The sequence below is a fragment of the Natator depressus genome, chromosome 2 (assembly GCF_965152275.1).
Source record: "Natator depressus isolate rNatDep1 chromosome 2, rNatDep2.hap1, whole genome shotgun sequence".
Taxonomy (NCBI): Eukaryota; Metazoa; Chordata; order Testudines; family Cheloniidae; genus Natator; species Natator depressus.
Window position 1 is genome coordinate 54,911,103 of NC_134235.1, and position 121,896 is coordinate 55,032,998.

Here is a 121,896-nt window from a genome sequence, read left to right on the forward strand (position 1 = left end):
ATCTGGACCCATGGAAAAGAAGCCCTTGAGGAATTCCACCATGATTTCAACAATTTCCATCCCACCATCAACCTCAGCCTGGACCAGTCCACACAAGAGATCCACTTCCTGGACACTACGGTGCTAATAAGCGATGGTCACATAAACACCACCCTATACCGGAAACCTACTGACGCTATGCTTACCTACATGCCTCCAGATTTCATCCAGACAACACCACACGATCCATTGTCTACAGCCAAGCTCTACGATACAACCGCATTTGCTCCAACCCCTCAGACAGAGACAAACACCTACAAGATCTCCATCAAACGTTCTTACAATTACAATACCCACCTGCTGAAGTGAAGAATCAGACTGACAGAGCCAGAAGAGTACCCAGAAGTTACCTACTACAGGACAGGCCCAACAAAGAAAATAACAGAACGCCACTAGCGATCACCTTCAGCCCCCAACTAAAACTTCTCCAATGCATCATCAAGGATCTACAACCTATCCTGAAGGACGACCCATCACTCTCACAGATCTTGGGAGACAGGCCAGTCCTTGCTTACAGACAGCCCCCCAACATGAAGCAAATACTCACCAGCAACCACACACCAGACAACGAAACCACTAACCCAGGAACCTATCTTTGCAACAAACCCCATTGCCAACTGTGTCCACATATGTATTCAGGGGACACCATCATAGGGCCTAATCACATCAGCCACACTATCAGAGGCTCGTTCACCTGCACATCTACCAATGTGATATATGCCATCATGTGCCAGCAATGCCCCGCTGCCATGTACATTGGCCAAACTGGACAGTCTCTACGCAAAAGAATAAATGGACACAAATCAGACGTCAAGAATTATAACATTCAAAAACCAGTCGGAGAACACTTCAATCTCTTTGGTCACTCAATTACAGACCTAAAAGTGGCAATTCTTCAACAAAAAAACTTCAAAAACAGACTCCAACGAGAGACTGCTGAATTGGAATTAATTTGCAAACTGGATACAATTAACTTAGGCTTGAATAAAGACTGGGAGTGGATGTGTCATTACACAAAGTAAAACTATTTCCCCATGTTTATTCCCCCCCCCCACTGTTCCTCACACGTTCTTGTCAACTGCTAGAAATGGCCCACCTTGATTATCACTACAAAAGGTTCCCCCTCTCTCCCCCCCGCTCTCCTGCTGGTAATAGCTCACCTTACCTGATCACTCTTGTTACAATGTGTATGGTAACACCCATTGCTTCATGTTCTCTGTGTATATAAAATCTCCCCACTGTATTTTCCACTACATGCATCCGATGAAGTGAGCTGTAGCTCACTAAAGCTTATGCTCAAATAAATTTGTTAGTCTCTAAGGTGCCACAAATAGTCTCTAAGAAAAGGAGTATTTGTGGCACCTTAGAGACTAACCAATTTATTTGAGCATAAGCTTTTGTGAGCCACAGCTCACTTCATCAGATGCATGTAGTGGAAAATACAGTGGGGAGATTTTATATACACAGAGAACATGAAACAATGGGTGTTACCATGCACTCTGTAACGAGAGTGATCAGGTAAGGTGAGCTATTACCAGCAGGAGAGAGAAAAAAACTTTTGTAGTGATAATCAAGGTGAGCCATTTTCAGAAGTTGACAAGAACGTGTGAGGAACAGTAGGGGGGAAAATAAACATAGGGAAATAGTTCTACTTTTTACATTTTAATAAATCATTTTTGAATCCATGTTCCTCTGGAACTTGGAGACAAGCCTTTAATAACTTCTATAGGTCAGTGAGGAGTGGATTTTTTTCCACAAGTATTCATTCTAATTCATGAGCAAATTTCAATCTGCCTGTGCTCATGATCCTGTCTTGTGAACATTTCAATGTGTTTGCATATTGCTAGCCCATGTACTTGCAAAAAGTGAATTTTAAGTTTAAATATTTGCCAGAAATTAATTTTCAAATTGTATTTTCAATTCTAATATAATTAGTTGGTTAGTTACATAAATCATCCAGTCAAGGAACAGAAGCTATAACACATGACTTATGTAACTAACCACCACAGGACAAGTTGAAAAATTTAAAATTGAAATACAATTTGAAATTTTCCTCTGAAGAACTGAGGTAAAGAGTTGCTGTTACACAAGTACATGTGCTAAAAACCTCTTGCACTCAAAATTTACAGAAAATGAACAAACTATGGTTGAGTCAATATTTGCTGACAGAATATTTTTACTTGTGTAGTAGACTATTTTTTAAAAAATTGAGATTTGTTCTGTGTTTAGTCAGTCATCCATTCAAGTAAAATCATGCAACTTATGTAATTGGCAACATCACATATATTTTGAAGTTTAATATTTATAATGAACAGTTTGTGACTCATTCATATCAGGAAAATACTCAAAGAAATTCTAACATTTTTGAGATTTCAAGCTGAAGACTCCATTTCCAGTTATAGATATTCCAGCAACTGCCACCACCAAACCCAACTATTTAATGACCAATATCATTTGTAGTTATGCATATTCTATGATAAAGAGAAATCAGATCTGCTGTTCAGGGAATAAACTGATCAGCATAGAAGTCAGGGGGGAAAAATTGCTCTTTGAACAGCATTTCCCAGTTGACTAGGTATATTATGGGGAGAATATTCTCCTTCCCTGAAAAGCCAGGTTTTGGTCATTGTCAAAGGCAAAGTATCAGACTTGTTAGACAATCGTCTGATCTGGTGTTGAAAACCTTGTTTCTAAAACATACCAACCACCCACCTTGATCAATATATAGATCTATTCAACTTGCATTTGGAGAAAAAAAAATTATAGCAGGAGACTCTCAGTGGGAGGCCCTAGATTCTGAGGCTTATTCTCTTTCATGGTCCGATAGCACTAATTTGTTGATCTTCAGACTATGCCGGAAGACTTATCCATGGAGTTCACTGAAAAATGGGTGTAATCGTCAAATGAAGCTTTCATAAAAATTTAGTCCCTCTGTGCCAATATTTGGATGAAAGTGTCAAATTCCCAAAAGCTTTGACCAGCTCTGTAGCTGATTTGGAAAAAAAAAAGCAGGATTGAATATTTATGACTATTTCATCAAAATTGCATATTTTGAAATTTTTCAACCATCTCTCTTTCTCTGTTTGTTCATGGTGCTTTGGAAGTTACCATTTGAATGCAGTCTATGTTTTGTTTTATTTCCTCTCCCCCACCCCAACCCCGGTATGATAGTCGTTTTTGTTTGTGGTGGTTAACATTGGTTTGGCTAATGTTTACAATATTATTATTAATTATACTCAAATTGATCAAAAGGCATCTCTAATAAGTGGTGGGAAAGTCGCTTAAAACCCAAGGCTGAAGAATTTTAACTATAATCTACCATGCTTAGCCAAAGTAACTCATGCTGGATAATAAAATGTGCTAATGAGACTTTAAAGACATTAGACCTGAATGATGGAATGAATACAATGCTATACAATCGGATGTGAATGACTCCCACATTAAGATATCTGATACCCCTGCTTTCTGTAGTCTTGAGAATCACAGAAGCCACCTCTGGGGAAAGATACTAGTACAGTGCATACCAGAGAACTATAGAGTGGCCTTGACAGTGAGGCTAACAGGCAGAAAAATCCTGCAATGGCAGGCAGGAGTTGGGGTGGAGAAAATGAATTAATAATGAGAGGAGGATGCTATCAATAAAGATGGAGCTATTTTATTTTTAAATATAAGACCAAAGGGGGAGATTTTCAAAGGCACAACTGCCAGTTGGGTGGTTAACTCACATTGATGGTCAATGGGAACTAGGCACCCAACTGCCATTTGTGCCTTTGAAAATATGCCCCCAAAATCCTTTTGAACTTTGAAGCTACAATTTTTAAAACAGATTTTTAAATATGCTTAAGAATTTTACATTGACCACTTAAACTTTTAAAATGTCCAACCCTTCCAAAATATGTGACTTCTTCAATACACTTGTCACATAAGAGAAAATAGGGAAACCCAAAAATGAAAGGGCATGGTTCTCATGGTAACAGTGTGTAGATCAAGAGGGTGAGATTTTCGAAGTCCAACTAGGGGATGTGGATATCCATTAATTATTAATGGTTACTATTTAGGCATGGAGGAGGGGGGCTTTTTTAAAATTCCTACAGTCTGATTAAGGGTTAGGTAGAAATCTGGGGACTGTTCTCCTCTCAGTTACAGCAGTGTAAGCCCCAGGGTCAGAGAAGAAGTTAAGCATATACTTTTCTTAAAGCACCTGAGTAGCCCCATTGACTCACATGGAACTACTCACATGCTTAAAGCTAAGCACATGTTTAAGTTCTTTGTTGGAACAGGGCCTAAATCAAGAGTAACTCAAGTGAAGACACTGAGTTACTGTGGGGGTAAATAATGGCAAAAAGTCTGAATTTATATGGGGTTTGATCTCTTCAGAACCACATGATTCTTTCATGATGTCTTTATATCAGATTCAATGGTGATTAGTGTCTTGGGGCTTATCTCCACGTGGACACTGGGATCTGGTCTACACTAGAAAATTAAGTCAGTATAACTATGTTGCTCTGAGCTGTGAAAAATAATCCCCCAGAACCTAATCCCAGTGTAAACAGCACTAGGTCAACAGGAGAATTTTCCCATCGATCTTGCTTCCACCTCACAGGGAGGTGGATTACCTATGCTGACAGAAGAAGCTCTCCTGTCAATGTAGGTTTTGTCTTCACTGAAGCGCTACAGCGGTGCAGCTGTGCCACTGCATCGTTTTAAGTGTAGACAAACCCTGAGGAAAATTAATCTGAATTAATTAAAAGTGTGAATTTAACACAAATTAGTTAAACTGCATTAAATCCCCATGTGGACATGCTTATTTGGAATTAAAATGGTCTTAATTCAATTTAGTTTAATTCACTTCCAAAGCTAAATTGAATTCAAGTGGTCACTTGAATTCTGAATGAGAGAGTGTCCACACAGAATTTTAATGCAGTTTAACTAAAACACTTTAAATTCACACCTTTAGTTAATTTGGATTAATTTTCCTGAATGTCCCCATGTAGCCAAGCCCTTAGAAACTGCTGAAGAAAACAGAATAAAATTCCAAATTAGGAATAAAATACAAAGACCTGGAATACTGAAATACTGTAAACATTATATAATTCTTCCTGACAGAAGAATATAATATAATAATATATATATTATTCTTCCTGTTCATCAGATTAAAAATGTCAGTGACAGAGAAAACTTCCTGCTCCCAAGAATGATTAGGTTATTCTTTTCATATAGGCATTGCATAAATTGTACATCAATAAATATTAAGATGTAAATGTTACACAGACAGACATTTTGCAGACTTGAAGGGCCAGACTTTGAGACAGACTGATGGGCGGTCTATTTGCAATTGCATAAATAATTGTAAGTGGAGTAGATGGAGAATAAAAGATCATTTGGTGAGGTTTCATGATATAGTTGGTTGCAGATCTATGGTTTTTCATTTGTAGTCTACATGTTTTGGGAGGTGTCTACAGTGGTGGATCGGTGCCAGAAAAAAGTGAATACATGAATAAATGACCATAGTCACACATGCAAATTGAGTGTTGACAGATGCAAATGACTTCAGAAGTCTAACTAGCCACCTGCCTGTACAGAAACCCATTTTGCACATGCAGTTATGGTGTGTGTAAATGTACACATTTTCATACACAGACCTCCCACCTGCCTCTCTCAAAATAGGGCCTCGTTTGAAAGTGTTTTCTTTACTTGTTTGTCAATCCCTCGAGGGTTTCGTTTTCTCCTTCTGAAGATGCTGCAACCAACTAAAGCAATCCAAGGAGTCTTGTTTTAGGTCTTTGTTAGTGGATTTCATATTTTGCTTGATAATATTCAATATTAAAGCAGCCTGTTTTACTCAAAAGCAAATCCTTTTAACATTGGGGGTGGGGGCGGAAAGCAACAATGAAAACTCACTTGGTTGGATGGGATCAATCCAAGATGGTGACTGGGTTTCAGCAGTACCTAGAAGACCCTAAAAAACCTTGCAGTTTCTCTCATGGATTTGTCATGCTTTTCATTTCCAACAGCACTGTACATCTGGGAAAGTTGCCCATATAAGCAAATCATTGTTCCTGGCACTGTAACACCATTCCCAGAAATGCCGTCTTCTGAAAAGAGCACTGTATTCTAAGAATAGTGATAAGTAACAATGACATTGCGAGTCACCAATTTAACTAGGGACTGATGTGGAAAAAACACCTCCTAGTTATATGGACTTTGAGTAGGTCTATACCTGGAGGCTCTCCAGTTATAGAATCTACATCATCTCTGCATTTAATTCTGTCTCAGTGTAGCCTCATGACCGTCGAGTCTGGGACTGCAACATGTTGAAGTGAACCAGAAATTCTGATATTTCAGTATTTGGTTTCAACCTTGAATCAGGCCAAGGAGTTGAAACATTAAAATTTTTCATTGCATGAAAAGTTCTGAAAAATGTTGATTCAGAAACAGCTGAACATTTCATTTGGGCATTTTAGATCTAACTAAAACATTTCAATATTCCCAAATTTAAACATTTCAGTTTGTTGAACTCACCTGAAATATTTTGATTCAGTTCAATTAAATTGCATCTCCCTATGGTGCCTCCTTGCCTCATGGGAATTATAGTTCAAGTGCTAGATGCCCCATTGTCCCTTTTGGGCTGGGCTCCCTGACTGAACTACATTTCCCATGATACACCTGCAAACATGAGATTCCCACAATACACCACACAAGTTGGTCAGAGGGGAGACCATGTCATTATGAGAAATGTGGTCTGGCCAGGGAGGCCTGATACATGCCAGAGAATAGGGGCATGAGTTGCCTGAATTATAGCTCCTATGAGCAGCACCATAGGAAGATGCTGTTTAATAATGATGTTGAGCGTACTCTAAGTGGAATGTTGTGGGGGTCAGTTCAACCAACCAAAAGAATTACAATTTAGGTCAAACAAACGCAAAACTAAATACTTTGTTTTGGTTTTCCTCAACGTAAACTCAAAATGTTTCAGAAAAATCAAACTTCCTGTGCAAAATTTCAATTTTGTGGAAATTATTTTCTCTTGAAAAATCATTGATAAAAAAAAATTCCTGACCAGCTCCAATTTAAACTATTTAATCTTTACATCAGAGAATGACAGAATCCAAACTAACTTTTTTTAGTGTGAAGTTCTGTCACAATGCAATTAGAACATTTTAATTGTCTTAAGTAAAAGGACATACCCTCTTTTGTTAACAGGGTTTGCACTTTGCAGATCTTTGCTTCTGGTCTATCGCAGTGGTTTTCAAATTTTTTTTCTGGCAACCCAGTTGAAGAAAATTGTTGATGCCCGCAACCCAATGGAGCTGGGGATGAGGGATTTGGGGTGTGGGAGGGGCTCAGGGCTGGGGCAGAGGGTTGGAGTGCGGGAGTGAGGGCTGTGGGGTGGGGCCAGGGATGAGGAGTTTGGGGTGCAGGAGGGGGCTCTGGGTTGCGGGGGCTCAGAGCTGGGGCAGGGGGTTGGGATGCGGGAGGGGGTCAGGGCTCTGGGCTGGAGTGCAGGCTCAGGGGTGGGGCCAGGGATGAGGGTTTTTGGGTGCAGGAAGGGGCTTTGGGGGGCTCAGGTCTGGGGCAGGAGGTTGGGGTGCGGACTTACCTCGGGCAGCTCCTGGTCAGGGGTGCAGCGGGGATGCTAAAGCAGGCTTCCTGCCTGTCCTGGCACTGCGGACCGCACCAATGCGAATGCAGAGCCAGTGCTCAGGGTGGGGGCAATGCACGGTGTTAGAACAGGTAGGGACTAGTCTGCCTTAGCCAGGCAGCACCACCGATGGGACTTTTAACGGCCTGGTCAACGGTGCTGACCAGAGCCGCCGTGACCCAGTGCCTTACATTCTGCAACCCAGTACTGGGTCGTGACCTGCAGTTTGAAAACCACTGGTCTATCATGTACAGTAGCAGCACTAGCAAAGAGTACTTTTTTCAGTTTTTCTTAGCAAAGGGGCTGTGAGTAGCTTGCCTTTGTCATCTCTAGACTTCAGTGTGCTCTGCAAAAAGTCTATCTTTTGAAGACCACTTGGAAAATTCATTTAATGCACAATATGGCTTCCTGCTTATTTAGCAATGTTAACTGCATAAAGCATGTCACACCTGTATGCACTATAGTTCTTTTCCTCCTAAATTGGCCTTGATCAATAATGCCCTAAATATTTTTGGTCAAACTTATCTTTCACAGATAAAAACTTCATCAAGGTTATGGAGTCACTACTGCAACTCCATACTTATATTTAACTTTCTTCGGAAGATCCTCAACATAAAGTGGGAGGATCGCTGCACTAATGTCAGCGTCCTCACTTCAAAATGATACATTTCAAAGGTTTGTTGGACTATAAGAAAAAAGTATCCCTTCATTATCCATCACTGAGAGAGTAAAATGGACAACGCTTTTTCCATTAATGAAAGTTGGATCCTGGCCCTGGGGGTGGTGACACTGAGTAGTTGCTTTAGGTGAGAAACATAACTTTTAACGGGCTAAAATCTTTATCTAAGATATGATTAGTCTCTTAGAAGTGTGTTATACTTTTGTTTTATTTTTAACTTTCACTGTTTCTATTATTCTTACTTCAGTACTCAGCTGAATCTGAGAATCTCTGTTCTTTGAGAATAAACTTATTCTCTTTTTACTATGTCATCTCAGTGACTGTGATATTAACTAGAGTGTACCTCCCAAGCTGAACCAAGTAAACTGGTGTATGCGCTGTTTCTTTGGATTGTCTCTCACATCGGTTGTATCCTGACAAACTTGGGAGGAGCTGGGGCAAGATGAGATAATAAAAAATTAACAAAGTTTATCATAAAAGCAAAACTCTAAACTCATTGCTTTAAAACCCTCTCTTCACTGTTCAACACTCTAATACCGTTTAGAGATCTTTCGCGAACCACAGAACCACAACAATTGCACGGTCAGTGAGCCTTCCCAGTTGCAGAAGGGGCAGAATTTGTCCCTGAAAGTGTAAATGTAAAGCAAAGCAAAAACTGACAAATAAAAATCTATCCAGCATCAACTCTTTATAAAGTACTGTAGACATTTGTGCCTTAAATGCTAGGCAACACCAGCATCACCTCTTAAAAAGCCAAACAAACTTGCATTGCCTTTACTCTTTCAGGCGGGGGCTACAGGAACAAGCCTTAAAACAACACACAAATCACCTTTATCTCTCCAGAAACTATAAGCACTAAATAACCTCTTAAAAATGTCATGGAAACTGGCCAAACCACATACTTTGATCTCTTTAGTCTGTTGACAATACATTATTGTTCCTCTCTACATCTGTTCTCTCCCTCCCACTCCTCCCGCTTTGAGCTACTTATTCCTTTGGGGGGGGGGGGGGGGCATCTGCTGTATTGGCCTCTTTATGCCAGCACAATTTAACAGGGTTCCCCACGCCACCCCGGCTTTTTCAGTGGCTGCTGAGATCGTGCAATTGAATTGTTCTTGAGATGCCAATATTAAAAGTTGTATGCTAGGAAGCTAGTAGATGCACATAGCATTTTGAACACATTCTGACACTTTAAAGACTGGTTTTGTTGAACACTGCATAGTGGAGAAGTAGTAAATAAAATCAAGCAGCATTTTTCCAAGGCTGGCAAAAGCCCTCTTTTCATCATTCCAGTTAGATGCATATGATCGAAAAATAATGTACTCCAAATTTCACCACAGTGCTCGTAGTTTTGCCAGTTCTGGACACTGTTCCCACTGGTGAGTGGTAGATCCATTTTCTCAGGGTCTGGATGAAACATTCAAGACAGAAAAAGATGTCTGCCAGGCTCATGGGTCACATTATTCAGGATTTATTTATATATGGAAAATTCTCTGAAGCACTTTTTTTCTATTTTTAAAGGCATAGTATCAAGTAATTCAGGCTCAAAAATATAATTAGTTTAAAAAATGGCGTGAGGATTAAAAGAACAAGTGTGACCAGATATTTTATTTTTAAAACCCATGCTATTGAAAACAGGGTAGAGGAATGGGTTTACATATTTCGCTGAAGTGTGTTTTAAAAGTGGAGGGGACAAAGAGCATATGGAGTATGCCCTGGGGACTTCCAAAGCCTCAAGGGGTCAGTAATAGAGCTGGACAGGAAACTGGTTTCCAGTTCTGCAAAAGTGTGAGATTTTCCCATTGGAACCAACCCAAGATCTTTTGAAATTTCTGGGAGAGAGAGAGATGCACCTCGGAACAGACAGGTTTAAGCACTCATCTAGGATGTGGAGGACTCAGGTTCATATCCCTCCACCAAATCAGGCACAGCAGCGACATGAACATTGCTCTTCTACATCCCACCTGAGTGCCCTAACCACTGAGCTATTAGCTATTCTCGTGAGTGAGTCACTCACTCCACATCCTCACCCACCCACGCGTGACCTGAGAAGGTTTCATCAAAACTCATACATTCCTGCAAAAAGTTTTGTTTCAACTCATCAACATTTTCTGACAGAAAAATCACTTCGTTGAAAGTCTCCCAAGCAGTTCTAGCCAATGGCAGCTGATGCAACTTAGAGCAGCCTTCTCTCAGGCTGCTCTAAGTTACTTCAGGAAGCCAGCCAAGCACAGAGCCAGCTCAAGGTCAGGGAAATACAGATGCAATCTTTGCAATACCCCACCCCCACTCTGAGCTGCACTGTTGGCTCCTCAAATATAGCCAAGAATCTTGTCTAGATACTTTTGAGATGGATTTTTTTCTAATGCAACAGTGTTGAGAGCATCAACTTTATTATTAGTGTAATAACTCCTGAACTCAGTGGAGGTAACTCTTGAATTGCACTGGTGTAAAAGCAAAATTTGTCCCTCTGCTTAGGAAAAAAAAAAACTTTCATAAATGTAAATAATAGTGGACCAAATTTTGTAGCTACTTATATTGTGTGGGTATTTGGCCTCTTGAATATTTTAGGGCAAAGTTCCCATTGGCTTATCAGTGAACGGAGAACTGTCATGGATGGCAGTTACCTAACAAAAAGCATGTGTTAATCTAAGGGGTTTTGCTGCTGTGTTTAAATGAGGTACAGTTTAGTAGCAGCTATTTAATTTGCTATTACTTTCTCTTGATCCCACTTCAATCCTCTTTCAATGTTAAAAAGAAGTTGTGTAGTAGTCCCTAAAGAACAATCTGAATTAGCATATATTCCCACCCACACAGGGGAGGGAAAACTTTCTATCCAAGCTTCCACTTCACATAATAACTGAGTTTGGGAAAGGCAATTACAGAGTCAGAAACTAAAGGTGTCACACACTCCAAAATGTGGATTCTGTCCTTTGAGAACACTGTATTCTTTATTATCTCAGTCAGCACAAACACATAAAGCCAGAAAACAGAACTCCAAACAAAACGTCCTCTCCCCCCATGCCACAGAAACCCAACCAGCAAAGGCAGGGAATCTGTAAAAATCACCACTGTTGGATGAATCACTGAAGGTAGCAGGCACATTCATATGCCCAAATGGAGTATGAATCCATTCATACAACTAGCAAGGTGTAATAAAAGCAGTGAGAGATTGACTCATCCATGAACCCTTGATGGAAGCCTTGACTGGGTCTAAAACCAAGAACCATGACTTCTCACTCAAGCTATCTAACACACCTTGTATACAGGGAAGGGGTAGACGATCTGGCACCGTCTTTCAATTCAGCTCTCTATACAGAGACGTAAACTACCATTCTTCTTCCACACACAGACAACTGGTGAAAAGTACAGAGAGCTGGACCTAATAACCCACCTATGGTTCAGTAAGTCTTGCAAATAGTCATTTACCTCCTGGTGAGGCGGGGGGGTCGGGGGGGAGACTGCTAGATAACGCTTCTGTGCAGGTTGGAAGCCACGGAGATTTATATGCATTTTTTAAATTCTCTACCTGGCATAGGGCCTGATAATCCTTTGCAAAATCCCCTGGCTTATCTCAGAGTATGCACTGGACAGCCTCATGCTGCTCCTTACTAAGGTGATCAAGGTTAGCCGGAGATATCTAGCCTAAGGTGTTACATGGGTGTGAATTCCTAGCTGGCTGATTTGATGTGGTGTCATTACCTCTAGGAACAGTGTCACATCCAACTCTCTTCATTTTGACCCTGCCCTAGGGTTGGGCCTAGGCCTGATACTGGCAGTGGAATTACTGACTGGATCATTTGTAGCAGTCCCAGTACTGTTTGGTATGTTTTGTTCAATTACCGATGGGAATGCTGATTTTATGTGATTCCCCCTGTGGAATTCTGAGTAGGGTCTCCCTGATATCTAACCATTCTGACCACTGCCATACCAGCTCAGAAACAGCTGGCATGCCAGCAGCTGCTAAAACTGCCTTTCTAGCTATATGCATAAATTTTCTAGCTCACCATCAGCCATCTTTGTTTCTTATGCTCAGTCCCCTGCAGCACTCCCAATTGCAGCTGCTAGCTGTATGGCTTTCTAGGTTCTGCTCCCTGGAAGAGACCAGAAGCTCACAAACCCTCCTGGCTGGCTCACCAAAATATACCATGCTTCAATGAGCTGTTTCTGTCTTTTGAAAACACAGAATTCTTTATTATCTCACTCTGTACAAACATACAGCACACACTTTTAATACAGAGCTGAGACATAAGGCATCTGAATGAAAACAGAACTCCAAACAAAATATCCAACCCCATACTACAGCAATCAAGCCAGTAAGGGCAGGTAGTGTCTAAAAATTACCACCTCTGGGGAACACAGTGGGGACTTACCCAAAAAGTTCAACCACTGTGCACTCCCTTTTGTGTATGCCTTATAAAAGCAAAATGTGGAGGACTAAAATGACAAACCAACAAAAGCTGCCATGAACCTTGAGACTTCTCTCATAGTTGTCAGGGAGTCTGGCTATGTTCTCACCTTAATTCTGTCCAGTGCTGTCTCTCCTGTTAGCATAGCTCCCTCAAGGAATAAAACACTTAAGATAACTTATAGAATAAAAATAACTGAAGGAACAATATGGTCTCAAGTATAAGGAACAGAATTGCCATTAACACTTGCAGAAAAGGCTCTATTGTTTGTCTGGTGCTAAATCTATAATCTCTCCACTAAGTGTTCTGTGACGGGCTGACTGAGATGCATCTGCTGATCTTTGTACAAGATCAAGAAAGACAATTTACTATTCAAGTCATCTTCTTCCCCATCCTCTGCCTTACACGACTGACTCGTAATGTGCAGAGGCTGGTACTTTAAGTCATTCAAGATTACAAAAGTCCAACTCCGCCTGTTTCATAAAATTGTTTATAAAAGTTAGCAAAAGTTGGAGACAAATAGACTGGTAAAACTGGATTCCTTTAGATTAAAAGAACTCTGTTAAGGGGCTTCAAGGTTCCTGGTGAAGTCATGGATTTATATGATAATAAGCTGAATAATTGTAAAAATGGGAAGAAATTGCTATAGTTGAAATTATCAAAATGTGTTTTGATTGGTTAGTGTTAATGAGATGAGGCTGCCATCCCCCTTGGAAATTGTTTATCTAGGAGTTAGTGAATGGAAGTGGTGTGGGGATCGGTAGATTGAGAGGAGCATGCTTTACTGTCATGGCTGATCCTGAGAGACATCCTGTCCAGACAGGCCCGAGAGAGGAACCCAGATGACAATATCACCAGCTTAAGCTAAATCCTGAACAATACCTAGAATGTGAGATTTTGGTTCCTACTCTCACTCCTGCCCCGATATGTCCTTTTTCTTCACCACCTTAGTTCCTCTTTCCTATCTCTCTCTTTGCCTTCTGTTTAATAAGAATCTGGCTTAACTGGCCACGACTGTCAGTTTCGCAACACTGCTTGCATGCCTGTGACCAGTGAGGCAGCTACAAGCAATGCCTTAAACAGCTCCACACTGATAGGAGGTTGTCAAGTCTCAGAACAGCTGATCACACTGTGCGCTGTACCCCTAGAGTCAGCACCAGAGACAGAAACTGCATTTTCTATCTTCACTATTATTTTCTCTACCCTTTTGTGTGTCTGTCTTGTTTTCTCTTCAAGAAAAGAGCATTGGGTTTTAACAGCTGCAGCAAACAATCTCAACTACTTCTTCTCTTTTCCCCCCCAAAAAACAGTTATTACCATCTTTAACACTGTCTAAAATCTGTCAAACAGGAACTTTTCCCTACGAAGACTTTACAGCTAAAAGGGAAAAGGAATAATAGATATTTTCAGATTTAAAGTCTTATGTAATTCTTTACATTTCAAATGTTTTAACTCTTTCCCTTTTCTGTATCTTTAATAAAAAGATTTAAAAGATTTTAAATGGTGTTTGTTGCAAAGGGAATAAGCCACAGAAGCCCTGACACAAAACCCAAACCACACTTAACTGTTCAATGTTGTAAAAGCAAACAAGAGATTTATTAATGCCTTATTCCTTGTTGGGCCTCAGATGCCCCGATGCAACACAACATCCTATCCTATGGTTGGATCTAGCAGTACTGGCTAAAATTCAGGATCGCTGACATTTCCTATTATAAGACCCCATTTGCAGTTGCTTATAACTTGGATAAACTTTAACCCTTTAGGCAGAAATTTTCCATGCCAACTGACTGCCTCAGGCTTAATATTTTTGGAAAGTTTCTGCTAACATGGTTGAGCCATTTCCAAGAATGAGATTAGAGAAATATACATTGTTTACCCCATGTCCCTAGGTTTTAAAACAAACAAACAAAAACTTAGAAGCATTTTACTGAGAAGCATCTGTGCTTTGGAGCAAAGGCTTGAAATTTTGCAGGAGTTGGGAGTTGTCCTCATGCCAGAGACATACCCTTTGCTATTTCTGTAACAAATCCCATCCAAATTTGGCCAAATTGTCAGCTGTTGAAAAACCTGTTTGCACATGCTTAGTAGAAACTTGTTAGAGGTTTGGCAGCTAAATTCTCCAAAGATTCTATCTGTATTGAGCAAGCTCCAGCCTAGGGATGCAGGGACGGAGCAGACCTTTCCCTGCCATTGCTACTCACCACTACATGGGCAGAGACTGGAGTATGGGGGCTGGGGATAGATTGGGACAATGAACCTATTTGGGAGGAGAAGACTGGTGCTGGGAGATGGAGGGGAAATGGACTGAGATCAGGAGTCATGGGTGAGGAAGGGACATGGCTGGCCAAGGTGACTGGGAGAAGACGTTCAGGGTGGAGGACATTCAAGACAGATCAGATGAGGAGTGGGAAGACTGAGGAGACATGAAACACAGGTCCTATGCGGAAAAAACAGAATATTATCATTTAAATACACTATCATAATGTATACATACAAGGGAGTTGAATTAAGATTGCATGGGTGGCCTTAATTCTGCCATTTCCTAACTTTTCCACGCTTGACTGTGTGACTTTAATAATGTTGTTTTAATGTAGGTTTTGTGTTTGTATGTGTCACCTGTTATGCATAACGCATTCTCCTTAGGGGTGGGGTGGGGTATTGATACCACCACGGTTACAGTCTATTTGACTGTCCTTAGGCTGAGAGCAGCACGGCCCAGAGGCCAGAGTTAATATGGCAGCCTTGACTACAGGGATGCACCACCTAGTGGCCAAAGTCTATCCAATTGCCCTTGCGGTCAGGGCTGGCCTAGTGGCCAGAGTCTATGCAGCTGCCCTTGGAATCAGGGCTGCGCAGCCTAATGGCCAGAGTCTAGGGGAGTGGGCCACCACCTAGGGAGTTGGTGGCAGCTGGATAGGGGTCCCAGCCCAGGGCCCTGTGGACAACAGGAGTGGTGATCATTCAGTCAGTGGGAAATCCTACAGCAACATGCTGACCTTGCTCAGGTGGTACATACCATTCCCTGGGCCACTTCCTATTGCATCTCCTGAGGTAGCAGTCCATACAGCACTGTGCAGGATCTCCAGGTTCCCTGGTGGGGGTAAATCCCTGAGAGTCTGACTCCCAGCGGTCTGCTGGAGATGGCAGTTCACCAGTCTGGTGCCCGGGTTCTCTGGTTCCTGCAGTCTGTGGCTGTAGCAGCTCCTGATCTAGAGCCTCCACCAAGCATCTTCTCCCTGCAGTGGTCAGCCTAGAATGAGCTGGGCTGCTCCCTTTTATATTGAGGCAGCAGTTGGAGCATGCCCAGCATGATCTGAGGGGCAGGACTTCCACCACCCATAATGTGGGGTTAACCCTCTCTTGTCCAGTGCTGGATATGCACACCCCATCACAGTGTGTAACTATTTATTTGCTAAGACTAGATAATGCTATTCGACATTGGTGAGGCCTCATCTGGAGTACTGTGTCCAGTTTTGGGCCCCACACTACAAGAAGGATGTGGAAAAATTGGAAAGAATCCAGCGGAGGGCAACAAAAATGATTAGGGGACTGGAACACATGACTTATGAGGAGAGGCTGAGGAAACTGGGATTGTTTAGTCTACAGAAGAGAAGAATGAGGGGGGATTTGATAGCTGCTTTCAACTCCCTGAAAGGAGTTGAAAGGGGGTTCCAAAGAGGATGGATCTAGACTATTCTCAGTGGTAGCGGATGACAGGACAAGGAGTAATGGTCTCAAGTTGCAGTGGGGGAGATTTAGATTGGATATTAGGAAAAACTTTTTCACTAGGAGGGTGGTAAAACACTGGAATACGTTACCTAGGGAGGTGGTGGAATCTCCTTCCTTAGAAGTTTTTAAGGTCAGGCTTGACAAAGCCCTGGCTGGGCTGATTTAATTGGGGATCGGTCCTGCTTTGAGCAGGGGGTTGGACTAGATGACCTCCTGAGGTCCCTTCCAACCCTGATATTCTATGATTCTAATGTGCTCAGCACTGTATATAAAGGAAGAGTTCCTTCAATGAGGAGCTCATAATCTAAGGCTATGTCTACACTGCCCCACATTTTGAAGGATGGGAATATGACTAGCAGTGCACACCAAAGTTCTGTGCTGTAACTCCCCCATGTGCACACTGTAGGCATGAACTAAAAAGTTCCTAGTTCACATTAATGTAATCCTCTTCTACGTTAATGCAAACTAGGAACCTTTTTGTTTGCACCCCCAGTGTCCACACAGGGTCAGGGCCATCCTTAGGCATACACAGCATATGTAGGGCACCCAAAAATTTGGAAAAAGAAAAGGAGTACTTGTGGCACCTTATAGACTAACAAATTTATTTGAGCATAAGCTTTCGTGAGCTACAGCTCACTTCATAGGATGCATTGGGGCACCACTGGGTCTTAGTGTCCTCCTACCTGCCTCTTCCTATCCCTGTTCTGACCCTTCCTGCAGGCTCCCACCACAGCTGGCTGCTGCAGCCTGGTGAGTCTTCCTCAGAGGGGATCTAGTACTTAAAAGTGAAAAAGCCTTCCAGCCTGCCAGACCTATTAGCACAACATTGAAACTGTTAAAGAGCCATTCAAGCCATTTCTACTGCATGCATCGGATGAAGCGAGCTGTAGCTTATGCTCAGATAAATTTGTTAGTCTCTAAGGTACCACAAGTATTCCTTTTCTTCAAGTGATAATAAAGCCATTTAACAGGCATTTGCCAACCCCCAGCTATATACTGTCAGTTTCTGAATTTACTGACAAAAACAGTTGTGCATTACTGTAATATTTACTCAGAACATGTTAGTCTACAGGACCTTAGTTTAAAATATGCTTTAAAAATATTTCATTAGTGTGTTACTGAAGATTATAAAATCACATCTCTAAAAAATCCTTGCATACATTTTTAGATGTACAATCTGAGTATTCATCTTGAGCCTTAAATGCTTGGATCTTTCACATCTAGTTTTTTAAATAAATCCTTCAAAAAACCACCCTTATCTAAAATACATGTGCGAGCCTGGGCTGCTGTTGGGCATAGGGGCACCAGTTTAATAATACTGCATAGGGCCCCATAAATCCTAAGGATGGCCCTGAACGGGGCAGTTACAGAGCAGCATTTTGGTGCACACTCCTTTCATGCACCTGTTGTCTGAACTGCAGGGCAGTGATACAAGCCCTAAATGAACAGACAACACAAAATGTACAGGGAGAACTAAAGGATGGTGTCTGCTAAGAGGGGCTATTTCTAATATGTTGCATTTGTTCTGAAAATGCCCTGACCCGAAGCCTGTTTTTCTTATAATGGCAATGAAGTTGTGGAAATGCCAGTTCACTACATTCAGGAGTCTGTGTTCATTGGAATGACATCCCAGCACAGGTGTCTGATGATCTGGATTAGCAATTCTTTGGGGGCAGTGGCAGGAGTAGCCTCAGGCATCAGCAGGGTGCCAATAGCTCTGCTTTACCCATTTCCAGAATTAGGGATCACTGGTGGATGCATCTTTAAATAAAACAATAGAGGAGGCTTTAGTCTTTTGCGTGTCTCCAGTCCTAACTGTCTTGTGAAAGCTATTTGTAAGTGATACCATTACTTAAGGAAATTTGTGTTGGACCTAGGCAATTTGGCATGCCTTCTGCTTACAAAACAAAATCTCTGTTATTGCAATTACATGCTGAAATGAAAAGGGGATTTCTTTTTGCCAAGTGTTGCCTCTCTTATTTGGTCCCTAATCCACTACACTATAAAGAACAGAAAATGGCATCCTATTCCTAACAGTGTGAGATGTTGTGCACCCTCAGTTCCCATTCACAGAAGAGGGTTCAGCAACCTCAAAGAATAAGGCATAAGGAGAAGGGTCAATACAGCCACATTACCTTGTTTTTCAAGGCAAGGAGTTGTGGGCTATTTTCTAACACAGAAAAAAATAATCTCAGGAGATGGTATTTAAAATGCAAATAGAAATTTTAGTTAGAGGATAAAAATTAGGGCAATATTTTGTATTAAATGACCCACTAAGTGAATTCATTTTCCATTCAACATACCAACCCTAGTCATAAAGGACGCATTAGTAGTCATATGACTTTCCCATAAACAGTACTTCCACCCCTATTAGATTTCTTAATTTAGTCTTAGTTAATGGATACATTTAAATTCACTTGGCCACAAAAGAGTGTTTGAGAACTAAAACAAAATTAAATAGCTCTCCAAGAACAGAATGGCTTTGCTCTTAGGCTTGTGGTGAACAGCAACACTTTAATGACCCTGAAATGAAAAAAAAAAAAACAGCAAGGCCATCAGTCATGATTGCCTGAGATCTCCAGAGTGTCTCCACACAAATAATTCTCACTAACAAGAGTTGAGTCTAATGGTTTGGATACAGCAGCAGCTTCTGCTAGGCTTCGGAGGGTTGACAGTGGATATTTTTCCTGCATGTTCTACTTGGTAATAAAATAAGGAAGAAACACAATAGAAAAAAAAATGTCCAATGCCGCTGTCTCCAAGGTCTTCCCCATGGCAGGGTACAAAATACAAAGGAGCTTTGATGTGGATGTTTTCCCCTTTCCTTCCCTACATGAAGGATTATTTATTTATTTAAGGGAAAACTACAGCAGTCCCTGTGCTGATGAGCTGACACTCTAATTGGAAAAATGCTGAGTGCCTCTTGAGATGTGTCTCAGTGAACTGACTGGGAGCAGAGAGCGCTCGGTGTGTTGCAGGACCTGCTTGTGGAAAACAGGTGTATTTCTTTGTAAGCAGGGCTCTCTTCTCCCTTTTTACAACAAGATTCCAGAAATCAAAGAAAGCTCCCCTGCTAACGACAAAAAAAAAAAAGTGAAAACGCCAGCCAGATGATACTACCATAACAGCCACAAAGAAGCCATGGTTCAAGATAGTTTCAGCTGTCTAGAGGACCTAATTCAGGCATCACTGCAGGCTTCAAGAGGAAGCTATGAGTTAAAGCACTAATGGCCAAACAGACGCGGGGTGGTCAAAGATTGGCGAGCCAAACGCAATAAACAGCTGCCAGAAACAGCAGAAATTGTGAAATGAGCAATAGAAAGCAAGTAGCGCTACTGTGGCTTCAAATGGCCACAGTTCAAAATGCTACTGAAAAGGAGGAAGTTCTAACTGAAGGCATTGACTATTCTCCTACCTTGTTCAGGACTCCGAGGCCCTAGAGCTGCATGGTCTCTTTCCCTAAATGCAACTGGAACACCAATACAGCCTGCTGCTAAAGGGGGTGAAGTAAACACATGGTCAGCAATACTTTTTCCCCTCACTTCCCAGTATCCAGAGGTGAAAGTAAGCTGGTACGCCCCGGTACGGCATACCGGCAAGAGCCGGTGCGCCATACTGGGGTGGATCGGCTTCCCCAGGCCCAATTTAAAGGGCCTGCGGCTCCCAGCAGCGGCAGGAGCCCCCGGCCCTTTAAACCGCTGCCAGAGCCCTGCTGCTGGAGCCCTGGGGTAGCGGCGGTGGGGCTGGGGCGGCGATTTAAAAGGCCCAGGGTGGTAGCGGCGGCCGAGCCCTGGGCCCTTTAAATAGTCCCCAGAGCCCCACCGCCACTTCCCCAGGGCTCCAGCAGCAGGGCTCCGGGGATGGGGCTCTGGCCGCCACTACCATGCTGGGCCCTTTAAATTGTCCCCAGAGCCTGCCGGAACCCTGGGGAAGTGGCGGCGAGGCTCCGGGGACAATTTAAAGGGCCCAGGGCTCAGCCGCCGCTACCGCCCAGGGCCCTTTAAACCGCTGCCAGAGCCCCCGGATGCCGCTGTTACCCTGGGGAGGGGGAAGGAGGCACTTGCCAGTACAGGGTGGGCCGGGGCTGGCCTGACCTCCCCCAGCCCCGCCCCTTCCGCCCGAGACCTGCCCCTTCCGGGGGCCAGAGCCTGCCCCAGCCCAGCCCCGTACCGGTAAATCCCTAGACATACTTTCACCCCTGCCAGTATCCTTGGGGTTCAGATTACTGCAATCACCTGAGAGACTATTGCAATGCGCTCTGTCTAGGGCTGTATATACAGACATATTATTTTCCTGCACAAGTCTGAGCAGCACCACCACACCTCACTGGAGCACCGCATTCTAACCAGAGTGCTTGTCTTATCCTGGATTTGCTTCACAGTCCTGGGGGCAAATTCTGGATTGACACTGGTATAACTCCATTGATAGCACTAGAATTATTCTGGATCCTAGGAAATGAGAATAATGCTGGAGTCTGTTCTTTACCTTTTATAGCCCTCAATGTGCAAGATGAGACAGTTACGCTCACTTTTCTGTACTAGTTGCCGTTAACTGAGAATGAGGCAGTTGATTGTCTCAAGGTTGAAATTCTCAAGGATGAAATTCTCAGGCTGTTTTCTATGGAGACACAAAATACGTTACTACAGGGAATTAAATGAAGCCATGTCTTGTCATTTCAGGGCCCAGTATGAGAGATCTCTCTCAGCAAGCCTTTCCCCAGTAAGAATGTCATAATGGATTTACCAGTGTTTCTCCTGAGAAGACACCAATTAAATTATTCCCATGTGAAACATGAAGGACAGCTAGGTCTACAATCTTTCTTTCCTTTGACTTTCAGTTTGCCCATTTCCTCCTTCTTGACTTTAGGCTTGGTCTGCCTCTTCTTTGTCTTTCTTTGAGTTGCTCTTTATTTTCTAAAGCTCAGGTTTCCCCACAGCATCTGGCTCACAATTCAAAATTTCTAGGTTAAATTGACCAATCAGACCATCCTCTTTCAACTTCATGGGGACCAGGATTTCATTCCATATGTTTAAGCAGAGAATTATAAAAGTTAACTCCTATTCAGAAGTCCTTCCATGTTATTAACCTCCTCCTGCAACATATCCTGGTCCCTCCGGGTAACTGGAGACTCAAAAACTCTCCAAGTTCAATTCAACTCTGCAGGGCCAGCAACAGTGTGGAAAACAAAGTTGATTTTATATAGTAAGCGGATCATTTTGACAGAGAGCATGATTTTCTAACTCCCCACCTCTCCCACCACAGAGGTAAAAATTCAGCCATTTCTTTTTACCTTCAAGGAACATTTTAGCCATCTAAAACTTTGTTACTAAATCTTACAAGGATTTCCATGCTTAGAAGTCTATTTTGTGTAGAGATTCACCTACAAAAAGTACAGAGCACAGATTTACTAATTGCCCACTTTTTTTTTTCTTTTTTCTTTTTTTTTTTAACGCAATTAAGACAAATGAGGAATCCAGCAGATCAAGAGTGTTTAGTGGTCTTAAATAAGTATCAAAAGTAAACAGGAAAAATAGTTTCAGTTGATGAAGAAAATGCAACACTTTTTAAAGATGTTTTTAATATTTCTTCCTGGACCTTTGAGAATTAAACCTTATTGAGGTTTGACTATCAAGGGCCATATTTAAGAGGTTACACTTGGCTACAAAGTTATTCCAGATGTTGTCAGTTGCATATAAAGTAAATTTGTGAAGTCTTTATTTGTTTTCCATTTCAGTGTGTGCTAAATTGCTGTTTTGTTTTATCCTATTTTGATTTCAAAGAACCCAATGACAATAAACAGAGACATGAAAATCAAAAATGAATTATAAATCAGCCACATTTTCAAAGGGGCCTCAATCCAGCCTCTAAATTTGCACCTTCAATTTCACTCACTCAGTCAGTGTGTCCAAAAAAGACCCTGTACCGGATTGTCACTACATATAAATCTACATAACTCTACTGAAATCAATGGAGCTATGCCACAGCTGATATTTGATTCTCTATTTGTATTTGGAAACAGTATTCACTTACATGAATCAGGTGCCTCCATCCTGTCAGCTCTGTGCATGTAGAACTCCCACTGAATTCACTGGGAGTTCAGGTGCAGAGAAGTTGCAGAATCTGACCCTGGGAACATGAGACAGATATTCAGCTGGTGTTAATCAGTGTATCAGCATTAAAGCCAGAGCTATGTTGACTTATTCCAGTTGAGATCTGCCCCAATATGTCTCACATGCCCAAAGTCTGTCTGCAGGTGTAAGTGATAGTTCACACAAAATTGTGATAGGCTGTATTTTGAAATGTGTCCCTATAGCTGTTGAACTAATAAAAATATATTTATACTAATGACAACTAGCTGACAGAGATAGAGAAAGAAGATATTCCCCTGCTGTGAAAACAGAAAGTCCATAATTTCCATGATTCAGATAATCATTAATCTGCTTTTTAGCACTTGGCCAACAGCAGAGTTTAGCAATTTTTTTCATCAACTTTAAGTGAGGAGAAGCTGTAATTTTTAAAAGAATGTAAAACTTCCCATTTAACTAATAATTCGTTAGGACACAAATGATAAAAGCCAGGAAACAAACATATTAAGGCTGACAATGCATCCTTAAATACATAGCACATGTATGAGATTTGTGTCATTATTTTAGGCATTGGCTATATTGAGCACCTAGTCTAATGCTAACTTACCTGTTCTGTGGAGATGACCATTGTACAGTATATATTTGTATTTTATGCATAATTTCTACTATAATATAGGATTTGTAACAAAAACTAGTACAATTTTGACACAGCAAGTGAAGGATACATGAACACGTGTATTTCTGCCCACTTCCCATTTAAATAAGGAGAAATGCCAATTTCCTGTTGCTGTCTTTGTTTAAACTACAGAGCCATTTGCATGGAGCAAGAGAAAATACCAATGCACAGCAGCTACCTACCAGAAATAAATATTAGGGCTGTGGATTAATCGCAGTTAACTCCTGCGATTAACTCAAAAAAATTAATCGCAATTTAAAAAATCAATCGCGATTAATCGCAGTTTTAATCGCACTGTTAAACAATAGAATACCAATTGAAATGTATTACATATTTTGCATGTTTTTCTACACTTTCATATATATATTGTATTCTGTGTTGTAATTGAAATCAAAGTGTATATTATTCTTGATTACAAATATTTGCACTGTAAAAGATAAACAAAAGAAATAGTATATTTCCGTTCACCTCATACAAGTATTGTAGTGCAATCTCTGTGTCGTGAAAGTGCAATTTACAAATGTAGATTTTTTTGTTACATAACTGCACTCAAAAACAAAACAATGTAAAACTTCAATGCCTACAAGTCCACTCTGTTCTACTTCTTGTTCAGCCAATCGCTAAAACAAACAAGTTTGTTTACATTTACCGGAGATAATGCTGCTCTCTTCTTATTTACAATGTTACCAGAAAGTGAGAACAGCCATTTGCATGGCACTTTTGTAGCCAGCATTGCAAGGTATTTATGTGCCAGATATGCTAAAGATTCATATGCCCCTTCATGCTTCGGCCACCATTCTAGAGGACATGCTTCCATGCTGATGACGCTCATTAAAAAAATGTGTTAATTAAATTTGTGACAGAACTCCTTGGGGGAGAATTGTATGTCCCCTGCTCTGTTCTACCCGCATTCTGCCATATATTTCACATTCTAGCAGTCGTGGATGATGGCCCAGCATATATTGTTCATTTTAAGAACATTTTCACTGCAGATTTGACAAAACACAAAGAAGGTACCAATGTGAGATTTCAAAAGATAGCTACAGCACTCCACCCAAGGTATAAGAATCTGAAGTGCCTTCCAAAATCTGAAAGGGACGAAGTGTGGAGCATGCTTTCAAAAATCTTAAAAGAGCAACACTCCGATGAGGAAACTACAGAACCCAAACCACCAAAAAAGAAAATCAACCTTCTGCTGGTGGCGTCTGACTCAGATAATGAAAATGAACATGCGTCGGTCCTCACTGCTTTGGATTGTTATCGAGCAGAACCCGTCATCAGCATGGACGCATGTCCCCTGGAATAGTGGTTGAAGCATGAAGGGACATATGAATCTTTAGGGCACCTGGCACGTAAATATCTTGCAATGCAGGCTACAACAGTGCCATGAGAATGCCTGTTCTCATTTTCATGTGACATAGTAAACAAGAAGCGGGCAGCATTGTCTCCTGCAAATGTAAACAAACTTGTTTGTCCGGGCGATTGGCTGAACAAGAAGTAGGACTAAATGGACTTGCAGGCTCTAAAGCTTTACGTTGTTTTATTTTTGAATACAGTTATTTTTTTTACATAATTCTACATTTGTAAGTTCAACTTTCATGATAAAGAGATTGCACTATAGTACTTGTATTAGGTGAACTGAAAAATACTATTTCTTTTGTTTTTTTACAGTGCAAGTACTTTTAATCAAAAATAAATATAAAGTGAGCACTGTATATTTGTATTCTGTGTTGTAATTGAAATCAATATATTTGAAAATGTAGAAAACATCCACAAATATTTAAATAAATGGTATTCTGTTATTGTTTTAACTGTGCAATTAATCACACAATTAATCACGATTAATTTTTTTAATCACTTGAGAGCCCTAATACATATATTTGCCTGGAGTTACAATGCTGAACAAAGTTATAGCAGCCAAAAAGAGTGACTAATGTAAACGCCGAGAGAAACTGAGGAAATGTGATCACACAATGGCCACAAGTAAATTTAGCCTAGAGCTGGAATGATTTGTGTAAGTAAGTATATTTGATATAATTTTACCCCTTTTAACCCAAGAAACCAGACAAAATGTCATGGTCTTGTAGGTTGTTCAAGTTGGGAGGAGAAATTGGTGATGGAGTCAGGTATTAATCTGATGCAATTTTATTTACAAAGAATGTACCAGAGTAGGGTGACCAGGCAGCAAATGTGAAAAATGGGGACGGGGGCAGGTAATAGGAGCCTATATAAGAAAAAGACCCAAAAATCGGGACTGTCCCTATAAAATCGGGACATCTGGTCACCCTATACCAGAGTCATGTTTCCCTGAACACAGGAGGAATCAAACAGCAGTTTCCTTGCTCACAGCTCCAAGCCTCTTTCAGCCAGCACTCAACCCAAAACCTCGCTCTAGGCTTCTCTCAGGGCCACACACCATGCTCGTCCAGCCTGTGTCTGGAACTTCCTTCTGTCTATTTGCATCTGCTTCTTTGCTACTTTCCCACACACACCCTTGCCCAGAACAATACCTGTGCCAATATCATTCAAATTCCTGAGTGACCTTAGTTGTGTCTTGGTTTTGGTCGCTATTATTTCATAAACCAGCTTAATTGTTTCTACTATCTTAAATGAAGAGCAGCAGATACACTCATCAGCTTCAGTTACATTTAACACAACCTACAACAGTACTTTGAACAAAGGCAGTTCTGTTTTGGGAAGTGAGCCTGCTCTGCATCCCCTATGATTTTTTATCTTCTGTGTCAGTTTGTGGCCTGATCCTGCTAAGTGTTGTGTATCCTCAACTGCAGTGGGAGATCAGAATGCTCAGCGCCTTTAAAAAAAGTGCTGAGCCCTTTGTAGGAGGAAGTCCTTAGCAGGGAAGTGTGTTGACTGTGTTGGACAATCACTGCTTTGCTTTGCCACCAAACTACCTGCGTCTTATCCATTTGTTTCACTTTGTGGGATGTGAGGTTTTGGAGTTTCTTTGGTTCTCCTGCCAAAACTCCCACAAGATCTTAGTCCTTTACATCAACTATTTTTGCACTGCTTTCACTGCAAAGTCTTTAATAGGCTGTACTTAGACATTTTTAAAGGGCCACAAACACTTTCAGTCAAGCCCACCCACATCTCGGCACCATCCCCACAGCCCCTTATGCTTTCCAATCACACATTTCAGCCTTGTTTTGGTGATCTTGCTTTCTCTTTTACCTGTGTGAGTTACGTGTGGAAGGAAACTATGGACAGAAGAGCCCCTCCAGGCATAGGCGCTGACTTTTCTTTCTCCTGGTGGGTGCTCCACCGCTACTCCAACCCAAGGCCCTACCCCCACTCCATCTCTTCCTCCTCAGCCCCTGCCCTCACTCCGCCTCTTCCTGTCCCTGCTCCACCTTCTCTCCCAAGGCCCCACCCTTGCTCTGCCTCTTCCTGTCCCCACTCCGCCCTCTCCCCCGAGGCCCCACACTCACCACTCACTGCTCTCTGCCCTCCCCTGAATGCCTCCTGCCAGCTGCCAAACAGTTGAACAGCAGCCTAGCCAAACAATGGTGGGTGCTGACCACCCACTATTTTTTCTCATGGGTGCTTGAGTCCCAGAGCACTCATGGGGTCAGCGCCTATGTCTGATTCTCTCCTCTCTTGTAGCAGAGTAAATCAGGAGCAACCCAATGAAATCAATGGAGTTACATTGGTATGAAACTAATGAACCACAGGTGGCTCACCAGCCTGAGACGCAGTCTAAAGAGAGTTGCTGTAGTAAACCTAATCTGACAAGCCAGAGGATGCACGTCAGACTGGCAGGAATCTGAAACACACTTCTTGAGTTGAAGAGGGTACTAAGCAGGGGTGGGTCACATATATTCCCCATGGTCACATATATGGCCCGTTTACATGCATCAGCCATAAATATGTTAGTGTTGCTGAGGCCAGAAGTTAAGGTTTTGCATTATAGCAAGTTGAATGTATTGTTTAGCATGTATCTTTATCTATTGAAAATGGAGGGGAGTTCCTTGTGGGGTGTTGAGGTACAGTGAACAAGGTTTTCCTAACCTGTCTGTTCCCTGTGTGGAGCACATCTGTAGCCGGCATGATCAGTTGGGCAGTTGCACACAACAATAGAGAGCCGCTAGATGGGCTCACCAAGCTGGATAATCTTTTCAAAAATATGTGGACATTTTAAAGGGGGGGAATTAGCTTCTAGTGTACATGACCCCTGGGAAGTGGCATTCACAATTGTGACCAGAGTAGTCGGTGTCCGGCAATGTGGGACAGCTGCTGGAGGATTGGTAGGGTCAACGTAGGTCATGCAATGTCTATACTCGCACTGCGTCAGTGCCTTACCACCATTCAGGGAGGTGGTGTTACTGTGTCACTATAATGAGGCACCTACATCAGCAGGAGACAAATCTGAGTGTAGGCACATGTGCAACTAAGTTGACGCAAGGTGATTTATGTTGACCTAACTTTGCAGGGTTTAATCTATACTACAAAGTTTTGCCAGCATAGCTATGTCCTCTAGAAGTGTGAAAAAATCACACCTCCAGCTGACATAGGTATGTTAGCAAAAACCCTGCTGTAGACACAATTATGCTATGAGAAGAATGGTTCTCTGTCAGCTTAGCTAATGTTATACGGTGAGGTGATGTAGCTATGCTGATCTCCTGCCAGCTTACCCTATGTCTCCACTAGGGGGCTCTGCCAGGATAGCTGCGCTAGCATAGCTATACCAGCAAAGGCACTGTACTGTAAATAAGGTCTGCAACAACCATGTTTTGGGGAAGTTAATTTTCCTTGTTTCTTGAGGAAGAGGTGTTAGTGAGGGGGGCATGATTAGAGGGTATCTGTGGGAGGGGAATGATCTGCCACTTTAGCTATCAACTCCGCCCTCTTCTTAGCCCCACTATACCACTGGTAGGGCTGGAAGGGCCATGGGAAGAAAGGAGGATGGTAACTAATGGGCTGTGAGGAGCACATCTCCCAACTGGAGTCATCAAGAGGAATAGCAGGAAGCCCCAGACTTTGTATCTACTTCAGGGATCTAGTGTAAAGAAGGGGCTCTCCACAGCCCTCTACAGTAGAGGCATACTGTGCATGTGTGGAATGGTCCATTCACCTCAGTGAGGTGTGCTCAGGTGAATTGGGACACTCCAAAGAGCTGAATAGTCTAACACAATAGCTCTGGATGGTGTGAAATGACTCATTCATATCAAAGGGAGTTCCTCTCTACCTCAATTTCAGTCCTGGAATATCATTGTTCACGGTAATCTCATTATGCATGTCAGTTTTAGAGCAACTGGAATATTAAAATCTACTTTGTATTGCAGGGGGACAGTATCTGAGGAATGCCTGGATCAAATTACTCCAAACATGCACCATTGCCCCTGTTGTGACCAGTGGCGGATTAGCAACTGGGCCACCAGGACCTGTGCCCAGGGACCCTGGCCAATTAGGGTTCCCTGGAAAAATGGATGTCCCTGAGCCCCGACCCATTCCACCCACCCAGTCTCCTGCCTGAGGCAGGGGTGGGGTGCAGGGCTTGCCCTGCTCCACCCACCCGTCCAGTACTTCTGCCAGAGAGTGGGGTTGGAGCATGGGGGCTTGTACGCCCCGACCCCATTTCCCCAGCAGGAGTGCCGCAGGCCAGGGGGCGACTGCAGGTGGAAGGGGTAGGGGCAGGGTCACCACTTGCTCTGGCTGAGAGCCCCTCAAAATGGTAATCCGCCTCTGGTTGTGGCATACCAATATCCTAGATAATCTCATTATACATGCGGATTTTAGAGTACTTTAAAAATGAAAAGAAGCTCACAATGCAGGGGGGAAGACATATATTGGGAACCTCTCGATCAAATGACCTTAATTTGTGCCATACATTCTACCATAGCCCCTGAATAGCTTTTTAATTATTTTAATTATTTTGCTTCCCCAAAAGGAAAGTGGGTAGTACAAATTATCCACGATTGATCCCACGAGAGTAATATCAGGATCAGAGTAATAGTTTGAGCCCCAAGTATGAATTTTAAAAAAGGAGTTATAAGTGTAATATTTGGATATGTGATTTTTTTTTTTAAAGTGGGACTGTATCTCACTTAAACAACCTCAAAAATCTTGACTACTAAACTAATCCTGTGGCTATTTTCAAGACAAGGTTTTTTTGAGGGCCTCTTTCTCCTAGTCAACGTTCTTTTACCCTAACCTATTCTGTTGTGCTCCCGGCACTCTGTTCTATATGCCCATGCAACAGAGGAAAGGGACAAATTTCCAGTCTTTCAGCCCCACAAAGTCAGCAATTACCATGATTTTGGGAAATTAGGAATGTAAAGGATCATTTCATTTTTAAAGGTGATATGTAAAGGGGCAATAACAGACTGTGCCTCTGTTTGATTTTCTTCTGATGTGTGAAGAAGGCATGAAGATTTGGGGAACTGGGTGGGGGGTTTTTTGTTTTTGTTTTTTTGGTATGTTTGTGTGTTTGTTTTGGGGGTTTTGAAGGAGGGAAAATACATTTATGTTGCCTCTTTTTATATTAAAAATCCAGGTCCTGTCTAGCCTGGGGGACTCATACTTTGGCTTTGTCTAGACTAGAGTTGGTGATCCTGTTATAATTTGAGCTAATTGATCGTAAATGCTAATTATGTTGATAACTGAGGCTCTCCACAGATGTTTGTTTTGGAGCACAAAATTTTGAGGTTTGCCCCGAGGCTGAGCCCCCATGTCCTAATAGGAACATTTGCAGAGTGCTAGATTAGCATTTACAATTGCTTAACAAGCAATTGGCAATCAATTACAAAAGGAGGACAAATGCTAGTCTAGACAAAGCCTGTGATAACAGGAAAACTAGTGAAATGACATCACAAGAGTCAAGAGACAGAAAACTGAGTAATGGAAAGGGGAAGGGATTTTAAATCACACTTCAAAAAACTCTGTGTTTTGTCTGATTTTATGAACACCTATTTAACTTCAGAGCCAAATGAGTATTTTGGATAAGGGATGCATGGGTGCAAGGGAGGGATGAGAGAGACATTTTTGCCCCCAGAATTTTAGTATCCTGGGGGCCCAGGACAGTCCCCCCTTTCCCCTCTAAACAGCACCCCTGAGAACAGACACCAGGCAGAGCAGAGCAGACTCCCCAGACTCCGCATGCATCCCCCCCACACCACATCTTGCCTTTGTTTGGGAGGCCAATGCCCCCCTGCAATCCTCCCAACTGCACCCATGGACTTCCCTCCCCCTCTTCCAACACTGCAGCAGGCCCCAGCCTGGCTCCCTCTGCCTGGAACAGGACTCATCTGCTGCCTGCAGCTGGAGCCAGGCTGGGAGCTGCAGCCACAGGAGGAGACTGCCCAGGAGATATAGGTCAGAGGCAGGGTGACCCGGATGAGCAGGGTCTCACACTGCTGATCAGGCAGGGCTTCTGCAGAGCAGAGGAAGTCCTGCACTCCCTCTCCTTGCCCACCCCTAGCCCTGGCTAAAGAAGCTCCCTGAGGCTGCTGGAGGAGCAACCCTACTCCCACTGAGGGTGAAGCAGGGCACGGTCAATCCTGGCTGCAGACAGCCCAGGGACCGCAAAACAGCTGTTCAGTGGAGCCCGCAAAACAGCTGATAAGCACAGCTGCCTACCAGCTAATCGGTGGGGGCAGGGCCGGTCCGAAACAGCTGATCCGTAGCTGGGGCTGAAGAACCACTACAGCTGGTGGGTACTGAGCACCCACTATTTTTTTTCCATGGGTGCTCTGGACACAGGCACTGACTCCTGGGATGGAGCACCCATGGAGTTGGTGCCTATGCCTCCAGGTACACATGTGGATGGAACTCTTTGAGCAGATCTCCCATGTTCCATGCCATCTTGATGATGACATCACCCTTCCCCAAAGCCCCACTGATGCTTCCCCCAGGGTTGCACACAGAAGGGGCCCTGCAAAGTTTTGGGTTTGGGAGAGGGTAGGCAGGGAATCTGGCTGCACTCTCCAGTCCTGCACTCTCCTGATCCCCTAAATATACCAGCAGGGAAGGTTTAGCCAATGGCAGCGTGTCTCCTGCAAGGGCTTTGCTGACAAGGGACTCCAGTGAAGAAGCCTAAAAGGAGGCCTCCATAGACCTTGGGTGGGGTGGATAACTTCTCCAAGAAACCTGGGGATCCATATGCTGCAGGATCCCTAGCAAATCCTGCAGCCCTCCATTAACAGAAAATGTGGAAATGGCAGAGGTGCTTAATGACTTCTTCGTTTCGGTTTTCACCAAGAAGGTTGGTGGTGATTGGACATCTAACATAGTGAATGCCAGTGAAAATGAGGTAGGATCAGAGGCTAAAATAGGAATAGAACAAGTTAAAAATTACTTAGACAAATTGGATGTCTACAAGCCACCAGGGCCTGATTAAATGCATCCTAGAATACTCAAGGAGATGACTGAGGAAATATCTGAGTCATTAGCAATTTTCTTTGAAAAGTCATGGAAGACAGGAGAGATTCCAGGAGACTGGAAAAGGGCAAATATAGTGCCAATCCATAAAAACGGAAGTCAGCTTAACTTCTGTACCCAGAAAGATAATGGACCAAAAAATTAAGCAATCAATTTGCAAACATCTAGGAGATAATAAGGTGATAAATAACAGTCAGCATGGATTTGTCAAGAATAAATCATGTCAAATCAACCTGATAGCTTTCTTTGACAGGGTAACAAGCTTTGTGGTTAGAGGGGAAGTGGTAGATGTGGTATATCTGACTTTAGCAAAGCTTTTGACACTGTCTTGCATGACCTTCTCATAAACAAACTAGGGAAATGCAACCTAGATGGAGCTACTATAAGGTGGGTGTGAAACTGGTTGGAAAACTGTTCCCAGAGAGTAGTTATCAGTGGTTCACAGTCATGTTGGAAGAGCATAAAGAGTGGGGTCCCGAAGGGATCAGTTCCGGATCCGGTTCTGTTCAATACCTTCATCAATGATTTAGATAATGGCATAGAGAGTACACTTATAAAGTTAGCGGACGATACCAAGCTGGGAGGGGTTGCAAGTGCTTTGGACGATAGGATTAAAATTCAAAATGATCTGCACAAACTGAAGAAATGGACTGAAGTAAACAGGATGAAATTCAATAAGGACAAATGCAAAGTACTCCATTAAAGAAGGAACAATCAGTTGCACACATACAAAATGGGAAATGACTGCCTAGGAAGGAGTATTGCAGAAAGGGATCTGGGGGTCATAATGGACCACAAGCTAAATATGAGTCAACAGTGTAAGGCTGTTGCAAAAAAAGGGAGCATCATTCTGGAACGTATAACAAGAGTGTTGTAAGCAAGACACGAGAAGTAATTCTTCCGCTCTACTCCATGCTGACTAGGCCTCAAGTGGAGTATTGTGTCCATTTCTGGGCACCACATTTCAGGAAAGATGTGGACAAATTGGAGAAAGTCCAGAGAAGAGCAACAAAAGTGATTAAAGGTCTAGAAAACATGACCTATGAGGGAAGATTGAAAAAATTGGGTTTGTGTAGTCTGGAAAAGAGAAGATTGAGAGGGGACATGATAACAGTTTTCAAGTACATAACATGTTGTTACAAGGAGGAGGGAGAAAAATTGTTCTTCTTAACTTCTTCTTAACTTCTGAGGATAGGACAAGAAGCAATGAGCTTAAATTGCAGAAGGGAGGTTTTGGTTGGACATTAGGAAAAACTTCCTAACTGTCAGGGTGGTTAAGCACTGGAATAAATTGCCTAGGGAGGTTGTGGAATCTCCATCATTGGAGATTTTTAAGAGCAGGTTAGACAAACACCTGTCAGGAATGGTCTAGATAATATTTAGTCCTGCCATACATACAGGGGACTGGACTAGATGACCTCTCAAGGTCCCTTCCAGTCCTATGATTTTATGAAAACCCTGATTTACAGGAAGCTCTATGTGGGGAACCTAGTGACATTGTGCTACACCTCCAGTCCCTCCCATGGTTCCTCCCTAAGAGATAGTGATCTGGCTCAATATTCTTCAGCCAGAAGTTTTAACTTTTCCATTTAAGAGTATGTCTATACTGCAATGTAAGCCCAGGCTCAGACTCAGGCTTGAGCCCAAACCTGCCTTCCATCTACACACAAATCTGTCAGACTTGGGCTTGGACCTCAGGTTCTGGGACCCTATAGGACTGAAGGAACCAAGCCTGAATCAAGCCAGGACACAGCATTCGATCCCTATTACTTTGCAGTGTAAATGCAGCCCTGCAATTCAGGGCCTGGGAATCCACTGAAATAATCCCATCATCCCATGGGCCAGTTCGAGTCTGCCATGCCTACTTACTATTCCTCCTTTTCCTCCTCCTCCTGCTCTATCAGAAGCTGTGGCAGGCGCCTTTGGTGGATCAGAAAACTCTGCTGAAATGTCCACCAGCATCTCATGGAAGCTCTGCCTGTTTCCTGACAGAGGAGTGAAAGTGCAGCAAAAGAAGTTCTTCAACAGGCACCTCCTCCATGTTGCTAGTCCCAGTGGCTGTGCGCACACAGACCAAAAAGACTGCTCAGCAGGACGTGTTGGTGGGCTGTTCAAACTTCCTGCAATGTACAGCATGGACAGTCAAGTTTTCCCACAGTGCACCATGGTCAAAGGTGTGGAGCGGCCACATTTCAGGTGGGCCCTAGGGAGTCTGGGATATGGTTGATTTTACTCGGGTCTTCATGCTGCAGTGTGGACGCCAGAGCTCCAGGTTTGAGCCCGTGTTAGAAAATTCTTAACACAGAGTTAACAATCAGCTTCAGGTTCTCCAACCCAGGGTCTGCTGACTCAAGTCCCACTAAAAGCCCAGCCCCTTTCCAGCCCCTCAAAGCCCAGCTCTTTGCAAAGGAGCATTAATTACTCACACATTAAGCCTTTAGAAAAATGAGACATTTTAAAGATATACTTTTAATCATTTAAATGTATGATTTCTGGAGCTTTGCTCCCTCATTAACTACTCTGCCTTCAGCCTTTCCACATAACTACTCCAGCACCTTCTGCACTGGCTTTGAGTTTCTACGAAGTATATAATACTTCACCCACTACATTTGGCCTGCCTGCTTCCTCACTGGAATTAAATTGAGTCAGCTCACATAGGGCATGTCTACACTGCAATGAAAGCCCCAAGAACTTGAGTTAGCAGACCCTGGGTTTGTTAACCTAGGGCTGGAGCGTCTATATTCATTTGTATCCCTAGGTTAGGAATTGTTGAACACTGAGTCACAACCTGGGGCTTCAGCATCTATACTACATTATGTGGGCCCAAGTCTAACCATCCATATCCCAGACTTCCTAGCACCCTCCCAAAATGTGACCACTCTAGCCCTTTGCTCCTGGTGCAGTGTGGGAAAACTTGACTGTGCATCAAATTTGACTGTCCAGAGGACAAAGAAAATCAGCCTGTGGGATTGTGGAATACTTTTTGGTGGGCTCCCAGAGCACGAGTCCAGTGGAATTGCATCTTCCCTGCAAAGCAGTCAGGCTTGAACCCTAGGTCCTGGCTCGACTCGGTCTCAGACCCTCCATCCCTATGGAATCCTGGGACCCTGGGTCCAAGCCCTGGGTTAGTGTGATTTGTGTGTAGATAGAAATGGGGGTTAGGTTTGAGCCCGAGTTCGAACCGTGGGCTTACATTTCACTGTAGACATACGATACTGAGAACTTTAGCACACCTAACTGAAAAGTTAAAAAAAAATCAATCAATACAAACTTAGAAAACCTATATACAGATTTTCATGTTTTGAAAATGCCCCATTTTCATTACAAATGATGAAATTTTCAATAAAATTTCTGAGGACCACTATTTATCATTTTTCAAACAGAAGTTCCCTTGCTGACAAATGTACAGTGCACAATTTTGAATTCAAAATTATATTTGGGCCTAGAATCAATTCACTTGAAAAACATACATTTTTCAAAACATACAAACAATTCTAAGCACTTTTGAAAACCCCACCCTAAGTTTCTAATGCCTGCCTTCCATATGATAATGAGCATTCTATAGAAGGCTTTTGAAAAAAATGGTAAAGTTTTGAAAGGGTCTGGAATGGCCCTTTACTTTAACACAGTTTCACCTGTTCCTATAGTTAGTTCTTTTCCATTTCCACTCCTTAAACTTCCTTTACTAAACTTGTGAACCTAGCAAATTTAGGAGGATCCAAATGTGAAAACATTGTTTAGCATACACTTTGGTTAAACAGTGAGGCTGTAACATGAGATCTATTTATGAAAGAAAGTATTCACAAAATGTGAACATGTCCTGGTCAGTTCACAAAACCTTTGAAAAGTTTGTGAACTTGCAAAAATTCAAACCCCACTCCATTCACTCATTCCTATTTCTGAATCTTGAGCTCAGATCTTCTTAAATTAGTCTGATCTTTGGGAAGTAGAGAGATGGAAGATCTATAAGATATTGGAGGATCCATTTGGCTAAATGGGTATGCATTCTGTTTAGAAGCCTGTCTTTGGCCATCAAAAATACAAAGGCATACATTGATGTGGATTATCATTAGTAGCCGAAAGCCCAGGGACTTCAAATGTAACCTTGATATATCCCTTTTTTATGACCATAACCCTTTTTAGTGGTATTTCCACACACAACAATACTTGTTATTCTTAAGAAATGCAAAGAAACACACATTTCAAGGTCTACAGATGAAGGAAAGATTCAAGGGCTATCCATTATCCCTCCGATATTCCCCTAACACCTCAGAATCATTAGTAATGACTGAAAAGGGAATCCCTTCTCCTGCCTAAGAAAAATTGAGCTCATCTAGTGCCAAGATGAATTGGAAACCCATCTCCGTTAATAACTAACATAACGAGGTAAATGTAACTCTATTACCTAAGTCTATCTAAGCTTAACAACTTGGCTATAAATAGCAAACATTACAGAGTAGCTGGCATGCTTTTATTCAATGACTTCACTTTTAATGATGTGGAGGTCATACTGAGTTAAAGACCAATTCTGGTGCCTCTTAAAATTAAGTCCTTATAAAAATTTAACGTATTTGGGGTCCCACTCTTAAGTTCTCCCTTTTCTCCCTCTTTCAGGAAGAGCCATCTCACGGTGCTGAGGTTACCATATTTGATGTCAGAAGCAAGTAGAGGTGCACTTGCTGCAGGCGAGAGTTTGCTCCTACCCTGCAGCAGGCTTAGAAAATGTGCTGCTGGCCTGAGGAGTCAGGAATAAGCCCTCTTCCATCCACTCCCAAGATCCCCTAACCTAGACGGCAGCAACAAGCACCCTCCACCCCCACTAAATTCAAAGGACCAGGCTCTACCTCTCCATGAACAGATCCTTGCTTGTGAAGCAGGACATTCCTCTCCAGCCCTCCGGTGATAGGTGGATCCCTTTATACTGCTCACGTAAGTGTCAGCCTTCTCCGGCTCCCCTCCCCACCCATCAGCTATGGAGAAGAGAACATAGAAGTGAGACTTTCCTATTCACTGTCAGAGAGCAGGGATCTTGTACCCCTTGCTGAGGAAAGACTTTAGCTGATTCCAGCTACACTTAAAAACAGAAAAACTTACAGCTTATTAATCAAATACAGGGCTTTATCCTGCAAGATCGTGAGCACACTCTACTCCACACCTCTCAGGAGGCATTCAGCACTTGACAGAGTGCATCCATAGCAACTAGTAATGCTTTCCTGATAGGGACACAGGACAATATTTACATCCCCAGTTCTAAATGGATTTTTTTTAGGCAACAAAATCTTTCACAACAGTGGAAGACTGAGCATGGGAAAAAACATTTTTGAGAAAGCTCTGAGAAGTGTTTTAGTCATTGTTTAATTATACGAGTTTGCAAAATATCTGCAGAGTTACATCAGGACCGTTTCTAGTGCATGAATCAAACGGAGGCATAATAAAAGTATAAAGATGACTCCACTTCAGGAAGGTTGGGGACAGGAAGTTAGGTAGCTAGTTTTTCCAAGTTAGTCAAACAACAAGATTTTAACAGGCACAGCCTTTTGTATACCAGGCATGGCCTTTTGTATGCAGCACTGTACATGGCCAGGATGGCAGCAAATATTTCAACACGAGATAGGCATCCCATGTGGATTCTTCCAAATTTTTGTGTGCATCTGCAACTAGCACTCAAACGCCATTACAAGTATACTCAATAGGCTGCCCAACATTATTGAGCAAGTATGTGAACACACATGGTAACAGCCTCTTCCTGGAGTTTGGACATATTCCCACGGTTTTGACTGTAGCGTCAGCAAGCTGATGGAATGGCATGTTTTTCATCTACAATAAGTCATTGGGTGGTGCCCCTGTGGTTAGAAGGGACAAATGCAGCTAACATTTTCCAGGACAGACTGCAAATTAACTGAGTGTTCACATGTTACTGCTAGCACTGAATAGCCTTCTGAAAAAATACAATAGTACTTAGTTATGTGCAAGATGCCATCAATACATTGATTAATGTACTCAGAGGTTGACTTGAGATGTAGTATTGCAAATAGATTTTGGGTGAAAGTGGAGGCCAAGGACCAGATTCACAAAGGACTCAGATGCCTAACAGTCACTGTAAGCACCCTTGGCATTTGCCAAACCCCCGCTCAGCTGCCACTTACCCTGTACATGCCTAAACTCAATCCATGCCTAAATTTTTGCTGTAAAAGTTCTCTAGCCAGCTAAGTGTCTGCCTCTGGGCATGCACACTGTTACCTTACTCTAGGTATCCAGACTGCTAAGCCCTAGTATAATCTACAAACCAAGGGGAGATAGTGGTTCCCCTGCCTTTCTGCACCTGTGGGGCCTGGTCCAGTAGGCATGCTCATGTTTCAGTTCCCTAGGTCAGACTATCAATCACCGAAGAATCATATAACCTCAGCTTTATCTCTCTATTGATTAGGGTTTTCAGTTTGCAAAGGACATTCTCACTGAGGTACCCCGTTACTTACAACATTTTGTAGTACAGGCTTCAACTTCTTTCTCCATGCTGGCTATATTATCAACAACAGAGCCAAGGCCAGATGAAATCATCGACAATATTGTCCGGATGGTCACCCACTAAGACACCAGAGTCTGGAGTACATTAAAAAAGACCAACCAGAAGAGTGTTGGTTTTACCTCGGTTAATTTTCAGGCGACTTTTGCCGCTGAGATTTTCCAGGGCTTTAAGGGCCACATCACTCAGCTTTGCAATGCTTTTGCAAGTCTCTTTGCAAATCTAGCCCCAAGTGCACTCTTGATTTTAACTGGGGTAAGTGAACTTCTTTCAAGTAATTTTGAACCCACTCAAACTTTATGAATTCAGACTGTTCACACTGGAAGCTAGAATTAATCCAGAATGGAACTGGTTTTTGCCACTATCATCACTGATGCAGGACCTCCAGCAGCAGAAAGTTGTGGATGTCAAGCGTCTCCTCCACCAGAAGGCACAGAGGCTGCCAGCATGGCCAAAGAGTGGGCAGAGGCAGCTGGGAGGATATTGCTAGTGAGGTCAGGAGACACACCAATTCAGTGCATCTCTTGTGCACCAGTGGATCTCCTAGGTAACCTAGGGTTGCCAACGTTCTAATTGCACAAAACCGAACACCCCTGCTCCACTCCTTTCCTGAGGCCACACCTCTGCCCCGCCCCTTCTCTGAGGCCCTGCCCCTGCTCGCTCCATCCCCCCTCCCTCTATCACATGCTCTCCCCCACCCACAGTCACTTTCATCAGGCTGGGGCAGAGGGCTGGGGTGCAGGAGGGGGTTGGGGGGGTGAGGGTTCCAGCCAGGGGTACGGGCTCTGGGATGGGGTCAGGGATGAGGGGTTTGGGATGCAGAAGGGGGCTTCTCCGGGCTGGGACAGGGGGTTGGGGTGTTTTGGGGGGGAGCAGGGTGCAGGCTCTGGGAGGGAGTTTGGGTGTGGGAGGGGATTCCAGGCTGGGGCAGGGGGTTGGGGTGCAGGAGAGGGTTAAGGGTGCAGTGTCCCAGCAGCACTTATTGCGGTTTCCGGAAGCGACCGCCAGGTCCTTGCAGCCCCTAGATGCATGGGCGGCCAGGGAGGTTCTGCTCACTGCCCTCGCACCCGCAAGTTCTGCCCCCAAACCTCCCATTGGTTGCGATTCCTGGCTAATGGGAGCTTCAGAGCCAGCCCTTGGGGCGGAGGCAGCAAGCAGAGCCTCCCTGGCCACCCATGCATATAGGGCCTGCAGGGACCTGGCAGCTGCTTCTGGGAGCCATGCGGAGCTAGGGGTAGCCAGGCGTCCGGTTTTGACCAGAACACCCAGTTGAAAAGGGACCCTGGCAGCTTGATCAGCACAGCTGACCAGGCCGTTAAAGGTCCGGTCGGTGGTGCAGTGGGGCTAAGGCAGACACTCTGCCTACCCTGGCTCTGTGCAGCTCCTCAGAAGCAGCCAGCATGTCCAGCCCCTAGGCACAGGGGCGATCAGGAAAGCTCCACATGCTGCCCTCGCCCTCAGCACCAGCTCCACAGCTCCCATTGGCCAGGAACAGTGGCCAATGGGAGCTGCATTTCCCAGACAATCGGAGCTGTGGGGGTGCTGATCGGAGCTGCCAGGATCCCTTTTTGGCAACCTGGCAACCCTAACTAACAAGTTTTCACTGAGCATGGGCAAACAGATTTGTCTGAGGCTTACAATGACCAAATCTGAATGAATTTTCACAGGGACACCAAAAAGCACATCCCTGACATCAGGGAGTGTTCCCTCCCAAATTTCAAGATCCTGCTCCAAAGTATGGATGTGCTACAGCTTCTCATGACAACTTTTATATGCAAAATTTTAGAAATTTACTACCAATTTCTACATCCTCATACAATTAAACCAGACTATGCAGCTAACATGGAAGCCCATGTACTTCTCCAGGGCAAACCCTTAATGTCAAAGAAATAAGTTGAGCCAACCTGGCTTCAGAGGTATTATCCAAGATCTGTAGAGGATTCCCTCTGCTTTTCATGAATGGCTCACTCCATTGGAGGCAAAACAGCTTTTCAATACCCTTAAAGCTGTTCACACCTGGAACACGTGGCCCTGGCAGTTAAGTGAAACTGGTTAGTGAGGTGGTTCTTGGTCTCCTCCAGTGTTACTAGAAGAATTCTCCAGTTCCCACTTTGTCTGCCCGATCTTTATTCTGAATAAGCAAAAGTCACTCCAACCTGAGATGAAAGCTGCAGACCCTGAGAATACTCAGTTGAAAGCCCAGAATTTCTAAAATGGTACCCTGGCAATGAGCTGTGTGTGTGTGTGTGTGTGTGTGTGTGTAAGTGTGTGTGTATCGGCAAAATCACAGCTCTGAGGTAAATGACAATAGTGAGCATGTGCAAAATTGGTGGCTATTAAGCACATGCAGTGAAGGATTACAGAGAGGTCAGTTAGCTGAACAGCTAGCTGCTCATAGCCCACCCATAGTTGTTGGGAACACTGGGCATGGCCTCTAGGTAACTCGAGGGGACAGAAGACCACGAGTGTCGATGAAGCCCCCTCGCACTAGGCCCAAGTGTCCTTGGCCCCCCCGCCTGGAGGCACTCGCAGCAGTTATGCTGAGGATCTGCCACAATATGTTTCAAAGTTAGACTGCCTAAAACTAAACAAGGCCAAACAGGGCAGATATGGAAGAACAATGCTGAACAAAGCAGCTTTATGTATGGTTTAACAGATGGTACAGAGAACAAGGGAACTAGCTGGTAACTGGATTGGCTGGCTATATGGATACTTAGGGCAGCTTACTATTGGATAAGTATGCTGAAGAAAGGATGTATAAAAGCCTGTGTAACTTCCTGCTCTGTGTGCAGGATTTGAGATTCTATTCTCCCTGTACCTTGTTTGCAGCTGCAAATAAACTTTTCTGCTTCTCCACCCCGTTGTGATTATTGGATGACGCACACCGGGCAACGAACCTTGCTGTTGTTTGCCTCTAGCACTGGGTGCCGGCAACATAGTGATCACAACTTGTTTTGAAGGTCAGAGCTGGCAATCATAATGCTGGGGTAATGGTTGGTACTGAGCATGTGTGAATGGGGTAATTGCTTAAGGTATATAAGAAAGTTCCAATAGGACAATATAAAAGGCCAGCTGCCTGTTTTTTAGTCTGAGGCAGTGAAAGAAAGAGAGAGAGAGAGAGACACGATCGGGAGAAGACGAAAGCCAGCAAGGAGAGCCAAAGAAAAGCTACTGGAAAGAAGTCAGAAAAGCTGCTGCAAAGAGAGAGAGAGGAAGAAAACCAGAGCAGAACAAAACTGACTGACCAGGAGCCGAGCAGCAACAGCAATTAAAGAAAAATACCAAAGAACTTATAAAGCAGCAGCAGTGATTTTAAAGGGATACCAACGGCTTTATAAAGTAAGCTTGCCAATTTTTAATTTTAGTGTAGGATAGTTTAGCATAGTATTTAATATGTGTATGCTTGAAGTGTGTGTGTGTATGTCTTTTTACTTTAGAACTGCTGTCAGTGATTTGTTACCAACTGGCCACTTGTAACAAGTCACTTCATTTAGAATCAATAAGATACTTTGTTTTGGAAAGAATACTGCCTGGGTCAATTACTGTATCAGAAGATTATATCACTGTCCTTTCCTTAACAACCCTGGAAAATTTTACCTCAGGAAGAACAGACTGAGGTAGCAATAGGCGGGTTATTACAGCAGCATCCCAAAATCCATTTTTGGGGGTAACACCAGTTGTTGGATTATGCACTGACTGTATTCAGATTATGATGGAAAACTGCTTTTTTGGAGGGGAGGAAAAGGGTCATCTAGGTGTTAAGGTAGGTGAGAAAGGTGCAGTCTTCATAACACATTGCCTGTAACTTTTCCTTTTCTACTCTTACAGAGAAATGTAATGCTACACTTAGCATTAAATCAGAAGATTAGAATCTTTGGCCTCTTACCCAGCCATGATCAAACTTCTTTTCCTCCTCCCTCACCCTTTCTCAGAGGCCTTCCTGTCCAACCGCAACAGCTGTTTGTCTTTTACAAGTTCTGACTTCTCACAGCTGCACTAACAAGCTTTTCCAGCAATCTGCCCAGTCTCTAAGTCTTTCTTTTGGCTCTCCAGCTGATCCAAAGGCTCCACCTGTGTCTCCGGGTTATCCCCAGTACTCAAAGTTAACAGGGTCTCACATGAATTTTACTGGCACCTTTTTAATAGCAACACTCTTTTTAACTTCACTGAAACAAGGAATAAACTGAAAAATATATGCGGAAATAAGGATATTTTACTCTCAAGGACATAAAGATGAATAAGAGTAATAGAATCATAGAAACTGAACTGGTAAAGGCCTATTGACTACCCAGTCATTTTGTCTTCCCCCTGCCAATTCAGAATTATTCCCCATAATATATTTAAAGGGAATGAAGGAGAAATTTAAAAATGTCATCTTTTTGCAGGGCTCACAATGACTTTATTGCATTGCTTTGTAACCCCCTGTATTCTGCTTCAGGGCACAGCCTTGTGTTCCTATATGGAATTAGTTCCCCCCCACTCCTTTCACTGCCCTTATTCTCCCAAAGTGCTTTGATGCTCACCTCTTTTATTCATCTGTAACAGTGTTTGACTGGAGTGATCGAAGCCAAGACCTCTAGATCACAAGCATGAGCCCTGACTACCTGAGCTAACGGACCAGCTCTGTTAATTTAGAGATAACAACAGACTCCTAAACCTTTATAGATTTTTCTAGCCATTAGTGGGAGACAGAGCCTCACTTTATTAGTGTGGATGGCATATCTTAACCTTGCATTCCTCCAATATCCACCGTTCTTCCTCTTCTTAAGCCCTCACAAAAGAGCAACTGCAATAAAACTTTATTTCAGGGAGAGAGCCTTTCTCCAGCCACCTTCCTGCTCTGAGTCTGTCAGAACATGTTTTTTCCACACTGATTTGTTAACCATGGACATAATGGAAAATCTTTGATTGGACCAGAACATTTATTTGTAAAGCACACATTGGGGCCCTGATCCAGATTGGGGCCTTTAGGAATTCCTACAGCATAAACAGCAATCATATACAGATGTTAACATATTTTATAGATGTTGCCTAAGTTTTGATTCTTCCACAGAAATATGCTTCTTGTCATTTTTGACACTTTTAGTCTCAAGTCTACTCTAGCCTACTGACAGTTGCAAGCTATGTTTTACACGTGGTCAAGTCTCTATTCCTCAGGCCAGCAAGAGTATGCCTTTGCAGAAAAGGAGTAGGTTAGTGACATGACCAGCCATACCTGGACTCGAAAGTGGCACAGCTGTCATCCTCAAACAGCTGAAGTCAATTATCTTGGCTAGAAAGGAAAGGCAAAGTATTCTATTTTAAATAACACAGTTGTTAAATGTAGTAATTTTTCGAACTTCTAAATAGCATAATATTAAGCATGACAAACATAAAAACCAGGAACTATAGAAATACATCCAGGCTTGATCATTCATGTTTTTACACTACAGGTGGTATAACTACTTGCACTTTTGGCACATGAAGGAAAAATTGGTCCAAGCAGCATTACTGAACACTATCGGTATAGTGCATTATGACCATATCCACATACTTGTGCTCTGCATACATTGGAGTGCAGTTTTACAAATGACATTGGACAGCCTTCTTGTAAAATTATGCAATGTCATTATTCAACTCTCAGGAATCTCAGGGAACCTTATAGATTCTAAAAGGGAAGCACACAGGTGGATTTAGAAAGCAGAGAAGTGAGAAACTGACTTAAATACCAATTTAAGACCCACATTAAGTACTATTTTGAGGACTTATATGGGACTTACTTCTATGTGGTGTGTAGAACTTGTACTCAGGCAAATTTATCCTGCAGATTATGTGACAGTACAGTTATGAAGTTTAAAAGTAGCTTTAATAAATTTAGGCCTTGTTCTTGCTCCACCTGAACATAAGAATGGCCATACTGGGTCGGACCAAAGGTCCATTTAGCCCAGTATCCTGTCTTTTGGCAGGAGCCAATGCCAGGTGCCCCAGAGGGAATGAACAGAACAGGTAATCGTCAAGTGATCCATCCCATCACCCATTCCCAGCCTCTGGCAAACAGAGGCTACGGACACCATCCCTGCCCATCTTGGCTAATAGCCATTGATGGACCTATCCTCCATGAACTTATCTAGTACTTCTTTGAACGCTGTTATGGTCTTGGCCTGCACAATATCCTCTGGCAAGGAGTTCCACAGGTTGACTGTGCATTGTGTGGGAAAAAAATTCTTTTGTTTGTTTTAAACCGTCTGCCAATTCATTTCATTTGGTGGCCCCTAGTTCTTGTGTTATAAGAAGGAGTAAATAACACTTCCTTATTTACTTTCTCCATACAAGTCATGATTTTATAGACCTTTATCATATCCCCCCTTAGTCATCTCTTTTCCAAGCTGAAAAGTCCCAGTCTTATTAATCTCTCCTCATATGGAAGCCATTCCATACCTCTAATCATTTTTGTCACCCTTTTCTGTACCTTTTCCAATTCCAATATATCTATTTTGAGATGCGGTTACCACATCTACACATAGTTTTCAAGATGTGGGAGTACCATGGATTTATATCGAGGCAATATGCTATTTTCTAGCCTATTATCGATCCCTTTCTTAATGATTCCCAACATTCTGTTCGCTTTTTTGACTGCCACTGCACATTGAGTGGATGTTTTCAGAGAACTATCCATGACTCCAAGAGCTCTTTCTTCAGCTAATTTAGACTCCATCCTTTTATATGTATAGTTGGGATTATATTTTCCAATGTGCATTACTTTGCATTTGACAACATTGAATGTCATCTACCATTTTATTGCCCAGTCACCCAGTTTTGTGAGATCTTTTTGTAGCTCTTTGCAGTCTGCCTGGGACTTAACTATCTTGAGTAGTTTTGTATCATCTGCAAATTTTGGCAGCTCACTGTTTACCCCTTTTTCCAGATCATTTATGAATATGTTAAAAAGGAGTGAGCCCAGTACAGACCCCTGGGGGACACTACCTCTCTCCATTCTGAAAAATGACCATTTATTCTTACCCTTTGTTTCCTATCTTTTAACCAATTACTGATCCATGAAAGGACCTTCCCTCTTATCCCATTAAAATCAATGAGAGCAAGAACAGCCACTTAGAAACATTTTGTGAAATTCACAGGAATTAAGTTTGCTATCATATGCTACAATTAGTAAATGTTGCCTTTATTCCAGTTTTTGCGGAGCAGTTTCTTCTGGCAGAAACAGGTGAACATGGAAACTGGGCATGTGCTAAGAAGAAAGCACCTGTCATTGGCAAAAATTGTGTTTTTTGCATCAAAAATGCCTCTCAACAATGTATAGGCAAATACACAATGGAGGTAAACCTCAACATCCTTAACATTTTTACTCAGGCCAAACCCAAGTAATTTCAGTGGCAGGTTTGTCTGTGTGTAGACTGAGTGAACATTCAATATGGAGCTCAGAATCGGGCCCCCCTTCCTTTCCAAATAATGAAAATTATGCTTAATGCCCCAGCTCTGGAAAACCCTTCCTCTCCCTGTTAGATCTGTTGGGCCTCAAGATTCTGACAAGTAAACCAAACGCTTATATTTTAACAGGCAAGGAGTTTGAAACCGGTAGTGGGGTTGTCCAGGTGCATTTTATTACAGTAACTTGAAATGGTCTCATGAAAAGGTGCTTAAGGTGGCTTTGCCTTGCCAAGCCCGTTTGTTGTTTTTTTTACATTGTTTATTACTAGACATCTGGACTTCTAATAATTTTTTTGATGATATACATTTATCTGGAAAAAAGGCTGAGCAAATGGTTCATTAATAATGACTAATCAAAACACCAGCCTTTCGGAAGTGAACCGTGCATATGCCAAACCTAAATTCATGAGTGCTTACAAACCAACTCATTACAGTTTTCGACTGTGTCATATTTTGGTTATTAATTCCATAAGTTTGCTACCTTCCATATTAAAAAAAGTGTCCCCCAGCCCTCCCTTTCCTACTTCTAGTTACTGAAATACAGCCTCCAGCCTCCGTAGCTTTCATCGCTACTGATAATTTGAGTGGATCAGTTTTGTTAAAATTCTAAAACCTCAAGAATCAGATCCTCAGTTGCTGTTACTCAGCACAGTTCTGTTAAATGTAATGAGCTATGCTAATTTATACCTGATGAGGATCTGGCCCCAAATGTGCAGATTATAATGAAACCAATTTTCTCAAACTTTCTTTGTCACTTCAGTATGTGCAACTTGGTATTGTAGTGCTCCCTCCGGGTGAAATTCACCCCATGACGGACAGCCAATGCTGACCCTGTATGCCACTGAAGTCCCACCTATGCAAGCTATCTGCACAGAGGTGAACTTTGCTTTCGTTTTACATCTGTCTGAAAGCAGATTCAGCCTTCTAGAGCTATGCAAAGCTAGCACTGTGTAGAGTAAAGGGGATTGCTTGGTACTTTGATGGGAAACTCCCAAGGAAAATGTAGACTGCAACAAGAATAGGTAGGGCAAATCAAACGGTGCAACAGTTTATACTGAACCAATACACCAGCATGGTGTTAGAGGGCATTGCACTACTGGATGTTTCATATTTTGAGAATTGGTTGCAAAATGAAAATCCTGGTCATGTTTAGTTATCAAGGTTCTAACTGTACTTTTTGCAGAGTAAGGATATAAGGCCCCAATCCAACAAAGCACTTAATCACTGGCTTAATTTTCAGCACAAGCAGTCATACCGAAAATGAGGGGACAACTCCCATTCTTAAAATTGAGGGTTTGATTAATTGCTTTGCTGGATTAGGGCCTTGATTTCTGGTGCACTGGCCAAATTCCAAACCAAGTCGTGGCAATCCCTTTCTGCCTACATAAGATTCTACTGTCATTTCAGCTGGATCTGTTATTCTTTATTTCCCTTCCTTTAAACCTATATTGGGTGAAGCAGCTGTTGCAGAACTTGCTCCGCAGAGTGGGCTCCATTCCAGTAAGAGTGAAAAGATGTCTACACAGCACAACTGTGAAGCACTTTGGGCTGAAAGGTGTTGCACAAATGTAAATCATTAATAATTAACAATAGCGCTGGTTGCATAGATTTCTATGTTGCCATATTCAACTAGCAATATAATGAGTATATATGCAAGGAAAAAGAAAGGACAAGTGTGTATCACAGATGGTAAAACTATTCAATTTCTTTTTCAGGAGCTTGATTCAGAGCGGCCAAATTCCAGCCACAGGCTTGAAGGAGATATAGTCATTACTGCAAAGAGATTGTATAGGACATGATTGAGTATGGGATTAGCTTCCTCCATCTAGCCCTGCCCATCTCTCCCCTTCCTCAATTGCCATCCTTGCTTACACATTAAGACAGCATCTAACTATCAATACATTCTTTTCCCTCAGTGCTCCCTGCTGCCTGATATCCGTGGCCGGAATGGGAAGCCAAGCAGAGGGCCCCTGTTACAAAGGGCACTCCTTTGATCAGCACTTCTGTTCCTGTTCTGGTCAGGCATTTCACAGAGTGTTGATGACCAGAGGGACTGAAGGAGTGGAGCAGAATGAAGGGTGGAAGAATTCCCATATCACTGGAAGGATTGTGGGTGCTGGCGAGGGACTGGCCCACTCTGTTGCTTTTTCCCCCTCTACACCCCGTTGTCTCTTGTCCCTGCTTGCCTCCTTAATTGCCTTATTACCCTTACACTTTTCTCCCTTCTGTTGCCTCTACTCCATGCTCCCCATGCCTGCTGCTCTCACAGCTCTCTGTGTTGTTTCACTGCAAGACTTACAAATGAAATGTACCAAGTGTAAATTTCCTTTTCCTCAGCAGTGCTTGCAGCACAACTGGGCTCTGCTTCTCTCCTCTCAGAATCATAGAATATCAGGGTTGGAAGGGGCCTCAGGAGGTAATCTAGTCCAACCCCCTGCTCAAAGCAGGACCAGTCCCCAACTAAATCATCCCAGCCAGGGATTTGTCAAGCCTGACCTTAAAAACCTCAAAAAGGAAGGAGATTTCACCACCTCTCTAGGTAACGCATTCCAGTGTTTCACCACCCTCCTAGTGAAAAAGTTTTTCCTAATATCCAACCTAAACCTCCCCCACTGCAACTTGAGACTATTGCTCCTTGTTCTGTCATCTGATACCACTGAGAATAGTCTAGATCCATCCACTTTGGAACACCCTTTCAGGTAGTTGAAAGCAGCTATCAAATCCCCACTCATTCTTCTCTTCTGCAGACTAAACAATCCCAATTCCCCAGCCTCTCCTCATAAGTCATGTGTTCCAATCCCCTAATCATTTTTGTTGCCCTCCGCTGGACGCTTTCCAATTTTTTCACATCCTTCTTGTAGTGTGGGGCCCAAAACTGGACACAGTACTCCAGATGAGGCCTCACCAATATCGAATAGAGGGGAACGATCACGTCCCTCAATCTGCTGGCAATGCCCCTACTTATACATCCCAAAATGCCATTGGCCTTCTTGGCAACAAGGGCACACTGTTGACTCATATCCAGCTTCTCGTCCACTGTAACCCCTAGGTCCTTTTCTGCAGAACTGCTGCCGAGCCATTCGGTCCCCAGGCTGTAGCGGTGCATGTGATTCTTCTGTCCTAAGTGCAGGACTCTGCGTTTGTCCTTGTTGAACCTCATCAGATTTCTTTTGGCCCAATCCTCTAATTTGTGTAGGTCCCTCTGTATTCTATCCCTACCCTCCAGCGTATCTACCTCTCCTCCCAGTTCAGTGTCATCTGCAAACTTGCTGAGGGTGCAATCAACCCCATCCTCCAGATCATTTATGAAGATATTGAACAAAACCGGCCCCAGGACCGACCCTTGGGGCACTCCGCTTGATACTGGCTGCCGACTACACCCGGAGCCATTGATCAATACCCGCGGAGCTCGACCATCTAGCCAGCTTTCTATCCACCTCATAGTCCATTCATCCAGCCCATACTTCTTTAACTTGCTGGCAAGAATACCGTGGGAGACCATGTCAAAAGCTTTGCTAAAGTCAAGGAATAACACATCCACTGCTTTCCCCTCTAACAGAGCCAGTTATCTCATCATAGAAAGCAATTGGATTAGTCAGGCATGACTTGCCCTTGGTGAATCCATCCTCTCCTCTAAGTGCTAAGAATTGATTCCTTGAGGACCTGCTCCATGATTTTTCCAGGGACTGAGATGACGCTGACTGGCCTGTAGTTCCCCGGATCCTCCTTCTTCCGTTTTTTAAAGATGGGCACTACATTAGCCTTTTTCCAGTCGTCTGGGACCTCCCTCAATTGCCATGAGTTTTCAAAGATAATGGCCAATGGCTCTGCAATCACATCCACCAACTCCTTTAGCACTCTCGGATGCAGCGCATCTGGCCCCATGGACTTGTGCTCATTCAGCTTTTCTAAATAGTCCCAAACCACTTCTTTCTCCACAGACGGCTGGTCACCTCCTCACCATGCTGTGTTGCCCAGTGCAGTTGTCTGGGAACTGAGCTTGTTTGTGAAGACAGAGGCAAAAAAAAGCTTTGAGTACATTAGCTTTTTTCACATCCTGTGTCACTAGGTTACCTCCTCATTTCCTTGTCTGTCTGTCTTGTAGCTAACATACCTGAAGAAACCCTTCTTGTTACTCTTAACATCTCTTGCTAGCTGCAACTCCAGGTGTGATTTGGCCTTCCTGATTTCACTCCTGCATGCCTGAGCAATATTTTTATACTTCTCCCTGCTCATTTGTCCAATCTTCTTGTAAGCTTCTTTTTTGTGTTTAAGATCAGCAAGGATTTCACTGTTAAGCCAAGCTGGTCGCCTGCCATATTTACTATTATTTCTACACAGTGGGATGGTTTGTTCCTGTAACCTCAATAAAGATTCTTTAAAATACAGCCAGCTCTCCTGGACTCCTTTCCCCCTCATCTTATTCTCCCAGGGGATCCTGCCCATCAGTTCCCTGAGGGAGTCAAAGTCTGCTTTTCTGAAGTCCAGGGTCCGTATTCTGCTGCTCTCCTTTCTTTCTTGTGTCAGGATCCTGAACCTGACCATCTCATGGTCACTGCCTCCCAGGTTCCCATCTACTTTTGCTTCACTTACTAATTCTTCCCGGTTTGTGAGCAGCAGGTCAAGAAGAGCTCTGCCCCTAGTTGGTTCCTCCAGCACTTGCACCAGGAAATTGTCCCCTACACTTTCCAAAAACTTCCTGGATTGTCTGTGCACTGCTGTATTGCTCTCCCAGCAGATATCAGGGTGATTGAAGTCTCCCATGAGAACCAGGGCCTGCGATCTAGTAACTTCCATGAGTTGCCGGAAGAAAGCCTCATCCCCTTGGTCTGGTGGTCTATAGCAGACTCCCACTATGACATCACCCTTGTTGCTCAAACTTCTAAACTTAATCCAGAGACACTCAGGTTTTTCTGCAGTTTCATACCGGGGCTCTAAGCAGTCATACTGCTCTCTTACATACAATGCAACTCCGCCACCTTTTCTGCCCTGCCTGTCCTTCCTGAACTGTTTATATCCATCCCTGACAGTACTCCAGTCATATGAGTTATCCCACCAAGTCTCTGTTATTCCAATCACATCATAATTCCTTGACTGTGCCAGGACTTCCAGTTCTCCCTAAATGTTTCCCAGGCTTCTTGCATTTGTGTATAGGCACTTAAGATAACTTGCTGATAGTCCCTCTTTCTCTTCCTCTGATTCAGAGGCAAATGGCCACTTGTCAGTGGGAATCCTTGTGTGAGTTAAGCCACGAGGATTTGGCCTTTATTCCAATTTGCTGTAAAGTCCAGCAGCCAGAGGATGAGAGGCAACAAAAAGAAAAGAGTGAAGAAGAGGCATCTTAAGGAGGACATAAAATACATACATGGGTAGGTGGGACCAGCTAACAAAAGGGAGAAGAGGGCAGAAAAGAGACAGGTTTCAGAGTAACAGCCGTGTTAGTCTGTATTCGCAAAAAGAAAAGGAGTAATTGTGGCACCTTAGAGACTAACCAATTTATTTGAGCATAAGCTTTCGTGAGCTACAGCTCACTTCATCGGCTGCATACTGTGGAAAATACAGAAGATGGTTTTTATACACACAAATCATGAAAAAATGGGTGTTTATCACTACAAAAGGTTTTCTCTCCCCCCACCCCACTCTCCTGCTGGTAATAGCTTATCTAAAGTGATCACTCTCCAAGAGTGATCACTTTAGATAAGCTATTACCAGCAGGAGAGTGGGGTGGGGGGAGAGAAAACCTTTTGTAGTGATAAACACCCATTTTTTCATGATTTGTGTGTATAAAAATCATCTTCTGTATTTTCCACAGTATGCAGCCGATGAAGTGAGCTGTAGCTCACGAAAGCTTATGCTCAAATAAATTGGTTAGTCTCTAAGGTGCCACAAGTACTCCTTTTCTTTTTTCAGAAAAGAAACAGCAGCCACCACTTTTCTCCATCCTGCCAGTGATGTGGGAATGACCCACCCAACAACTCTGCTCCTCCCCCTCAGTCACTCTGACCATCAGCACAGGAAAGTGACAGGGGGAGAAGCAAAGGAGATACTCTGCATTAGTGCTGAGCATTAGATGAACCACACGAGAGAAAGGTCCCTTTAATAGCGGAACACTCATTTCACACTGGAGGCTTGACAGCAACGCTGAGAGCAAGTGAGAGAACACATACTCTCCTTTCTGATATCCTACATTCTCACTGCTAGTGATGGCATATAAAGATTAGGAAGGGAGGGCCAAATTCATCCCAGGTGTCACTCTTATTGTTACAACAGGGGTGAGTTTAGCTAACTCAGTTGAGTTTGGAACTAGATAGCAGGCTGAGAATCTCATACAGTCAGTCTTCTTTGTGGTATTATAGTACTTTGTTTCCTAGTCCCAAGTGAAATAAGGGACTAAAGAGGCACATGAATGGGAAAACAAATAAAACAAACAATGAAAATACTTTTTAAAAGGTGTGGTTTAAGTTATCTCAGAATGGTCATCTTATCTGAACTTCTTCACCTCCACCTATCCTAACAATTCCTTTTGACTTTGACTGTTTGGGACCAAAATGTTTTAAAATTAATAAATAAGTGAATTTTAGTCACCACAATTCCATGTAAATAGCATCTTTTATCCCAAACTGTTTAGGATAGCCCTCACAAATCCCCTGTGAGTTAAGTATTATATCTGCTTTACAGATAGGGGACTAAGGCACACAGAGACTAAGTTACTTGTCCAAGGTCAATCAATGAGATCTTCTAAATCAGGGCACCCAAACTACACCCATGGGCTGTACACTGTCCACTAGAGCATTTAATAAGGCCCACAGCCTGGTTCAACATAATATACTAATGGCTGATTCATTAGTGTTTCGTCCTCATGTTTCCATCATTTTAGTTTACACAAGTGTGTAAATAGACAGTGCTGTAAATAGAAACAACCTATCTAAATACATACAAAAGAAGCTGAACTTAAAATATAAATCAATACAGGTGATTTTAAATCTTATTAAAATATGTAGCATCTGTTTGGCCCACACAAGATTGTGCTTAGGTTTATGTGGCCCTCCTGTGTAATAAGGTTGGCCACCACTGTTCTAAATTCCAACTCTACTCCCTTCCCCTCCCCTATCATCAAGAGTGTCCATCTCTCTGCAACTCCTTCTAGCTTCTGTATCCTCCACTGTCTTTCCCCTAACACATGCAGGTAAGTGTACTGACATACCTACAGGTGGAAGGGCTGCTGTCAGTTTCCATACATAGCTTCTGGGTTTTTTGGCAATTACACCCTAGCAGAAGCTGTGTATGGAGCAAGCAAATATGATTTACAAATTCTGTCCCAGCTGTTGTATGCAGACTTCCACCCGATGATAACCTTTCCATGCAAGGATTCTTGGAGGAGAGGATATACCTTTGTTTGCTGGCTCATTTCATTCAATTGATTTGACTAGATAGTGCCCACATCTAAATCTATTTAATCTGGATAATGAGTCAAATGGGTGGCTTGACATAATACAAAGCAATTTCTTTACGTATAACAGTCTTCTTACAGATCATCAGAAAGGATTCTGTCCTGCAAGTTGCTGTGTGCCCTTAACTCCCATTAACGTAAGTGTGAGATGAAGTCACACAACACATCTTAGGTGATTCTCATTGTTTTGTAATTCATGTAGAGGGAGTTCAAAGATTGTGCAGACTCAATCAGTCGCTAAAAAGGAAAGGGTGTTTTTAAAACGCTGAGATTTATAGGGGAGTCTCAGATGGAGGAAGAGAGTTTTCCAGGGTGATGGGACAGCACAACTGAAAAAAAAACTCCCAGCTGTAGAAAGTAGACAGAGAAGAGGACAAAAGCGTAGGAGAAGAGTTAGCATAGGCAAGGTGTAGGGTTGCATTAGATGGATATGAAGTTAGAGGTTGGGTGGACCAAGTCGCTGGAGAGAGCTCTAAAAGCTAGGGACCTGACTGTCCTCTCGTAAATTGTGGGTAATGCCAGTGAAGCCAATGAGCTACGTTGGTTTAGAACTGGCATGAACAAAGCAAAGTACAATTGGAGTACAGTGTGGAACTGGAATTAGTGATGCTAATGAAGGTGACAGAAGATGGGGGAGATAAAATTCTTGAATGAAAGTCTGACCACAGCACTCTGGACCCCTGTTGTTTTAAGAGTAGGCACTGAAATGGAAAAAAAGGAATTGTAACAATCAAGAGGGGAAGTGATTAACGTGTCAATAAAAATTTCAGCTGACGTGTAAATAAATCTGGCACTTAGTCTGAGCACAGCGAGGCACTGGACATTTCCTGCAATAACCAAGGTTCTTTGTTTAATAAAAATTTAAGCTTTGCATTGCATAGCATAGTATACATAAATGGACCGTAGAAAACAGTCTAATATTGACCATTGTTGCCTTTTTCTGAAATGAATGAGTTTTTACCTGCTCGCAGAACTTCCATGCATGTTTTAATCTTCGGAGTCTCCTTTTCTAATGGCAAGAGACTTCAAAGATCCTATATCATATGACCTAGTAGCGTCTGTATGCTCTGCTGAATTCCACCCATATTGAAACTAGCAATGGGTGAATCTCATATGGACTAGCAGACAAGTTTATTCAAATAAGCTCCCCAAATTGTGCATGTTTATCTGAAATTTAGTCAAAACTTTGGATCATTTTGAGCCTCTATGCATTCCAGCTTGATTGAGAGAGCTCCTCATACCTTTAATCATCTATCCCATGTGCAGGCAAGTCTAGTTCAGATATTCTGATTCACCGTACCCTTCTTGGGATACATATCATCCACCCACATCTTGTGGAAGATAGTCATTGAGAGTCCAGATGGTGCATATACCATAGAAGGCACTGCTCTACTATGACTAATTTGGATGGATGATTCAAGATCTTTCTTATTTCCATCCATCAATGGCTACATCCCTTTAGAAGAATCCACTAACACCTCCACTAATCTTCCTGCTGCAGTTCACCAGTCTTCGCATTATTCTGTATCACCCCTGCAACTCTCTCTAGAGTACACTCTACAATTCTGAAATCTGCAATACCGTCTAACATCAAGCACCAAGAAAGCCCTAGCATACTCTTCAGATGAATAAGAAACCCTTCACCAGGGTCCAATAGATTGGCTACAAGTGTCCCACTATCTACTCTTAACAGCTGCAATATAGTTCAGTGGCATGACCTCAGCACTTGGAGTTAAGATTTCCTGGAGTCTAATCCAGGCTTTGACTCTGATTTGCTGTGTGGCCTTGAGCAAGTCATGTTACCTCAATCTCTCCATCTGTACAATTGCCGTAAGATTTAGTAATCCACCTTGGTTGGGTGCTGTGAGGATTCATTAGTTAAATGTTTGATGTTTATGTGGAGCAGAATGTTTGAAAGTGAGCAGTGCTCATCTACCTATTACGCAGTTGCTACCTCTTGAGTGGCTCACAGGTCAATTACCTCCCATTCCCCCCCAATAAGACTTGGTACTAGAGGGTCACAGGGTGAAGGAAGTCCCCAAATATGTCTAATAATGGTGAGATTGATGTAGTTAACCCTTCTTGGTCCTTAAAACTTTGAGTTTGGTTTGGGGGATGAATAAGTGTTCAAGTTTGTTCTTTGTCAAAAACGGTTAGTCTCTCACATTGTAAGCTCTCACTTTGCCAGAATCATTCCTAAACCCCTTCATATTCCCCACAGGGTAGATCTAGGCAAAGTTTCCAAAGAAAAAAAAATTTTCAAATGCAAATTTTTTTCCTAAAAAAAAAAAAAAAAAAAAAAAAAAACCCAAAAACCAACCCACTGACTTTCACAAGGCTTTTTTAAAAAATTCACAAAATATTAATCAAACATATCTGAATTTTTCATTTACAAAAACAAAGCTTAGTAAACAAAATAAAATGTTGCTACATTTTGGAAAATTTGGCAAATAAGAAGGTCATGAAAAAGGGTCCATTTCAAATCCTGTGAAACAGAAACAACTTGGACATTTTTCACAAAAAGTGATATGTTCTGAAGATGGGATTTAGAACTATATAAATGTAGGTTAGTTTACCTATTGCTCCAAGTAGAATTAAAATCATAATCAGATTGACCATTTCTTAATAACACTACTCTCTCTGCAGCTAACAGAAAATTAATTTTAATGATAAATGCAGAAGATCAGCCAAACTCTGTTCTGGTTTATGCCACTCTAAGTCAGGAGTTACGCCATTCAGTTGATTGGACTACTCCAGATTTGCAGTGGTATAGATTAGAGCAGTATTTGGGTCCATGTCTCAATCAGAGGATGATGCTCTAAGTTAGTAAGAGTCTGTAGTTTTGGTTGTATGCATTCTTAGGCTGAAGAGAAGCAATACCTGTTGGTTTGGCAACATTTTGCCTGGGTGCTGCAATGTCTTGCATTGCTGTACTTTATTGGTGACAAAGTATTGCACTACACATCATGTAACTATATTGCATAATCAATTAGTAATGACCATGTTCCCGCAGATGTTCTGACACTATTACAAAATATAACCTTTGATTTGTTACAGAATATATTTCCTGTTAACGTCAAGCCAAGTTAACACATAATCACAACATTGTTGCAGAGAAGTGGTCTGAGTAGTGTGCTTCTCATTTTTTACTGTAATGACAAAGCATTACCAAATAGGCACAGGAAATTATGAACACTTTGCTCCAAGAGAGTGACCTCCACTGGCAAAACTAGACAGAATAACTGCAACCTATGTTGTGCAATAAATATATATGACATTTGGATGCAGAAGGCTTTTGCTCATTCATGTGAATTTTTTACCCATGGAAGAGAGATGGCTAAAATAACTCAGTGAAGCAATACACTGTGAATAGGCCCAGGGCAGAATCTCACAGAACTCTTACCACATCCTGATGTGCAACACAGATGCTCCAGGGCAAAGATTCCAAATTGTACTAGAAGGTGTGATGGTTTCTTTTCTTTAAGATGTGATGCCTATCAACAGCTGTGTAAAGTTATTCACACTGTCCAGAGTACTAGCAGAATGGGGTACAACTAGATGGAGTAATTTTTAAAGGCACAAATGGCAACCAGGAAATTTTTAAAATCAAGATCGGATGTCTTTCTAAAAGATATACTCTGTTTCAAACAGGGAAGTCCTGTGGCCTGTGTTATGCAGGAGGTCAGGTAAAACGACCCCTGCTAGCCCTATGATCTTTGATGCTATGAACTCCCATTGACTTTTTGATCTCTCTGACCCTGCAAAGCACTCACTTTGTGTAGGTGAGCCCTGTTGCGATCTGTACTTATGCTGTGATTAGACTGTAACATCCCCGGGGCAGGTGTAATGCTTTGTTAGTGCTAGGCACGCTGTCAATGGGCAGGGAGTAAAAACTTGAACAACAATCCCATTCCAGTTGTGTTCAAGTCTGTTGAAATGAACCCGAGTGTTTGTGAGCTGGTTTCAGCAGGTGTTTTACACGAGGTGTCCACACTAATACCACAAGATGGTGCTATTTGGCCCAGCCAGAATTGGTAGAGGGGTTGGGAGAGAAAAATCTGTGGATCCATCCCACCTCTGCACAGGTCAGCAAAAGAGGCCACAGAGAACTCTTTCAAAGGATACACTATGGGTCTGCACCTGGAGACTCATATCCAGGATCTCATGCTAGGAAAGTGTGGTCCTCACTCCCCTGCTCCCATTATCTATTCCCTACAGGTTCACATGAGCCCTTACATAAAGTTTTCAAAAGCATCTGAGTGACATAGAAGCCTAAATCCCATTTTTGAAAGTGACCTGAGTCACTACGGCACTTCAGTTTTCCCCTTTAATCGGTTCAGAATGTTAGTTGCCATGCCAGTGGTGAATCGTGTTAACCCCAGCATTCTGTAGTGGTGTATATGCAGTAGCTACTAGCTTTAAAGTATGTGTTGTTGAGCACCACAATAGACTGCCTAGGATGAGAGGAAGAGTTGTGGTTCTTAGCAGAAAAGAGGGATTTTTGCTAGCAAAAGAAGACAAAGGTTTTAACAAAGCTCTAAGTTGCTTGTCGAAGCTCTGAGTCACCAGAGATCAGTTCTCTCCCCTGCCATACTGACATAGTCACAATCAGAGACATTCAAACAGGGAGCTCTCTCTTTGCAAGTGACAAAAGTTAAATGATCTTGGTGATGGCCCTCTACTCTATTCACTTCCTACTTTGGTCCTCCAGAACGTGGACACCTCGCAAGTCTCATATCAGCCCTCGGGCATTTACGAAGGAAGAGTGCTTAGAGATGGCAGAGAGTTATGTTGTTAATTTTAATAGATTATTAATTTCAGTAATGCTGACATCTGGGAGAGTCACCTGACTGTATAGAGAGCCTTAAACAATAACATGCAGAGGGGTGAACTGCCCCATTCATCTCTATCGGGTAATAAAACTAAGACTCATTGTCATGGAGGGCCCTGCCAACACCACCCCCACAGAGGTCTATGTGTGTAGCAGGAGAGAGTGGGTGGACCCAATGCACCCTTCCAAGTAGATACCCCAGAAGCCAAGGTGCAAGTACTAAAGGAGTCCCTGCCTCTCTCACGGGTGGTTGGGGGGGTGGAACCTGCTGCTACTGCTTCTGCTCCTACCCAGAAGGGGGCCCTAGCATCCACTGCCAAAGTAAGGGCAGGGCCACAGCATGGGTGCATGGCTGCAGTGTAGTGATGGGGGCCCTCAAGTTCTGGTATGCCTAGAGCCCATTGATAGCCTTATTCTGGGGATAGTTATTTCACAGTCTTCACATGAAATTTCAGAACAGCTTTTGAGATGGAGCAAACGATAGTGACATTTAAGAACATCAGAATGGCCGTACTGGGTCAGACTAATGGTCCCTCTAGCCTAGTGTTCTGTCTTCTGACAGTGGCCAGCACCAGATGCTTCAGAGGGAATGAACAGAACAGGGCAATTTACTGAGTGATCCATCTCCTGTTGTCCAATCCCAGCTTCTAGCAGTCAGAGGGTTAAGGACACCCATAGAATGGGGTTACATTCCCTGACCATGTTGGCTAATAGTCATTGATGGACCTAATCTCCATGAACTTATCAAATTCGTTTTTGAAACTAGTTATAATTTTGGCATTCACAACATCCCCTTGCAATGAATTCTGCAGGTTGAGTGCCTTGTGTGAAGTAGCACTTCCTTATCATTGTTTTAAGCCTACTGTCTATGAATTTCTTTGGGTGATCCTGGTTCTTACGTTATGTGAAGGGGTAGATAACACTTCCTTATTCACTTTCTCCACACCAGTCAAGATTTTCTAGACATTTATCTGATCCCCCCTTAGTCATCTCTTTTCTAAGCTGAACAGTCCCAGTCTTTTTAACCTCTCCTCCTGTGGAAACTGTTCCATACCCCTAATCATTTTGTTTTCCCATTCTAATATCTTTTTTGAGATGGGGTGACCAGAACTGCACACAATATTCAAGGTGTGGGCTTACCATGGATTTATATCAGAGGTGGGCAAACTATGGCCTGTGGGCCACATCCAGCCCTTGAGATCCTGGCCAGGGAGGCTAGCCCCCGGCCTCTCCCCTGCTGTCCCCCCTCCCCTGCAGCCAGGCAGTGAGCTCCTGCTGCTCTGAGCAGCATGGTAAGCGGGCGGTGGGGGTGGAGGGGTTGGATAAGAGGCAGGGGGCAATCAGGGGACAGGGAGCAGGGAGGGTTGGATAGGTCAGGGGTTCTGAGGGGGGCAGTAAGTGGGAGGGGGGCAGATAGGGGGTGGGGGCCTGGCTGTTTGGGGAGGCACAGCCTTCCCTACCCGGCTTTCCATACAATTTCACACCATGATGTGGCCCTCAGTCCAAAAAGTTTGCCCACCCCTGATTTATATAGCGGCATTATGATATTTTCTATCCCTTTCCTAATGGTTCCTAACATTCTGTTCGCTTTTTTGACTGCTGTTGCACATTGAGCAGACATTTTCAGAGAACTATTCACAATGATTCCAAGAGCTCTTTCTTGAGCGGTAACAGCTAATTTAGATCCCATCATTTTGTATGTATACTTGGGATTATGACAGATTTCAGAGTAGCAGCTGTGTTAGTCTGTATCCGCAAAAAGAAAAGGAGTACTTGCGGCATCTTAGAGACCAACAAATTTATTTGAGCATAAGCTTTTGTGAGCTACAGCTCACTTCATCGGATGCATGAAGTGAGCTGTAGCTCACGAAAGCTTATGCTCAAATAAATTTGTTGGTCTCTAAGGTGCCACAAGTACTCCTTTTCTTTTTACTTGGGATTATGTTTTCCAATGTGCATTAGTTTGCATTTATCAGCACTGAATTTCATCTGCCATTTTGTTATCCAGTCACCCAGTTTTGTGAGATACTTTTGTAACTCTTCACAGTGAGCTTTGGACTTATCTATCTCGAGTAATTTTGCACCATCTGAACACTTCATCCCCTCACTGTTTACCCCTTTTTTCAGATCATTTATAAATATATTGAAGAGCACTGGTCCCAGAACAAATCCATGGGGACCCAGCTATTTACCACTCTTCACTGTGAAAACTGACCATTTATTCCTACCCTTTGTTTGCTGTCCTTTAACCAGGTTCTTATCCACGAGAGGACCTTCCCTCTTATTCTATGACTGCCTACTTCACTTAAGAACCTGTGGTAAGGGACCTTGTCAAAGGCTTCCTGAAAGTCTAAGTACACTACATCCACTGAATCACCCTTCTCCAGATTCCTACTGATACCCTCAAAGAATTCTAATAGACTGATGAAGCATGATTTTCCATTACAAAAGCTGTGTTGACTCTTCACCAACAAATTGTGTTCATCTGTGTATCTGATAATTTTGTTCTTTACTATAGTTTCAACCAATTTGCCTGGTTCTGAAGTTAGTCTTACCAGCCTGTAATTACCACTGGAGGCTTTTTTTTAAAAAAAAAATCAACATTACATTAGCTATCATCCAGTCATCCGTTACAGAGACGGATTTAAGCAGTAGGTTACATGCCACACTTAGTTGTTCTGCAATTTCCTATTTAACATAAGAACATGAGAATGGCCATGCTGGGTCAGACCAACAGTACATCTAGCCCGGTATCCTGTCTTCCACAGTGGCCAATGCCAGGTGCTTCAGAGGAAATGAACAGAACAGGTAATCATCAAGTGATCCATCCCCTGTCACCCATTCCTTCAGAACTCTTGGGTGAATACCATCTGGTCCTGGTGACTTATTACTGTTTAATTTATCTATTTGTTCCAAAACGTCCTCTAATGAATTCCTCAGTCTGGGATAGCATCTCAGATTTGTTACCTAAAAAGAATGGCTCAGGTGTATGAATCTCCCTTACATCCTCTGCAGTGAAGATTGATCCAAAGAGTTCATTTAGCTTCTGCGCAATGGCCTTATCTTCTTTGAATGCTCCTTTGGCACCTCGATCATCCAGTGGCCCCACTGATTGTATGGGAGGCTTCCTGCCCCTGATATACTTAAATAAATTTGCTATTAGTTTTTATGTCAAATTCTAGTTGCTTTTCAAATTCTTTTTTGGCCTAATTATACTTTAACATTTGACTTGCAGAGTGTAATGCTCCTTTCTATTTTCCTCAGTAGGATTTCACTTCAATTTCTAAAGGATGCCCTTTTGCCTCTAATCACCTTTTTTACTCTGTTGTTTAGCCATAGTGGCATTTTTTGATGCTCTGTTTGTTTAATTTGGAATATCTATATAGTCTGAGCCTCTATTATGGTGGTTTTTAAAAAAGTTTCCATTCAGCTTGCGGGCATTTCACTCTTTTATTGTCCCTTTTCATTTCTCTTTAATGAGTCTCATTTTGTGTAGTCCCCCTTTTCGAAGTTTAATACTACTGTGGTGGGTTTCTTTGATATTTCCCCCCATAATGATTTTAAGTTTAGTTACATTATCATAGAATATCAGGGTTGGAAGGGACCTCAGGAGGTCATCTAGTCCAACCCCCTGCTCAAAGCAGGACCAATCCCCAACTAAATCATCCCAGTTAGGGCTTTGTCAAGCCTGACCTTAAAAACCCTCAAATGAAGGAGATTCCACCACCTCCCTAGGTAACCCATTCCAGTGTTTCACCACCCTCCTAGTGAAAAAGTTTTTCCTAATATCCAACCTAAACCTCCCCCACTGCAACTTGAGACCATTACTCCTTGTTCTGTCATCAGCTACTACTGAGAACAGTCCACATCCATCCACTTTGGAATACCCTTTCAGGTAGTTGAAAGCAGCTATCAAATCCCCCCTCATTCTTCTCTTCTGCAGACTAAACAATCCCAATTCCATCGGCCTTTCCTCATAAGTCATTTGTTCCAGTCCCCTAACCATTTTTGTTGCCCTCCGCTGGACGCTTTTCAATTTTTCCACTTCCTTCTTGTAGTGTGGGGCCCAGATGAGGCCTCACCAATATTGAATAGAGGGGCACAATCACGTCCCTCGATGTGCTGGCAATGCTCCTACTTATACAGCCCAAAATGCCATTGGCCTTCTTGGCAACAAGGGCACACTGTTGACTCATATCCAGCTTCTCGTCCACTGTAACCCCCTTTTCTGCCGAACTGCTGCCGAGCCATTCGGTCCCTAGTCTGTAGCGGTGCATGGGATTCTTCTGTCCTAAGTGCAGGACTCTGCATTTGTCCTTGTTGAACCTCATCAGATTTCTTTTGGCCCAATCCTCTAATTTGTCTAGGTCCCTCTGTATTCTATCCCTACCCTCCAGCGTATCTACCACTCCTCCCAGTTTAGTGTCATCTGCAAACTTGCTGAGGGTGCAATCCACACCATCCTCCAGATCTCAGGAGTAGCAGCCCTGTTAGTCTGTATTTGCAAAAAGAAAAAGGAGTACTAGTGGCACCTTAGAGACTAACCAATTTATTTGAGCATAAGCTGTAGCTCACAAAAGCTTATGCTCAAATAAATTGGTTAGTGTCTAAGGTGCCACTAGTACTCCCATCCTCTAGATCATTTATGAAGATATTGAACAAAACCGGCCCCAGGACCGACCCTGGGGGCACTCCAGTTGATACCTGCTGCCAACTAGACATGGAGCCATTGATCACTACCCGTTGAGCCTGACAATCTAGCCAACTTTCTATCCACCTTATATTCCATTCATCCAGCCCATACTTCTTTAACTTGCTGGCAAGAATACTGTGGGAAAAGCTTTGCTAAAGTCAAGGAACACATCCACCACTTTCCCCTCATCCACAGAGCCAGTTATCTTGTCATAGAAGGCAATTAGATTAGTCAGGCATGACTTGCCCTTGGTGAATCCATGCTGTTTCTGATCACTTTCCTCTCCTCTAAGTGTTTCAGAATTGATTCCTTGAGGACCTGCTCCATGATTTTTCCAGGGACTGAGGTGAGGCTGATTGGCCTGTAGTTCCCAGGATCCTCCTTCTTCGTTTTTTTAGAGATGGGCACTACATTAGCCTTTTTCCAGTCGTCCGGGACTTCCCCCGATCGCCATGAGTTTTCAAAGATAATGGCCAATGGCTCTGCAATCACATCCGCCAACTCCTTTAGCACTCTCGGATGCAGCGCATCCAGCCTCATGGACTTGTGCTCGTCCAGCTTTTCTAAATAGTCCCGAACCACTTCTTTCTCCACAGACGGCTGGTCACCTCCTCCCCATGCTGTGCTGCCCAGTGCAGTAGTCTGGGAGCTGACCTTGTTTGTGAAGACAGAGGCAAAAAATGCATTGAGTACATTAGCTTTTTCCACATCCTCTGTCACTAGGTTGCCTTCCTCATTCAGTATGGGGCCCACACTTTCCTTGACTTTCTTCTTGTTGCTAACATACTTGAAGAAACCCTTCTTGTTACTCTTAACATCTCTTGCTAGCTGCAACTCCAGGTGTGATTTGGCCTTCCTGATTTCACTCCTGCATGCCTGAGCAATATTTTTATACTCTTCCCTTGTCATTTGTCCAATCTTCCACTTCTTGTAAGCTTCTTTTTTGTGTTTAAGATCAGCAAGGATTTCACTGTTAAGCCAAGCTGGTCGCCTGCCATATTTGCTATTCTTTCTATACATCAGGATGGTTTGTCCCTATAACCTCAATAAGGATACTTTAAAATACAGCCAGCTCTCCTGGACTCCTTTCCCCTTCATATTATTCTCCCAGGGGATCCTGCCCATCAGTTCCCTGAGGGAGTCAAAGTCTGCTTTTCTGAAGTCCAGGGTCTGTATTCTGCTGCTCTCCTTTCTTTCCTGTGTCAGGATCCTGAACTCGACCATCTCATGGTCACTGCCTCCCAGGTTCCCATCCACTTTAGCTTCCCCTATTAATTCTTCCCGGTTTGTGAGCAGCAGGTCAAGAAGAGCTCTGCCCCTAGTTGGTTCCTCCAGCACTTGCACCAGGAAATTGTCCCCTACTCTTTCCAAAAACTTCCTGGATTGTCTGTGCACTGCTGTATTGCTCTCCCAGCAGATATCAGGCTGTTTGAAGTCTCCCGTGAGAACCAGGGCCTGCGATTTAGTAACTTCCGTGAGTTGCCAGAAGAAAGCCTCATCCACCTCATCCCCCTGGTCCAGTGGTCTATAGCAGACTCCCACCATGACATCACCCTTGTTGCTCAAACTTCTAAACTTAATCCAGAGACAATCAGGTTTTTCTGCAGTTTCATACCGGCGCTCTGAGCAGTCATATTGCTCCCTTACATACAGTGCAACTCCGCCACCTTTTCTGCCCTGCCTGTCCTTCCTGAACAGTTTATATCCATCCATGACATTACTCCAGTCATGTGAGTTATCCCACCAAGTCTCTGTTATTCCAGTCACATCATAATTCCTTGACTGTGCCAGGACTTCCAGTTCTCTCTGCTTGTTTCCCAGGCTTCTTGCATTTGTGTATAGGCACTTGAGATAACTCGCTGATCGTCCCTCTTTCTCAGTACGAGGCAGGAGCCCTGCCCTCTCACGCGCTCCTGCTCATGCTTCCTCCCGGTATCCCACTTACCTCAGGGCTTTGGTCTCCTTCCCCCGGTGAACCTAGTTTAAAGCCCTCCTCACTAGGTTAGCCAGCCTGCTTGCGAAGATGCTCTTCTCTCTCTTCGTTAGGTGAAACTATTGCTTATGGTTACTATTGCTGAGTGGTTCAGCTATATGCACCTCTTGGATGAGATCCTGTGCTCCACTTAGGAATAAATCAAGAACTGCCTCTCCCCTTGTAGGTTCCAGGACTAGCTGCTCCAAGAAGCAATCATTAATGGTATCTAGAAATTTTATCTCTGCATCCCATCCTGAGGTGACATGTTCCCAGTCACCATGGGGACAGTTGAAATACCCCATTATTATTGGGTTTTTTGTTTTTGTAGCCTCTCTAATCTCCCTGAGCATTTGATCAGTAGCATATTCCTACCGCTAGACCTCTTATTATTCAAGCATGGAATTTCTATCCCTAGAGATTCTATGGTACTGTTTGATTCATTTAAGATTTTTACTAATGCTATATTTTACTTTATTCTTTCTTTCACATATAGTGCCTCTCCCCCACCAGCACAACCTACTCTGTCATTCCTATATATTTTGGACCATGATATTACCATGTCCCATTGATCATCATTCCTTCACATTTCTGTGATGCCTATTTTATCAATAGTCTTATTTAATACCAGACACTCAAGTGCACAGATCATAGTATTTAGACTTCAGCATTTGTATAAAAGCATTTATAAAATGTGTCGATATTTAGTGGTCTTCCTTCATGTGATATACTTGAATGGGACTCTCCTTTCCTTTGACTGTTTCTCTTCAGTTTCCACCTGTCCTTTATCAACTTCTATCCTCTCCTCTTTACTGGGATATAGAGAATCCCCTTTAATAAATCCTCCCCTAAGGGATGTGATTGTCTGAACTGTGTGTTCCTTCACACCTGTCAGCTTTCCCCCTGCCCTTAGTTTAAAAGCAATTTAAGCTCTCAGTATATATCATTAAATTTAACAGTTACAATAGTAAGAAGTTTTCAGGATTTTAAAGTCAGAAAGCAACACTTTCTTTCCATTGCTTCAGTATGGACTTTGATGTTTTATAATTCACTTGTAAACATCAGGTCTTAGACTCAAATTCTTACTCTAAATTATTATGCTTTTTTCCTGTTTCTTAGAATTGTCTTTCATATAATGTTTTCCAGACCAGTGCAGCTTTTCATAAACAGTTTAGTGGAACAGTAATAGCACTGGTGCAGTTTGCGGAGAGTGAAGCCATACTAGTTCTGGCTGGCTGTTGGCAGCATTTGCCAGCTGTATGATGCAAGGTCACTCCATTTTTTTCTTGGCACCAGCCAAATCTCTCTATCACTTTCTTACAGCATATTACATCTTTGCCAATTTTTTCCTAGTGCATTTCGGTCTAATTTATCCCTAAAGCAGAGAAACAACTATATTTTGACATTTGGCAAAAACAAAGTCCAGAGAATAATGACTCTGAAAAACAAAGTAAAATAACTAGTTTAGTCTTCTAACTCGAAGGTGCACAATTAATGGATGCTCAGGATCCGAGACCAAACTTTTCAAACCTGGCACCCTTGCTTTCACCATTATAAGCTGTGGGGGCTCAGCACATTTGAATGTTAGGCCACTAACATTTTAGAGGCCCACAAATGGATTTTTGTGTTTAACTATAGGCAATTAAATTAGAAAAGTTTGGCCCTAATCTCTAAAGTAATCCAGCCAAAAATACATGGTCAGACTGATACAGCTAGTAACCATTCACTCCCCTAGTGTATCATACCCCTTCAGTTGTCCACTCCTTTACACGGAAATATCAGAAGGAGCCACACAACATTCATTGTTTCTCATTGGATTCCAAGTGCCATAAGGATCAATAGTAAGAAGAGATGTCATAAATATAAAGGGAAGGCTAACCACCTTTAAATCCCTCCTGGCCAGAGGAAAAACCATTTCACCTGTAAAGGGTTAAGAAGCTAAGAACCTCCCTGGCACCTGACGAAAATGACCAATGAGGAGACAAGATACTTTCAAAGCTGGGGGGGGGGACAAAGGGTCCTCTCTGTCTGTGTGATGCTTTTGCCGGGACCAGAGCAGGAATGCAGGTCAGAACTCCTGTAAAGAGTTAATAAGTAATCTAGCTAGATATGCGTTAGATTATGATTTCTTTAAATGGCTGAGAAAATAAGCTGTGCTGAATGGAATGATATTCCTGTTTTTGTGTCTTTTTGTAACTTAAGGTTTTGCCTAGATGGATTCTCTATGTTTTGAATCTAATTACCCTGTAAGGTATTTACCATCCTGATTTTACAGAGGTGATTCTTTTACTTTTTCTTGAATTAAAATTCTTCTTTTAAGAACCTGATTGCTTTTTCATTGTTCTTAAGCTCCAAGGGTTTGGGTCTGTGTTCACCTATGCAAATTGGTGAGGATTTTTAATGAAGCCTTCCCCAGGAAAGGGGGTGTAGTGCTTGGGGGGATATTTTTGGGGGGGAGACGTTTCCAAGTGGGCACTTCCCCTGTTATTTTTGTTAGACACTTTGGTGGTGGCAGCTTTTAACCTAAACTAGTAAGAATAAACTTAGGGGGTCTTTCATGCAGGTCCCCACATCTGTACCCTAGAGTTCAGAGTGGGGAAGGAACCTTGACAGGAGGAGAAAAGAAAACACAAAAGTGAGGTGTATAGAGAACAGCAGAGGGAGAAAAAAATAGGGTATACACTTCTGAAGACCACTAAGCATTATGATAGCCTAGTACTTCAGTTAGTGTTCCTAAATTCTTTACAACCTGTCTCAACAGAAACATAGAAATTGTCACACCACAACTGACTTGCAGCCCATCTGCTCTGAAGGCCTGCTAATGCTAGAAATGATTCTTCAAAAGCTTTCATCACGCCCCTAGTTGTGAATACTTCTCCCTGGAGAGAAAATGCAACTGCAAATTCTGGCCTTACTATTTAAGTATCTAGTTTTTATTGTTTAAAAAAATTTTTTTACCATAACAGTGGGTCACCAAATCCTGTGCCCCTAAGCACTCCCCTGCCAGCATGAACTCCTCACCTGTGCCTTTGACACCTAACAAGGCAGAAAAGAAGGTTACACACCCTATGTAGTAACTGAGGTTCTTCAAGATGTGTGTCCCTGTGGATGCTCCACTTTAGGTGCACTTGCATCCCTGCATCTAGAATTGGAGATTTTTGGTAGCAGTGCCTGTTGCGCCCTTCCACCTCCCCATCTCATGTAGTGAGCAGTGGCTATATTGTCCTGTGTGGTCCAACTGCCCTCAGTTCCTTCTTTGCCCACAGAGTCCATGTCTGAACTCCAAAGCAGAGGGGAGGAAGGTGCGTACTGGAGCACTCATATGGACACACGGGTGAGTAACCTTCTCTTCTTCTCCTGGTAGTGTCCCATATGGGTGTTCTACTTTAAGTGACTGTAGAGCAGCGCCCCTCATTGGGGGATAGGGCTTTGGAATCAGATCTCTTAGTGATGATAACTGTCATCCTAACAGATCATCTGATGTTGAGTCTTGCACAATTGCGTAATGTTCAGTGAACATGTGCACTGATGCCCAGGTTGCTGCTTTATAAGTGTCTGTGATTGGTACATTGTTCAGGAAAGCTATAGAGGTGGAAAGCGATCATGTAAACTATGTTTGAGCAATGAGTGGGGGCTGAAAATGGTGTTGACGGTAACAAAGGTGAATGCATTCAGAAATCCATTTTGAGAGCCTTTGTTTCAATATGGCAGATCCTCTTGATCTTTCTGCAATAGGCAGGTATAGTCATGGTGACTTTCTGAACAGTTTAGTTCTTTCAAGGTAGAAGGGCACTGGCCTTCTAATATCTAGTGTGGAATAGGGCTTCTCATTTACTTCCATGTGGTTTGCGGAAGAACAGAAGGTGAATCAATTGGTTTAGGTGGAATGAAGACAGTACTTTAGGTAGGAACTTAAGGTGTAGTCGTAATGTGACTATCTTTGAAGAAGATAGTGTAGGGAGAGTATACCATGGGCCCCTATTTCCCCTACTCTTCAAGCAGATGTGATGACCCCGAGAAAGGCTGTCTTCATCGATAGATGTATGGGTTTGAACGGGAAACCAGTGAGGCAGCATAAGACTAGGTTAGGATCCCAAGGTGTAGTAGGGTCTCGTACTTCCAGGTATAGGTTTCAAGGTCCTGTGAGAAATCTCTTTGTCACTGGATGGGTGAAAACTGAATGATCAGCGACCTTGTGGTGGAAGGCTATGATAGCTGTGAGACATATTCTAATTGATCTTGTGGATAACCCTGATCTTTTGAGTTCTAAGAGGTAGTCCAGTATCAGTGGCAAGGGAGAGACTATATCTGTGACCTGTTTGTTGTCACACCAGCTCTGGAATCTCTTCCATTTGTGGAGGTAAGTACACCATGTCATTGATCACCTGCTATTTAATAGAATCACTTTTACTGCCTCTGAACAGATCATCTCAGCAGTCTGGGTCTCAAAGATGAACAGGTCTTTTGGGGGTCTTAATACTGATGATGCTGGCACCAAAAGAACTGTGGGAGGCATTCATGTTGGTTCTGTGGAAGGTCTGTGTGTTGGTGCCGAGATCATTCTGCATTCTCCTGATTGTCTGGTAAGTGGCAGCAAGGGTTTCATTGGTGCCGAGACACTCAGTATTGTGTGTTTAGTCAGCGCCATCAGTGCTGTCTTTGAGGCTTTGGGCTTCTCTTTGCCACTAAGACCTGATGGTGCCATCTTATCCAGTCCTGCCCTCTTGGGGTCCTTGGATTTAACAGCAGTGCCAGTACCAGATGTCCCAGGGGAATCAAAGGTACTGAGGCTTGTGCCTAATGGTGCCGAGGCTACCTACCTTTTCCTCTGGGATAGATCCTTGGTGGACAAATTGGTGGCCCATTTCTTGGGGTCTTTGTGAGAGTCTGCTGACTTTCTCTTCATAGACAGTGAAGAGTTTGGTGCAGCAGATGTTGGGACCAATGGTGACCACTGTCCAGGATGAGTAATGGGCCTGGGGTCTGAGGCTGGCCACAGTGAACTCTCCATCATTAAGAGCTTCAGCTTTAGGTCATGGGCTTTTGGGGACTGTGCTTTCCGCTTGCAACAATGTGTGTCTCTCCAAAGCAAAGAATGCACTGGAGTGCCCACTGCCCATCAGGATGGTGGGGGAAAAAAAGGTGTGTGTGTGGGGGGGAACAGAACCGACTATTAACTATCCAATTTTAATGGAAATGTTATCACTACAAAAAGGTAGTGAAGAAAATTCTCTAGAAAAGGATCTGCTGGGGACTCCCTTTCAGGCCAAGGGTGATTGAGAAGAAACTGAGGGCACTTGGACCACACAGCACTATATAACCACTGCTCATAACACGAGATGAGGGGAGCACATGTGCAGTCCAACATGCACTGCTACCAAAAATCTCCAATCCAACGTGCAGGGATGCAAGCATGCCGAAAATGGAGCACCAATACCGGGACACTACTTGAAGAAGAAACTGCAACTCCTCTTGATGCCCTTCCTGTGACTTTGGCATTGCTGGGTCAATGAACTCATCCTGCTTGCTCTTCCTCCCCTGAGAGTGGAAACTCTCTTTTTTTTCCAGGATGGACAGTCACACTATTGACTGTCAAATCTGAGTCAACACTGCCTTTAAACCAAAACGCACTAGCTAAGAAAGATACAAGAAATAAAATAAATGTATCAGCTCTATTTTCATCTATGCTAAGACTGCACAGAGCCTTCCTAGATTGTGACTATGTTGTTTAGCTCAAAGGAAAAATTAAGGTATCTATGACCTTAACACTGGAAGCTGTGTGTGTCCCTACAGTACATATCTCTCCCCTTCCCCTCTTTCTCTCCCTCTCCACCCCACCCCCCAAAGTTCAAGGCCAGTAAAAAAAAATGCAACTTGCTTCTTCTAAATAGTCCATGTCCCCTCTTTCATGAAAAGTCCATCCCTCTGTTACATCTCCCAGCACACTGCGGTATTGTTCTCGCACTATGTTGTACCAAATTCTTGGCCCTTCTACTGGTCCTGCTCCAGCAATGCACATGGGCCACAGTGTCAGCTTAATCAGCCTCCTGAGGATTCCCCAGGTGGTATATAGCTGCCACAAAGGCTCTGAGCAATTTCCCCATTGAGAGTTCAGTGCAGAGGCTTTGGCCATGGAAAGAGTATGGCTAGAGCACCACTGCACTCCAGCAACCCCTGGCTTCTGGAATAGCTCCTGGGGACCACAGGCAGCTAAGCATAACTGAGGGTAGGCCTGAGTCCACTTTATGTTGTTGCACAGGCTGGTTCAGCCCCTGGCAGGCTCCAGGATCTAGGAGCCACAAAAGTAGTGTAAAGCCACCTTTAACAATCTCCTGCCTCCTTGTCCTGTGCAGACAGCAGGTTGGTCAGACTGGAGGAGCTGGCTCTAATCCATGCTCGCTTGTGCCTTCGGAACATGTCCCATCTAGCACCAACCCTTTTCCAAAGTCGTAACCTACGGTAAATCTCTAGTATTTTTGTAACAGGCTCTTACTCAATCCAGCATCAGACTTTGCTTCTGCCCCTTCTTCCAGATAACTGCACCCAGTCACTTGCAAGTTAGACACTCCTTCTTGGGATTTTTTAAAACACCATCACAGATAAGACACATTAACTTGAATCAGAACACTCTTTCCCCTAGCTAAGCTCAACAGTTCCTTCCCAGAAACCCAGATCTTGATGCTTTGCATTTCTTCAAGCCTCTTAAGGTACTTCCTCACTGCAGCTGGAAGCATGCTTCCCAGCACTGAGATACATCCCCAAGTATGTACCCATGGGTGTGAACATGTCTGTACTCTGGTGGCTAGCATGAGTCTCATGCTGATCCAAAACATCACTGTACAGTAGGTGACCTTTTGCAGGGATTCCTCAGCCCTTTCCTGAAAATCCAAATCCAGCTCTGAGAGAAAGATTTCAGATTAGCTAAATAATGTTCATGTCAAACAATTTCCATGAGGTTCTGGTGGGATAATACCCACCCTCCGAATCTTAATTTAGACAAGTTGTACTAAATTCTACTCTTACATACTCCTGTGCAATTCATTTGAAACCAATAGGTTTATCTGTATGGTACCTCTATGTACCTTAAAACAGAATTAGGTCCCCCCAAGGTACTGTTCAAATAGATTCAGGATCAGGAATGTTTCCTGTCAGAGATCCACTTCCTGGATTACAGTATCCAAGTAGATATTGTCCCTCATGCTACAGGCAGTGTATGTGATATCATTGAAGCTAGTAACATTGTCAGTAAAACAATATAATTATAATGTTGGTGAGTAGTGTAACAGGGTTAGCACCCACTTCTCACGAGTGCCCCATTCCAGTTGGGCACATCTGCATTCTTTAGTTCTGGTGACCCCTTTCGGTGATTCTCAGTGACACAGCACTCCAGCCAAGTCACACTGTCTGCATGTTAACCAGCACAAACCCCTTCTGGGGTATATGATCCACCGGAGCGTATCTCAGTACCCCTCTGGTGGCGTCTCTCTCGAGTCCTCCCTGGACTTTGGTCTTTAAGTAATCCAGCCCTGGTAGGGGGCTGTATCCCCAGAGCTTCTTCCCTGAAGACACTATCTTCCTGCAGCCCTCCCCGGGCTCAGTCCTAGAAACCAGCCAGGAGCTCCCTCAGTGCTCACCCGGTCCCTGCTAGCAAACCATCCATGGCCCTGCTGGCTCTTCCAGGCAGCCAGGTCTGCAGTCCTTTCTTCTCTTGCTGCAAGCAGCAACTGACTACTTCTTTGCTCTGCAGCTCATTTTATATGGCTCTCCTGGGCCCTGATTGGCTGCTTCCTCTGCAGCCACTCTAGCCTGCTTGGAGGACCTCTCCACTGCTCCTTCCCTGGGATGGGTGTGGCAGAACCCAGAGGCCTACAGCAGGGGGCCTTTTGGCCTAGTCCACCCCATCACAAACCCGTATTTACATTTGTATTCACATTTGTTTTAAATGACTTAGACAATGCAGTTTCCACCATTCATTTAAAAACCTATTCCACAAATGCATAGATTGCATCGGAAGGAACTTTTCTCATTTTTATCCAAGACTGTAATAAGTGCCCATTTAATATTTCATTACAGCAGTGTGCCAGGTAGTGTACAGAGGTAGGCTCAATGTCTACCCTGAAGATCTTATAGATTTTGCTTTAACTAAAGACCCACGAAAATGGAAAGGCTAGCAGTGGATCCAGTCACCACCATACAAAGCAGGCTGTAGCTCAACTCCCTAAAATTCTTCCTCCATTTATCAATTTGTCCTAGCGATATCATGATCTTCAGGCCACCTGGATAGCGTCATCAACCTTATAAGCCAACTCATCAGGAACGGAGAGTGAATCCATGAATCATGACCAGCTGTGAAGAACTTCTGCCAGGGTGTTCCCCAGATTGGAATTGCTTTAATTATAAAAAGAACAGGAGGAGTACTCAAATTGACCCAAATAACAAAAAAGATCCAAAGCTCATGCAAGAAAGACTCTGTTGGATCCTAATAGCTGTGATCTAGGCCAGAAGGAGGAGGATTTCAGGGGAATTCCACTGGAAGATCAAGGATTCCATAAGCCTCCGTAAAAGAAGTTTCCATGAGGTTAGAAAGTCTATAGTCCTTTATAAAAAAAAAAAAAAGAGGTTAATTCCAGTGTCTTGATGCAAACCACTCTTAATTGAACAGATCCTAATGCTCTGTATGAGCTCTTGTGAGTGTATAATTCCCAATGTAGTTATCTACAGAGACACCACCTTCATCTCTGGCCATCATTAAAAAAACTAACTAATTACCAGCAGTAATCCCCAGTGATAACCGAAATACTTCTGGATTTCACTTTGCAGAATGGAAAAAACTATGTCATCTCAGACATCACTATATGGTGATCATCAACAAAGGCTGAGTTTTAATGGCAGCCATTTATTGGTTTGTAAAATACTGAGATATGTCAAGTGTAAAATATACTGATGTAATGGGATGTTCAGAGGGCCAGATGACCTAGTGGGTAGCATGCCTGCTTTCTAGTCTCTCTCCCCAAAAAAGGGATGGCAGGTAGAGATGCCTGGCTCCTGCCCTCGAGTGGAGACATGACAGTCTCAGCCTGCCTCAGGGGCTACCTCTCAAGCAAAGCATGGTAGGGGGACCCAGGCCACAGCCATGTGGGAAACAGCACTTGCTGAGTCCTCTGCACAGAGAATCTAAGCCTGATGCCCTAGACCATGTCCTACCTATATTCCCCTTCAGCTTGGAGTGTGATCTCCTACAGTGCAAACAATCAGGATTTTAACAGAGTTCAAATGAGCAGAGCCCCTTAGGACCTGTGAGCTCTCTCTCTCTCTCAAAAAAAAAGCAGGGGGGAGGGGAGGGTAGAGTTGGAGAATGTACCATCTGTGGGGCTCACCTGTGCTGTGGCCCCATCTAAGGCTCAACCTTCTGTGTGACTTTGTGACCTGTCTTCCCTCCAACCTGTTCACTCTTCCACCCTCTCCTGGCCTCTGTGCTCCTCTTAACCTTTTAAAAATGGGAGTCTAAGTAATAACCCTGCTTGCTGATTGACAAATGCTTTAATCATTGAGAATACCATATATCTCTGGTCTGATATAGTACGGTCCACCCATTTAAAATGAAATCACAAATAATTTAGAGCTGTTTATGCTAGGAAAACTGTGGGTGTATAGGGAAAGTTGACATCATCACTGCTGTCTGATGTTGCCTTTGGAATAATGTACAATACTGCAGCATTCAACTTAAATTCTCAGCCTGATAACAAAGTTATAAAGAAAAAACTGTTCCACAAATTTACTGCATCCAGATAATAAAAGACTATGTGACCAGGTTGTTCTTTAAAAAGACCATAGTAAGATCTTTTACACTCTAGATTTCCCCAAGGGGAAAATAAAGAACTCTCTTTTCTTTATTCGTTATTGACTAGATTATTGGAAATAATATTTGAAATAATTTTATTCAGTTATTATTGGAAGGCTGGTTTCTACAACACAAACTTCAGACTCTGTGAAAAAAAATCTTGCAGCTCGTAACTGTTTATATTAGAAATATGTTTAAAAAAAGAATTCCAAGATCAAACATCACATCTAAACATTCAGTAACATTTTGGACCACATCAATTTACAACACCTGCTGTGATGTAAAGAAATGATCAGATCCTCTGCATCATCCTTGTTATTGGCAATTTTTAAGTTTTTGTGAGAAAGTACATACACACAGAAAGAGAAAAGCAGAAAGGACCAAAGGAGCAGGTTACCCTGACAATAAACTGAAGTTAGCCAAATATGACCTAATTTCTCCACCTAACAATCCAGGAAGAATTGTTTCCAAATGATTTACTTACATGAAGAAAATCCTTTTTTGGTGTCCCCTGGCTGTTGATGTTTAAAAAATAAATGCCCAAAATATTAACCCTTTCTACAGTTATCTTCAGTGGTTGGCATAGATTTCCATTTTCAAAACACTTTGGGATCCTTCTAGATTAAATTTGCTGTATAAAGATAAAATGTCATCTTTATCACTTTAATTACACTTTCTGCCTGCCATCAGCTTTGCAACTAGGAACAGAGCAGTCTTCCTCTGCCACTCCACCCCATTCCCCTCAGCCAGAAGAGAACAGGGCACTGAGTACCATGTAGATGTATAGTGCTATGTCAATAATAATAGCACCTAACTACAAAATAAACTACAAACAAATGCAAAAAATATGCAACAGAATCAAATGTCGCTGGGATAATTTTGTGTTTGTGACTTGCTTTTACAAGGGTATGTCTATACTACCCGCCAGATCGGCGGGCAGCAATCGATCCAGCGGGGGTCGATTTATCGCATCTAGTCTAGATGCGATAAATCGGCCCCCGAGCACTCTCCCATCGACTCCTGTACTCTACTGCCACGAGTGGTGCAGGCAGAGTTGACAGAGGAGCAGCAGCAGTCGACTCACCGCAGTGAAGACATTGCGGTGAGTAGGTCTAAGTACGTTGACTTCAGCTACACTATTCACATAGCTGAAGTTGCGTAACTTAGATCAATCCCCTCCCCACCCTCATAGTGTAGACCAGGCCTTAGCTTTTGCTCTTTTTCTACAGAAACACAGGCTTTTCCTACATGAGGAAATTGTAACCCATGCAACGTCCTGTAGTGGATAAGGTTTAAGAATGGCTTAGGTCAGTAAGGAATTGATTGAAACAACATCAGTATACAGCACTCAAACCAGTTTAAGAGTGTGTCTACACAAATAGATTGTACCAATTGAACTAAGGCATGGTCTACACTACTGCTTGGGTTGATGTAAGTTACATCGCTCAGGGGTGAGAGAAAATCACCCCACTGAGCGACATAGCTTACGTCAACCAAACACAATATCTACACCGTGCGCTGTCAGAAGGAGATGGTGTCTCCCTGACTTAGCTTCCACCTCTTGGGGAGGTGGAATATTGAAGTGGATAGGAGAGCGCTCTGCCATTGACTTATCATGTCTTCACCAGACCCACTAAATTGACATTGCTGCATCAATCGCAGCAGCAGCAATTTAGCATGCCAGTGTAGACAAGCCCTGAATCTGTTTAGGAAGTGATTTTGTTAAACTGGTGTAATCTCTTTGTGTAATGACTCAGAGAGAAGGAGCACTAGCACTGGAAATGTCTGTCTCTCATAAACCAACTGAAATATGTGGCCTATATTGGTCATCCGTGGTACAAATGGAATCTACCTACTTATTAGCTAAAATGATCCCTTACATGCTGGAAATGCCCAGCATGCAAGTGCTCAGCTCTTGTTCCTGCTTTCTAATCTCAATGTTTCCTGACTCGGAAGGTCAGACATAGTAACCAAGATAGTCATTTGAAAACAAATATCACAGATATCTGAGACATCAGTGTTTGATTTGCTTAGACTTCCCAACAATCATGGAAAATCTGACTTCTCAGTGTCAAGGATTGTTGGATGGCTCCTAAATTCCTACACTGAAGGCATCTGCTCATGTATTCTCCTGACTGGAGTTCAGCAAGAGAATCAATCAACTGGTGACTTGCTGTTCTGTGTGCCTGCAAAAGTGACCAGTGCTTTCTCCTGGTAATATATAGAATGAAGTCCTGCCTCAATTAAAGTTGGTCGGAATTTTGCTGTTGATTTCAATGGTGCCAGCATTTGCCCATACTGTTTTTTTCTGCTGGGCTAGTTACTGCCTCCATGGCAATATCCAGCCCCCCTCGCAGAGTTCTGTAACATTAGTAGGCAGAGGAGGTGTCAGGGTTCCTTCTCCACTCTGAACTCTAGGGTACAGATGTGGGGACCCGCATGAAAGACCCCCTAAGCTTATTCTTACCAGCTTAGGTTAAAAACTTCCCCAGGGTACAAACTTTGCCTTAGCCTTGAACAGTATGAAGCCACCACCAAGCGTTTTAAACAAAGAACAGGGAAAGAGACCACTTGGAGACGTCTTCCCCCAAAATATCCCCCCAAGCCCTACACCCCCTTTCCTAGCTGTAGGCAAATCGATAAGAATCCTCACCAATTTGTACAGGTGAACACAGACCCAAACCCTTGGATCTTAAAAACAATGAAAAAGCAATCAGGTTCTTAAAAGAATTTTAATTAAAGAAAAGGTAAAAGAATCACCTCTGTAAAATCAGGGTGAAAAATACTTTACAGGGTATTCAGATTCAAAACACAGAGGATCCCCCTCTGGACAAAACCTAAAAGTTACAGAAAACAGGAATAAACCTCCCTTTTAACACAGGGAAAATTCACATAAAACAAAAGATAAACTAATCCACCTTGCCTGGCTTACCTATACTGGTTGCAATATTGGAGACTCGGATTAGGATGGGTTGGAGAAGATGGATTTCTGTCTGGCCTCTCTCAGTCCCAAAGGAGAACAAAACACGTAAACAAAGAGCACAAAGAAAAGCCTTTCCCCACCCCCCCAAGATTTGAAAGTATCTTGTTCCCTTATTTGTCCTTTGGGTCAGGTACCAGCCAGGTTAGCTGAGCTTCTTAACCCTTTACAGGTAACAGGATGTTGCCTCTGGCCAGGAGGGATTTTATAGCACTTGTGACAAAGCTCTGTCCTTGCCTCTGTGGGTCCCATGTTTCCTGGCGGATTTTGCGAGCCTCAGAGGCTCACTGTGACCCTGCACGTAACCCTTCTCTCTCTAGAAACAAGGGTCACAGTCTACTGAGCCATTTTCATCATAAGCCAGCAAGGGAGGTGAGGAGAAGTTATCCTTCCTTGCACAGTCTCTGTTGTCTCCCAGTCTCAGTGATTAATCAGGGGGCAAAGGTGCGGGGGGGAGCCCAGGCCCACCCTCTACTCCGGGCTCCAGCCCGGAGACCTAGTAGTATCAGCTATGGTAGCTGACCTTTAGAAACATAACATGTACAATTCCCTGGGCTACTTCCCCCACAGCAGCCCTCACTTCCTCAAGCTCCACTTCACCCTTACCTCAGGGCCTCCTTCCTTGTGCCTGATACGGTGTGTACTACTCAGCCTTTCCAACAGCACAACTTCCTCCCAAAGCTTCTGACATGCACACCCACCTGACTAACTGGGAGGCTTTTAACTAGTTTCAGCCAGCCCCTGATTGGCTTCAGGTGTCCCAATCAATCTAGCCTTCTCCCTGCCTTCTGGAAAGTTCTTAATTGGCCCCAGGTGTCTTAATTGACCTGGAGCAGCTGCCATTTCACTTATCCTGGTACCAGGGATTTGTTTAGCCTGGAGCTAATATATCTATCTCCCACTACTTTTCTATAGCCATCTGGCCTTGCCCCGTCACACACTGTATACAGAAAGGTGGTTACCCTTCCCTTTATATTTATGACATGCCGCCCAAATCACTGGCTGTGAAACACTGGCTGTGATTTCTTCCTGGAGCTCTAGGATAAAACAGAGTTAATAAGACACATGCATCTCTAAATATACTACTAACTGTATAAAGAGTAACAATATTTCCCACTTCTTAAGGACAATTTGGACCAGTTGATTCTGGGAAACTTTCACAGGCGAGTGCATCAGCCACTTTGTTAGAAGCTCCTGAAATGTGTTGTATGTTTAAATCAAAATCTTGGAGAGCTAAACTCCACCGAATAAGTTTTTTGTTATTTCCCGTGGTGGTATGAAGCCACTGTAGCGCAGCATGGTTGGTTTGCAGGTGGAAACGCCGTCCCCAAACGTATGGGCATAGCTTTTCTAGAGTGTAGACAATGGTGTAACATTCCTTTTCACTGATTGACTAGTGGCTTTCCCTCTCAGACAGCTTCTAGCTGAGAAACACAACAGGATGGAACTCTTGATTCGGTCCTTCCTGCATTAAGACTGCACCCACACCATGCTTGGAAGCATCTGTGGTTAGTAGGAACAGTTTGTCAAAGTCTGGGGCCCTTAGCACAGGGTCAGACATGAATGTCACTTTAAGTTGGTTAAAGGCCTTCTGACACTCTTCAGTCCACTGAACTGCATTTGGCTGTTTCTTTTTGGTTAGGTCTGTCAGCAGGGTGGCGATTTGGCTGTATTGCGGTACAAATCGCCTGTAATATCCGGCCAAGCCTAAGAAGGATTGGACCTGTTTCTTCGACTTTGGGACAGGCCACTTTTGGATAGCATCCATTTTGGCCTGTAGGGGGTTGATAGTTCCTTGACCCACCTAGTGTCCAAGGTAAATCACTCTGTTTAGGCCTATTTGATACTTCTTATCCTTAACAGTTAGTCCTGCCTCCCTTAGGAGCTCGAAGACTTTTTGTAGATGTTTCAGGTGTTCTGCCCAGGAATCTGAAAATATGGCCACATCGTCAAGGTAGGCAACTGCATATGCTCCCAATCCCGCTAGGAGACCATCTACAAGTTTTTGGAAGGTGGCGGGTACATTCTGCAGCCCGAAAGGGAGCATATTAAATTCATACAGCCCGACGTGTGATGAAGGCTGACCTTTCCTTGGCGGATTCATCTAGCGGTACCTGCCAGTACCCCTTGGTTAAGTCCAAGGTAGAGATGAACTGGGCTCATTCCATTTCTCCAATAGTTCATCTGTGCATGGCATTGAATAGTTGTCTGGGCGAATTACAGCATTTAGCTTATGGTAGTCCACGCAAAAATGTATCTCCCCATCTGGTTTGGGAACGAGAACCGCTGGAGATGCCCATGCACTGCGGGAGGGGTGGATTGCACCCATCTGTAACATATCCTGGATCTCTCATTCTATAGCAGTTTTAGCTTGAGGAGACACCCGGTAAGGTTGGGCTCTAATTGGGTGAGCATTACCTGTGTCAATGGAGTGGTATGCCCATTCAGTCAGTCCTGGGCTGGCTGAGAATGTCGGCCCGTAGCTAGTGCACAGCTCCTTGATCTGCTGTCGCTGCGTACGCCCAAGGGTCATGGAGAGGTTCGCCTCTTCCACACCACCATCAGTTTTCTCTTCTTAGTAGACACCTTCAGGCCACTCAGCGTCATCTCCTCCCTGGGCTGTAAACTGACAAACCTTTAATTCTCAGGAATAAAGGGGCTTTAGAGAATTAATATGGTACACCTTAGGCTTTCGGTTGGAGGTGGGGAATGCTATGAGATAATTAACAGCTCCCAGGTGCTCTTGGTCCGTGAATGGCCCTTTCCATGACACTTCCATTTTATGGGCCTGGAGCGCCTTTAAGACCATAACCTGGTCCCTTACTTTGAAGGAACGCTCTCTGGCATGTTTATCATACCAGGCTTTTTGCTCTTTTTGAGCATCTTTTAGGTTTTCTTTAGCAAGGGCTAAAGAGGTTCAGAGGGTTTTTTGTAGGTTGGTTACAAAGTCCAGAATGTTAGTTCCTGGAGAAGGTGTAAACCCCTCCCATTGTTGCTTCACCAACTGTAATGGCCCCTTAACCTCGCGGCCATATACAAGTTCAAATGGGGAAAACCCTAAACTGGGATGTGGTACAGCTCTGTAGGCAAAGAGCAACTGCTGCAACACTAGGTCCCAATCATTGGAGTGCTCATTTATGAATTTACGTATCATGGCCCTCAAAGTTCCATTAAACTTCTCCACCATGCCATTTGTTTGATGGTGGTAAGGGGTGGCAACCAAGTGATTTATCCCATGAGCTTCCCAAAGGCTTTTCATAGTTCCTGCATCTGTAAGGATGTTGGAGGGCCAACCTACCCTGTCAAAAATGTCTGCTAGTGCCTGGCACACACTTTTTGCCCTGGTGTTGCTTAGAGCTACTGCTTCCAGCCATCGGGTGGCAAAATCCATGAAAGTCAATATGTACTGCTTTCCTTTGGGTATCTTTTTCAGAAAAGGACCTAGAATATCCACAGCTACTTGCTGAAATGGAACCTCAATGATGGGGAGTGGCTGGAGAGGGGCTTTGACCTGGTCTTGGGGTTTTCCCAGTCTTTGGCATACCTCAAAAAATCGGACATAGGCAGAAACATCCTTGCCCATTCCTTCCCGGTGGAATGACCTCCCCACACAGTCTTTGGTCCTGTTCACCCCAGCATGGCCACTAGGATGATCGTGGGCTAAGCTCAAGAGCATTCCCTGGTACTTAGTTGGAACTACCAACTGTCTCTGAGGATGCCAGTTTTCCTGGTGCCCACCAGAAAGAATTTCCTTGTATAAAAGTCCTCTTTCTACAACAAACCGGGATCAATTAGAAGAGTTGAGAGGCGGTGGGTTGCTCTGTGCCTCCGTCCAAGCTCTCTGGAGGCTTTCATCTGCTTCCTGTTCAGCCTGGAACTGTTCCCTTGATGCTGGAGACATCAGTTCCTCACTGGATTGTGGACCTAGGCTTGGTCCCTCTGGAAGCGATGCAGGTGATGGTGCTGTTTCCGTTGATGATGAACTGCTCTCCACTGGTGCACTATGGGGTATTTCAGGCTCTGGCTGAGCCTCTTGTGTAGGGTCATCTGCTGCTGCTGCCAGTGCAGGCTCGGTGGTGCCCTCTGGTGTTGGAGCTGTAGTCGGGGTTGCAAGCGCTGAACTCAGTGCTGGCAATGGTTCTGGTGCTGCTCGCTTTGCCAGTTTCGGTTCAGGGACTGGCTTTGGCTGGGTCTCTGGGACTGGATCCAGTATGGCCGTTGCAGTCGTTGGCAGGCGATCCAGTTCCACCACCTCCATCTGGGTCTCTGGTAACATAAATGGGGCCCTGGTGGAAGGCTCAGGAACAGGGATAGGTGTGGGAGCTTGCTTAGTCTGGCTGCGGGTGACCATTCCCACCCACTTGGCCAGCTTTACCTGGTTGGCCAAGTCTTCCCCCAGCAGCATGGGAATGGGATAATCATCATAGACTGCAAAAGTCCACATTCCTGACCAGCCCATGTACTGGACAGGCAACTTGGCTGTAGGCAAATCGAAAGAGTTGGACTTGAAGGGTTGTCACTTGGGCCTCTGGGCTGATTAAGTTGGGATCCACTAAGAATTGATGGATAGCTGACACCTGCACTCCAGTGTCCCTCCACGCTGTAACCTTCTTCCTGCCTACACTCACAGTTTCCCTTTGCTCTGAGGGTATCTGGGAGGCATGTGGGCCTGAGGACCTTTGGTGTGACCCTGGTGCAATGAACTGTAATCTGTTGGGGTTCTTGGGGTAGTTGGCCTTCACATGCCCCAGCTCATTACATTTAAAACATTGCCCAGTGGACTGGTCACTGGGCGAGGCAGGTTGCTGGAGAAGGGTGTGGTGGGACAATAAGGTGTCTGGGGTTTTCCTTGGGATGTAGGTGGGGCCTTGGGTTGCCCCCAGTGGTAGGGTCTTGTTTCAAGTTGCCCCTTCTGATATTCGCCCCAATTGCTACTAGTTTTTTTTCTTTTCTCCCACCTCCACCCATTTGGCTCCAATCTCCTCCACCTCGATTACAGTTTTGGGCTTCCCATCTAGGATGTACCTTTCTATTTCCTCAGGAACACCCTCTAAGAACTGTTCCACTTGCATTAGGAAGGGCAACTCTTCTGGAGATTTAACACTTGCTCCTGATATCCAAGCATCCCAATTTTTCACAATGTGGTAGGCATGTCGGGTAAATGATACATCTGGTTTCCACCTTAGGACTCTGAACAGCTGATGGGAATGCTCGGGTGTTAGCCCCATGCTGACTCTCGCCTGGGTTTTAAAAAGTTCATAACTGTTCATGTGTTTCTTAGGCATTTCAGCGGCCACCTCTGCTAAGGGTCCACTGAGCTGCGGCCTCAGCTCTACCATGTACAGGTCTGTAGAGATGCTGTACCCAAGGCAGGCCCTTTCAAAGTTTTCTAAGAAGGCCTCGGTATCATTGCCTGCCTTGTAGGTGGGGAACTTTCTGGGATGGGAAGCGGTACCTGGAGAAGGATTGCTCGGGTTGGTTGGTATATTCTGCTGAGCCCTTGCCTTCTCCATCTCCAGTGCATGCTTCCTCTCTTTTTCTTTCTCCTCCATAGCTCTCTTGTGGGCAGCTTCCTCTGCCTCCACCCTGGCTTTTTCTGCCTCCACCTCCAAGCGCCTTAAGGCCATCTGTCTATCATGCTCTTTTTGTTTCTCTTCAGCTTCGAATCTGGCCAGCAATATTTTATTAGCTGTTTCACTGGTAGCCATTTTCCTGCTTTCTTCTGCTTAACTCTAGCTATACCCGAGAGTTAGGGGGGGAAAAAACTTGTGAATTTCCCTGCAGGAGGTTAACTACCCTGCCTTTAGGTAGAGAAAATGCCAGCTTAAAAAAGAAAAATCCCTTTGTAAAAAAACTAACACCTCTGTCTCCAGGCAAATAGACAGAAAACTCTCTAGCTGCTCTCAGCTTAAAAAAAAACCCCTCTTCAGGTCTGTGCTTTTGGTTCAAAATGATCTCTGGTTCAAAATGATCCCACCGCTCTGCCACCATGTCAGGGTTCCTTCCCCACTCTGAACTCTAGGGTACAGATGTGGGGACCCGCATGAAAGACCCCCTAAGCTTATTCTTACCAGCTTAGGTTAAAAACTTCCCCAGGGTACAAACTTTGCCTTGGCCTTGAACAGTATGAAGCCACCACCAAGCGTTTTAAACAAAGAACAGGGAAAGAGACCACTTGGAGACGTCTTCCCCCAAAATATCCCCCCAAGCCCTACACCCCCTTTCCTAGCTGTAGGCAAATCGATAAGAATCCTCACCAATTTGTACAGGTGAACACAGACTCAAACCCTTGGATCTTAAGAACAATGAAAAAGCAATCAGATTCTTAAAAGAATTTTAATTAAAGAAAAGGTAAAAGAATCACCTCTGTAAAATCAGGGTGAAAAATACTCTACAGGGTATTCAGATTCAAAACACAGAGGATCCCCCTCTGGGCAAAACCTTAAACTTACAGAAAACAGGAATAAACCTCCCTCTTAACACAGGGAAAATTCACATAAAACAAAAGATAAACTAATCCACGTTGCCTGGCTTACCTATACTGGTTGCAATATTGGAGACTTGGATTAGGATGGGTTGGAGAAGATGGATTTCTGTCTGGCCTCTCTCAGTCCCAAGAGAGAACAAACACGTAAACAAAGAGCACAACTAAAGCCTCCCCCGTCCAAGATTTTAAAATATTTTGTTCCCTTATTGGTCCTTTGGGTCAGGTGCCAGCCAGGTTAGCTGAGCTTCTTAACCCTTTACAGGTAACAGGATGTTGCCTCTGGCCAGGAGGGATTTTATAGCACTGTATACAGAAAGGTGGGTACCCTTTTCTTTATATTTATGACAGGATGACAGAATACAAGGCAGCAATACTGCAGTGGGAAATGGAATGATGCAATGAAGAGTTCCCTGCCAGCTTGAAGAGAAGGCGCCAATATGGGGAAGGGAGACATGAGAAAATTGCATGGAGAAAAGAGGAACAGAAATAAGAAATGCAGGAGGAAAAAAATAAATGAAAAGAATGAATTAAAGCAAGCAGGAATTTTAGAAAGATTTATAAAGAAAAGGAGACAAAATGGGACCAAGGACCCCACTCTCGGAGCCATGGTAGCTGTTTCTTAAATTATTTTATTAATCCAGTTACTTAATCCTTTTTTCTCTCAGTAGTCTGTGTAAAATGTAGTACCATTTTATGCGTATTGAAGGAGGGTGTCTCATATTTGGGTTATTTTTCCCCATATCGTGGAACACTTTGACTGGTTAGCATGTTGAGAAGAATCAATTTGGCTCCCATCCCCAGACACAAGACTGTCACAAACAAAACCACTACAACATTACTTTCCTGTCCTCTTTCGAAATACACCTGCTATAGTTTGCTAATGCTCATGGTTGCAATCAAGGAAATTGCCAGTCACTGCTAGCGATTTATCTTTTTGCACAAAATTCCAGGGAAGATAGTCTCACAATCTCCATTAGGAGACAGAACAATTCAGACACATAACACATTGAATGACCAGATGGTGGGATAACCTCAACAAAGCATAGCCATGAGTTTTTTAAAATGTTGTGTTATATATGTCTTCTTCAGATCCATTGTCATTGGTAGGCTTTGTAGAAGTGCACTTTAATATGAATGCAAACAGAGGGGTCTTTTGGTATTCTAGGGGACACAGGCATTCCGAAAGTACAGAGCAGTGTGGCAGAAGAAGGAAGATAGAAAATAAAGGGGTCATTTAGGAGAATGGATGTGGGAAGAGATGAAGGCAGGGTTGGTACTGTTGCGGAGCACTGAAGGTGAGGATGAATCGTTTAACTTTGATAAGAACGTCAAGGGGAAGCCAGGAAAGGGCTCCAAATAAAAGGGTGATTTTTTCAGAACGATTGGAGTGGAATATGCTTTTGGCATCCATTTTTGGACAAATGCATAGAAGTAAGAGGAGAAATTTAAAGGCCACAGAAGAGAATGTTACAGTACTTGAGTTGAGAGATGCCTCAGATGGACATTGACCAGTAGTTTAGTAGCTGCACTAGGAAAGAAAGCACAGATTCTAGAAATATTGTTGTCAAGGTTCCTTCCCCACTCTGAACTCTAGGGTACAGATGTGGGGACCTGCATGAAAACCCCCTAAGCTTACTTTTACCAGCTTAGGTTAAAACTTCCCCAAGGTACAAACTATTTTACCCTTGGACTTCCACTGCCACCACCAAACTTTATCTGGATTCCTGAGAAAACGTAGTTTGGAACGTCTTTCCCCCCAAAATCCTCCTGACCCTTGCACCCCACTTCCTGGGGAAGGTTTGGTAAAAATCCTCACCAATTTGCATAGGTGACCACAGACCCAAACCCTTGGATCTTAAAACAATGAAAAAGCATTCAGTTTCCTTACAAGAAGACTTTTAATAGAAGTAAAAAAGAATCATCTCTGTAAAATCAGGATGGTAAATACCTTACAGGGTAATTAGATTCAAAACATAGAGAATCCCTCTAGGCAAAACCTTAAGTTACAAAAAAGACACACAGACAGGAATATTCATTCTATTCAGCACAGCTATTTTCTCAGCCATTTAAAGAAATCATAATCTAACCCATACCTAGCTAGATTACTTACTAAATTCTAAGACTCCATTCCTGTTCTGTCTCCAGCAAAAGCATCACACAGACAGACACAGACCCTTTGTTTTTCTCCCTCCTTTCAGCTTTTGAAAGTATCTTGTCTCCTCATTGGTCATTTTGGTCAGGTGCCAGCGAGGTTACCTTTAGCTTCTTAACCCTTTACAGGTGAGAGGATTTTTATTCTGGCCAGGAGGAATTTAAAGGGGTTTACCCTTCCCTTTTATATTTATGACAATTGTAAGGAAGAAAACACAAGATTTGGCAGTAGCCTGGTTCCTTTTTAAAATGTGCTAGCAAATGCAGAAGGCAAGCATATAATACAGAATAATGCAGTACCTTGCAAGTAGAGTTAAAATAAATCCTTTCAGACATCTTGAGGAAATATATCTAATTTACATCACCACCCAATCCAACTCCTAGAGTTAGAGATGCACAAGACCTGGTAGGACATTTCAAATACTCTTCTCTAAACATGTTCTACACTTACACTTTAATCTCATATATCTCATGCTCTCCCCTGCCCCCCCAGTGCCTCAATTTATATGCCTCATCATCATCTCAGACTCAACATGGCCAAACCAAACTCATATTTTTCTTCTTAAACCCTTTCCACTACAACCATTCTCCATGACTGTAGTTAACATTTCTACCCTGCCTTCACTCTTTTCCCCAAATGCAGGCTCGGGCCAAATCCTGTCACACTTCCTCTCAAAAATCCACCCCATCCTTTCCATTCCAACTGATAAGTTGCTTGTACATGCCAATATTATTTTCCACCTCAGCTACTGAAACCTCTTCACTGTTCAGTATAACTACCTCGCCCCCTGCAGTCGGTCCAATATGCTATTAAAGTCGTTTTTTAAACCATACACAAAATCCCCTGCTAATGCTCCACTGGGTCCCCACTGCACCAGATATCACATACAAGATTCTCATCCTTCCTCCAAATGGCCCTGTATCACTCAACACCTAACTATACCTCTAATCTTGGACCCAATTCTCAGTTCCAGCCAAGCTTTTCTTGTCATATGGCCCAAGACATGGGCAGAGGTATCCTATATCCTACTATTTCAGAGTAGCGGCCATGTTAGTCCATATTCGCAAAAAGAAAAGGAGTGCTTGTGGCACCTTAGAGACTAACAAATTTATTTGAGCATAAGCTTTCGTGAGCTACAGCTCACTTCATTGGATGCATCACTGTTGTAGCACTGCAATTCTGGTACTGGAGGGAGGCTGATTTAGCACCCAGTGTAGATTAGAAAAGACTCGAGGCTGCTCCAAATTGTGTCCCAGCTGCTTTTGGCACCGAGAAACAATCAGCAACTGAGTATTGCCAAAGTCAGAAAACCCAACTAATGCCCTCGCCTGCCACCTTTCCATACACCAGCAGGTCTGTAAGGAGCGTGAGGCCAGAACTCAATACCACATGTGGATTGACCCTGCGCTGGGGCAATTCCCAGCTAGCCACACTGACCTGAGTAACATGATGTATGGGCCAAACACATATCCACTGGCAATGAACCAATAATAGTATGAAAGAGGAAACAGACAGACTGAGGAGGAGAACATACTGAAGGATCATTGATAGGTCACTGATCCATTTGTTTTCCTACGGGCTTTCCCAAGGTTGCCTTCTCCAGCAATCTTTCTGACCACACTGATTGCCTTTTCCAACAATTGGCCTGCCACACAAGATGATTCATAGGTGATATCAGCCTTTGGTGAATCAGATATTTTCCAGTAAGCATTCAGTCGTTCATCAAGGATTTCTTGAGGGAGCTTCCTGTGGTAAAATGGAGACACTTTGAAATTATTATGGGCTCTACATTTCACTATTTGATTGTAAATATTTTGCTTTCATGGAAAAAACCTGAATCCCCTTCGTTTCCATAGTCTCATTTGTTTGAAAAGAGATCTCTCTTTGACACCACCACTCAGAAAAATACAACAGACGTTTCATACAGCTTGCTTCGTTTTGGAATATTGGCACACCACTCCAGCTTGTGTTGGGGATTTTTTGCCCTTTTTTTTTTTTGCATTAGTCAGACTGTATTATGGTCCAGTTGCAGATGAACTAGTTCCAGCACTCTTCAAGAGCTTTGGGCTTATTTTCAGGAATTTCCAAGATCTGTTAAAGCACCCATAAACCTATCTGTTACACAGGATGCATTCTGAATACTATAGCATGTATTTCTCCTACATGAGAAAGATAAAGAAGGAGTGGCAAACTCATGTGTGACCTACAAATTAATTGGAGATTCAACTTGATATGTATGTAAATGGATAATTTTCAAAGGTTGTCTTTCATCTCTCTACCCAAACCTATGTTTTTCACATTTCTGAAGTCATAATATGTAGCTGTATTTAATTTTCTGAACAGAGATGTGACATGGCTAAAAATTAAGAGTGCAGTAATTGACTAAAGGGATTATGAGGAAATAGATTATTTCATTCAAGAGAGTATATCAGTAGGCTTCATTTTGCATGAAAAGTAGGTCTACAAATATACTGTATATAGAGTATGAAAGGCAGGATTAAGAGGAATTTAAAATGTATTGCTATTGATCATGATTTCAATAACTTTTTAATAGAGCTTGTTAAACAGGAGAAAGCTTTTAGACCTCCATTTGTTAATACCATTCAAACATCTGCTATACACATTCCATGAAACGGGGCTATGCTGTGGGCAGCTGGCTGCACGCAGTGTTGTGAATACTGCAACTGATACAAAGGGTTCCAGTGAATTGCCCAGAGGGGATATCCTATCACAACCCTCAATTTTTCTGAAGTTGAATACTTCCTTCAATATTTGTTGGTCACACTTCAATCTAGACTGATAGGACTAGTTGGGTTGAAGGTATTTAATTAGCTGAGCAAGATGGATCATTTTTACTGCACACCCCCTGCAGCTTAATAGACTGTGTAAAAATGCTCACCACCTCACTGCCCAATTGCTTAGAATCTACAGTTACATTTCAAATCTTATTCCATTTTGTTATTTTCTGCAACGTGAGTTGTTTTCTTAATGTATTTTTTCAGCATTGCATTCCACACATGATTTCCTTGGCATTTAAGCTACAGCATAATTGGTATCTAGTCACAGAATTGGAAAGGACCTCAGGAGGTCATCTAGTCCAACCCCCTGCTCAAAGCAAGACCAATCCCCAATTTTTGCCCCAGATCCCTAAATGGCCCCCTCAAGGATTGAAGTCACAACCCTCCATTTAGCAGGCCAATGCTCAAACCACTGAGCTATCCCTGCCCCCCAAGAGTCCTTACGTTCACTCTGAGAAACAAGTACCTGTAGATTGTATCCTTAGTTCATAACACATCTGGAGCTGTGGTGCACAGTATCACATTTGGTTGGGGTGAGACATAGTGAAAGAAGAAGGACATTTCTACAGGACTTACCCTTGACATGGTTAATCAACTCTCTCCCCTCTCCAAACTCTGGGATGGTTCCTCCACCCTCACTCATGCTAACTCAGTTACGCTGGGCACAACTGGGCTCACTGTGAAAAGCATTAGCTTATTCTTTTTAGGTCTGCTAAGTCCATTGTTAGGAAAGCTCATTCTTGCTTCCAGCCTGACCTCTCTCCCATGTATCCTTGTGCGTGTGCAACATAAGGAACTGCTTAGAAGGAAATGAGCTATTTGGCAATCAAGGAGGAAACAATGTGTTTAACGATTATCTGGCATTTAACTGCATGCAAAATCTAGATTTTTTGAAAAAATCCCCGTCAGTGCCAGCTACAAGAAAAAATATACAAGATGCAATAGTTGTTTTGTGTGCACCATACTGCCACTGTAATAATTACACTTGTGAGTCCCTATCCTTGTTCTTTATAGTGTCAAGTCTCACAATGGGAGAGAGGTTTTTTGTTTGGTTGGTTTGTTCTTTGGGGGCAATATTCAGAATTTAGATTTCAACCTTCAATATTTAGAATGTAGTGGAGAGAAGTTAACGGACAGCAATTTCAGGGAAGACATGTATGGAAAGCTGCCAAGATAAAATATATGGAATCCCAAACTTCATTGGACCCATTTAAAAAATCCAATCTCCCATAGCAGATTTAGGATGAAGATATACATCTGAAATGGTTTACTTTGAAGGGCCAAATCTTGCATTCTTTTCTCAGACCAGTCCCATAAGACCTGACTTCAGTGGGAATTCCTGTGTGTGCAAGGGGACAACTTAGTCTGTAGTTCTTATTGCTACCGACATCCAAAGGCTGGGATGTCAGTTTGTGTTAATAATCTTACTGAAAAGATTAATGTTAATAGGTCTCACACATTCACACTGCAGAGCAATCCACACACAGTGCAATAGTAGGTGTCTTATAAACTGTCAGGTCACCTTGTTTGATATATAACTCATTATGGCTCTACTCTGGAGACTGCTACAACATATCTAAGTTCACAACTTGTAAAATGATATTAAAAAATGACACAAATAGGCAACCAATTGAAATAAATCTTAATTACCAGTGGAGAGCTCTTTTCTTGGTTAAAATACTGTATTAATAGTGAAGAAAAGTGATGTAACTGAGAACAGAGTTCTCCAAACAGAGTTATAGATGTCCATTTATAGTGATGTGAAATAGATACGATAACATACATCTGTTTTCATGTTTGTGCCAATATTTTACTAGTTGTGGTAATATGTTCAGACTGAAGACTCAAACCATACACTTTTCCAGTGCCAAATATGTTATTGCTGTAGAAGCTTAAATAAGGCCATTAATAACACACAATAAAATATGTATTTTGCAAAATACATTGCAATTTAAAATGCATGAGAAGTGGTATTTTATTTAAAAAGCACTAGAATTTACATATCAGAATTACCTGATCCTCAGGAAACCTCCTTGGTTCACAGCATAACTATATATTATATATACACACTATAAGAGGATATACTTAAGTCAGTGTGACCTGGGTTGGTAAAAGTATGTTCTCTTACATCAAAGAGCTAATTTTCACTAAAGCTTATGCTAATAGGAAGCAACAACAATTTAGAAGAATGACTATGCTCAGGAGCACTATGCTGTAGTTTTATCATTTTGTGTGATAAACAAACCATCACATTCCTACACCCAAGATCACTGGCATTATTCAGCCAACATTATTCTCTGTATTTATGTTCAGCTATATTTGGTAAGGAGTTGTCTTATAAAGAACAACTTTGAACCTGGAAGATTTGACAGTAAAGAAATAATGGTGTTAAAACAAAGTGAATGTTCTATGCATTTGTTGAAAGAGTTCCCCTTCTACTGTAAAGTAGCTCAGTTTGTACTTTACAGATACATAGAATCTGAAATAACAATATTAACAGACATTTCTCTGCCTGTTGGTTTGCTTACTGCCTGTCTAGGGATATTATAAATATGCTGTACGTGATCTTAGAATATAATAACTTCTATTTTGTCTACATAGACTGATGTTTCATGTTCCAAAATAAGTGACTCATTGAAGGAGCACCATGAGGAGAGATTCTATTCATTGTTATGAATGAAAAGAAACCTGTTAAACTACAAACAAAATAAACTGTGGGTTAATTGCCACACACTGGGGCCGAGACCATCTTTTAGTTCTGTGTTTGCACGGTGGGGTCCTGGACCATGTCTAGCACTCCTAAGTGCTAGGAGTTAATAATGAAAGTGATCAGCCAGGACATGCAGGAACTTCAATGAGAGTTGACAGTGCTCACCACATCATGAGATGTCCCACACCCAATAAAGTCAGGCCCCTGGCTTTGACTTTGCTCACCTGTTCGGTTGTTTTAAGGGCAAAGTGCCCACCCCAGTCCCCCATTTCCAATACCTAGAGCAGATCTTCCAAAGCAGCCAGCCTCACCTCAAATTCAGCTCTTCACTCCCTCCCAGAAGATCTGCATCCCTTCCTATCTCAGCAGCAGAATCCTGGGACTCTCAGGAGAGGGCAAACTTCTTTCTAAACAGGAAGAGTCTTAGCAGAGCAGCTGGAACTTCATTTTTCTGACCCCAGGTGCTGCTCTGAGGATTCCCTTTGGGGTTGTCAAGAGTGCAGCACTAGCAGCCTGACCTCAAATCAGGAAGTAAAGCAAGACTGCAAAACAGGGTGTCAGGAGGCAGGACTGAGCTAAAGCGGGGGTCTTTTGTAGCCCCACCAACAAGCCACAAATGTGTCTGATGTGGAAGGAGTAGGCAGACCTGGAACCCTGGTGCCAGGGAGGATGGCAATGGTTTGATGCTTTTATACTTCTCTCAGCAGTTTCCATGGAAAGGAACTGGTCCCATGCTTTGCCTGCGTATGTGAGAGGATGGCTAAGGGGCAGTCAACAGCATTAGTGCAGAAGACTCCTCAACTGGCTTGCCAGACAAATCCATTACATTCATTTGGCTCCATCACCTTCATGATGTTACAGTACAGGGGAGTTTAAAATGAGTATTTTATGATTGAATTTCAAGAATCTCCAAAACATAAAGTCATTAATAACATGAGTTATAGCATGGCCTATAGTAATTCCATTGTACTCAGGTGGTCATGGAATATCTGCTGAATAGCTCACTCCAACTACAATGAAGTTACAATGAGTTTGGCTTGGGATGCATAATAACTCATGCTGCAGTCAATTATCTCCCAATAGACCATTGCTTATTTTACTTAAGCTTTGTAGGTGGGATCCAAACATCTGGTCAGCACTCAGAAAGCTGACTGTCCACAAAGTCAACACACAAATGATTGAAAAGTCAGACCAATACCAAAATGTTGACAGGAGTACCTGGTGGTGCAGGCTGACAGAAGGTTAATAAATTATTAACTGACACGCCAAGAAAATCATGGGTTTTTTAAAAACAGGTTTTACTATTGTTTCCTGGGAATATGAACTGAAAAAAATTGCTACTTCAGATTCCTAGATGACAATTAGCTTTGGCAGAAATTATTTGGATTGGCAAGACCTTTTCAGTTATCCAGCTTTCATTAATACAGGTAGCAAGCTATACTCTGAACAGATGGATATTTTTTCTGTTAACATTCTTAAGAAACAATAGTAAAACCAACACAGAAAGACTGATTTCCTTGGAATATCAGTTAGAAATGTGGTACTGAGAGAGCCTCAAGAGGTCAGCTAGTCCATACCCCCGACACTGAAGCAGGATTAAGTATATACAGACTATCTCTGACCGGTGTTTATCTAACATGTTCTTTAAAACGTTCATGGATTCCACAGCTTCCCTCAGTAACCTGTTCCAGTGTTTAACTGTCCTTATAGCTAGAAATTTTTTCCTAATATATAATCTGAATCTCCCTTGCTGAAAACTTAGCCAATTATTTATTGTTCTACCTTCACTGGACACAGAGAACAATTGATGACTGCCCTTTTTTATAACAACTTTGTACACATTTAAAGACTTATGTACCTTGCTAGACTTCTCTTCTCTAGACTAAACACCCCAGTTCTTTCAACCTTTCTTCACACATCATGATTTCCAAACTTCTTATTTTTGTTACTCTCCTCTGACGCTCCAATTTGTTCACCTCTATGTGTGGTGCCTAGGGTTGCCAACCCTCCAGCATTGTCCTGGAGTCTCCAGAAATTAAAGACTAATCTTTAATTAAAGATTATGTCATGTGATAAAATCTCCAGGAATTCATCCAACCAAAGTTGGCAACGCCTGGTGCCCCAACTGGACACAGTACTCCAGCTGAGTGCTGAGTACAGTAGAACAGTTACCATCCTATTGAGCTGACTCAAGAGATACTAAAAATTTGACCAGAGAGTGTTGTGGGGTAGAAAGCAGGTAAAAATCAAAATTGTTGGATGCCAGATAATTTTATTCTAAAAGTTACTAAAAATATTTAGAGAAAGGGAGTGCAGCTCTTACTAATTTGTTTCGCTTATTGCCAATTCATGGTTGTGACTCCTACTACTTCAGTCCCAGAGGTTCTTTTACATACCCCGGGGACACCATGATTGAGACCAAGCAAAATAATCAGTTATTAACCTAGGCTATATTAATTATTAATTACTATTATTATTATTAAAGGAAGGAAAAGAAAACATTAAACAAAATACAAGTGACAGAACACAAATGATAAACATGTTATTTGTGTTACCAGCTCTTCTACATGTCTCTCTGAAATTAGGAAAGCATACCTCAGGCTTGTTTAGAAATAAAAGCTCCTTGCTGCCATCTTTCCATTGGCTTCATGTCATTAGGGGTTGGCTTAGATGATACCATCAGCTTCCAGATATGCCCTTTGTTTAATGAATATGCAACATTTCTAATTGCATTGTTCTTTTTGGGAAAATTCTAAATAATCTTCTAAAATTAGAGTTTAAACTTCCTTTCTATTTATTTTCTGAGATATTCTTTGAATTTTCTTAGCGTGCAACAGGAAATAAACTTCTGTTTTTCAAGAGTCCAAACACTCCTATTCTTTTATAGGAAAGGTTTTACTTCTCAAAACAGTCTTTTTTAAATTAAATAACTCTTAGAAAGTCTTTAGTTTAAGTAGTTATTACAGCAGTTGAGTTTTTAAATAGTTTTTAGAGGGATGATTCTTGTCTTCCTGACCTGGGCGAGGGAGTTGTTTTAGCACTGACAGAAATTAATTTCCCATTAATAAAAATATTCTCTATTTGAATGCTTCTTACATTAGAAATTAGTTTAGCAAGGTCATCAGATTCCATCTGGGTAAATAAAGTATTTTACATTTATATATAAATGAAATTAGGAAATTATATTAAGATCTTTGTATTTAGCTAACATATTTGCAAGTATGCATTTCACCGAGGTGTTTGCCATTACAACATCTAATAAATGAAAGGTTTAACACCTTTCCATTGGCACCAGTTTTTCCCAGAGGTTTTTCTGAATAAAGTGTTTAGAGTAATTCACTTCAACAAGATGTTTCTTTGTGTGGGCTTACTTTGAAGTTTTTCTGGGGAGGTGAAAAAAGCCCACCTTAACTCTAGATTTTTTGCTCTGAGAAATCAACCCTAAAATTCCTTTTCACAGTCAGATCTTTTCCTAAAACACAAATGTTTGACATGGTTTGTTTTCTTGAGATAAGGATTACATTTGTACCAGACTGGTATCTTATACATAGTGGGATGTTCTGGTCTACCTTAAGGCACTCTTAGGGGTTGGCCTCCTGACCCTAGTTCCTTAAGTTATCATTTGTCTGTTATAGCAATTAAACTTTTATTAAGTATTTTGTACAAAGCACAGATTTCAATACCCACCATATGTTTTTAAAATAGCACAAAATAATGTAAAAGTAAAAGCAAGGTAAAGTTTAAAATGCAACTTTTCTGAGTTTGTATACCGCTTTTAGGGCTAAAAAGTATGATTTTATGGTTAAGGAGGGCTTATCTTACTAATATCTGTTAGTCCCTGGGAGACAATTTCTTTAATCAGCCTGAACATTTTATAATGTAACTCAATATACACTGATAGTAATATTTTCAAGCATCCTGGCTGTAACATACTTGTAGCTATACAAAGCTTTTAAACACATTTGTATGACCTAGTTTTTAAAATGTTTATATTTTTATTAATATTTTGGATTAATATTGAAGTCTGTCCCCTGCATTGTGAAGTTTGCAGTTTGTCATCTTTTTACCTGGCTGTCAGTCTTATTGAATGTCAATAAGTAAGCACTTTTCCAACTCTAACTAGTCAAACTGGATAATTGGTAGGCTTTCATGAGGCTAAAAGCAGGCCACCCAGAACTCTGTGGAGGACAGGGTCTAAGTCGGTCAGTGAAGCTAAATAATTTGGAACACATGTAGAGTGGAGATGATGGGACACAGAAATCACAGTGATGGCTAACTGCAGATCCATGGACTGCAGAACCAAGCTGCTCAGAAATATAGTGTTAAGCAAAACTGTTTGAATTCTCACAATCACAACAAGGCCATGGGGACCCCAAGTCCTGTGAACTTTATTTGAACCCCATGGCTTCTGGACATTGATATTAAACATTACCCCATTTGCACTGAACAATGTACCAACTTGGAAGCTGCTAGAGAATACAAATAGGAGAGGCAGTGCAGGTTGAAACACCCACTGAATCAGGCCCATAATCCTGGATATAAGGTACACTTAGTTAATAAATGTTCTAGAACACACTTTTATGAGCTGGGCTAAACCTTGTGGTGGGATGACTTAAAACCATGCTGAAACCAACTGGTGAATGTGCTCTTTGCTCAAGAGACAGTTAAAAGGTGTGTGTCTAAAAGAAGGCCTAGTAGAGTCAGCTTAGAAACTAGCACCATGTGAGCAGAGGGTTCCACATGGTATTGTTCAGACCAAGTATGTGTCTGTCTGCAGGTGTGAAAAAAAGACAAGCCGGAGTGCAGCAAAGAAAGGGAAAGAGACTGAGGCAGAGCAAAAAAGCCAAGCAGCAGACTGAAAGCACAGTCACCCCGGGAGAACCTTAAAGAGAGTCTCTGGGCTGGGGGTGCTGGCTGAAAAAAGCTTGGGACTATAAGCGAAGAAACTGCTCCTTTGTTCTTGTTTCCTCCTGTATCAGAGAAGCAGGGCTTCGCACATTTCCTGTAACTAAACAAGATTGCATCAAAGAAATGCCAGACTCTATCGTCAAATTTTACTCCAAACTGGAACATCCCCACAGCCCCAAACTTTGACTAGCAGTTCAGGTCAAGTAGTGGTAACAGTACTTTACAGACATTCTATATTTCCAGGTATTAGCCCTGCTACCTGAGGTAGAAGGTGGGAATTCACTGTCCTGATCAGGGAAATCACAGCTGACGGAACAGATATAGTGGTTCTTTACCCAGTAATACTAAGAATCACACCTGGGCAAGAAACAGCAAACTGCCGAACCCATGAGCCTGGATCCTAGCCTCTGTTTGCCAGAAGCTGGGAATGGGCGACAGGAAATGGATCACTTGATGGTTACCTGTTCTGTTCATTCTCTCTGGGGCACCTGGCATTGGCCACTGTCAGAAGACAGGATAGTGGGCTAGATGGACCTTTGGTCTGACCCAGTATGGCCGTTCTTATGACAATGTAGGAAGTGAAGTCACACATGGCTAAGCAAAAGGGAGCTCTTCTCTGTTCTGACCCTAACAATGGAAATAACCTTGGGGAAGATTTAATGCATTTCCTTTGTGAAAAAAGGAACTATTGCAAATAAAGCTGCAGTCAGTTGTAATCATCACAGGTTTGTGAGATGTATAATTATTACCTTTTATTGTTCACTTTCAGTATCATCTTAGACCTATATGAGGTATATGGAGTTTATAGTCACCTGAGTCATCCCCACAATCTGAAAGAACAGCATTACAATTGTTCAGGGAGATGGGTGGCCCTAAATGCGGGGGTTGGAGGGCTATCTGGTACTTTTTTGCAATTATGCATTCAGTAGTGTGCTAAAATGCTCATATTGTCACCAAAGTTTACTCTTGCCACAGGAAAACAAACACACACACAAACTTATTTCTAACTTAGCAACTTTAGATTCAAAATTTTTGTTTTTAAGTTGGTTTTCCATTTGAAGTAAAAAAGAAGACATAGGGAATTCCTCTACTTTCTTTATAGAACAGTTTCTTGACTTAATTGTAGAGATAATTTTAAAAAGTTAATACATTTCCATACTATTATCACATTCCAAGGTGTTAATTTTATTAAAATTTCACTTATCAATATTATATTTCAAGAGCATATGTTAGCTCATTTTATCTGAAAAGGACAGTGTTGGTATGACAAACAAGATTACATTTTTACAAAAAAAAAACCCTACAAATAATTTGCTTAATGGACATGCAAGTCGATGATGTGTGGGAAATTTTGAGAATTATCTGCTTTTACTACTGGATACCCTAAAATTACTCATTTCTTGTGGCTACCCCATCACACTTTCAAGACTGGTTGCATTAGTGCATTTAGCCATTAGGGAGAGCTCTAAGATAGACTTCCCGGAAATGCAGTCCTACCCAGGAAGAGAAGTGTCTCTAGGTTCGGTGTAACGTGATATCTGATGTCAAAAAGCCATGTCAATATTAACCTGCAAAATTTGACATTTCCTGTTGCATCATATAGTTTCACCACTTTACTACTGTGGAGCTGATAATATTAACTTTGGAATAACATAAGGCTCAAGAAACAAACAAAAAAGTACAACTCTAAGCTGCATCTCCTTTTGATCAAGCCAACACAGAGCTGATACTTCACTCTCCCATTGCTGGGCAGAAGACGGATTAAAGACATTTGGCTTAGGATCAGTTCAGTCAAGGTGCAGATTATTAATATGGGCTATGTGGGGAAACAAAGTCTTTAATTATATGATCACATACTATAATAATACGTATGCACAAAGGGGCCAAATTAAGGTTGCACAGGCAACCTTAATTCTTTGAATGTTAGACTGTGCAATAATATTGTTTAATGTCGTTTTTTGATTCCATATTATATGGTATATCCAGGGACTCACATTTCATAGACCAAAGATTACATTAAGTGCCCAAAAGCAACACTTGTAAATAAAGAACTTTCTATAAGAGGGATGCAGTTCTAAAAGGCACTGACAGCTAAAGAAGCAAGGAGTTCAAAGCAACTACATTTATACATTTATACTGCATCTGACGAAGTGGGTATTCACCCACGAAAGCTTATGCTCCAGTACATCTGTTAGTCTATAACAGACTCTTTGCTGCTTTTACAGATCCAGACTAACACGGCTACCCCTCTGATACATTTATACCGTGTACTGGGAATTGTTAGCAAAAAAAAAAAAAAAACCATCAAAAAAACCCTGGACTTTTTCCACTGAATTCATTCTACTGGAAAGTCCAGGGGAAACCTAAAAAGCCTTCAATTCACAGAGTAAAGCTCACTTATTTTGTTTGGAAATTAATTAATTTTAAATCATATTTGTGTGTGTTTTTATTGCAAATAGTACATCTAATCTGTGTTATACCTCAGTAGAGTATAGAACCTCAGAGTTACGAACTGACCAGTCCACCACACACCTCATTTGGAACTGGAAGTACACAATCAGGCAGCAACAGAGACCCCAGCCAAAATAAAAAGCAAATGCAGTACACTACTGTGTTAAATGTAAACTATGGGGGGAAAAGGGAAAGCAGCATTTTTCTTCTGAATAGTAAAGTTTCAAAGCTGTATTACATCCATGTTCAGTTGCAAAATTTTGAAAGAACAACCATAACGTTTTGTTCAGAGTTGCAAACATTTCAGAGTTACAAACAACCTCCATTCCCAAGTTGTTCATAACTCTGAGGTTCTACTGTAATCTATCCAGGTGCAGCAACTAGATCCCACAGTGACATGCTCTACAGAATAAAGAAAACTCACCTGCAGATGTCAATATCTGAGATGGCTACTTCCCTGAGGAACGACTGGATCAGTTGATTTTGTTTTACAGAATAGTGGCAATTAACACATCTTAAAACTAAGGGAATAGCCATTAATAGCACATAATTAAGGGACCAGAGTCAGGTTCACTTCTCTAACAGCAGCATCTTACTCCACCAGTAGTCCTCCTGAAGTCCATGGGGCTATTTGCAGACATAGTGCTGTTCAATATGAGTAAGGGGATCAGAATCTGACTCCAGGAGAATAGGTATGATATATTTGGTAAACTCCCTTTACTGGTACCTGAACCCCATGGAAAGCATGACAGGGAGTTACAGAGCCTTTCCCCATTCCCTCTGGACAACTTCTGCTGCTCCACAGGCCTCAGGCAAGCAACTTGGGGACATAACTGCCAGACCAGGGCAGTGGTCCATCTAGTCCAGTATCTTTTCTCAGCAGTGACCACGACCAGATACTTCAAAGGAAGATACAAAAAACCTACTGTTGGACATTAATGGAATAACCTGCCAAAGGAGAAGCTTCTTTTTAATTCCATCTGTTAATAGCTGGCTTATGCATGAGGCCTTGTAGCCTAGTATAAAACATTGTGTAAAAGTGGTAAAGGAACTCAACCCTGGATGGGGATATATGGTTTTGGATGAATGCACTGTAATTTTTCTATGGAGAGGAAGTACCCTCTCCCTCTGAGAAAGTGACAGGCGGGGAGGAGAAGTGACAGTTGGAGGAGAAGAGGGGAGATAATGGAGGGAAACAGGCAGGCAGACTAAGAGAGAGAGGAAGAAGGAGTGAGGGCACTGGGGGCAGGGAGTGGAGAGAGACTGGGACTGAGAGAAATGAAGAGTAAGTGGAGAGACTGAGGCTGAGCAAGAGAAACAGACATGCAGAAGAGAGTTCCAGTAGTTAAAAGCTAGCTGGTCAAATCAACCCATCTTTGATGGTGTGTTCCTTAGCATCCATTCCTGAGCATTGGTTCCAGTCATGCCCTAACACTGAGTTCGTGGTCCTGAAGATCTAGAACTGAAGTATCAAAGGTTCTTCAGATCCAGTGGGTCTGGTCTAATATGCACCCCCTCAAGCATGCATTACTGGAGTTGCGTCCGTCTCTTCAGAAAGCCACGAACTTGAGACTCAAAGACTGACTTGGGCATTAGACAGTACCCAGTAATATATGTGAGAAGAGGGGAACCTTGAACTAAAAAAATAATAATAATAACCAATAAGATAATAGCCTTTGCATACATAGATATATTTCTTTATTTGGAGGATTATATTTAGTTAATTACACTTAGTAGTAAGTTAGTGTATGTATGTGCGGGGGTCTCTCTCTCATATACATATATGTATATGAATGTTTTTGGAATATATATATATATATTTATATGAACAGTTATATTTGATTTTATATATACATACACACACATACTTCATCTATTTAATGTTATTGTAGGTAGGTGGAATCCAGTTCCATTTATTCTGGTTTAAATAAAATCCTTATGTTATTTATTTGACAACTAGTTGTATTATCTTGGCTACCATTAAATAACCTTTTATCACAGTGTAGCATGCCTCTCCTCTCCACCCCCAACTCTCATCTGCCTGGTAAATTATATCACCACTCTGATGGACCTCTGCTAAATCTTGGTTGCTAGTTTTGGGATGGTGTGATCTTCGGATGTATTTCAAATTATAACACAAATAACCTTACTGTGAGAGATCTGTTGACAGTTGGTTGAATCCCTAGAAGAGTCCAATAGTTTGTTAAAATCCTACTTAACTCTTAGCCTTAATGACCCTGTTATAGTGAGTTCCACTGTGAGGCTATTCATGCTTTTTTTTTAAAGTTTTTTCATTTCACCAGTTTTAAATGGGTTGCCTTTCAATTTCACTGGATGGTCCCTTGTTGTATATTAGGAAAAAAAGTAAATGCAAATGTTTGATCTACTATCTCTACAGCAATTGCTATTTCATATATTTCTATTATGCCCTTTCTTATTTCTCTCCTCTGTAAGTTGAATAGTTCCAATCTCATCACAGTGAAGTCTCTCCATGCTTCTAATCATTTTTGTTGCCCATCTCTTAGGGTAAACCACACACCTGATTGCCTCAGAAACCACTTTACGCACAGGTGACTTTCCAACAATAAACTGGTTGTCAATGGACCTGTAGCAGTCTGGGGTAGCCAGCTTCCAGAAGTTATAGCAACTCACTTTTGGAAGAGCATGGCCACCCTCATGCATGTCTTTAAGCTGGAGGGTCAGGGCAAGCTGCTTACAAAACTCCAGAAATGTAGCTTTCCTTTATGCAAAAGTTCTGGACCCATTGCTGGTCATCCCAGGTCTGCATGACAATTTGGTCCCACCTGTACGTGCTTGTGGCCCTGCTCTGGAAGCACCAGTCTACATAGGGGGCATCAATGGTTATACCAAGCATCATGAGTATCATCAGCCAGGTCAAGTCTGCTATGTTTGTGTCCTTCTCTTCCTCCTCCATTAGCTGTCAAGTGCCTTTGGTGGGTCAGAAAATGTCACTGAACTACCCACCAGCATCTATGGAAACAGGTGTACATATTTAAAAAAATTAATTGGCAGGAGGCTAGAACCATTCAAGTTTGTAAAAGTGTTTTGAGTTTTAGTTAATATAACTGTGCACTTCTGTAGCACCTTCCATTGAAAGGGACACCCAGAGCATAATCATATTTCACTCCACTGGCCGTATGTCCCCCTGGGGAGAGGGTGAGAAAACAAACCCATGACAGATGTGCAGTCATATTACTTAACGCCCTACTGGAAGGTTATCAGATACTACTGCGATGAGCTCCATATAAGAACCTATATAGAATCGAAGAGGTTTTTAATGCAGGAAATTTTTACTGAAACAAAAATATGGGTAGGATGACTCAAGAGTAGATGCAATACCTGAAAGTAATAAACTATTTCAAGCTGACACTTCATTTAAATCCTCTAGATATCAGTGGGATTCATGTTTTATACCAAGTTCATGGAAGAAAAATCAAGGCACAAAGTAGTTAAATGATTTGTCAGACTTCAGAACTGAACAGTAAGTATAAAGGAAGATAGCCTGCAGTTAAGGCATCTAATCCTCAGCTCTGACCATTAAACCACACCATTCCTGAGATCCTAGTGCTGCATGTGTTTGCTTCTGGGCAGAGACAGAGTCATTTAAAATGATATTGTTGCTTTGCACAGAAAACACTAAAATAAATACAACTGGAAAATGCTTACTTCTCATTTATCACCAACTGCTGACTATATAAAATACCTTCAAAACCCAGGGGCTCCCCAAACCTATATATTCATTATTGGCTAATAAAAACTTAATAATGGGTTTACTGAACTAAACTCATCTGCCAGGTGCCAAATCAAATCCTAGCCAATGCAGTTTACTGCAGGATAGCCAGCTCTGCTTGACTTCTTGTTTTCCTTGGAGCCAGTGGCAGTTTCCTTCATTTGTATCTGGAATAATTACATTGCACGTAAGGAGCTACAAATCGAAGAAAGCAAAATAAATTAATTGCATAAATATAAATCATGGTCTTCTTAATATTTAATTAGACATGCATCTTAGCTCATTTTAAGCTAAAGTATCAGAGGGGTAGCCATGTTAGTCTGGATCTGTAAAAGCAGCAAAGAGTCCTGTGGCACCTTATCAACAGGACTCCGCCGCTTTTAAGCTAAAGAAGATTCACTGCAATGCAGTGATCAGAGATAGCTCACTGGCAGGTAGTGAGCTGTAACAGTCAGATCTTACTAACCTGCAGCCTTACTAACACTAGCATCCCTTAATGTTAACTTTTGTTTTGGAATTATCCAAAAGCCTTTAATGCCTCTCTCAAGAGGCATATAGAAGTTAAAACCAACATTTCCAGAAGTGTCTGATTTTCATAAGTACCAAGCACCTATTGCTCCCAGTAATTTCAGCTGGAGTGTGTTTTGGACAATATGCTCAGCAAGATTTACAAGGAGTGTTTGGTTTGGATTTTATTAATTTATACATTTTACCTTCTTAATTAAAGTAAAGAAGTTCCTGAGCAAGCTAAATGAGGACAAAGAGAAATAAGAGACCATAAAAAACACATGAACACACTGGTCATGTAAAGAGTGCCAATCCCTTTCACAATGAGACTGCTAAGTGCTAGCTAAAGCCATCTGCCATTATCAGTACTATGCAAAGACTGAACTGCATGCTTAGGCCCACAGCCAGCCCAACAGAATTAGTGAGGCTTTGTGGAGAGGCAACCAAAGAATGTAACTGTGCAGTGGGGTGGAAAGGGGTCCTGGGGTCTCATGCTCTTCTCTCACACACTCAGTCTCTCCTTTCCAACCCATCATACACTCTGTCCCTCTTCTTTAATCTCTAATGCGTGCCCTCTTTCTCCATCACCCACTCACTCTCCTTTTTCCTAAGTTCCAAATATGCTCACACCTCTCATCCCAAAAAACTCCCAGTCAGTCACTCTCTCCCTATACAATGCTCATTCTCCCTCCATTTCTATTCATCATACTATCTCTCCAACCCACAGCTTCAACTGAAATTAATGGAGGGGAACTTGTTCATTCCACTATTTCAGAGCGTGTCTTACAATAGATGGAATATCTGAAAAAGGAAAAAATGCAGCTCCTGTTCTGACTTCTGTGGACCCAGTGAAAATGGCATAGGTGCTCAGGCACTGCAGTGCTGGGGGTTGTCAATAATAGGCATTTTTAATATCTGGACTGTCAGCAAATATTCTGTTAAGATACTAAAAGTTGATGATCAATATAACACATCACCCAAAAGCAAAGCCTGTTTTTCTAGATACAAGTTTCACAAAAACACAAAGAATGTTGGAAGCATTTGAACAGTTTGTAACTGAGTTATATGTACTATAAAAATTCTGGTTACACAGACAGTGATGAAATGATGCATACAGTCTTTAATACAAGTGCTCCCCAAAGAAGCAACACTTTGCTTAGGAAGAAAAAAAGCAACAGAGCATGCCAAATTCTGATGGACTGACTAGCAAAATTCCAGCTAAAAGCAAAGGCTTCTCAAATTCAGGTTCATTCAAAGACAGCGAGGATATGCAAACTCAGAAATGGGGCTGGCTGGAAAACAAGAATTCCATTTCCCTAAAAGAGTGTTGAGTCTGACATTTGTTGTTCCACATCAGAAAGAAAACTAGACCTTTCAAAATTTCTCCCAACAAACCAACCCAGAATAGCCAATAATTCAGTAGTTAGGATATTCCCCTGGGATGAGGAAGAGCCAGGTTCAAGTCCCTGCTCTTCCAAATTCAGAGGAGGGATTTGACCTGGGTCTCTTTCACCCCAGGTGAGGGCCCTACCTGTTGAGCTACTGGCTATTCAGGGACCTGGGCCAGTCTCTTTCCTCTGACCAGAAATTCCTTCCAGGACCTGAGAAGCCTTCTTGGCAAAAATGTCATTACCACAAAATACATTTCCACAAAAACTTTGTTTTAATTCATTGAAAAATTCCCCATCAGCTCTACTCACAAGTAGCCAAAAAGGACTCTGAGAGGCAGCTGAACTCTGCAAAGTGGAACAGTAGCATCAACATCCCACACCAACAGACATAGAAAGAAATGTTGTGGTTCAATGGAGAAAGACACTAAATATGAAACTGGCCAAGCCAAAGGACATCACTGCACTATATATATTAAGAAAGAGAAGAGGAATCATGCAATGGTATCCAACTCAGACCAAACAGTGACAGAACCATGCTTCTCACCCCACAGAGTATAGATGTATCCAGTGCCTAACAATCCTCAAACAAATCATACACTTGCCAGGCATTTGGTGATCACATATAGCCCAGTTGCTCATGTTCGTCACAAAAGTCAAGTTTTAATCGAAGTAAATGTTATTTCAGAGCACACCTTTTGAAACTTCAAAATCTGAGTTCCACTGCAGTACACTAACGAGCACTGATGCACCTTTTTTATGTATGGAATTGTGCTATCCATAGAACCATTTGAGAATAAATAAGCCAATATAGGCAAGCATTTTCCAAAGGAGTTGCTATTTCCCAAGGAATGTTCCTTTTACCTTGACCCAGCAGTCACCCTACATTGCTCCTACAGTGCTCTGCTAAGGGCACTACGTATATTCCATGATTGCTACAAACAGGAATGAGATCAAAGAATCGTTACTAAAGACACAAGTCAACGTATAATATACCCAAACCAGAACTCAGACCCTGATGGATCCTTGAGAAGCATAAAACATTCAGTTGACAATTTGCCACCCTTTAAAGACATTACACTTAAACTCACCAGCCTGCATACAGCACTGTGACATAACGCAGTGAGGTATTGGGTGACTAAGTTCTCAGTTGTCATAACTTTCAGCAGAGATTTTGGTCCATGCAGATTTCTTCACCTGCCTTTTGTCATCATATCAGCACAACTCAAGAGCAGTATGACATATGAAGGACTTAGTGATGTTGTGACAATTGCTCAACACACACTGGTATTTGGTTATTCTAGAAGAAGTATGATGAGCCAGTCTTCTGAGGTTATGTGGAAAAGGTACAGTATGAGCGCTAAGAAGAGCCAGATCTGTGTTCCAGAATTAAGTTTTTAGACATCAATTTATTGTGTACGGGAGAAAATCAGACTCTCCTAAAAATCATTGTGAAAAAAGAGCCACATAATTATGATCCTCAATACTATATCAGCATGGTTATCTGTGCAAGTAGCCACATCTCCATACCTGAACCAAGCTTGTTGAAGTCAGTTCAGCATTCTATTAATAAAGCAAGGCAATTAACTAATTTGAGATAAAGTAATACAATATTGCTTTCCCTGAATAAAGAGGGCTTAACCATAAATTTCATCCTTTAGGTCTCTGGGTTGGATCACTCTCCAAACAGTCAATAGGAACAAGATGGAACCCTTTTTCTTTATCACAAAGGAACAAAATGTCCAATACTTCACTCTTTGATTTCTACTAGAAAGTTGACTCTACAAGCACATGTATCCAAATGCAATTTAATGCAGTAGTGCTTCAGAAAGGCTATCCACTATATCAGCATCACACCAACAAAGGAATGTTATGTACAAGTAGAAAAGGAATTATTTACAGTTGTATTTGGCTGCAAGTACTTTCATAAATATATGCACAATCACAGTTTTATGGCTGAGCCTAAAACAACGGATTGCATGCCCTGTAAAAACCACTCTTTGCAGCACCATTCTACTGAATAGACTACAGAGAATGAGTCTCTAATTCCAGAGACATGCATCATCCAAGAAAATAATTTCTGTTACTGATGATCTGTTACTGATGGGAATCTGTCATTGCTAGCAGTGATAATGCTATTGAAGGAATGGACATGGAGGGACAAACAGTACTCCAGAATCCTCCATTAAGTGATTAAAAAGTGACAGAAATTAAGGAGGGAACTGAGAAGGGTGAACACATGGAAACTGTAAAACAAACAATACTGGATAACTGCACAGACATTAGGAAGAAATGTCCTTGACTCACCCTCTAATCATATTGAATAGCATAATCTGTCAAGGTCAGAACATCGGCTGGAGAAGCATCTAGGATACACTCACACTCTTTGACTTCACTTGTTAGAGCAGCAATCTGCTTCAATTGTAAGCTCTCTGGGCATGGACTGTGATTTTTGTTTGTCTGTAAAGCACGTAGCACACTTCTGATGCTATATTATAAAGTAGGAGCAGAGAGATGAACTAGGGTAAGAAAGGGCAGATAGAAATAGAGGAAGACTCATGTGAACCTAAAAAAAGTTGAGAATTTGTTCAGAGTATGAGCAAAGGTTCAGGCTAGTTACCTGAAGGCATCCCAACAAGCATCCCACTTTGCTTCTAAAATTTCAATATCCAGCACAGCCAGAAACACATAGTTTCATGAAGTGTGGTGGGTTGTTCAAGGCCAGCTTGGGAAGCAGAATTGGTTTTGCCCTGCTGGGTCTTATCAGCATTGTACAGCAACCTGGCCCAATGTAGCTGAAAGTGTATACAATCAAGTCTTCTAAAAGCATGGAGTGTCTTCCAACATTCTTGCATTCAAAGGTATAACAAAAGAGTGATCGATAACGTCCATTTACATACTTGAAGTTAAGAATGCCATACCAGCAGCAGTTCCCTTTGCAGTTTATGAGTACAGAACACAGCTGCCCTTTTATTGACAGATATAGTAATATTTGTGTCTTACTCTCCATACACAGGATAGAGACCAAGCTTTGCTGTAGCCCACCCTCCCATTATAGATCAGACATTACATCTTGTCACAGCTTATTCTCTACATAAAGTCCAAAGTTTACACCCTCCCTCCATTATTTCATTGAGCCAATGAACTCAGTCTCATTAGAAGCTCCACTATATCAACCAAACTCATCTTCTCCATGGCTCTGTGATCACATTTTACAGACACAGTCAAGACCTTGTCCATTGCAAAATTATTGGCCACAGATGTTAGAGCACTATCTTCTCTGATACTTGGCCCGACTGTACTGCTTCATCATGGAGGAGATACGACTATTAACAAATGCGTAGAATACACTATATTTTCATTTGTAGTGAAATATATATAACATTTCCAAAGTCATTTTGTACTTTTTCTGTACTGCTCCCTATTAAGCTCATGGTAGAAAGTGATACCAGCCAAAGGGGGCTGTGGAAACCTAATTCCATGATTTTTAAGCATCCGATGGTGGTTTCTTTTATTAACTACAAAATTTTTGGACAGTTTTCCACCTCAGGTCTAACTTAAAGATTCTGCCAAGGTACATATGACCTTTCTTTCCAAAGTCTCACGGGTACTGTCCTACCCATGCTCTGCAACCCGATGTTTACCAGTTACTGCTACAGCTGAGGGGACATTGAAACTGAAAGTGAACAGCCAGCTAGCAGGAGGGAGGGGTGGGCAGTGAAAGAAAGCGGTGGGGAGGATGGGTCAGCCTCCGCACATTTGGAGTTGTTTCGAGAGCCCATGCAAAAGATCCTTCTAACCAAGAGAGAGCAGAAAACTAACATACTTTAGGACATACTATTTAAAGGCGTACTTGTGGCACCTTAAAGACTAACAAATTTAGTTGAGCATAAGCTTTCGTGAGCTACAGCTCACTTCATCGGATGCATTCAGTGGAAAATACAGTGGGGAGATTTACGTACATAGAGAACAGGAAACAATGGGTGTTACACATACACACTGTAACCAGAGTGATCACTTAAGGTGAGCTATTACCAGCAGGAGAAAAACTTCAAAACAGACTCCAGTGAGAGACTGCTGAATTGGAATTAATTTGCAAACTGGATTCAATTAACTTAGGCTTGAATAGAGACTGGGAGTCGATGGGTCATTACACAAAGTAAAACTATTTCCCCATGTTTATTCCCCCCCCACACTGTTCCTCAGACATTCTTGTCAACTGCTGGAAATGGCCCAACTTGATTATCACTACAAATGTACCACACCCCCCGCTCTCCTGCTGGTAATAGCTCACCTTAAGTGATCACTCTGGTTACAGTGTGTATGGTAACACCCATTGTTTCCTGTTCTCTATGTATATAAATCTCCCCACTGTATTTTCCACTGCATGCATCCGATGAAGTGAGCTGTAGCTCATGAAAGCTTATGCTCAAATAAATTTGTTAGTCTCTAAGGTGCCACAAGTACTCCTTTTCTTTTTGCAAATACAGACTAACACGGCTGCTACTCTGAAAACTGTTTAAAGGGTGCTGAATCAGAACATTGGAGTTTTGAGATGACTCAATTTCAACAATTCAAGTCAATGCTGTCTCTTCAATTCAGACCTGACAGAAGTCACCTGGCATAAGTCACATTACAACTTTGAGGTAAATTACACAGCAGGCAAAAGAGGTATAATAATAATTAAATGAAGCAGAACTTGGCAAAGGGGGTGTAGCAGAAACAAACAACAGGAGAGTAATGTAAATTTGCATGTCTTCTATATCTTACACACTTTCATACACTTTTGTTAAAGTAGTTTATTCGTTATATACCCCATTCTGCCCCCAGAACATGGAAATTATGCCCATTTACATCCACTCATGCCTATTACCATCTTATACATTATCTATAAATGTAATCCTTAAAGATAAAATTTTTATTTTTATTAAACTACCAGGTGTATTTGCTCAGTCTTACTTGAGAGCACTTGTGTGCCGGTTTTTTGGCACACAAGGCCAAATTGTCTAAAAGGCCTGCTCTTGCAAATTTTGCATGTTCCTATTCATACATAGTTGCATGTTCAAGTGTTGCTATTACATGTGCAAATAGTTGCTCATGCAAAACATTGCAGGCACAAATGTTGAGGTCTGTTTGAAAATTTGGCCCTTTCTACCCTAGGATTCTGCAGAATAGTCTCTTTGACTTGGCCTTAGTAAGTTTTTTTTTTTAATCTAACATGTATAAATATGAAATTTACGGTTACTGGCTTTGTGATGTGTTTTGTGTACAATTAGTTCAGTGTTTCTACATTAAAAATACCAGAACACTGAACTTTCATGGCTGCCAAGAAATACAACACAAAATGGAGAATAAAAAGGATAAGGGTTTTCCCTCCCCACCCCCATTGCCCTAGGATAAAATTAGAATTACAATAATCATTTTCTACGTTATGAACATGTTTCAAGTGAAAGACAAGCCAGTGCATGTGGAGAACTAAAGTGGATTGAGTATATGAACTCCTGCTAAATAGGCACTGGTCCTTCCACAAAGTGAGTGATTTTGAATGATTGACCTCTCCAGGATCATGACTTCTGAGCAGCAAGGCAATGTGTATGAGTCAGCCATTTTGTCCCACAAGCTTTGCTAGCCTCTGTCTTAAGTCACCTTTTCTCCACGGAAGTGTTCTTTACACTGTGAAACTTCTGGGCAGCGTTCCACAGTAGGTCCCACACACGCTCTTCTGCTCCCATCTGCTGTCTTCCTTCCCACTAGACCTTCCCAAAAGGCTTGAAGTCTGCCTGCTCCCAATTGCAGTCCTTGCTTCCTAGCAGACTTCCGAACGCATGTGGGGTGTTGGTGTTAAATTATAGGACAGTCACTCAAATAGTCATGCCCAGAGTTATTTCTACTTAGAGTTGGGTTTCTGGAATCCTGGTGGAGAGGCCATCTTGCACCTATGCTCTTCCCAATAAAATTTCAAAGGAAAATATTAATGTCACAGAATAGTGGAATTTCGGCACAGCCCTATTAGGACAATGTGCATAGTTGCCCTACACCCTGAACTACTCCCCACAAATTCTCCCTGAGGTATCATGGCTCCACATGAACTCCAAGGTTGCAGCTTTTAGCCACTGGCCAGTCTGGTCTTTAGTAATATAAGGAAATGAGGGAAAGTCACCACTGTAGTGCATGCAGTATTATTCCAATGTGTTCTTTATCCAAGTAACATTGAAAAGCAACAATTTCATCATCTGAAATAAATTAAAATCAAAAAAATTCATTTTATTATTATCTGGGTTACAGCAATGCCTAGAGATCCTCACAGAGGCTGGGACCCCACTGTGTTAGGTATTACATAAGCACATTTCTAGAGCGCCCCTACTTCTATATAGTTTGTAAGCTAAGTAGAAAATACAAAGGGAGGGTGGAGACACAGAAGTACGAAGAGATAAAAGAGTACAAAGAGACTGCCGAAAGTCAGTCACTAGAGCTGAACATAGACCCCGGGTCCAGTGCTCTATCCACTAAGTCAGTTACTTTTACACATTTTATAGCTTAGCCTCAAAGCAAGGATGAACTAGAAAGTCACCAAGAAAAACCCTGTTTCTTTTTTCTGTTATCATTGTTTTTCTTATACTTTATGGAATTAGAAAGTTTGCCTGTCTTCAGTTGTACTGAATTTGATTAGAACTCTGGTTTGAAATTGTTTACCTGTATAACAGTCATCTTCCAATTACTCTGTTTAATCCTTACCATGTTAAGCTAACCACAGCTGTTTCTGCTGGCTGACCAGTTATTCCTTCTGAACTTGGCCCTATGGGAGGAGCTGACCCCTTTCTGGAAGGCAATCCAGAATTTTCATTTATCATCTCTCCCTCTCTCTCTCTCTCTCTCTCATTCTCCAAGAAAATGTAGCTGTTGATAAGTATCGGATAATCTGACTCTCTTTCGAACATCATATGTTCCTTCCTTCTGCTCTGGAATGATGTGTTGTGCTAAACTAAACAAACTTTATTTTAGCAAGAATAACTCAGATTCAAACAGCATAACCCAAATTATTATCTGACAAAGATAATACACAATGCAAAGATATGACTGTGCTCTTCTATAGCACCTGTCATATCATATGAGGATCTCAAAGCACTTTACAAACCTTAATTAATTAAGACTTCTGAGACAGCGAGGCGGTATTTTTCCCATTTTGAAAGATACAGAAATGGAATTTACAACATTAAGGGCAAGATGATTTTTTCCAAATAGCCTGAGGTCTAATCTGCATATGAATTTATATATTTAAATGAAAATGCAGACTCAATTTATGTATTTGTACTTGGCTCTTCCTTGATAAATGAACCGAAATTTATTGTTTGAATTCACCAGCATAAAAATCTGCAGTTAAATCATATGTATCCTCATCTGCAGTTGAAGAGATGGAGGTAATCAGCCATAGATTATATTGTGGGCTGCATTTGGCCCTTTACTGCTTGTTGATTTTTTTCAGACACCTTGAAAGTATTTAAGTCAACAGGCCCTGAAAGAATTCATCCTAGAATGCTAAGGAACTAAAATTATAGCATCTGAGTATTGTCTCTTTTTTCTCTATCTTTTTTTTCTCTTTTTCTTTTTAAATAAGATCTGTTAAGGAAAGTTCACAGATCAGCAGAAAAGATCAAACAAAGTACAGACCCTATGCTTAAGGAAAAGTAAAAAGCAGACTAAGGGTATGTCTACACTACGAAATTAGGTCGAATTTATAGAAGTCTTTTTTTAGAAATCGTTTTTATATCGTCGATTGTGTGTGTCCCCACACAAAATGCTCTAAGTGCATTAAGTGCATTAACTCGGCAGAGTGCTTCCCCAGTACCGAGGCTAGCGTCGACTTCCGGAGTGTTGCACTGTGGGTAGCTATCCCACAGTTCCCGCAGTCTCCGCTGCCCATTGGAATTCTGGGTTGAGATCCCAATGCCTGATGGGGCAAAAAACATTGTCGCGGATAGTTCTGGGTACATGTCGTCAGGCCCTTCCTCCCTCCCTCTGTGAAAGCAACGGCAGACAATCGTTTCGCACCTTTTTTCCTGAGTTACCTGTGCAGACGCCATACCACAGCAACATGGAGTCCGCACAGCTCACTGTCACCATATGTCTCCTGGGTGCTGGAAGATGCGGTACTGCATTGCTACACAGCAGCAGCAACCCATTGCCTTCTGGCAGCAGACGGTGCAATAGGCCTGAAAACCATTCTCATCATGTCCGAGGTGCTCCTGGCCGCCTCGGTAAGGTTGGTCAGGAGCACCTGGGAAGACATGGGCACAGGGACTAAATTAGGAGTGACTCAACCGGGACATTCTCTTTAGTCCTGCAGGCAGTCCTATTGTACCATCTTATGGTGAGCAGGCAGGAGATGAGTATGGCTAGCAATCCGATTGCACCATCTTCTGCCGAGCAGCCAGGAGACGTGGATGCTAGCAGTCCTACTGCACCGTCTGCTGCCAGCCAAAGATGTAAAAAGATAGATGGAGTGCATCAAAACAAGAAATTGACCAGATTTGTTTTGTATTTATTTGCTCCCCCCTCCCTCCTCCCTCTGTGAAATCAACGGCCGACAATCGTTTTGGTGAGGTCTGTCAGGGGCACCTTGAAAACTTTAATGGAGATTCAGTCGTGCCTGAAATAGCAGAGGGAGGGATAGCTTAGTGGGTTGAGCATTGGCCTGCTAAACCCAGGGTTTTGAGTTCAATCCTTGAGGGGGCCATTCTGTATGACAGTTGTTTTTGTTTCTCCTTGATGTAAAGCCACCCCCTTTGTTGATTTTAATTCCCTGTAAGCCAACCCTGTAAGCCATGTCGTCAGACGCCCCTCCCTCCATCAGAGCAACGGCAGACAATCATTCCGCGCCTTTTTTCTGTGCAGACGCCACACCACGGCAAGCATGGAGCCCGCTCAGATCACTTTGGCAATTAGGAGCACATTAAACACCACGCGCATTATCCAGCAGTATATGCAGCACCAGAACCTGGCAAAGCGAAACCAGGCAAGTAGGCAACGTCAGCGCGGTGACGAGAGTGATGAGGACATGGACACAGACTTCTCTCAAAGCATGGGCCCTGGCAATGCAGGCACCATGGTGCTAATGGGGCAGGTTCATGCAATGGAACGCCGATCCTGGGCCCAGGAAACAAGCACAAACTCGTAGGACCACATAGTGTTGCAGGACTGGGACGATTCCCAGTGGCTGCGAAACTTTCGCATGCGTAAGGGCACTTTCATGGAACTTTGTGACTTGCTTTCCCCTGCCCTGAAGCGCATGAATACCAAGATGAGAGCAGCCCTCACAGTTGAAAAGCAAGTGGCAATAGCCCTGTGGAAGCTTGCAACGCCAGACAGCTACCAGTCAGTTGGGAATCAACTTCGAGTGGGCAAATCTACTGTGGGGGCTGCTCTTGTGATGCAAGTAGCCAACACAATCAAAGATCTGCTGATATCAAGGGTAGTGACCCTGGGAAATGTGCAGGTCATAGTGGATGGCTTTGCTGCAATGGGATTCCCTAACTGTGGTGGGGCCATAGATGGAACCCATATCCCTATCTTGGCACCGGAGCACCAAGTTGGTGAGTACATAAACCGCAAGGGGTACTTTTCAATAGTGCTGCAAGCTCTGGTGGATCACAAGGGACATTTCACCAACATCAACGTGGGATGGCCGGGAAAGGTACTTGACACTCGCATCTTCAGGAACTCTGGTCTGTTTCAAAAGCTGCAGGAAGGGGCTTTATTCCCAGACCAGAAAATAACCGTTGGCGATGTTGAAATGCCTATAGTTATCCTTGGGGACCCAGCCTACCCCTTAATGCCATGGCTCATGAAGCCGTACACAGGCAGCCTGGACAGTAGTCAGGAGCTGTTCAACTACAGGCTGAGCAAGTGCAGAATGGTGGTAGAATGTGCATTTGAATGTTTAAAAGCGCCCTGGTGCAGTTTACTGACTTGCTTAGACCTCAGCGAAACCAATATTCCAACTGTTATTACTGCTTGCTGTGCACTCCACAATATCTGTGAGAGTAAGGGGGAAACATTTATGGCAGGGTGGGAGGTTGAGGCAAATCGCCTGGCTGCTGGTTACGCGCAGCCAGACACCAGGGCGGTTAGATGAGCACAGGAGAGCACGGTGCATGTCAGAGAAGCTTTGAAAACCAGTTTCATGACTGAACAGGCTACGGTGTGTAAGTTCTGTTTGTTTCTCCTTGATGAAACCCCCGCCCCTTGGTTCAGTCTACTTCCCTGTAAGCTAACCACCCTCCCCACCTCCCTTCGATCACCGCTTGCAGAGGCAATAAAGTCATTGTTGCTTCATATTCATGCATTCTTTATTAATTTATTACACAAATAGGGGGATAACTGCCAAGGTAGCCCAGGAGGGGTGGTGGAGGAGAGAAGCACCGGGAGCGGTGGTGGAGGAGGAAGGACAAGGCCACACAGCACTTTAAAAGTTTAAAACTTTGAAACTTATTGAATGCCAGCCTTCTGTTGCTTGGGCAATCCTCTGGGGTGGAGTGGCTGGGTGGCCGGAGGCCCCCTCCACCGTGTTCTTGGGCATCTGGGTGAGGAGGCTATGGAACTTGGGGGGGGAGGGCAGTTGGTTACACAGGGGCTGTAGCGGCTGCCTTTTCTGCAGCTCAACCATATGCTGGAGCATATTAGTTTGATCTTCCAGCAGCCTCAGCATTGAATCCTGCCTCCTCTCATCATGCTGCCGCCACCTTTCAACTTCAGCCCCCCACCTCTCCTCCCGGTCATTTTGTGCTTTCCTGCACTCTGACACTGTCTGCCTCCACGCATTCATCTGTGCTCTGTCAGTGTGGGAGGACAGCATGAGCTCAGAGAACATTTCATCGCGAGTGCGTTTTTTTCACCTTCTAATCTTCACTAGCCTCTGGGAAGGAGAAGATCCTGTGATCCTTGAAACACATGCAGCTGGTGGAGAAAAAAAAAAGGACAGTGGTATTTAAGAAGACACATTTTATAGAACAATGGGTACACTCTTTCACGGTAAACCTTGCTGTTAACATTACATACATAGCACATGTGCTTTCGTTCCAAGGTCGCATTTTGCCTCCCGCCACCACGTAGCTAGCCCCTCCCCTCCTCCCCATGGTTAACAGGGGGAACATTTCTGTTCAGCCACAGGCAAACAGCCCAGCAGGAATGGGCACCTCTGAATGTCCCCTTAAGAAAAGCACCCTATTTCAACCAGGTGACCGTGAATGATATCACTCTCCTGAGGATAACACAGAGAGATAAAGAACGGATGTTGTTTGAATGCCAGCAAACATACACTGCAATGCTTTGTTCTACACTGATTCCCGAGTATGTGCTACCGGCCTGGAGTGGTAAAGTGTCCTACTATAGTGGATGGAATAAGGCTTCCCTCCCCAGAAACCTTTTGCAAAGGCTTTGGGAGTACATCCAGGAGAGCCCCGAATGCCAGGGCAAATTAATTATTAAACATGCTTGCTTTTAAACCATGTATACTATTTTAAAAGGTACACTCACCAGAGGTCCCTTCTCTGCCTGGTGGGTCCGGGAGGCAGCCTTGGGTGGTTTTGGGGGGTCCTGGCTCCAGGTCCAGGATGAGAAACAGTTCCTGGCTGTCGGGAAAACCAGTTTCTCCGCTTGCTTGCTGTAAGCTATCTACAACATCATCATCATCATCCTCGTCCCCAAAACCTGCTTCCGTGTTGCCTCCATCTCCATTGAAGGAGTCAAACAACACGGCTGATGGCTGAACCCCCTAAAATGGCATGCAGCTCATCATAGAAGTGGCATGTTTGGGGCTCTGACCCGGAGCGGCCGTTTGCCTCTCTGGTTTTCTGGTAGGTTTGCCTCAGCTCCTTAAGTTTCATGCGGCACTGCTTTGGGTCCCTGTTATGGCCTCTGTCCTTCATGCCCTGGGAGATTTTGACAAATGTTTTGGCATTTCGAAAACTGGAACGGAGTTCTGATAGCACGGATTCCTCTCCCCATACAGCGATCAGATCCCATACCTCCTGTTCAGTCCATGCTGGAGCTCTTTTGCGATTCTGGGACTCCATCATGGTCACTTCTGCTGATGAGCTCTGCATGGTCACTTCTGCTGATGAGCTCTGCACTCACCTGCAGCTTGCCATGCTGGCCAAACAGGAAATTGAAATTCAAACGTTTGCGGGCTTTTTCCTGTCTACCTGGCCAGTGCATCTGAGTTGAGAGTGCTGTCCAGAGCGGTCACAATGGAGCACTCTGAGATAGCTCCCGGAGGCCAATACCATCTAATTGCATCCACGGTACCCCAAATTCGACCCGGCAAGGCTGATTTCAGCGCTAATCCCCTTGTCGGGGGTGGAGTAAGGAAATCGATTTTAAAAGCCCTTTAAGTCGAAAAAAAGGGCTTCATCGTATGGACAGGTGCAGGGTTAAATCGATTTAACCCTGCTAAATTCAACCTCAACTTCTAGTGTAGACCAAAGCTAAGGAAGTGACACACCCGTAAATGTGACTTTAACATATACTCAGATTTGCTACAACAACTAATAGAGTGGGATTTTCAAAAATGCCTGAATAAGCTGCGAGCACAAATCCTTGTGTCTTTCAGTGGGACTTGTTTTCCAAAGTTACTTTTGAAACTCCCACCCACAATCAGTATATATACTCCTAGTGAAAAATAAGGTGAAAGCAACATATGCTCAAAAGAAACAAATTATGCTAAACTCATTGTACTTTTTAGTGCATAAAGGAAATTACACTTGATCTAGTACATCTGCCTTAACTAAGGTATTTGATAGGTTCCACGTGACATTCTGATAAGGGAAAATAGAGAAATATGGTTTAGATAGCGCTATTATAAATTGGATGTTAAGTAGAATATGAGTCAATGTCATCACAAAAAATGAAGATGATATCAAGTTGTATTAGGATAGAAATATCACATTTAAGATAAACCAGGTAACTATTCCACTCTACTCAGCATTGGACTCAATAGGCCGCAACTATGTTCAGACACAGACAAAATGGAGAGCTCAGAGACTAGGCCTGATTCTCCAATCTGTTATACAAAGTTTTTCACTGATGTAAATCCATTGAAGTCCATAGATTTACATCATCTTAAAACTGATTAAAAGGCATCAAGAATCAGGCCCTGTGTCTTCATATGTGTGTGGACAACACCTAGAATATTTGCATATGCTACACACATATGGATAACCAAACAAATAATAATGCAAGTACAAATGAGAAAAGGCTTGGAAATTAATACCAAAGGGTATAATACCAAGGGGGAATATAATACCAAGGAAGGGTTAAGATAAGTAGGCATGTTCACTCTAGAGCAAGGTATTGTGAAGAGAGATGACTGGCCAAATTCTGCTGTCACCTTTGCCGTGGTAAATCTGGACTAACTCCACTGAATTTTGTGAATGTACACTGGTGTAACCAAGAGCCCAATTACTGTCTACAAATATTTAAGAGATTGTCATAAAGCAATCTATTATTCTTACTAGTCATTGATGACGTGAGTCAGGGACTTAGGTTGCAGAAAGGAATTCTTAGGCTGAATATATTCTAATGTTGTTCCTAATAAGAAAAATTAAGAATTGGAACAAGTGATCACTAGAATTCAACTTCATGGGAGATATTTAAGGATAGACTTGACATTTGTCTGTAAATAATAACCCTGTGAGAGTGGATTAAATAACCCTAACCCACTAGCAGCTTTCTCCAGTCAAGATGATTCTCTCAATCAAATAGTAAGTAAAAAGAAAAGGAGTACTTGTGGCACCTTAGAGACTAACAAATTTATTTGAGCATAAGCTTTCGTGAGCTACAGCTCACTTAAGTGTGACTGTTACAGAGCTATCCGTACCTTTCCTGGTGTGAGTGCACCCCCTCAGACATCAGGCCTCACGCCTCTCCCTATCCTGGGGTGGAATTCCACAATTCTCCCACTCTCAGAGCAGACCCTGGTTTACAGTACCCTCTCTATCAATTGTGCTTACCCAGTAAATCCAACTGGGGTCAGCAGCTGCAGTTCTTCCCTTCCAGAGGCTGAGCAGGGGTATATATAGTGATCAGACAGCCTTCTTAAAACCAAAGCATTGTTTATTCTCACAGTAGAATCAAAGCATAAGAGAAAAACAGATTTTAAAACAAGTAACCTACACACATCTATCTTACCTAAGGCTTACCATCCCCTTGTGATAACCAATGCAGGCCTAGCTTCTTCAGACGCCCCAGCAGGTGCATTTGTCACAGCCTGGTTCCTGCCTGAACATCTCCTCAATAACTCTCTCTTCTTTAAAGAGAGAGAAAACAAACCATTCTTAACCTAGTAGAGTCCATTTGTTCTTGTCAGCTCCTGCGCTTGTGCCCTTTTGAACCAAACCAGCCCAGGGATGTGAGCAGGAGGTCAAGTCAGAACCCTGAAGTGTATGCTAAGGGTTGGTTTATCTTGGCCTATTCTCCCCTTCCTGCTTGTTTTTCCTTTCAGCCCACTATTAAACTGTACCAATATATTCATAGTGCAAACATCCCAGTTACCAGGTCAACATGCAGCATTCATAAGTTATCACACAGCAGCTCCGCACACATCACAATGACCATTAGGGTGTAACTGGACAGAGGCCCTGTCTTGAGAGACAAAAAATGTGTGGTTTTTTCCATGATATTAGTTCAGTTGCATTAGCCTGCATCTTGGCAGGGCTTTACAAGCATGTTAATCTAACACCTTTAAAGTGTGGGGGAATGTGATGAAGTGGGAATGTTCTTAATGTTTTCTCTGAATACTGTGTGGGTGCCTCAGTTTCCCCTATGCAGTTCTTAAGTCATCTAGGTGGTGGGATAAGGATGTGTGATTATGGCAGAGCCCTAGGGGGCCAGCGTGATGGTGTCTGCACAAAGAATGGCCGACACCCTGTCTCCTGGCAACTGATGGCCTGGGCCCCTCCTCTGCAAAGGTGCCAACTGAAGGGGTTGGAGAACAAAGAGATCAGGTGGCCTCCTGGCCCAGGAAAGAGATAAAGGAGAGGAGGGGCTGGAGAGTTTCAGTTGGGAGCTGGCTGGGGAAATGGAGGGAGGCCAGATGGGGCGCTGGCCTCCCTGCCCCCCAAGACAGACCTGACTGAGGCGTCCTGTTCTCTGTACCTACAAGCTCTGTTTTAGACCATGTTCCTGTCGTCTACTAAACCTTCTGTTTTACTGGCTGGCTGAAAGTCACGTCTGACTGCAGAACTGGGGTGCAGGGCCCACTGGCTTCCCCAGGAGCCCCGCCTGTGCGGACTCCCTGTGGGAAGCGCACGATGTGAAAGTGGATACTGAATGCTCTGAGGTCAGCCCCAGGAAGGTCAAAGCTATGTAAGCTTCTTGCCCTGGAGACAGTCTGCTCACAAAGAGGAGGCTCCCCCAGAGTCCCTGACTGGCTTCATAGAGAGTAGTTCCAGAGCATCACCCGGTGACTCCGTGACAGGGGAGCCTAAGCGAAAACACAGTTACAAACATATTGATTCAAATTAGAAATATGGTACAGATTTTTTAACAGAGAGGGTGATTAATCATTGGAACAAGCTACTAAAGGAAATGGTGGATTCTCCACCTCTTGAACGCTTCAGATCAAGACAGGTCTGTCTTTTTGGAAGATATACTTTAGTCAAATAAATTATTGGGCTCAATACAAGGGTAACTAGGTGAAATTCTATGGCCTATGCTATGCAGGCAGTCAGACTACATGATCTGATAGTCCCTGCTGGTCTTAAAACTCTATCAGCCAATGAAAGACAGGGTCTCAGTGTCCAAACTCATGTTCTGATGGGTCATTTTGGCCTTTTAGTGATGCAACAGTTGTGCACTGGCTCCCGATGCCACACTTCACTGAACAAAAGTCCAATCTATACCCATAATATATTAGATGAGTATAATGAAAAAAGGAAATAAGGGGAAAAAATTTTACTACCTTCCTCCACATTTCTATTTCAAGTGTGGTTGCCTCCTTTATGGAATCCCTTGTTACATAATCAGATGAAGGAATTTAAAAAATAGTGCATGGTCTCTATTTTATCAACAACTCCAAATATTTTTCCTTTTAAACTGCCATAATTGTGTTTTAAATTTTTTTCCAGTGATTTGACCTTTACTTGCCCTGCAGTACTCTATTTGAACACTTTAGTGTTTATGCAGAGTCAAGCACCAGCTGTAACCATAGTTCATCTCAGAAGCAATACATCTTAGATCTGTCTACTAAAATGTAAAGACTTATTATAGCTGTATTTTGAACAATGCATTCCTACTTTATTATCTGTCAAGTTTAATAAAATAAAAGCAAAAGCAATACTGTAGATAAAAGCTCTACCCCAGAAGGACTAATTGTTTGTTTATTTTCTTTGCATTTGATAATTTGTGTAATTGCCATTGTCAAATACAATTGAGACAATGAGCACTGAGAGCCAAATGCTTATTTCCAGCTGCAATTCACTTCACAGGGGCAGTTTTTTCCAAAATTGACCCCCACATTTGTACATCATGATTGACAAATCTGGCTTTCTCCCTCAGCACGCATAAAAGGACAGAGCAGAACAAGCACAGCTGTGGTGCATAGCAGAGGCAGAGTTTATTCATACCCACTGCATGCCAGAGAAAAAGCTCCACCAGAGTTCCCAAGGCCCAAACACATAGCGAAGGTTTTGGCACTTTGAGTCCAGTGGAGAAGACCCACAAACTTTGAGAAGATTTTGTGTAAGTCACTTTGTAGGAGATAAAGAGCCTTTCTTCTCTCAGTCGCCAACTTCAGGATTTGGCCCTTTCTAGCTCACTTTCTTTACCCAGCTCTTCCCTCTCCATGTTTCAAATTCAGCACAATTTGGTGTAGTGGACAAAAGCCATACAGTTTGACAGCTGCTTGGTGATCTTTGCGATGAATTACTCTCAGACCATTTCCCCATGGAGAGATGGCCATACCGCAGAACCTTCTAGTACAGCTGGCTCCAATTTACAGAGCCAGTAAAGGGTCCAAGGATTGAATGGACGTAATGCCTGAAGTATCTTCTTACCTTTCAGAAAAGGATGAGGCATCTCGCTAAACAGGAAAGTTTGTATCACTGCTAGTCATGCCGTAGACTCTCTCTTTCTCCTGTGGACAAATCAAGAACTTCAGTCTCCAGGGCTGTCAGGCCAGAACCTTTCACAAGCACTAAGTTCACTTTAAAAATAAACAAATGACTCACTTTGCTTCTGCTTGTCCCTTCTTTAGTTCTTGCACCCCCACCAGCCCTTCCTCCATTTTCCTGTGTCTACTAACATCTCCCAACTCCTCCCTCTGAGTTGCTATCTTCTAATACTGAACAAGGAATTTCATCAGCGTAAAGGAAGCAGTATTA

General features: G+C 42.7%; 1 long non-coding RNA gene across 1 annotated transcript; it reads right to left on the bottom strand.

The window, feature by feature from the left end:
* Positions 1-20,886: 20,886 nt before the first annotated feature.
* On the bottom strand, positions 20,887-121,594 carry LOC141982288 (uncharacterized). Its single transcript, XR_012638013.1, has 3 exons — positions 121,570-121,594; positions 22,529-22,624; positions 20,887-21,115 (listed from the first exon to the last, which is right to left on the bottom strand). It is a non-coding gene; the product is annotated as an uncharacterized LOC141982288 (long non-coding RNA).
* Positions 121,595-121,896: the final 302 nt, after the last annotated feature.